The sequence below is a fragment of the Peromyscus eremicus genome, chromosome 15 (assembly GCF_949786415.1).
Source record: "Peromyscus eremicus chromosome 15, PerEre_H2_v1, whole genome shotgun sequence".
NCBI classification, from domain to species: Eukaryota; Metazoa; Chordata; class Mammalia; order Rodentia; family Cricetidae; genus Peromyscus; species Peromyscus eremicus.
In genome coordinates, this window is record NC_081431.1 from 54627539 (window position 1) to 54770691 (window position 143153).

General features: G+C 38.5%; 2 protein-coding genes across 2 annotated transcripts; both read left to right on the top strand.

The window, feature by feature from the left end:
* Positions 1-626: 626 nt before the first annotated feature.
* Positions 627-920, top strand: LOC131925743 (large ribosomal subunit protein eL42-like). Its single transcript, XM_059281096.1, has one exon. It carries the CDS (start codon positions 627-629, stop codon positions 918-920), a length of 294 nt encoding a protein of 97 aa, XP_059137079.1.
* Positions 921-13984: 13064 nt separating this feature from the next.
* Positions 13985-121677, top strand: Ptprc (protein tyrosine phosphatase receptor type C). The gene is made up of 28 exons (XM_059280709.1): positions 13985-14090; positions 14171-14286; positions 60477-60500; positions 72748-72963; positions 74067-74198; positions 75132-75266; positions 78665-78787; positions 84946-85101; positions 86543-86751; positions 92017-92077; positions 93761-93869; positions 94526-94560; positions 96967-97076; positions 97770-97860; positions 97950-98026; positions 102408-102444; positions 102535-102632; positions 103333-103458; positions 104983-105140; positions 105655-105790; positions 107381-107530; positions 111551-111641; positions 112884-113017; positions 114945-115079; positions 116448-116570; positions 116792-116967; positions 118658-118793; positions 120179-121677. The coding sequence occupies exons 2-28, from the start codon at positions 14214-14216 to the stop codon at positions 120449-120451; spliced, it is 3324 nt and encodes a 1107-aa protein (XP_059136692.1). The 5' UTR covers positions 13985-14090; positions 14171-14213; the 3' UTR covers positions 120452-121677.
* Positions 121678-143153: the final 21476 nt, after the last annotated feature.

Below are 143153 nucleotides of genomic sequence, written 5' to 3' on the forward strand. Positions count from 1 at the left end.
TGACAGTGCAACATCTGGCCATGTGGGCATCATTAGCAAGCCTATCAAAATGCATGCTCACAAGGATTCTATAAGTCCTTATTATTCTTAGGATAAAGATAAATTCTTGGAACCTGGAAGACCTGGCAAACTTTGGTTCCTGTCTCTTTCTGCAGCATCATTTCCCACACTTTGCTGTTCTTCGTGGTACCACATATAGCCCCTTTCATTCCCTGTACACAGGCTCCTTCTTTAGCTCCATTGTTCTTTCTGCTGAGAATATTTCTTTTTCTCCCCATACTCACCTAACATCTACTATTGTTTCAGATAAAGATAGACAGTCAACCTCTTCATTTCAGGCAAACTTTTCAACATCAAGATTAGACCAAATGTGACATTGTGTGTTTAAATCAGAGATTCAAGTGTTTCCTGTGTTCTGAACTTATCAGGAGGATTAATTAATGACTAGGTTTTTCCACCATAGTAAGATAGGGCATGGAGCACGCCTAGTTTTGATGATCATTTTTTTTTTCCCTTCATGCCAGGCAAATGATTGTCTTTTATCAAGAACTCATTTGTTGAATGAAAAATGTTAATGTCGGCTGGCCTTGTCTCTTTCTTTCTGTGCTGATATTGCTCCTGCCAACATGGTGAATGTTCCTAAGACCCGTCAGACGTTCTGCAAGAAATGTGGCAAGCACCGACTCCACAAAGTGACACAGGACAAGAAGGACAAGGATTCTTTGTATGTCCAGGGAAAGTGGCGCTATGACAGGAAACAGAGTGGCTATGGTCGGCAGACTAAGCCTATTTTCTGCGAAAAGGCTAAAACTAAAAAGAAGATTGTGCTGAGACTTGAGTGTGTTGAGCCCAACTGCAGATCTAAGAAAATGCTGGCTATTAAGAGATGCAAGCACTTTGAACTGGGAGGCTATAAGTAGAGGAAGGGCCAGGTGATCCAGTTCTAAGCTGATCTTGTTATGAAGACAATAAAATCATGAGCTTGTACTTACAAAAAAAGAGAAGAAAAATGTTAATATCCACTTCTGTAACCTCACGGAAGCTGTTTATATAACTTCTGTAGCAAAAACTGTAGAAAATGATTTGAGCAATTCCTGTAATACTCTCCTTAAATTTATTGTCAGTCAGTTTTCTTCATTTTAAACTTTGATTGATGAAACTTTGGAATTGTTTCAGATGCACACTGCTGTAAACCATTACACTTACTCCTTCTGAAATCCAGATATGCTTCTAAGGTTGCTAAGGTAACATGACTTTTGTATATTTTATATACGTTCTCCCTTTTAATATGATGGCATATCATGCTCTTTCCATCTGATCCCCAGTTTTGTCAAACACTTTACATAAGACCAAGCTAACGGAACACGACTGTTTGCTTGAAGACAGACATGGCCAATTCACAGAGTTGGCCATCGAAAATGAATTTTAATAGACTGGTACTGGTATGAAAAAGGGAGAGTCCTTATTCACACTTGGTGAGAGGTTAAACTAGTGCAACCACAGTTGAAATGAGTTTTCATGTCTCTAATCAAGTGTGGTGGTTTGAATGAGAACAGCCCCCATAGGCTCATATATGTGAATGCTTAGTCACCAGGGAGTGGAATAGTCTGAAAGGATGAGATGGATTAAGAGGTGTGGCCTTACTGAAGGAAGAGTGCCACTGGAGGTGGGCTTTGAGGTTTCAAAAGCCCACGCCATGACCAATCTCTTTCCCTACAGATCAGGACGTACAGCTACTGCTCCAATGCCTGCCTGCATGCTGCCATATTTCCCACCATGATGATAATGAACAACATCTCTGAAACTAAAACAAGCCCCCAATTAAATGCTTTCTGCTATAAGTTGCCTTGGTCATGGTGTCTCTTCTCTGTAATAAAACAGTGACTAACACGTCAAGCTAGAACCAGAACCACCACATGACCCAGCTATGCCACTCTTGGGCCTGCATCTAAAGTAATCTAAACTCTACTTGTACATCCATGTTTACTGTCTCTTTATTCACAACAGCAAGGAAATTGAATCAGCTTAGAAGTTCCTCAACATATGAATGATAAGTAAACTGTTGCATATATACACAACTGAATATTACATGTTGCTCAGCTCTAAAGACAAATGAAATCATGAAATTTTCTGCCAAATGGATAGAATTGGAAACAGTTAGACTTAGAATAGTAATTCAGGCTGGGAAAACAAAAATTTGCGTGTTCATTCTCATATTTGGATCCTGGCTTAAAATGTTTTCTTGCGTGTTCAACTTGGACCACAAATGGAAGCTAGGAATCTAGAAAGGGGGCATTTGGGGACACAGATGTATTGATGGATGACAACGGATTATAGGTAAATGGAAAACAGAGAGGTGAAATACTGAGGGTAAAAAGCCTTGGATAGGAAAGACCATGGGAAGATAAGAAAAAATGAAAGAGTGTGGAGAGAGGGTTGGGCTAAAGGAAAGGTCTATTAACTGGCCATATGAAAACCTACTGTCTTTAAACCATTTAAAAATATAATTGGGGGAGAGAGTAGCACACATGTGATATGAAAGGAGATGGAGGGATCCTGGGGGCAAAAGGTGTATGCAATGATGGAGTAGGGGCTGGGGAAGAGAAGGATGTAGGGGGTAGATGAACTGAAACCAAGGATGCATGAAAAAGCTTTGTGAGGAGCCACTAATTACTAAGCTAATTTCAAAGTATAATTACAAATAAAAGGAAACTTAAATGGAGGTACCCTACATGGGTGGTCAATGCTGTTCCCAGAATATTTGAATTTTTAAACAGAAAAATGGCAAAACCCAGCATGGGATACTGATTATTGGTCAGGGAGAACTCAGAGGTCTGCAAAGTGACAGTGGCCATTGCCATTGTTCTTGCTTACTGAATATAAATATGTGGTATGATTCTATTGCTGAAGATACCACATATTTTGGCTATAAGACAGAAAAATCAATTTGAAACTGACTAGGAAACTTCTTTCCTGCTGGCTAGCTCTCAAAGTGACAAAGTGCTATGGAGACTGTAGCAAAGTACTCTTATCCAGTGCTGGCTCCTGCATAATATAATACTGACCTGTGTAGGTGGAAGTTTCTTTCCTGCCTACCTGTTCCCAAATACCCAGCAGCCGTTTCTTAAATATTTGATTCAGAGTCTTAATATTACTTATAAATGCTCAGCTAGTAGCTCAATCTTTATACTCACTAGCTCTTACACTTAAATTAACCCATAATTCTTGTCTGTGTTTAGCTACATGGTTTGGTACCTTTTCTCAGTGCTGCATTCTCATCACACTTCCTCTGTGTCTCACTGGCGACTCCTGACTCCACCCTTCCCCTTCCCTGAATTCTGCTAGTGTAGCTGAAGTTTTCCTGTGTCTCACCCAGTCCGCAGCTGCTGAGACCCAAGTAAACACACAGAGGCTTATATTAATTAAAACTGCAAGGCCATTAGCTCAGGCTTACTACTGACTAGCTCTTACTCTTAAACTCAGTCCATTTCTGTTAATCTATATATTGCCATGTGTTCCGTGGCTTTACCCATGTGCCATTACATGCTGCTCTCTGGATGATGGGCTGGCATCTCCTGACTCAGTCTTCCTCTTCCCAGAATTCTCCTTGTCTGCTTATCCCACCTATACTTCCTGCCTGGCTACTGGCCAATCAGCATTTTATTTATCAACCAATCAGAGCCATATATATTCACAGCATGCAGAAAGACATTCCCATCATTTCACCTTTCCTTTCTATTCAAAAGAAGGTTTTAACTTTAACATAGTAAAATTATTTAAAACAAAACAGTTATCAAGCAAGAATTACAGCTACAATATCTAGTCTATTTGTGTTTGACAAAATTAAAGAAGATATCCTATATATCTCATACTTGTGAGTCTAAGGTTTCATATCTACCTTATCTCTTATTATAACCAAGGAAAACCATAATTATAACTATCTAGTCTTCAACTACATCAAAGACCTCAGAAGGATACAATATTACCTAAGTAAACAGGAAGTACATTGTAAGCAATTTCCAAAAATCTAGAATGACAGAGACAGCTGGTTGCCTGGACAGTCACCCAAAGTTCTTCTGCAATGTTGGGGTATCCATCTTCAGCCTATAGGCCAAGAGTCTCTCAGTTGCTTCTTTCTGTGTCCTGTAGAATGACTGGCAGTTCCTTCTATGAAGCAGGAACCTGAAGGACCATCTCGCCTTGGAAAGTTTAGTGGTCACCTTCCTATGGATCCTGCATGCTAGTCTGGTCACCCCACCTATACTTCCTGCCTGACTGCTGGGCAATCAGCATTTTATTAAACCAATTCAAGTGACAAATCTGTACAGTGTGCAAGAGCGTTATCCCACAGTAGACCTGCCATGCAAAATGTCACCACTGATGTAATAGTGACATAACAGTTTAGGTATAACCAGTCACTTTCTGATTGGATTTGAGACCATATGAAGGAATTCATACCTTATACTATAAACTGACTAAAAATCCATGGTTGGGAAAGTTTAGTTTTAATGGAACCTACTATTGGTATTTCGCTAAATGGTTATGTTGTCAAACTGCCTATATCCATAGACCTGGGATGCTCTCAATCTTGGTCAGAGATTACTTTTTTTTTCCCCAGTGGACAGTGGCCAAGGCAGAGATTCATTATTGGTCAAAGTATTAAGAATAAGAGACTGGGTGTTAAGCCCTAAACGGGACTTCTTTAACAATTAGTTCCCAGAATTCTAATGACCAGTGTTAGATAACACTGCAGCAGAGGAGGAGGAAGAGACAGAAAGACAGCAAGAGCATAAGGATGTGGAGGAGTAATATGAAATGCTGTCTTCTGGACATGTCACGCTGTTCCATGTATGAACTCAGTACTTGTGGTTACTGTAAAGATTTGTATGAGACCAAGACAGCCCAAATTCCAGTATGGAGAGTGGAGGAGCTCATAAGACCCTAACCCTAAGTGGGGAGTTATTGGCAGTTGATTGCTGAGGAGAGGGTGAATCATTTTTCTTTGAGTGTGTAGGTTAAATAAGCTCCAGTGGATGGTCCCAAACCCATTAGCATATGGGCAGCACTGATTGGAACTTGATGGGTTATTAAAAAGAGAGTAGGACTTGAAATTGGGAGGAAGAATATGAAGGGAGTTAGAGGGGAGAAGTTGAAACGATGTGTATGATCAAGATACATTGCATACATATATGAAATTCTCAAATAATAAATTTAAAAGAAAATGAAGTTAACAAATACAAATCAGAGAAAACATGTGATGGACCACGGGAAAGGGAGGCTTTCAAAACAGGGGAGATATAACACAATAGTACTAAGAGGTCAAGGAGAGAATGGAGCAGGAAGGGCTAAATGGGGTGAGGAATGGAGACAAAGGTAGAGAACAGAAATAACTAACATTAAAGACCTGTGGAAAAAGTCATGAAAACCTGTAGAAGTGTCTTAAAATATATATACACATACATAAAAAGTTTAAGTGGAATTACCCTATAGCAAGATGATAATGCTCTTACTAGATACTATGAGGAAAAAATAAAATACTCAATGCCTGGAATGGTCACAGACCCACAAATATTCTAGGATATTGTCAATACTCTTGGTTCTTTTCCAAAATTTAATGATAAGACCCTCCTGCTATAGATACCACATATAAGAGTCTTAGATCATGAATAAATCAAGATGGGTCTGACCTAGAAGCTTTATCCCTGTTGTCTAGATTTCATCGCACTGGAAAGTGCTATCCACAGTACTGGAAGAGAAAAAGAATCCTCAGTCTTACTCAGCTATGAACCATGTAAGCCACAGTAGTTACCCACTTACCAAAATAGGCCCACAGGCGCAATAGTAGTACCAGTGTCATTGTAGTGACCTACCACTTTCTAATTGTATTGAAGGTTACTCTCCAAGATGAAACAAATACCTGGGGGTGTTATTGGGTTCAAGAACCTGAGGTGAGATGGGTCATAGGCCCTATGGGGAGAACCTACTACTATTATTCTGATAAATGGACATAGTATTAAGTTGCATCCTAATGTCTTCTCATTACAGATTAGTTCATCTTTCAACCCTCATTGGAGAATTTTCTTCCTGAAGATGGCAATGAACATATAGGCTCACACTGAACAAAATGCAGAGAATAAGAGACTGTGGAATGCTCAGCCCTAAATGGAACATCTATATCATAACTGTTATTCTGAGGCTCGGAAATTATTATAGAAAAAGAGGTGGAAAAATTTATGAGACAGAAATGGTAGATTACTACAAGGACACAATGTGTTGATAACACATTGGGGCAACTGCATATGTGTACTACAGTGGTTTTGACAACATGCGCAAGACCCATGTAAGCTCAAGCCAGCAAAAAATGCAAGTTTGTCGAGTGAGGAGAGCAAAAGCTCCAATCTCTAGCTGAGGAGATATTGGCAACTGGTAGCTACTGGGAAAGGAAAGTCATTTTAAAAGTATGGACCCTGGTAGGTCAAACATGCTCAATGCATAACCATATACTCAAGAGTATATGTGCAGCACAAATTGGACTCCATGAGTTTAAAAACAAACAAACAAACAAACAAGCAAGCAAACAAACAAATGAGGACACTGTTAGGATTCTGCTGCACTCCAGCTGCATGACTGTACATGTGCAGTTCAAGAGCTAGACAAGGGTGTGGCGTCTTCTGTCATCTGTGTGTGCTGGTAATTAAGTATGCGCGGCATGGTCACACAATCTGTGCATGTATAGCATAGCTCTGTAAGCCCACCTGAGCCTTAAAGAGCCGTGACTCAGACCCTACCTTCTCTCTCTATTCTGTCCCCCCCCCCCGCCATCATCTTTCTCTCTGTTCTCTGCACATGTGCCCCCCCCCGCCAGGCCTGATTCTTCTGCCCCCACCCCTCTTCCTCCTAATAAAGCTCCAATATTAGGTAGTTGTGGCCGTGCCTTATGACCTCTTCGTGCGGTAACCAGCACCACTTACCATTCTTACAGACACAAGGATAGCTGGGTAGGAAAGAAGGGGTAGATCTGGGAGTAGTTGGTAAGGAGGTGAATGTGATCAAAATATTTTGTATAGAATTCTGAAAGAATTAAGAAAACAAAAAAGAGAAAGAAGTAGAGTGATGATCTAAACACTGAAATCATGAAAACTGCCACTGTTTGTCATTAGATTTACTTACATGAAAATCAGTGTTTGCTTTTTAAAAGCCATTAGATTTAAAATTACATTTTCCCCAATATGAGACCCTAATTATTTTTACTGATTTAATGACTTGACTTCTAGAGATAGAAAATTATCAAACTACACAGGTCAAAAGACTAGGGGAAGAGGAAAGAAAAATGAGAAGTTCCTAAAGGAAGTAAAATGAAATTTGGGGTTTGGGTTCAAATTATAACTTGTCCACTTCTTACCTGTGTTAACTTCTGAGTGTTTTGCTAGAAATACTTAATAAAGGAATAATGATGGAAGATCAATCTGTAGAAGGTGCAAGGGCTATAAAACTCTTGGGGGTATTACAGTCTGGTAAGACACATATGTTACCTGACAATGCCATTGACAAAATCCTATGACATCTTGTGCCTGTACATTTAAAGGAGCTACAGGTGTTCTGCAGGGTCTTGGGATATTGATAGACTCTCATATCCCACTTTGCCTAACATGTCTATGTAAGACAAATTGCTAAATGGTCTTATTAATAAAAAAAAAAAACCCAGAGCCAGATATTGGGGTGAAAAACTGAGAGATCGGAGGAATAGGACAAGCCAGAGCCAACCTCACCTCGCCAACTCCCCAGCTTCCAAAGAGACCTACTTCCTGTATACCCACATCTATATGCCTTTCTGTTCTGCCATCTCACTTCCTCTCTCTGCCCAGCTACATCACTTCCTGTCTGTCTGTACAGACCTCCAGACCTCTATGGTTAGTGTTGGGATTAAAGGCTTGTGCCATCAAGCCTGGCTCTGTTCCCAGTGTGGCCTTGAACTCACAAAGATCTGGATGGATCTCTGTCTCCTGAATGCTAGGATTAAAGGCATGTGCTACCACTGCCTGACTTCTATGTTTAATATAGTGGCTGGCTTTCTTCTCTGATCTCCAGATAAGCTTTATTAGGATGCACAACATATTGTGGGACACAATCTATCACCACATGTCTATCCTCTGTATAAAATGATAAAGAGTGTTACAGCTGGGGACTACACCAAATCAACCTGAGTAAACAGTTCCAGTAGGGTTTTGTTCTCAGCCATGGAAAGAAGAAGTGATGTATACAGCATGAGAATAGCAATGGTTAGTGGTATATAAAACATCACAACAGGAGAAATCTGTAACAGGCTCTACCCCAGTGACTATAAACCTGCTTATCCATTCAAGGGCTGGACTGAAGGCCTCCTGGCCAACCCCATTTTTGGTGTGGCACAGAATCAAACTCTGCAAAGGTGGCATGCTGTTTACAAGCCACATCACCAAATGCCGTACAGGCTGTCTTAGGACCAGTGTCCTTTAAAGCTATCAAGAATCCCCTAGTAATCAAACAGCTAAACAAGATAAAGTACTGAAAGGGATGAAATTCATCCTAGATGCCTACTAGTATACAGATGGTACTAGTAGACACATGAAACAAGAATGATTAGCTGTAGCAATACAAAGGAAGCATTCAGCTGGGTACTTGCTTACAATTTCAGAGGTTTAGCATATTATCACCATGGTAGGGAACCTGGAGGCACAAAGGCATGGTACTCTGGAGAAGCAGCTGAGAGCTACATCCTGATCCATAGACCCAGAGAGAGACTCTGGGCTTAGCATGAGTTTTTGAAACCCCCAAATCCACCCCAGTGACAAACTTCCTCCAACAAGGCCACCCCTCTTAATCCTTTTCAAATAGTGCCACTCACTGCTGACTAAGCACTATATGAACCTATGGGAGTCATTCTTATTCAAACACCCACAGGTGGACATCTATAATCACCCACTCCAAACCTCGGGGATCATTGTGGAAGAGGGGGCTGAAAGAAGGTAAGAGCCAGAGGAAGGGGGTGGAGTGTTGTGGAACAGTTGCCTCTGAGATTGATACATTCATCCAGCAAGGCAGCTCACTGAACAGTAAGATAAACAACTCAAAATAGCTTCTCGGGAAGTTCTGGAGACTGAGAAGATTTACTAAGACCTGCCCTCCAGGAGTAAACAAGCCAAGCTGCATAGAATACCGAGATCAGAGCCACTGCCTGGAAGAGGATTATACCGGAGTCACTTGGAAAGGACACTTTCCACCCTGTTGAGCTCTCTGCCAACTGTGAAGTGTGCGAGGTTCCCAGCTTTTGTGAGCTGTCAACCGTGCATTGAGTCATTCCGCTCCTGTAAGTGACCCTTCGTCCCTACTCCTGTAAGTATCCCCAGTGAAACACATTGGTTCACCACGCTGAGCTTTGGTGGTATCTGTATCTGTGCTTTGGTCTGTCATGGGCTCCCTATCTAGGGTGAGTAGACATGTATGTGGCATCTCCCCAGGAAAAGTTTGTCACACAACAGGCATATTTAATGACTTATTTTAGGAAGGATGAACTGTATCATTATTTACATCACACACTGTATCTCAAGACTTTAAATTGATACTTTGCAAGATATTGTTATTTTTCTTAGAAGATTAACAATTAAATTTCACATTGTAACCTTACATCTGACATTTTGAGGAAAATATAGTAAATTTTGTACACAAGTAAGTTTTTTTTTAAAAAAAAGTTATATTAATTTACATTTATGTAAATTATTTTACATGTCATGTTTTAAAGTAAAATTGATTCGATAATGTTACTTATTTTCATTAAGTCAGTAATTGAATTTCCCACACATTTTAATAAAAACCCCAAAGCTACAAATGGAAGAAATATTGCACTGACCACTTTCACTAGGCCCCTCCCTGACAGAGTAAGCTTTAAAAACCAAGTCTCCCTCAAACAAAGCATAGAGACAAGCTGCAAAGACTCTCAGACCAGACCAGCTGCCTGGGAGAAGCAGGATCCTGCCAAAGAGATTTAGACAAACTGAGGCCCCTGGAAAGGACATTCTCTAATGGGTTGAGCTTCCTGAAGGTTGTGCATTGTGCTCCAGGTGCCCAGCTTTTGTGAGCTGTCACCCATACAGGGATGGGCTTTGGTGATGCGGTTGTTTTTGAATCATTTCTGCTCCTCTAAGTAACCCCTCACCCATACTCCTGTAAGTAACGCCAGCAAAACTCACTGGTTCGCCAAGTTGGACTTTGGTCGTATTCATACTTTGGTCTATTGTGGGATCCCTATCTGTGTTTAGTAAATATGTGTGTGTGTGTGTGTGTGTGTGTGTGTGTGTGTGTGTGTGTGTGTGTGTTGTGTCTTTTCGGGAAATGTTTGTCACACAACACACGGGAATGGCCTCCCTGTCCTTTGCAGGAGACCATCTCACTGCAGACATGTTTGCCCCCTGGCTCTTACAATCTATCTACCCCCTCTTCTGAGATGTTCCCTGGGCCTTACATCCACAAGTTGTGTTGTATCATGACAGCTTGCCCTAATAACTCAGTTAAGAACTAGGTCCTGCTTCTTGGAACTGAGCAGGCAGTTTCTGTTGAAGAGCCACAAACAAAGCCAATCAATCTCCAACTCTCCCCGCACCACCACCACCCCAACCCACAGCAAGGACAAAGAGACTTGGCTGGTACTGCAAGCCTGAGCCACAGCAGCTCAAGGTGATAACCAAATCAAGACAAAGCCTGGGACTTTTCCAAATGGAAAAGCTATAGCCTTAACCAGCCTCTGACGAGCCTTCCCTAGCCAATTAGAAAGTACTGATATGATTACCACTTGCTTAAGCCAATCATATCTGAGATAACCTAACTGCTGTAGGAAGTCCCCTTAACTGTGCTTAAAAGAAGCCTGTGAGCTTCTCTCAGGGGGTTGTCACCCTTTTGCCTTTGTGTAAGGTGTGCAGCCCCAGCATGCTGGTATCTTTCTCAAGATAATAAACACTCTTTCTGGTTGCATATGTGGATGGTGGTCTTTTGTGGAACTTCTCCAGGACCCTAACAGTATCCACTCGGTCTGGGGTCCCCATAATCCGTTGATCTCTGCATTATGACCGGTTGATTCTCTAGAATGGTTTCAATTTGCTACAAAAAGAAGCTTCTTTGATGTGGGGGTGAGAGCGACATTTATATATAGGTGTAAAGGTAAGTTTTAGAATGCAGGAGTTAGGAATCATGCGACTCTAGGAAAGTGGCAGTAGCGGGTTCTCCTCTGAGATCTGTGACCCCAGGTAGTTGGCAAGTTCCTACTATGAGGCATAATTTCCCTCCTGTTGAATGTAGCTCAAGTCCAACTAGATTTCTGTTGATTACCATCCAGATATGAGTGCCGCTCTCCTACCTTTAGGGATCTCTGGACGTTTTGCTCATTATTGTGGTTCGTAGATGCCACAGCTAGCTGGGTAGGAGGACTGTTTATTGCTTCCCTCCCCAGGCAGATGGGGCAATGAAAGCTAGCCTACAGGAAGGAGGCTTTCAGATTAGATCTGAGCTATGCCCCAAGTGTGTGGTACCTTTAGTAGTGGGGACTTACCTTCAGCCTCTGGGAGGCAACCAAGAACACCCGCAATAGCCTGTATCATTTTGAGAGTCACGTGGAGTACCCTGACCAACTCTAATGGAGGTTTCTCATGTCTGGTATTGGAAGTTTTGTCAGGTGGTCTCTGGATTTTGTGGAGAGCACTGTCAGACCAAGTGGCAGAGCTTATAGGTATTATGTATAATTTGGGGTAAATACAAAAAGAATGTGGTTCCTTGAGGATTTAAAATTTTATAATCTAGAGTTTAAGCTGTAAGGTTATTTCCATGTATGCAAAGAGGAACACAGGTCTGACCCTGCAGCTCCTTGAAATCAAAGTAAGAGGAAAACAAGTTTTAACTATCCGAAATGTATCTGCAGGGTGCTGGGGAGGTGGTTCAGTGGGTAAAGTGCTTGTTGTGAAAGCATGAAGACTTGTATTTGGATCCCTAGAAGCCATGTAAAAGTGACTGTGCATGTGTGCAACCCCAGTGCTGGGGGATGAGAGACAGGGGCCATCCCAGTCTAGCCTAAATGGTGAGCTCAGGCTCAGTGGGAGACCCTGACTCCAAAACTTACATAGAGAGTGATAGAGGAAGACACCTAACAGCAACCTCCTGCATCCACATGTGCACATGTATACACACACACACACACACACACACACACACACACACACACACACACACTTACAAAAATACAAAACCCTACAGTATTTCCAAATTGGGGATTATAGTCACTTTGGGGGATCTGACTGCCTTCCTGTCTCCCACATGTTATCTACATATTTCAAACAATAACTTGTGATTGGGCTTTTTTAATTTTTAAATGCAAGTAGGTAAAGTAATAGTGCTAGATTGATTTCATTGTACTATTGAATTCATAGTGACTTTTTTTTTTACTAGTAGACATATTCTTATTGGTAAACTTACTAAGCATACCACCACAACATGAAAAGCACTGTAAATACTAATCCTTATACCTACAGATAATGTAGCATTCAGTCCTCATCAAAGATGCTTGTTTCTTATCGCAGTAGACGAAGACTATTATGGGAAGCCACAACCGGTCAAATGCAGAGAAAAACTGACCTTGAGGTGCTCAGTCCCAGTTGACGCATCTCTAATACAACCCCTATACTTAAGGCTCAGGAAACATCACAGAAGAGGGAGCAGGAAGCCTGCTGCAAGAATTGTCTTTTAATACGGCAGAAAAGGCACACTCGTGAAACCCCAATGGTGGCTTGCTGCATTAACAAGACCTGAGCAATGACAAAATCAGTTGACATGCTAAGGTGGGTGAAGGAAATCTCAGAGACCTCCATGCCAGATGAAGCACTAAAGGTAGTTAAGGACTGCTGAGAGTGAGAATGAGTCTTCCCCAGGGTGAGATCCCCCATTAGTTAAGTGACTCAGTCAGGCCTAACCACACATAGGCACACATGGACATAGACAAGACACAAACACCTATATACACACCTACACACACACACACACACCCCTGTACACAACACCAAACAAACTCTGTAGGTTATAAGTATGTGTGTGTAACAATAATAGTTAAAGAAAAGAAGGCCATGAGTTTGAGATTAAATAATATGTTGGACCTACCAGGGGTTCTGGGAAGAGAGCAAGGGGTGGGGAATGATGTAAATATGGTATGCATGTAAAATTGAGCAGGAGTGTGTGGAGGGGGTGGGGTGGGAAAGTATTGTGATAAAAAGAAACAAGTTAACTTCGTGAAAGACGGCCCTTGGTTTTCATTGCTCTCCCTTCCGTGGTGAATAGCAAGGAACACACCAAATGTAGAGGCATTCCAGTTTGGAAGGAGAATTCTCTGAGGCAGAAAGGGGAGTCTAACTCCAGTGTTCACAGTGATACCTGCGTGAAACCAAATGAAACCAAGAAAAAAAAAATTAGGAGGCTCCTTAAGCCCACTGGGGCTAGTTTTGCATAGGAAAGCCACATAACTGAGACAACTGGTATATCATTTGAGCCTGAGCTCCTTGTGGTAAGTTACAGGAGTTGACAGACATAAGCTGAGAGACGGTTTGGTTCACTTGGTCATCTTAAACGGACTGGAGAGCCTTGCACTGGCTTAGCCAGTGTTATCTTGCCAACCCCTATGTTGATATACCCATGCGGAATCTCTTTTGTCATCTCTTGGGTAAGAGAATTATTGATGGTTTGGGGATGGGTGTATCATTTTTGAATCAAGCTTTCTCAAAAGGATATTATAAAGGAGCAGCATTTGAGTAGCGTAAGACTGTTTTCCCTCAGAGGAAAATTGAGAAGAACTACCAACAGCGTAATACTTGAATTAAGGAAGTAAGCCATTGCACTGACTTTGAACAACTTTTTTTTTTTTTTTAACTTCCTGCAAAGAGGACCCTTTACAGTATTTTTGGAGAAGTTAGTAAAACCGAATCTGACATCACCATTTAGCAGTGCATGCAGCTAGCAAGTGGTTTGTTCTTAGGGTAACGGAGAAGGAAACCTGCCCCCCATCTGATAAGACACAGTGCATAGTATGCATTAATTTCTTTTATTTTGAGTTAGCTTTACAGAGTCAAACTTCTAGAGAGATAACCATTGTTTTGCCTTTCAGGGGGACGTGTGCTATTTCTTAGGGACACAGCTGATTTCCAGATATGGCCATGTATTTGTGGCTCAAACTTCTGGCCTTTGGCTTTGCCTTTCTGGACACAGAAGTGTTTGTCACAGGTAAGCACTTCAATATTAACTTTTACTTCCTGACGTTCTGTTCCTTTTGCGGGGAAGGATTGTTTGAAATGGATATTTTTAAATGTTGTGTGATGGAGACTGAAAACAAGACGGCGGGCCCACTACTCCAGGGTCAAGGTTGTAGCTCAGAGAAACCAAGCCTGTTGCAGGGCAGCATACACTGTTTCTGTTTAAAAGACGTAAATGTTTTAGGGAAAAAAGACACAATTAAATAGGAAAGCTGTCTCCGTCTCTTCATTTGACAATTGTCCAAGGATGTTACTAAAGCAATATACCTGGACATGCAGCTATGACAATCAATAAGTCAGTTTTTATACTTTTGAGCAAAATACGAATGGTTTAAAATCATGAGACAGCTTTGGTTGTATGTAAGCCAGTCTCTTCAGATGGAAGGGTCTCGAATTCTTGGCTACAGAAAGGCTCGAAGATGAGTTTAGGTGCTTTTGAAAATGTTAACTTTTCATGTTGTCCTCTCAGAGAACGCATTTTGAATTGATTATTTTAGTTCCTCAATAATGGTTCTTTCGAATTCTGCTGTGGAAATTCTGGTAGAGCCAACGCCCTTCCTGGGTGATGGGTAGATAGCTAGACAGCATAGCCCCGGAGAGGTAGAAATATTAAAATTCCTAAGAATCACACAAACGCTGTGTCCTTCTTTACTTGCTTAAGTCTGAGATCTTCCCACACTTCTGATCTGGTCAATAGATACGTCTTGAGTAGTTTCAGTTTGGGTTGTGAGTTTTGTTGATTATTAAATGACTAATAGATAGCATTTCTCCTTGTAATGTTTAACCTAAAACCATCTTTTTATTATCAAAGGGCATTGACAATGAGTCTTTGTAGAAATTTCAAGATACTTTGAAGTAGGAAAAAAATTTTAAATCTAATCAGAATTCAATTTTAAATTTTTCTTATGTTTACTGCTCTTAAGGCTGGAGCACTAACTAACCACTGAATATGTCTCATGGCTAAATTATGGTTTTGGTCATCTATGGGCCTGGAAAAGAAATATAGCCTGAGATAACTTTCTCTTGTTATTACCACAGTAAGTTTGTTTTGTTTTTTAATTGGAAAGATTAATTTAAAAAATCCACTTAGGCCAGTTGTGAATTTGCTTGGTTTAGGTTTTCAACATAAAGATGATTTTTAAAAAGTACATAGAACTACAGAATTTTGTCATAATGTACAAACTACTTTCTCATGTTGTCATCCCTCTACAATGTTTGTTATAATCTAAAGAAAATTATGAACTTAAGGTTGCACATATGCATTTTATTATAAATCAGCAAATTTTCACTTGTAAGTCCCCTCTCAAGGTAAGTTACTAATTCTTTTTAAACGAGTATGAAAGAACCCTTAGCTACTTTTAGGCCTCAGAGCAAATCACCATCACATTTTTAAATCAGGCTATTTGGTGTTTTGTGCAGAAGAAGCATATTTGAATTCATGATCAAAAATGTGTATAAAGGGATCTAGAAACCTTTAAATCAACTTTGCTAAATATTTTAGTCTATAAATAAATAGATGTAGATAGATTATTAATCAATATATAGATGATGGATAGGTAATAAATAGCTGATAGAAAGAAAGATTTTGAAAGATCAAATTTACTATGATTGCTCCCATAATACTGAGGGTAGAGACTTCTCAACAAGGCACTGATAGTCTCTTTCAACATGTGTATTTGTTGTTGGAAACACACACACATAATAACCATTTGTATTAGAAAATGGTGTTTAGCATTTCCAGACACATTTTTGATTCATGTTTTATATTTGAGAATTTATTAAAGCTTTAAAGTATATACTTTTCCTTATTGAGAAACAAATGACTTAGATCCATCCTACATTTTATCTTCGGGTATTAAATTAATTCTGTATATATAGGAAATAAACTTTCAGTCAGCAACTTTTTGTTATATGCTTTAGAAAAATAAAGAAGTACACTGACATATAAATGAGACACCGATGAATAATACACATCACTCCAGCATGTTATTTAATTTCTGAGTCCTCATGAGACCAAGGTCAAATTTAAATTCTTCCATGGCACCAGTGATGCTGTGTTCATATTTACCAAATGTCTCTGATCCCTTTGCTCTGTGCCTCTCTGCCATGGCAGTTGGATACTGGATGCTTGTTTAAAAGTTCTTAATAATTCTAGAGCATGGTGATGGAGTAGGATGCACAGGCCGGGTGCAAGGTTTCTACCTCTAATAGAGTCCTAATTCTAGGCCTATCTACCACCCATCATCTAACGGCTAAAAAGCATCTTCAATTGTGCCCTGAAGAGTGTGCAGTGAGATATGTTATGAGTCAGAACAGTGAAAACTCATTTCCTGAGCACAATTGTTAATTTTCCATCAACATTAAAATATCTCATGTAGCAAATATGTACTTGGCCTTGTATACTGCAAGCATTTGATACAAATTATTTATTGAGTTTGACAAGCACTCCTATTAAGTTCTGAAAATAACAGGAGAGCCTGGGCTGTGGGAATGACGACTTAGTACTTTTTTTTAAAGATTTTTTTTTTAAAGATTTTTTTTTTTACTGCCAAAAATGTTTTCTGTGACCCTTGTCATTGCTAAAATGTGAAAAGCGTTTTGTTGGAGTAAAGAAAGGTGAATTAGAAATGAGGGGATCCTCTCTCTTGCTTGACACTCTGAGCTCAGGATCAGAGTGTTGACCTGCCTTCTCCATTCAGTTTGGTATCTTCCCAACAGTGTCAAGCAATGAATGCAGCATGCAGATGTTTCTCCATCGTTCATGTGCACATGCACACCGGCATATAGATATGCACATATAACACATAAACATAGTGCTTTGTTTATTTGTTGTTACCACCTACTACATGTCTGTCTACTGGGTCTCTGCACATACTTAGATGATCAATACTGAGGTTCTGTGAGCACAAGTCCTTTGGCAGGTTTAATGTTCCTTTGTCTAGATTGACTACTTCTGTGCCTGCGAGCTTATTTCTAACCTCCAAACTAATCCTTCAGAAATGGAAAAGTTCTTTTCTGAAGTGCATTCACTCATACGCTCTACAAACAGCTAAAAAAAATTTGTCAGCTTCCACATCTTTGTTGGGATCACCTCAATTCCAGGTTTCATTATCTTTTGTGTGTAACATGTGACAGTATTTTTTTCCCACCAGTATGAATCTCATCCTTTCTTCATATAACTTAAAGTATTAAAATTGGGGGGGGGTCCTAAGATTTCCTCATTAGCTGTATTCTCTGTTTTTAAAATGTCAGCATGTACTCACTGTACAAAATCATGACATGGATTCTGACGTGCATGCAAGTAGTGGATGTTGGTCTCATTCCCCTCTCCTCTTTTTACAGGCCTCTTCCTAAGTAGCTTCCTCTGCCATCCTCCCCTCTTTCTCTTTTCCCATTTTCCATGACCGATTCAAAGAGAACGAGTGGGAGGGTGCTTTCAACATCCGGTTCCTCTATGCCCTCCAGTCCTTTAAGGGTCCGTGAACATTCTGTTTCCCCTCTGACACTTTCTCCCACTTTTCCCTGTAATGTGTCAAGGGTTATTTCAATTATTGTGAAAATGATGGAGATAAACAAACTGATATTTTTAGTAGTATGTACCCCACATGAGAGCATAAAGTATGTATTGTATCTTTCTGAAATTCTATGTCTGATTTTGTATCTGAGTTCTGGTTAGTTTATAAGTATCTGATGGAACTCCTTGATAAAACTGTTGATGATGATGATGACTACAGGGGAGGAACAGGAAAGGAAGGGAGAAGAGGGGGGAACCTCTGAGAGGAAGGCCAGAAAGAGAAAAGGAGCAAATAAAAACTATTAAGAGGCAAACTGGGAAAGTGGAAATAGAAATTTTGTCATGATTAAATAAATTTATTTTTATTTAATGTGTTCACACTTTGATCTTTTTTTGTTATTTACCTCTTTCATATCTATTTCATTTCTTGTTGGGGAGAACATCCCTGACTTCTTAAAAATGCGTGACTTGAGAATATTTTTCCTTGAAAAGCTCTTGCTAATAACTTGTTGATGAGATTCATTCTTCAGAGAAAGGTGTCCCTGGGAAGGGGGTCAGAAAGGAAGAGGGAAAGGCACATAGCAGCACTAAGGTGTGGATCAGTATTTTTAAACATTGATTTGGTTGCTCATGTTGCAGATCTGGGCTTCCCTACAAATGTGAATGGAAGATACTGGACACACAAAGTTTGTCAAGAATCTGAGAGTCATTTTCCCCCCCATTGAATGGGACAGTGGACTCTAACCAGAGTAGACAAATAGTGTATATATCAGGATGATTCATTTTGTTGAATATGATATTAATGAAGACATTAATTTTCTATTAAATTATTTATGCAGAAAGAAACTGTGATGAACTCAATTTCTGTCCAAACAAATTATATCACTTTTTCAGTACTGGACTCCAAACCCCATGGCAATTGCCCGTCACTGAAGGATCAGCATGGCTTCTGCTCACACAAAGATGGAACTTCTTAGAGAGGTTTACAGAAACAAAAATTAAAAATTTTGGAGTATTCACTTAGCAACATCATATGATATCTATTGATATATAGTATACAAACATACAAAAATAAAAATTATAATGGTCATTGGATTTTGTGTACAAAGCCTTAGCCAATATTTAGATTTAGCAATAAATGAAATAAAAAGTCTAATACTTAACAATGCTTTCTAAGTATTGATTCAGCCACTATTAGTTCTTAAATTTTATTTTTGAGTTTCAATGTCACATGCAGTACAACAAAATCCATTTTTTTCATGATTTCTCACACTTGTCTGGGGCAGTGTGAGCATTCTGAAACATCTGCTGTGTTAGTTCCTGGCCGTACGTACTGTGAGGTGAGAGACCCTTCAGCCAGATTCATCCCTTGAGATTTTTTTCTTTTAGAAAAGATTTTAAGTATTTCTTTAGGGAGATAATGGGAATGCCATTTGTAAGACTATTCTCAAGTCAGCTAGAATTGGTTTGATCAGTGATCTCTCATTTGCATAGCATTCTGATTAGCGTATGCACCTTACACTAGTTTCTTGTCCCTCAGTGGAGCAGCGACTAAAGAACAGAGCCACAGTATAAAATGATGGTTAGGGGCCGCAAAGCATCCCTCTGTGGTTCCTGTGTTTCATCAAAATCAATGCATTTACTACTGTGAACACAACTTGGGTTGACTCTCTACATGAGTGGAGCTTTATCTGTAGCCATATTATTGTTGTAACTTGGATTTTTTAAAGAAAAAATTTCTCTGTCTCTCAAAGGTTGGCCATCCTCCCTTTTCATGCCTCTCTGTCTCTCTGTCTCTGTCTCTGTCTCTCTGTCTTTGTCTGTGTGTGTGTGTGTGTGTGTGTGTGTGTGTGTGTGTGTGTGTTTTCTCTCAAGTGAGCAAATTATAATCGCTTTTCAAAATTAGCTCAAAAGTCATATCCCTGGAGCTGTTTCACCTCTCCACTCCATCCCATGCTATGAGCGTTCTGTCTTGTGGAGAGTCTCCAGGAGTGCTCTTCTTCCTGCCTTTCCTTCTCCCGCTTCCTCTGTCCTCCATTTCTACTTCTTTCTCTCTGTACCTGCAGAACCCTTGTAGCCATCACTGGATCCTTCCTTCTTTACCAGTGTCGACTGGTTCCCAGTGCTTGCATTATGAAGGGCTGGGTAGTCTGTGAACATGACCCTGCCCTGTGTGTATAAAGTGCTTACTAAGTCATATGAATAATTTGACTCCTGCTCTTTTATTATTGTTGTCTATGTGAATTACTCAAAGTGAAATTTTCCATGTGGTAGGAATGTCAAGAAATAGAAGAAATTATACAGACTCTAACACTATATTCTCTCTCTTTAGATCACGCTACACAAAATCCTCTAGTTTTTTCCTAAGTAAACCATTATTGTTTTAAACAAATTGAGAAATCCAGAAATAAATGAACAGACTCAGAGTAAAATCAAGGTCACATTTCCCAAACAAACAGAGACATAGATTATTGTCACCCAAAACCTAAAATATTCCTCAGTATCTCACTTAACTAGGTCAACTAAATCCATTCATTTATTTAATTTGGAGTCTGATGAACCAGTATTTGGAGAGTGAATTCTCTTCTCAGCATCCACGAATGCCATGCCTTCCACTGGTCCACTTAAAGTCTGTGATATGAGGCCTGCTGGCTAAGACGAGATTACAAGTCTTCAGTTTCCCACTCCAGACTCAAAGGCTCTGACTCAAAGTAGTAATTATTTTGCTGAAGATAATTATTGGTCATGATAACTTTTTATAGATACATTTTTAAAAAAAAATCACTATTTTAAGACATAATACTCAACAAAGAAACAAACCCACTGCTTCTACTTTGGTAAGCTGTCTTCAGGACGACGGTACAACTAGATTTTTTTTTCTTCTGTAGACACTTCAGCAGAAGGTGTTCTAGAACTCCCAGCGATTGTGCAGATGATTAGATATTTAATAGAATAAAAAAGTGATAGACACTAAAAGGAACTTGGCAGTCACTGTGATTTGCTCTACTTGTCTTTCGATTTGTTCTCAGCAGAAAAACCTTCCATGGAGAGAAGCCTTAAGGCAGATAACTGCTTTACTACCACATCAACAGCTCCTGGCTGAATGTGAATTCCAGAGGAACATTACAAAGTCATCAGCTGGGGGTGGAGCGGGGGAGGTTTCCATTTTAACCTGGGTCTGTCTGTTTTTCCAGTCTACTCATTTCGTATTAAGTCAATCTTGCTATTGTTTCAGCTTGGTAACCAGGTGCTTAGAGGATGACAATGTTCATATGCAAAACACAGCAGGACAAAATGGTAGTTGGCCATGTCCGAGGTCCTATGTATGCAGCATGCACCACAGGCCTACCCACTTGGTTTAGCTCCTTCCATGCACCATTGCTCACTGGGTCTCTTGAACATCTTTGGCAAAATCTTACTCATTTGAGGTTCTTGCTCTGTTGAAAAGCACAAAAAGCATCTTTGATTAGTATGTGTTTCCCACAAATGCCAGTGCCACCCAGTTGTTGCAAAAGTAATATGATGAGAACATAGGAGACTGAGGGAGCACAGGATTGAGTGTGTCTCTTAAGGTGGGTGATATGAGGAAAACAATGGATTTTCCCCCCATTTAACTTGCTTTTGATATTACACAAAGTGAGAGGCATTGAGTAATTTACTCAAGTGTCTGATTCTGTTTTGTCTTGAAGTGCAAGGGAAGTAATTTGACCTTTGTTAAATACTTTGATCATGGAAAACACACAATGTTCTCATCTTGCTCCAGGAAGTGCAGGCACCAGCTCATCTTTCCACGGTCACCCCAGAGCACAGCGGTATTGGCCACAGTGGCATTGCCCACATTTCCACTCTAGAAACAGGTTGGATCAGCTTCAGGGGAAGCAAAGAAATGACTTATTTACTGATGCCTTAATGTTATAAATACAGATTGCCAATCAGAAATTGTAAATCACATATGTTGACTCATTAGACATGGATTTTCAAATGCCCTACTCACCTCTAAGGTTAAATGTTAACTTATGCCCTATGAGTCTTGAATATGCCTAGTTTCCAATGAGCTGGGTTGTTATGATCTGAATTTCATTATGGGTACTTTTGATATGATTCAAACATATAATGGAGGGCTCAAAAGATGGCTTAGTGTTTAAACAAAGACATATAATGGCTAAAAACCACTTAGTGATTGGCTCAGAGTCTTGACTGTGATAGTGAGCTACATAAAGATAGTAGGGACAGAGTCTGTGAGCTGACAGGCAACCTCAGTCTTAAAATACAACCTAGATTCTACTGTAGCTGCCAGGAAACATTGTGGAAATTATGCATCAAGATCTCAATTTCCTCAGATGAGAAATGGGAATAATGACAGGAAATAATAAGTGAGATAATCTGTTCACCGAATCAGTTGCTTGCAGAGTGCTACCTCTGAATCGGAAATTATTCTAAAGAAGAAAAGGCACCCACTTCCATGCAAAAGGTGCTCATCTGAGAAAGAAGAAATGATTGAGAAATGTTCATATGTTAGTAAGTGTTGTTTCGACAATTAAACAGTATAATATGGGAGAAGGCCAGATCCAGGAGTGCATGTTTCTTTATGGAGTCATCAAGGAGGCTCTACTTGAGGACAAGTCATTGAGCCAGTTGATGACTAACATGAAGAGGAATATGATGTGATGAGAATTTGGCAAGCACAAAGGTCCTTTGGTTACAGCAAACAAATTGATGTGTTTAAGGCATAGAAAGGTCAAGTGTAGTAGCATGGTGATCAGGAGGATGAGCAGGAGACAAGTTTAGAGTTCCCCGTAAGCCGGGTATGATGGTACATGTCTTTAATACCAGCACTTGGGAGGCAGAGGCAGGCATATCTCTATGAGTTTGAGTATGAAGTCTACATAATGACTTACAGGACAGCCAGGGTTTCATAGTGAGACTCTGTTTCAAAACAAAACAAAACAAAACATAGAATTCACCATGAGTATACTGAGAAGATGCCATTTGAAATCTTTAAGGATGATCTAATCTTATTTTTGTGGTACATACACTACCCAGGATGGTGTAAAGAAAATAGATTGAATGTAAATCAATCCTAGAACAGGAAGAATTGGGGGGGGTGTGGGGGGGTGGGTAGGATGGAGATAGCGGTAGACTTTTACATAGAACTAAGAAGAGTGGCTTCAGGAAAGGGACATGGAACATGGAAAATGATGCTGAAGAGGAATGATGGGTAAACAAGACAGCTAGTGAGGAGAAGCAAGCGGATTTGCCTTGCAGGAGTGTAAAGGACTTAGCACATCTGCTGTTTGCAATGATATATCATTTAAATGCACATAAAATCCCCAAATCTTGTCCCTTCTTGAGAAGTGAGACAGAGGAGTCATTGTCACTGCTCTGTAGCATGTCTTTTGTTTTTATGCACTTTGATGAAAATAGTAAAAAATAACTTTTATTCAACATGTGGGGACTTGGAGCTTTGTTGTAAGATTTTCGTTTTTGTTTATTTTGCTGTTTTTTTTTTTGTTATTGTTATTGTTCAAAAGGTTGTTTCCAAACCAAAATTTAAACTTTCCATTTTGTTGAAACATTTGAAAACCAACTGGCTATCAAGTTGGCAGGTGTTAGGTAGGAACTAACACCCTCAATAATTATAAATCATGCTCATGGGAATAAGGCCATAGGCAGGTGGCTAATGTAACACTTCCATCATTTTGACTTCCGGTACGATAGGGTTTTGTTTCTTTGTTTGTTTTTTGAGTTTTCATTTAAGTACCACTTGCTTTTTTCCTCACTGGTAACTAGTTAATGAGAAAGATAGCTTTGTGAGGAAAAAAAGAGGCCTCATAATATCTTAACATTTTACAGTGATACCTTATTGCTTTCAATATAAATAATTCTTCTACATATGCTTCCAGATAAATAGGCAATGTACCAGTACCATATTCTCAAAGGAAATAACAATACTTAATGTACCAGTAGCATATTCTAAAAGGAAGTACCTATATTTAGTTTTCCTTGTTCTAATATTAAATACTAAAATTGAGGAAGAATAAATAAGGAAAGGGAAGTATTGCTGAGTATCTGCATGCTTGTTTCTCTGCAAATTGCTTAAGGTACACATTTGCAGGCTGCCATTCCTGGGGATCAAACCCAAGTCCTTATGTACTCCTGGCAAGTACCCTACCACTGAACTAAGTCCCTAGGCCCTTGACCGTTCATTTCAATAAGAGAAGCCACATGTGTCTAAACTCAAAGAAAATGAATGATCGAAATTTGGCCCTTATTTTGTTTACTGTGTCTTTTTTAAGTTGAAAACAGACACTAGATGCTTTGACAATTTGCTGTGATATCTGAAGTGGGAAATATGAAATGACACTGGAGAATGTGATGCAGTTTTCTCTTTTTTCTCCTACTTAATTTTCATATAGCCGTAAAGGGGCCACCTGGGCATGTCTACTTAAACACCGTTTGAAAGAATAATCCATGACAGCAAATGTATGAGGAGGGATGGAGGGAGGGAAATACTCCAGTGTTTGAGAAATCAATCATCACACATGTAGTCTGTGCCAACTGTGTACCAGAAGGTGCGATTTCTACAATGCAGAAAAACCTACATTGCATAAGCATTGCAAAGGAAATGTAAGCTTAGGGAACCTAAGTAATCTGTTCTCAAAAGTGTTTGCTCTATTATGTGCACAGGCATTACTTTTTTTGTTTCAGGGAGTGAACAGTGTGAGATGGAGATATCATTCTGTTGAAATGATAGAGGAATACATTCTTTGTAAATGTGAACAGCTGTGACCAGCCCTTGCTGGGTGGCAGTCTTAGCACAGATGGAACCCACCAAACCATCCAGAAGCTCAGGGGAGGGAGTAGTTCTCATACTGGGGAGGATGAAAGATGCTTACAGGTTGACGTATAAGAGGAAATCACCAAAGCCTTTGAAACAGCAGATTTTCCTGTTTCTGAGCACAGACCGTGGTTTGTGAGGGCAGCTAGAAGGCATGGAAAAAACCAACATGGAGGATGGCCAGTGAGAGATCAAAGGCAAGTGGAACCTCAAAGCTCTGGAAGTGAAACAAGTCGGATATAGCATGAGGAGGACTTCAAAGATGGGGAACAAGATCATAAAAATAGTTCAAGTTGTCAAGTCTAAGAAGTGTGCCAGTTCTGTCACATTCTGTTTCCGGGAGTGCTGTAAAATGGAAGATACTTTCTATTCATGTCCATTTAATTACGCATATCTCCCCATGTATCTCAGCCAATTTGTAAGAAAATAGGTATATGCTATGCTCAGACACAAACTCCTTTTCTTATTCTTTCAATAGAATACATTCTCTTAGCATCATTTTTAACATGTATACTTTTAAATTCAGGGTTACATCAGAAAATCAATGTGAAAGCATTTCATAAATGTAATGCATGGGACAATACCAGGGATAGTACAGTACTTAAGTGTTTGGAAGTTTATAAAGGGGTTGGAATTCTGCCGTTACTAATATACGCAGCTTCCATTTGGTTCTTCAAGAGTTATGGCATAAATTGAAATCTTGCTTTAAAAACAAGCAATAGTTGTTATGTTATTCTTTAAATCAAAGTACAGAAAAATGAAATGCCCAGCCATTTTTAATGCAGATTCATATTTTGAAATTAATCTGCTTTAAAGGCATCTATATTTGCTAAAGAACAACAAATAACAAAAAATGATGAATGCAACTCATAAAACATGATTTTGTGCAAAATTGGCTCCAGTTTGTGTTTGGTCAGTGTTTATCAGAAAGAAACTTCTCATAGATGTATCATTTAGCTAAAGACTGATAGTTATAATTTAGAAGAAAATAATCACATAAATGTATTTTTTGGCAAACAAAACCCCCCACACATGGGCCTATATTTTAATTCAGCTATTACTCTATCCCCATATAGTAAGTTGAAACAGAAAGTTTAGTAATTTTAAAAGAAAAGTAAAACATACTTCATTCTAAAAATCTTCCTTGGCTGGGAATTTCCTTATATAGTTACATTTCTAGGACTATCAGAATTTGCCTTTTTCTCTTGGCCACCATTTTATGGGCCAAACACCTGGATCTGATGGGAAAGGGGCACTTCCTCCCCTGGCTTTTCTAATTATCCTCTCATAGATATGTGTGCTTCATGCTCGTTAAGAAAGTGGCCAGAGTTTAATATCTGCCATTATAGCACACAGTTAATTGTGGCATTTTCAATGACTTTTCAAATTAAATACATTTTTAATTTCTTTAATAAAACAATATTGAGAGCTACCTTTCAAAACATTAGGGCTACAGATGTTTTCCTTTATAGTGTTAATTGATTTAAGGTCCATCAAAATGTTGTTAAAATGTCCAGAAGTTCACAATAATGATGGCACATGGATCAGATTAAAATTCTTTTTATGCAGGGGAAGAAAAGAAAAGAAAAACAACCCCCAAATCAAATAGCTTATTCTCCTCCATTCAGATAAATTTGGCGAGTGGATTGCAGCAGCCAGGTCATAGTTAAATTTTTGCTCTTAATTATTTATTCTCTTACTTTATAATAATAAAAAAGAATTATAAGGGGTGTGTATAACATATAAACTCATAAAAAAGAGATATAAGAGGTGTGTATAACATATAAACTCATACAGATGCTCAGTACAAGTTTTGGTTTTGTGAAGACAGACAACCATACATTTTCTATTTCAATTTGTTGTTCTGCTTTACAACTGTGCCAATTTACTAACCTTTATTTTATTATTTCTTTTAATTTTGAGATGATAATAAAATTACATCATTTCCCCCTTTCTCCTTCCAACTCTCATATGCCTGTCCTTGCTCTCTTTCAAACTCATGGCCTGTTTATTCATGAATTGCTGTTACATGCATGTGTGTATGTGTGTGTGTGTGTGTGTGTGTGTGTGTGTGTGTGTGTGTACATTTAAATTTCCAAACATATCCTGCTCAGTCTGTGTAATGTTATATGTATGTAGGTTTTCAAAGATGACCATTTGGTGTTGGAGACTTTATTGGTGTGCTGTTCCCTGGGGAAGACTATTTCTCCTCTTCCCAGCATTCTTTGCCTGTAGTTCTTTGTGTACAGCGGAAGCCTTGTGCCCTGCACCCCATCTACTTTGGCATATCTATTGTCCTTGTTCAGCTCACATGAAGGCAGGCATGCTGGTGAGACTTTAGGAATGTAGCTTCAGTTGATAAAATTCAGTATTATTTTTCAGTCCTTTGATTAGGCCTTTCTCTAAAGATATTTTAATTTCCTCTTACTTCATTTCAACCATGCTTCCCTGATATCAGAGAAGAAATAATATGTTCTGTAACCTGAGAAAGCAAGGTGAAGGAAGGTCTCATGAAGTTCACGTGAACATGTATATAATAGTAGTATTTTAATAAAAGTAAAATTATATTTTATAGAAAATAATGAATATTAAAATTAAATTTTAAATACTTATTATTTTTTGGTTAAAGTTATTATGAGTTACAGATGCACAAATACTGAAGAAAATTTGTCTAAGGAGAAATTACAATGCACTATATCTAGTAAAACAATCAATTAATTCAGTGTAGTTATCTTTTGTTTGCATGATTTATTTCTCTTTTACTTTCATGGAGTTTATATTGCATAGATGTAGTCAAAATAAGTAATTTTTTGTACAACATATAATGGGATAGGAAGGAATGAGAATCTCTTTCATGGATATCATTATTTTTAAATGACACATTTACTTGGAGTCTGTTAGGTACTTTACACAGTGTTCAAAGGGGACATCATATCATTTACAAAAATTACTAGAGTTCAAAAACATTTACAGGTGAGAATGTTGTCAGTTACAAAGATCTATGAGGAGGGTGAGCAAACCAGTATTAGTGTGTGTTCACTGCGAGAACTATACAGATACCCACAATTGCCTGTGCTAGAGACAGTTTGCTCCTTGTTTCAGAGCCAGACAGTCTAAGCCATAGATATTCATTAAGCCATGCTCTCTTTAAAAGAGACCCCTACAACCACGTAAGTAATGATTTCAGATAATGTTTATCAGGGAGAGTAAACACTAAGGGTTATGGATGTGTTTCTACTGTTTGCAAATGGAAGGAGCCTGGATCTGTTATCTTCAGTTTTTAATTAAAAGATATTGTTGCTTTTCTTTCTTTCCTACCTCTGCTTTTCCTACCAACTGCCCTTTCCTGGTCGTGGCACCTATTGCTACAGGATAAGGGCCTGGTACAGAGGCAGTGGACTGTACAGGGGCTACTGAGGCACCTTAGATATCCAACTAGCAGTTGATGCCAGACCAAGGAGCCAGTCAGCAGAACTCTGTTACACAGCACAGGCCTATCTTCTCATGCATTGCTCCACCTTCTCTGAGGAAGTTAACCGACTTGGTGTTTTGCAAGAAAGTCACGTCATGGAGGCAGGTTGCAGAGTGGGTACATAAGGGAAGTTTAGTTTCTGTGATGTGGGAGTTGAGAGCTCAGACATTGTTCATGGTCTTCCACAGATGGACATCAAAACCAAGGCACCACATCACATGACTAAAAATCGTTAAAGGGAGCAGACATGTATCTTAGAATAGCAGAAAAGAGCATTAGATAAGGAGATGAAATCAGAAAAGGGAAACAAAATTTATTTTGCTTAAAATGGAAGTTCTGTTGTGTTTATAGGATATGTAAAGTCCACAGTAGGATAAAGTAAGAACATGTTACTCAGATTGCATATATGTGTATCTGTGTCCATGTTAAATGCTTTGATTTAACTTTTCCATAGAACAAAGTTTATGCTCTGATCTAAAACATACAGTTATTAGAGCAGTGAAAATTATCCAGGTGTCCTTGTTTATCAATCACTCTTATTTAACTAAAAATAAATTCTTTGTAGATACTGCCCTAAAATCACATACATACCTGAGATGAAGTGTCTCTATGTCTCCCATTTACTGGGAAAAATCGCTTATAATTTCAATAGTGTTTTCATTTCAAATTCTCTTGCTGCTTCTAGATTCTGACTGAGTCCAGAAGCAGAAGTTAGGAAATATTATGAGAAACCCTTTTTGCTTGTATTTTTTTCTCAATTCCCACCAAAATAGAAATACCAGAAGTCTGTAGAAGTCCATTTTTTGCTGAGTTTCTGGCCCTTAGGCTTCTTCCCAGCTTCAGATCTCCAGTGGTGGCTTCACAGAGCCTCTGGGCAGTTGTAATCACTGTTCAATAGCCATTGTCCCCCATCTCTGCCTTCTTCCTGAAGGGACAGAGATGTTCCTACCTTTCTTATACCATTGGCTCTTGTATATCAATTAAACATGGATGGTAGCATTTCTTTCATAATTAGACAGAAATAGTCCAATTATTGTTGGTTCTTAAGGAATGTGCTTAATTAAATTTAAACTCTATGAATAGTAGGTGTGTGTGTGTGTGTGTGTGTGTGAGAGAGAGAGAGAGAGAGAGAGAGAGAGAGAGAGAGAGAGAGGGAGAGAGGGAGGGAGGGAGGGAGAGAGAGAGAGAGAGAGAGAGAGAGAGAGAGAGAGAGAGAGAGAGAGAGAGAGAGAGAGAGATCTGGAAAATTTGAAACAGTTGAGGCTTCTTCATGCACACTGAGAGATGGCTTTTTAAAAAACTGCTTGCCTCAGTTCTTCCTAGCATAAATCCGAATTTCCGTTCACATTGAATTTTATCATCTCAAACATGTCACTTTCTGTTTGTGACTATTGTGTTAATTGAGCACCGCTATTTGTTTAATTAGCTGTTTCGTGTGTCATTTTACCTGCATTTTGGTTGAATCCTGCTGTGTTTCTTAGGTTTCCTCTTTGAGGTGCTGTTGACTGAGTTCAGGACCCCGTCTTTGCTAAGCACACACTCTGGTTTGAGCTGTTTCCCCAGCTGCAGATGTATTTTTAACACACTCATGTTGCCATTATCCTTTACATTTCCTCTTCTGCGAACATACTACATACTGTGGCAAACATTTCCTATGAAGTTGTGTAAAAGAAGAGCATGCATCTGAGGACCAGGTGACAAACTGACAATAATGGCCAGAGGTCACAAGGTTTTCTGCTGTGTCAAAGACTGAGACTGTGCTTGTGTTCATTTTTCTCTTTGGGAGAATCTTAGAGTTTCTGGAACGCTCTGAGAAACTCAGAAGGGGCGTCTAGACCCCATTCTCCGTCTTCCTAAGAAGTGAGCTCACAATAAAATGTAGATGACTTTTCCACCAGCGCCTCGAGATGTTGTCCAGCTTGAATCTACTGCTAGTAGAGTGCTTCACAACGCGGCACTCTGCTGCCCTAGGGTTCTGCACCTGCCACTCTACCCTCAAACTTCCACCTCTAACCACATGCCTATTTGCTAACTTTCACACCAGATCTTTGAGAACAATACATTTAGTAAACTCCCCACTTTTTCTGAGTCCTTTCATGGTGGAGTTGCAAGAAACCTTATAGGCCAGCCATTAGAGTCAATGTCTGTAAGGCTTCTCTCATCCATCCTCACTATTCCAATGTTTTCTATTTTAAAAGGGCCGGTCATAACCCTTCAACTACTCAAATGAATTGAAATTCATATTTTCAAAATCTTGCTCTATCTAACCCTGAGGCTTTCAGACCGTTTTGTCAGGATTCCTTGAACAGTCTTCAGATAGCTTCATCCTCAAACACAGTTGTGAACTCTACCGTTTCCATGAGCATTATGTGTACTTTTACCATAAGAACAATAGTTAAAATATTTATTTTAATAATAATAATAATAAACCCAATATGTGCTAATAAAAATAACAAATGTATGAAAAACATTCAGTAGAAATAGTTTTGCAGTTCTTACACGTCTTTTTTGTTTGTTTGTTTTGGGGTTTTTTGTTTGTTTCTTTGTTTTTTTCCAGACAAGGTTTCTCTGCAGCTCTGGCTGACTTGGAACTACTTGGTAGGCCAGGCTGGCCTCAGACTCAGAGATCTGTCTGATCCCGCCTTTGGAGTGTTGGGGATTAAAGGCATGTGCCACCATGCCTTGCATTCTTACAAATTCTTCTTTTTAAAATCTGTCTTCTTAAAGAAGTGCTAGGGTCTCACACTTGCTTTTCTATTCAGCTTCTGCAGTGTGAGATGCTTTACTGTTTCTGGAAAGATCATTTACTAGTGAGAGAATGAGGGAGACAAAATTGCGTTTTGGTATTATCATAAAAATAATACTACATATACTACTCAATTTTTTTTTCGGGGGGGGGGTTTCGAGACAGGGTTTCTCTGTGTAGCTTTGTGCCTTTCCTAGAACTCACTCTGCAGCCCAGGCTGGCCTCAAACTCACAGAGATTCCAATTCAAAAATTCCACCAGAGGCTCTTTGAGACACCACGAGTGTCTAGAACTTTTTTTTTTTTTTTTTTTTTTTTTTTTTAGTTTTTCGAGACAGGGTTTCTCTGTGTAGCTTTGTGCCTTCCTGGAACTCGATTTATAGACCAGGCTGGCCTCAAACTCACAGAGATCCGCCTGGCTCTGCCTCCCGAGTGCTGGGATTAAAGGCGTGCACCACCACCACCCGGCTAGAACATGTTTTGAAAACACAGACTTCAGCCATCGGGGTGGGATTGTCTCCTTAGAGTGGCATAGAACATGACAATACTGCAAGCATTTGGAGGTGTTCATGACATCTTCATCGATGCTACGCTTTCTTAGAAAAGAACATCTTACCTTTGCTCTTGTTTTCTTTTCATTCTTTATCACACCTTTTATACCTTCATCCCCTTTCCCGTTCAGCTGCTTCTGGACACTAAAACTTTTGGTTCCATTGCCAGTGAATGAGCACTAGAAACTGCACTTTTAGGACCTGGTAATTTGATCCAAAAAAACATATATCTTCCCCAAACTGGCTATTGAGAAGTTAGGATGTCCAAACCGGTTGGCTATTCATTGTATATTTGTAATTATGAGACACATTTATGGAATGCAATGTGATAATTTGATTCATATGTAAATCATATAGTTATCAACTAAGAGTAATTAGCATACATACACATCACTTCATACAACTATCTTGTTTTGTGAGAAGACTTACAAACTCTTCTTTTGTTTAGTTTGAAATGCACAACACATTACCATTAATTATAATCACCTCATTGAGTAACAGAACACCGGTCCTTATTTTCTTCCCATCTACTAGTAACTTCATACCTGTCAGTCAGTCTCACTTCTCTCCCCATAATCTGATAATCAATATTCTACCCTGTTCTTTTATGGAGTCAACTCTTTAAAATTCTACATATGAATGAGACCATGTGTTATTTCTGTGCTTATAGCTTATTCCCCTAGAGGTCAATCCCTGTGGTTACAAATTATAAAATTTCATCCTTTATTATTTTTTTATGACAAACAAGTGATGTCATGTTCAGCTTATCTAGATTTAAGCAATGTGCTTGCTCCATGGTATATCAGCTATTTTAATAATAGTAATGACATAAGAAAAGTAATAATCAAACAGTTGGCAAGAATAAACACTGTGCTAGAAGTTGTTATGTTTAATGATTATATTAACTCATTCACCTAATCTTACAGTAACTTTATGGTAAATACACATTTTTTTATTCCTGTGTTATATAATCTTTAGTTCATAAGAGTTAGACAGTTGTGACAGTATAACTAATAAGAGATGAAGAATTGATCTCCAAACACTTGAAAGAATCATCAGTTTCACTAGTTGTCCAAGGTTGTGTTTTGATATGTGTGCGCACATATGTAAATATAGAAGGGAATATCTTTATAATTTTATAATAGTATTTTATAATTCAATAATTGTGAATGGATTTCTGACTGACATGTTGTAATTGAATTGAACTTTTGATAGAAATGAGAAACACGGAGGGAAATGGAAAGAAGAGAAGAAAGGAGAAATTCATTAGGATTGTTGAAATCCATAAAGTATAGGTCCCTCCTGGTGTATGTCTGATTTTCAGCTTAAACCCAGGTGGCTGGTGGCAGAACACTGCGGTCTTCTCCTCCAAGGACAATGTCACAGACACAGCTGAGACTTTTAGCTATTTTTCAGTTATGTTTCTATTTTTTTTAATGTCGGTCTGTTGAAGTATAGCATCAAAATACTTCAGTAAGGAACTGTGAAAATTAAGGTTTCTCTCTTGAGTTTGAAGGCTGCATCCCAAACCCTCACTCTAAGTCAGCCACTCCCTTTGTGCAGGTGTCTGTCACTGGGCAGAAGGAGCACGGTGCACACTTGTGAGGGACAGCTTGAATGAGCCTGGGCTCATGCCAGAGCAAGAACTGCTTGCCAGAGAGAGAGGGAGGGAGGGAGGGAGCTAAAGAGAGAGAGAGAGAGAGAGAGAGAGAGAGAGAGAGAGAGAGAGAGAGAGAGAGAACCTGTGTCCTACTTCCCAAGTCTCTGCAGTTAGGAAGTGTTACAGACCCTGAGCCCAGGATCACCTTACCCTTGAATGAAGACACTCTGCCCACACAATAGCACCACAGGCAAGACTGAACTTAGCCTACTTCTTTTGTGTAATTCTGCAATACCTGGTCCCGAGCCCTGCTGAGTACACCTGCTCCTTTCTATACCTAGTTGAATTCCTTTCTTTTCAGGCTATTAGCAAAGCCAAAGCAAGCCGCTGGTGCTTACAATTTGAATAATAATGGTCTTTAACTTTTTCTGTTTTTTTAAAATGTGGAGCTGTCAGGAGCACCATTAGCTACATGATCCCATTATCTAATTAAGGAAGCTTGAACGTCTTCGAAATATTGAAGGGCACAGCTGGATTTGTCGAATTGGATGAGCTCAGTCCTCAGTCTGAGTAATTCGAGATGCCAGCAAGCTTCTGGGAAGAGCTGAAGGAGTCAGTGGAGGTAGAAGCTTAGTCTAAGGAACATGGTCTGAGTAGGGATGCTGGAGTCTTGCAGCTGCTCTTAATCAGTTCTGCTGTGGTGGCCATAGTATATAATTTTGTGATGCGAAGTAGTTTGTGGCCATCGAGACAGTAGGCTTTAATGCCAGACTTCTTGAATCCAATCTCAGTTCTGTCTCTTCCCTTCTTTTGGGAAGTTAGTTAAACGTTTTTGTGCCCCAGTTTCGCTAGCTGTAAATGCTAGATACTTGACTGGCTACTTCACAAGTACAAAGGAGTTAAGAGATTGGCCCCAGAAACTATCAAATGTCTGTTACAAGTTATTATTGCTACTGTTATTTTTTAATTATTCCTTTAACTATGGCAAGATGCTACCTGGCCAGTAACGGAGTTCACACAAAAGAATATTTTGCATGTTTGAGAACATAAGAAAAAGAAAAGTTTTTCTGTATTACTAGTCACAGTAAACTATTTAGTATTTCTAAAATACATATTTTTTTTACACTCCACGTGCTTTTATGTCATCTAAGGAGTGTTTTGTGTATCAACAAGAATGCACAGAAGTAAGCAAAAGACAAAATAAAATTACTTAGGCGATTTTCTACTACAGATTTTATCTATTTGTATGAAAGAAAGTAAAAACATATAAACAGACACACACTCTCAGAAAGTTGGTCTGTGGATCACGGAGGAGAATATGGTCTTTTATTTATGTCTGTGGTGAGCTGTGTGAAAAAAGGAACAGAACATCTTCCCATATTTAAAGGGAACTGTGTGAAGATGAGAAGTATTTGTCTGGAACAGTTGCTTAAAATTAGTTCTGCCGTAGTTGTGAAGTGCATTAACATAAGAGCATTAGGTTTAATAGAAAGAATCGATCTAAAGCTGCTGCGAAGGAGAAAAACTACATTTCTACTTGTCCTTTGGAGAACAAGTCCAGCGTGTCCCTGTAAGTTTGTAACCGTGTCATGAGGGCAAAAGGCAGACGCTGCTACTCACTTCTCAGTAGAAAACAGAACTTCTTGACGCACTTGTTTTGAATAGTGTTTTTAATAGCGGCTGAGAAGGGGACATGTTGAAAATCATCACATGACTCTGGACACGGTCACGTGAAGTTGTCTTTAATGGCAGCTTGTGAGTGTTCTGAAAGTCCAGGAGGTTCTCAGCTGCATGTGTGGAGCTGCTCTGGCCTTCCTCTTCCATGTCTCCTTCAGCCTTGCCTGTGTGAAGCCCTGTAGTTAGCTTGAGAATCAACACCCCACTCTGCCTCTGCTCTGCCTTTGAATTCCTCATGGGCTCCTGTGTGTTATGGAATGTTTCTGTCAGTTTTGTGCAATGTACATATCAGTGGTAGTTTTTGTTGAAAAGAGAAAGACTTTGGTATCACTGCCTTATGACCACTGACTTAGGCCTCTCATTTGGAAAGAATCTTTTGGATCTGAAGAGAGTGGAGACAGTACCAAGGAGATTTTTTTTTTTCCCTAGAGATACACATTTTGTTACTCGTTATAATTTTAATGAATGTCCTTTGACATCATGGGTTGGGCATGAGAACTAAACAGCTGAATTGGCAGCTCCCCAAATGCAGCAGATTCCGCTGGAGATGGCAGCACCCTTGAGCCAGACCCCATCTGCAGGTAAACTGTGTAGTTACAATCCTGATCTCTATACTGCCGTATCCTGCCTGGTGTGTATAACTAACTTCCTTCCTTGGTTCCTCACTGTCTGATTGGTCAACACAACTGAAGCGTTCAAGGGTGGGCAAGGCCCAGCAAGAAAAACCACAGCACGGATGGTTAAGTATATCTGGCCTTCGGGTAAATACGTTCTGACTGACGTATTGAGGATAAGTGGCAGAAGGCACAGATAGAAGATCATGAGTTTGAGGCTAGTCTGGGCTAATAGTGTCTTTAAAATAAGATAAAATTATAATAAAAGGAAACATGGATGAATCTCTTTCCTGCCCTAGGAAGACAAGGTGTGTGTGTGTGTGTGTGTGTGTGTGTGTGTGTGTGTGTGTGTTTACCTACAAAGAACAAATGACTATTATCTGCTCAAATACTCACTTTTTTTTGGTTTTTTTTTCGAGATAAGGTTTCTCTGTGTAGCTTTGGTGCCTTTCCTGGAACTCACTCTGTAGCCCAGGCTGGCCTCAACTCACAGATCTGCCTGGCTCTGCCTCCTGAGTGCTGGGATTAAAGGTGTGTGCCACCACCGCCCGGCTCAAATACTCACGTTTAAATATACAGGACATCTATTTACATAGACTTGAATAATAGTAGTAAAACACATGTATGTGTGATGTGGTGTGCGAGAGAAGTATGTGTGTTTTGTCTGTGTGTATGTGTGTGTACATATATTACACTCATGTAGCAAATAGAGCATGGAACAATGGAGAAGGACATTTGGTGACCATGACAGCCTTAGAACAGATTTCTTGGTCTTAATAGATCTTTGCTGGACTAAAGATTTTTACAGATTATTTGTAAAAGTAGTTTATTTTATAAGGAAGATTAAAATAACAAAATTATTTAGGAATCTTATGTCGGTGCTGTAGCAAATATAAAATAGCAAGAGTTTATGTTAACTTGTTAACTCAGATGAGGCTTTGATGAAAGGACAAACTTGTAGTGTGCAGAAAGAATAAGTGAGAAGATACTGGACCAGAAACAGACCTCAAGGGCATACAGCATCTCATGAGCAGAGCAATGTGATCTTGATGTAATAGGTTTTCCAAGACATACTTCCACCATTTTAAAATACTAGGATCATTTTCATCTGTCACTATTAAGTAATTTTAAAATTTTTATTTCATGTGCATTGTTGTGTTTGCCTGCGTGTATGTCTGTGTGAGGGTGTTGGATTCCCTGGAGCTGGAGTTACAGACAGTTGTAAGTTGCTATGTGGATGCTGGGAATTAAACCAGGGACCTCTGGAAGAGCAGCCAGTGCTCTTAACCACTGAGCCATCTCCCCAGCCCTCCTTAAGTAATTTTATTCCAAAAAATTACAAGACTTCTCAGTAAAGTTCTATGGATTACTGTGTCACTTCTCTTGGTATCCAGATGTCACACAAGGTAAAGTACAAATGGAGTTAGAGAACCAGAATCTAGACAGACTTAGAGCTATGTCGCAGCCATCCAAGCATCAAACACTTCTCTGCCTCCTGAGGCTGCCACACACCTGCACCTTTCATCAGCCTTCTAAAAAAGAAGAACAGAAAGGACAAAACAGCCATAATTTTTACCTAGCAATGCTTTTGTCTTTTCCTTTAGAGGTGGAAGTCTTCACCAAAGGCTTATTGGGTTAGAAATGTACCCCAAGACCACTCATTGCTAGAAGTAGTGGGAGGGATATTGAGAAATAAAATACATTCATTTTAAAGTTAAACATGTAAGGTAATGAACAATAGATCTCATCACATGGTTTGGGAGAAAGATACATGATTAAAGTTAAGGTGAGAATGGATTATAAGGAATTAGGAAGGCCTGTACCAGGGAGGGGATAGAGGAGGAGAGAGAGGAAGAAGAGGAGGAGGAGAAGATAATGATGATAGTGGTGGTGGTGATGATGATGATGATGATTCAAATACTTTTTGGTTAGATGAAAAGTGTGCATGGCTGAGTCTGAAACTAGTGTGGCAGAGAAAAGCAACTTTGGAAAAGCTCTATGGAAAGAAACAAGGGAGAGGCCACAGATAGAGTCCCAGACTATCTAGGTCTGTGTTCTTTTTCTATAAGAGAATTAAAGAGAACTAAGAATTTCCTAAAGGGAAAACGAAGAGAACAGAGCAGAAACCCACATCTATACATAAGAACAGCAGTAAGATCACCAGGGAGCCACGATACACTTCACTAGGAGCTGTTTGTGTAGGCACCATAGGCAACACATAGCATGCAAGCTGAAGAACGTGAACACTTGGTCAGTGGCCTTCTCCAGAAAGGACTGTTTCCTGCAGCCACCTCACAACAGCAGCTTCAGGATAGTGAGTGTAAGACAAGTACAGAGGAAGAGAGTGTGCTTGGGGTAAAGTGTTTTCATCATTTATGAAAGTATTTATGAAGATAAAAACAAAAATGTAGTTCTTTACATTCTTCATATATATATATATATATATATTTAAATGAGTTAAGCAGTTTGATGAGTGTTACAGATTGGGCAGTGTGGTAGAGCATACTTTATGACAAAGGAGGTCAGACAGCATGAAAGGAAGGCACTGGGGACAGGTGAGTGGGTGTTAGCCCGGAAAAGCATGGCAGATGAGAACAGCCAACATGTCCAGTGACGGAGGAAAAATCAGCTCTTAAGGATTAGTCACTGCCAAAGAAACTTTCAGATCTACCACAGTTTGAACCTTGATAATGAGCTTATTCGTTTTTTGTGGTTACCATGCAACCATTCGTGTATTCCTTTGTAATACCTGCTTAGTGTGCCAGTTTGGGATGCTATTTCAGCCATGGTATTTGAAGCAGAACCCATTTCTAATCCAGGATTTTTCTCTGCAAAGCAAATGATCAGCATAGCCCTTTTGCATGAGTGCAAAGAGACACAGGCAAGAGAGCTGTAAAAGTCAGGGTTTATTTTAAATGAAACCTAGGGTCTTCGCTGTCTTTGAGTCTTAAAGCCTACTAAATGATGGCATCACTTTACCCAAAGTACCCCTCTTCCTCCTCACTTCTTGTATTCAACATCCGAGAAAGAGTCTTATTTGGTAAGGATAGTGCATTTTAATCAGGTATGTACGTGGACTTTCTTTTAGACTTTAGCAAAATGCAGATCCCAAGAGGCTAGCCATACTCTAGTAGGTGGCCCTACACCCAGACACATACTAGCAACACCAAGTGGACTCAGTGGGTTTTACAACAAAACAAATAACACATGAAATTGGGAGGCAGTAGAAGAGAGAGGAGTTGGAAGGGAAGAAAGGAGGAGTGGACTTTGACATTCTCAAACAATAAAAATAACTGATACAATTGTGTTTTTCTGCTCTAAGAGTTTCGATTTAGAGATGTCAGAATAGTTTTTTTTCCATGTTAAAATATCATAGGCTTTCATTTTAGATTTATCTGAGGATCTTTAATAGAGATGCAGACATGTGTAAGGTAGGTCTTAAGTGAAAGAAACCCTGCCATAGCTTGGTCAGAATACACAGCGAATGTGGCATGATATATCAAGTAAAATGTTCTCGTTGGTTTTCTTAGCTTTCCTTTCTAAAGAATCAGCACTGTCCACCTAAATCTCCATGAAGAAATGTTTATAATTATTGAGCAGCATCTTCTGATTTTACTAGGTACAAAAGCACATTCAACTTCCAAATATAAATACACATAGCTCCAGGCTTAAGGATTAATAGTTAAACAAAAATCCACTGACATATGCAAGAAAGGAATGCAAAGGAATGTTCATACCCATGGCTCATAAAAACAAAGCGAACTGGAGCGGAGACCGAAAATAATTAGATAATTGAATAATTTTGGTCTAGAATGAAATGGAAATATTTGTACACTGTTTTTAAAACATGAATTTTCTCTCATGGATGCCCCCAATACTTAAATGTATGTATTAATATATGAACTATACAATAACTTATTAACTGATGTATAACATATTACTATATATCAAAATCTGATTTGGGGAGAATTATAATGGAGATGTAAACAGCAAATAATTGCTCTTTTTCTACCCTAGATTCTCCTCCTTTTCCTCCTCCTCCTCCTCTTCCACCTCCTTCTTCTTTTTCATTTTTCTTTGAAAATTTATCCAATTTTTAAATTTCTGGATCTTTTTTCATTTTTCTTTCAGTTTTGGTACAGTGTTAACCAGGGGTAACTGGAACTAGAGAAGGTGAAATATTACAAAAGAGGGGACTACTAACTACTTTATTACGTATCATATTTTCTTACATGTATTATAGTATCGACTCTATTATTTATTTATTTTTAATACATAGATTTTTTTTTCACATCATACGTTTTAATTAGTTTCCCCTCCCCGAACTCCTTCCAGGTCCTCCTCACTTCCCCACTTACCTTTTTTCTCTCTCTCTCTCATTAGGATACAAACAGGCATAAATAAATAAAATAAGAGAAAATAAAAATAAACCAGAACAGGACTTTCTAATTAGTACCCTTGAGGTCTTTCTTATGCTTCGTAGAATTTTAAAAGATCTTTTTTATTATTTTCAACTGGGCATGGTGGCACATTCCTATAATGCTAACAGCTGACGGGTAGAGTGAGAGGATCCCTGTGAATTCAGTGCCAGCTTGGTCTACACGGAGAGTTCCAGGCTAGCCAGGGGTTCTGAGTGAGACTGTCAGCTTTTGTTCTGTCTTCCCAGTTTACACACAGTTATCTCCCATGCACTCACCTGCTCTGTAGCTCCTCCTAGCAAGACCCAAACTACAGGCATGCACACAGCAACAGCATCTTACCTGGATCCTTCCTTTAATAAACTAAATTCAGAGGACCAAGCTTAAGCATTTGCTTGACATCACCTTTCAGAGGGCCTTGACCTTTCTGACAGCTTCCTTTCAGAAAGTCTGGGCTCCCCCACCTTCTACCCGGAGCTCTTAGTTTTTCTGACTACTAGCAGAGTCTGTGTTAGTATGAATTCCATTCCAGGGACTCTCCTTCCACACTATCTCAATGGCATCACCTACTCCACTGCTTAATGTGTCTTCTGTAGGTTGATTTCTCTGTCTGTCTCCAGCTCCTTCTAGAGTAAAGACCTGCTTTTGCAACCGTTTACTTGACACCTCTGGCACATGTCCCGTTGATACCACTAGTCCAGCTTTATCAAAACTGAACTCAAAACTTTGGTTGGCCTGCCTTGCTCTCACATTCTGTCTATTGGATTCTACCCACTCAGTCCAGCTAAAAATCTAGGTCATGTTCTGAATCACTCCATTTCCCATAATGCTGTTTTCAGAGGAAAAGTATTGACTTTTTTTTCTTACTATCATCTTGGAACATGTCCACTTCTTTCGCTGCCACTACTCTGAGTTGGATGACTTGCATTTTGACAGTAGTCTCTGGGATTGACATACTCTACAACTCTGTTATTGTTTGGTTTTTGTTCATTTGTTTGTTTGTTTGTTTGTTTTTGCTAAGGAAACCTCCAATTACAAAGGATAACTACTTGGGTCTTTACCTGTTATGAAATTCTAGATGGGTCTTACCATTTTCTTGAAACCTGAGCTTAAGTTCTGATTGGTCAGAGTCAGTCTTGGTGAGTTCATTCTCTTTGGCAGTGCTGTTGCTTAGACCAATGAGACATGAAAGCATCTTAGGGAAACTGTTCTTTCTGTCTTAAGACAAATCCCCAGGCTAGACTGCTCTCCTGTCTCTGGTGATATTATTTGAGGATGTAACAGTCGTTCTGAGATCAAGCGAGTGATTAGGCCTTTACCCTGTAGATGTCAGAACAAGATTGAGGATGGAATTAGGTTGGAAATCACAAGTTAGGATGAAATTAACCCAGATTTGTGAGATAATACATTCCTTGGGGTTTAATCCATGAGTCCTCCTCCTCCTCCCCCACTCCCTCCTCCTCCAGTTCCTCCTCCTCCTCTTTTCTTTTTTTCACCTGCTAATTGCAGCAGGAACTATTTTATAACGTTTTAAACCATGTTACAGTCTCTTGGTCCACAGCTTCATGACTAACCTTTTACTCCTGACTTCCCCTTTACACAAAACCCAGATGTCCACCTATTTCCCGGCAGCCCGAGGCTGATGCTCAGACTTTCCAGCTGCACCTGGAAGCTCTTTGTCATCAGAATTTCATTTTGTTTTCCCTTCAAACATGACAAGATCTGATTGGCCTCAAGTTACTTCCCCTGTCTGGGACCTCAGCACAGAGCCTCAATTTCATCCCCTGAGTCCAGGATTAGTGCTGCCAGCCATAAAGAGGACAGCAGGGCTTCTTTATACCACCATTGAAAGATAAACTCATAAGCAGTGAATGGCAGTTTTTGTAAAGCAGTCTTGAGTGTGGAGGACAGAAGAGGTAGCATTATCATGCTTTAGTCATGAGGTTTTCATATTCCTGAAATGTTGGTAGGTGACATGGTTTCTTCTGCAGTCCTGATCTCCACCAGACCCCTGGCTATTGTAATGATGGGTCATGGTTATAAGTACTTCCCTAATGTTCTTCTGGAAATTCCCAGTTTCAAAAAACACTAGTTCAAAAGATGAAAAATAAGTTGTTTTAGATTTCTTTGAAGTGTAAACAAAGAGTTTTTTTTTAAAAAAATAAACCTATAATTTGGAAATAACTTTAGATTAGAGAAGCATTTCAGAGAAAGTATGGATCCCCGTGTACTGTCTGCTTAGCCTCTGCTGATAGTAATATTTGACAAAATGCACATTTGTTAGAAATAGCAGTCAGTAGTACAATACTGCTAGCTAAATTATAGCTTTTGTTTGAATCCCATGTTTTTTTTTTTAAACTGAGTGCCCTTTTTCTACTACAGCATCCAATGCAGGACTCCATGTTGTATGTGATAATCACACTTCCCATGGGCTTCCCTGATTGGTGATGGAGGTTCTGTTTTTTCTTAACCTCAAACCTTTGAGTTCCCAGTAGATGTGCACAATATTCTTGAATCTGGGTTATATGATGTGTAATTTGAATGTTTAAGTTCTTTCTTGAACGTGGATGCTAATTGAAATTAATTTCAAGATAATTTTGTTATCAAATCTAACATGCTTTTTAGGATTGCATAATTTCCCATTAAGAACATATTGCTGAATGTTCACAACCATCCTGAAGCTCGGACATCTATACTTTCTGCAGTACTGCCCCACGAGCACAGGGAGTCATCCATGTTCCACACCTTGCAATGAATATAGTTGAATGTGTACCACAGTTTTCGTGAGCATAGTAAATCGTCCACATCCCACATCATGCAATAAAAGTAGTTGAATGTTTACTGCAGTTTGCTCCCACAAGTATTAGTAAGTACAGATTTTTTTCTAAAACAACTTTTCAACTGATGTGTGTGACATCCTTTCTGTAAGTGATCATTTCCTGCTTTCGGTTTGCCTTCCTGGCCATAATAATCGCTATCTATCACCCTGGAGGGGCAAAGTGGTGGCTAATTCTCTACAAAATCTATCTTTGATGCTCACCACACCATGGCAAGAAAGACTTTCTTCACCTGCCCAAGTGCTCAGATAAAAAAGAAAACATACTGGTAGGATCTAGTCCAAACAGTGCTAAGAGATAGAGTCTGGACTGAACCTTAAGTGTTCCAGCTCATTGTCATTTAAACAGCCCACGATCTCACAGGACATCTGTTACAGAACAGTAACTTTGAAATAGTAACAGGTTGGGAGGGATAGGAGGAGCACTAGAAACTTGGTAATTTAGTAGCAGAACTTGCAGAGAGTGGTGTGGTGCCAGTGTATTCATCTGAGTGTAACACTAGAACACTTCAGCAGAATACTACCACATGTTAACATTCAGATAGATCAATAGACAGTAGATCTTTTCAAATTCCCATCTTTACTGCCTCTATTTCTACTGTAGTCGGGAACCTCCATACAATCCCACTGCACACTGACTTAATTCCACCATTTGTCCTCTATGTTTTTGAAGGTGGTACTGGTCTTTGCAATGTATATATGCAGTAGAACAGCCATTGCAGTTCAGTAAAATGTGGCCACTTCTATGTAAGCATCTTCAAACCGTGGATATTGTATACACAGTGCTTGCTCTAGAGGCAAACATATAAGGTTACTCTGTTTTTCAGTCCCTGTCACATGAAGCACTTTATTAAAAAGTACACAGATAAAATATGGCTTCAAATAAATTGATTATAGAAACAATGAACATTAATACATAATTAAGATGATAGATTTATCATAATAATTCAAATAATATAAATACATGAATTCAATGGGTGATGCTAATCAACAGTTGACAGCCATTAATGCCGATATGATGATGTGTTCTCCAGGTGGCTACATTAAACTTTCTGTCTTTAACTCACAAAATGTACCCTATGTAATAAGGTAAACTTCCCACTACACTTTCAAGATCGATATTAACTCAATCGAAGTCATCAGCAGCCAAATAACCTGAATTTCATGTTGTAACTAAAGTATTTCTGTGATTAGAAGCCCACATTTCAGTGATTAAAGATCAAATATAATATTTCAATCATCCATGACATTTCTAAAGTATTTCTCAGTCCCAGACACCTTATGAAATAGTAAACTCCAGTTCTACCTTGCAAACCCGCCTTTATTTAGTGACCAACATAAAACATCTATTCTGTTGAAAAGCATATGCATTTGTCAACTGTAATTAACAAGAAGAAACTAGCTTTTTTCAGCCTGATTCTCTCCTCACTGGGAATAATCTCGTTAGATTATCATGAGACAAAATGGTGTGAAAAAAAATCCACGAGTTCTATGTAAAAGTCTCCATAAAAGTCCTCTACTGAGTTTCTTTGTTTTATGTCATGAGATGACAGACTTTGCAAAGAACTGAATTTCTCTTGTTGTATGCCACACATAGTTGTCTTTCCATGTCAGTAAGTTACATGAATGAGAGCACATTAGTAAGATGATAATTCAAACAGAATCCCAGTTTCTTTCTTCCTTCTCCTCATTTGTCCTGCCTTTCATTTTGCTTCTGAAACAGGCTCTCACTCTTCAGTATGTAGCGCAGACTGTCTCACACACGTTCCTCCTCTTCACTCAGCCTCCCTTGTGCTTCAGCCCAGAAACATTCCACCAGCATGGTCAAAGGATGTGTTTTCACCCATAGGTTACATTATTTCTAAAGAAAGGTAAAGTCCTTTCTTTTTCTTAATGACATCTTTAGTAAACTAGTAGCCAAGTACTGTAATGGGTGGGGGAGTTTCTGTGGACATTGCTGATGTCATGGGAAAGGGCACATAGAGGAGGCTGGGAGCATTGTTTCTGAGAACAGCAACAAGAATACCACTTCTCCCTAGTGGCCCCTGAAACCAAGGCTACTGATGTGATTTGGGGTTCAGGTGTGAACACTGTGGTGAAAAGTCAGTAAAGGAAAGACATGAATCAAAATAGACCGAGTAAGAGCAATTTTGCTTAGTTTACCCTCAAGTCACCATGTAGGACAAGCAGTTGCCATGATCTTGTCCATCCAAGCATGGATGGGGACAGCTGATGCTGGGCACCAGGAGGCCAAAAGGAGCCACACTTCTGAGGTTTTAGCGTAGCTCTCTTATGATAGGTTCACCATAAACATTGAGTGTACTTTGACATTTGAAAATGCCTCAGCCAATCAGAAGGATGATTAGTCAAGTAAACATGAACCTACAAAGAGGCCTTCACTTTTTCCACTCAAAGTTGTGAAAACTTTGTTGGACGGTTGTCCAACAAAAGAAACCGGTGACTGATGCATGTGGGTGAGGGAGTTCCCTGGTGACCTCTAGGAAATAGTCTCAGAGCCTGGCTGGCCTGGCATTGCTCTGAGAACATCCAGGGGCCTGGGATTCAGAAATGCCTCCCTGAGGATAGCAGACCCCATTGCACAGAGATAGTCCTGCGTGTGACTGGTTACTTGAAAACTAGGTGGCTTGCTGGGCTGATACCTTTATTGTCACTCATAAGTGTCATCTTTGATAACATCTCTTTTAAGCCTTCCATGAAATGAGGGGGACATACTGAAGGCATGTGATAACATACAACACTGAATGTTGACAAGTGTGTTCAGGCTACAGGGTACAATGTGTACTGTTATGTGGGAATATCACTCAGTGTTTTTGTTCAGTATGAGGAAATTATATTGAAAAAATTAGAAGAAGTATCTTGCAGAACTCTTATTCAAGATTGTAACCACTTTAGATGCCTAGTTCATAAGGACAACATGAAATTTTGTTTGATGATCATAGGAATGAACTGTGATAAGCAACCATTCATGCCTCTCTCCTTTGTAACACAAAATCCTCTTCTAGGGTTGTTTAAATAATCATAGCAATCCACATCTGTACTTGATACTATGATTTTAGGTCTGTGGACAAAAGCTCACAATATTACTTACTTTATTTTTAATTAATAATGTTTGTACAAATTTACGTGCATAGTGTGATCATTTGATGCATATATTATATAGCATTGATGAAGTCAGGGTAATTAATGTATTTATTACCTCACTCATTTAGAATATTCAAAAGTCTTTTCTAGTTCACTTGAAATATGTACCATTTCCCAAGTCACCCTGTTTATCTGTGGCTTTGTATAATTGTGAAGCATCTCCCTTCTCCTTCTCAATCTCCTCACTGAACTCTGAGAGTCATACCCTTCACTGTGTTTATGTCTCAAGTTTTTTTGTTTCCACATGGGTAAAATTATTATCATTCCTAGTTAATTTCACCTAACCATACCCTCTGACTTCATCCATGCTTTCACATGCAGGATTCCATCTTGTTTGTGACTGAATAGTATTCTTCCACAGTGTAACTCATTTTCTGTATTATGGCATGTGTTCATGGGCACTTAGGTTTCCATTTCCTGGCTACTATCTGTAGAGCTGAAATGAACATGGATGCTGAGATGTCTATTAAGCATAGTGATTTCATTTCCTGTGTACACGTATCCAGTAGCCCAAGATTGAGATTGCTTGGTTTTTAAAACCTGAAGAAGATTCTGATTGGCTCAGTTGGGGTTCAGAATCAAGTTAATTGCACACAATACAAAGTCCAGTTTATTCCTCAACACATGTATTGATATTTTGGGGTTATCAGTTTGCATTTTGTTCTCCGTTACATGAATGTAAGGGTAGATATGTATGGAAATTCAGAAGTGCATGAAAATGTCAACAGGGAACACAGTAGTATCTGATGAAATGAAAACCCACACATGCATTTTCTCACAGTGTGTTTCAACACACTATTGCTGCAATTTTAGTGCTACAGGACCAAAGTTACAAACCTAAAGCTCCATCAGAACTATTTACTGTTTTCCTTTCAGAGACCAGACACTCTGTGGGACATAAAGAATGCTGGTTTTACCAGATTCTTTCAGAGGCACATTTGCTGATGTCAAAATGCTGCAAGATAACAATAATGTCAGTAAGAACAATTACTAAGGTTTATTGAGTTCCTACTTGTGGAAGGATCTCAAATGACTTCCCAGCAATGAGTCAGAGCAGCCCCACAAGTAGATACTATAACCTTCCTGTAACTGAAGATGAATTGATAGAAGTAACAAAGAGTGCAGAATTTGCTACTAAAATGTTTTAATAGGAAAGGTGCATATCAGGACAATTTAGAGTTGGGTGGATACTACAGTGTGCTTGGGGAGAGCTGGAGAAGTTGACGGTTAAGAAATGCACATAAAGGCTGTGGATTGGATGGGAAGATGCCTGACCTAGGGAAAGACAGAGACAGAGAAGGAAGTAGCAGCCCTCAGGAGTCCAGCGTCCAAGATCTTTGCTCCAAACAAGGAAAAGGGCAGGGAATGGATTTTCAGAACCCTCTACTACTAAGTGAAAGCATTATGGAGTTTTGAGGAAATCGGACTCTTTGGATTCTGGCTGGCCTGGAATTGAAGTTTGGTGCTGTTGCTTACTCGATTAGGAAGCAATTTATTTAAGCCATCCATGTCTTTCTTTCTCATTTAATAAACCATGAGCAGCACCATTCATCAAATAGAGCCGTGGTTCTCAACCTTCTGAATGCTGTGACCCTTTAATACAATTCCTCATGTTGTGGTGACCCCAACTGTATTTTTGTTGCTACTTCAAAACTTGCAATTTTGCTACTGTTATGAATTGTAAGGTAAAATTTCTGTGTTATCCAATGGTCTTAGGCAACTCCCGTGAAAGGGTCATTTGACCCCAAAAAGTTGTGACCCACAGGTTGAGAGCTACTGCTCTACAAGCCTATCTTTAAGTAGCTTACAAAACTAGTAAAAGAGAAAGTTTTTTGACCATCGAGAATGACTTGCAGGCCTGGGAATGTAGCTCAGTTGATAGAGTGCTTGCCTAGCATGCCTAAAGCCCTCAGTTCGATCCCCGGCATCACATGAGCCCAGCATGGTAGTGCATGCCAGTACTGCTAGCAAGTGGAGTGAGGGGGGCGGATCATAAATTAAAGGTTATCCTTGGCTAAGCAAAGAGTTTAAGGGAAGCTTGGGCTATATAAGATCCTGTCTGAAACAAAATGAATAAATAAAAAGAAAGTCTGAAAATTGGAGGTCTGGGACTGTGGGTAGGAGACCAGAGGAGGAAAACTGGATCCATTTGGGGATTTGGGGCTTGTTGATTTTTCCAGCGTCTCTTTAGCCAAGGCTGACCTTGAATTCTCTGTGTAGCCAAGTATGAGGATGTCCTTCAACTTCCGAGTCTCTTGTTTCCACTTCCTAATTACTAGGGTTACAGGTAGAAGCCACCACACCTGTTTATGGTACTGCTGGGGATTCATGGATGTTAGGCAAGGGCTAGTCTAACTGAATTACAGCCCTAGTCCGAGGTAGGAAACTTCCTCTAACACTTAGATCAGTGATTCTCAATCTTCCTAATGTTGTGACCTTTTAATACAGTTCTTCACATTGTGGTGGCCACCATAAAATTATTCTGTTGCTACTTCATAACTGTAATATAAAAATCTGATATCCAGGGTATCTGCTAAATAAGCTCCATGGGGGCTGCAACCCACAGGTTGAGAACCACTGAAATGAAAAACCATTGGTAAAAATCCTCAACATGGAAAAATGTTTCCACATGGGACAAATGGGCATCAGTTAATGTGGCCAGGCAGAGCAATAACCCAAGCACACATCTGTCTTTCAGGCCTTGCTTTCATGATACTGTCATATATAATATTAAGGAAGTCATCCAACTTAAGTACATCAGCTCATTGAATTGCAAAGACTGCAATATGGTATTTCTTAAAGGTGGGCATTATTTTTATATATGATAATAGAGGATTCTTCACAAATATGGAAAATCCTTTGATAGTTTCATAATCTTGGATGGAAAGGAACATGTTCTAGTTTCGATTAGACCTTTCCCATTGTAGTCTGTTCACTCCAAGTTTCATTATGCAAATCCTTAGTGAAATGTAAATGCTGACCCAAGAGAGGGTGAGTGCTTATATTTTTAAATACCGAATGGGATTTAATGTTTTTTTTTTAACATTAAAATATCTTTTGTGAGTGCCTTGCAAAGTGAAGTGCTTCTAAAATCAAACCAGTCGTTACACAAACTTAGCTTCATCGTTGAAATATGATTTTACTAAAGCAAAGCCGAGTCAACCTGAAATTCAGTATTTTGTAGCAGTTAAGTGTACAACCGGGCAGCTTCACCGTGAACTAGAGAAGTTGCGGTTTTTACCCCGAGATAGAGCTGATTATGCTGGTGCCATGGCAACCGGTTGCACCATTTGGAAGCTCTTGTGTGCTTAACCGCATGAGCTGCGCCTCTTCCTTTCCTCTAAAGACTTAGAATGAGAAAAACAGAAGTGTGCGAGGAGGAGAAACCACAAGGGCAGCAAAGACACTGCTGTGAGCCTTTAGCTCTTGCAAACAGCAGCATGGCGAGAGCAGCACACTGAAATCCTCTCCTGCTTGAAAGCTGCCTCTCTGCTACTTTTCCCATTATGCCTGCTCTTTAATGATTTTGAAAGTAAGCCAAGTGTTTCTGTTCAGCATGTTCATGACTGAGAAATAAGAAAAAATTAGTTGGGCATTCATCAACCTTGGCTTTGATTATGCACAGCTTTGAGGAGGTTGGGGGACTTGGTGCAGCCTTGGGAGACATTTGATGCTGTTCATGAGATGGAAAACAGTTTGGTGGACTTCCCACAATGTAGTGCTCATTTTCTTTTTATTTCTTATTTGGACTAACGCGCGCACACACACACACACACACACACACACACACACACACACACACCCTCCCGGTGTTAAGAAAGATACATGGATTCTACCGTGAGAAGAGCTTCAGGCATGCTCACCCTGCTCACCATGCAGTACCTTAACCCATGGCTTACAAGCTGCTAAAGTTATGGCACAATCTTTTGTTGTTGTTTTTATTTTTTTTTTTTTTGTTTTAAATCATGGAAATACTAATAAGAAGACATCTTTAAACTTATTTTCCTATTTTTATTTCTTTAACGATTTGGATAAAAGGGCAGACAAGCTTCTGTTCTCGCTCTAGTTTGTCTCAGGCTGCTTCTTTTTCCCCTAAATAATGAGAATTTTCCTTTTTCACTATCACCATCTGACAATTTGCATTTTAATTGATTTTTTTAGTTAGCATTCAAAGTAATGGGTTTCATTGGGGGCATTTTTATACATATGCATCATTATAGTCAATCTTTCTCGCACAGTGCCGCCCTGGTCCCCCTTTCCTCTTCTTGTGGGTCTCTTTCCTCCCCCAATAGCCTTTCCTTCTGCTTTCAGATCTTATATCAGTAGTTCTCAACCTGTGGGTCATGACCCCTTTGGGGGAGGGGTTGAATAACCCTTTCACAGCAGTCACCTAGGACATCAGAAAACAGATATTTACATTGCCATTCACAGCAGTAACAAAGTTAGTTATGAAGTAGCAAGGAAAATCATTGATTGTTTGGGATCATCACAACATGAGGAACTGTATTTTAATACAGTTACAGCATTAGGAGGTGGAGAACCACTGCCTTATATAGTCCGTTAGCCTTTTATGGTCTCTCTTCCCCTCTTTCAGACTTCTTTCTTCCATCTCAATGTCCACTTTCCATTTTTATGCCATTTATATGTTATGCTCTCTCTCTGTCTCTCTGTCTCTCTGTCTGTCTGTCTGTCTGTCTGTCTCTCTCTCACACAAAGATACAACTCCACATAAGAAGAAAATATGTGATAATTATCTTTTCAAGGCTGGCTTATTTCATTGAACATGATCTCTAATTTGATCCATTTTCCTGTGAATGCTGTGACTTACTCTTCTTTATAGGTGAATATAGTTGCGTTGTGGATACGTATCATTTTTAAAGTGCTTTGCTAACAGTTTCATTTTCAACGATACATTTCGTTGGGTGTGGAAGTACATGATTATAACTTCAGAACTCGGGAGACTGTGGTAGGAGTGTTGTAAGTTGGAGAGCAGCTCAGGCTATATTGTTAGTTTCAAAGGAGCTTCAGCTATTTCACTAGACCTTGTCTCAAACAAAACAAAACAAAATGAAAGAAAACACTAATATGTTTTAACATGTCATACTCTGGATCCTATTTTGATGATACATACAAGGTATTTTGATCATTGTTGATTCCCTCATAGCTGATCAGCACAAATATTGAATTTAATATAAAATATTTTTTTCTTATATCACAGTGTGGTTGAATAAGCCTGGGTGCATATATATTTGCAGTTGATTTGCAGCTAAGTCTAAATGTTACTATCTTAAGTGCTTTAACTTTGTATACATTTATTTATGATTTTTAGCTCTATCTAAGAAAGAGGACAATGCTATCTATTTTAGAGAATTCCTATAGTGTTATATAAAGTATAATTTAACACCATTCAGTATAGTGCCATACATCCAGTATCTGCTTATTAAATAGTGACTATTATTCCTGCCACTGAAAACAATAAAACAATTTTACCACTGGTGCCAGTACATTTTGGTAAATCTGTATAATTCTTTGACTATGATCTTAGTCTATTTCAGAGGAAGCAAAGAGTTACAGAAACATACACACTAAAATGTTAGTTAGTATAATTAAATAATATTTGCTGCCTGGCACATATTCTCTACGTCAGGTATATACTCCTGGATTTAAATAATGGAAAACAGATAGCTACATGAGACTAAAATAGACATTCTAAGTCTGAAAATAAGCCTATCATGGGAACTGTTTTAGACAAGTGTGTGGGTGGGGAATATTGCCACTAGCAATTCTTCCTCTACTTCTCCACCCCGGTCTTCACCACAGCTTAAGAAAATAACAAGGACATGGGTCACACTGCAGCTTTCTACATCAGCATTTCTGCACAGAGTTGGTATTGTCAACATGGTCCTCAGTCAGCTGATAACACACACACAGGACTCTCATTTTAAATCAGTCAGGATTACAATACTGATTATGTAGAAGCACATACACATGCACAGATATAGATAATTGTTACTATCTAAAACATCTTAAGCTGTGTTCTCCACAGTTCTGCTGTGCTCCTACTGTTGGGTATCCTGGAGAATGTCAGAGGAATGATGGACACTTTGGGGAGATGGTGACAATGATGATTTTTTTAAAAAATGTTTTCCCTTTTATAAAAATAGATTCTTTTCTCATACAGTATATCCTGATTACAGTTTCCTCTTCCTCTTCCTCTACTCCTCCCAGTTCCTCCCCACCTCCCTTCCCATCCAGATCCACTCCCTTTCTGTCTTCTAAGAGATAACAACCAAACATGACAAGATAAAATACAGGATAAAACAAAAGGCATCACATCGAAGTTGGACAAGGAAAACCAACAGAAGGAAAAGAGTCCAAAAGAAGGCACGAGAATCAGAAACCCAGTCTTTCCCACACTCAAACACACTCTCCCACACTCAAGAGTCTCATGAAAACGCTGAACTGGAAGCTATAATGTATAGGCCGAGAAACTGGTGCAGACCTGTGCAGGCCTTGTGTTTGCTGCTTCAGTCTCTGTGAGCTCATATGAGCTCTGCTCAGTTGATGGAGAGGGCCTTGTTCCCTGGTGTGCTCCATCCCCTCTGGCTCTTGTACTCTTTCCACCTCCATTTCTTTGGGGTTCCCTGAGCTCTGAGGGGGGCGGGAATTAATGGAGACATCCTATTGAGGGCTGTGTGTTCCAGTCTCTCTCTGCTTGACACCTGCCCGTGGGTCTCTGCATTTGTTCCCGTCTGCTACAGAAGGAGGCTTCTCTGCTGATGGTTAAATAAGGCACCGAGATGATGATGATTTTTTGAGAAAGAGTCTCACCATAGCCCAAGATGGCCTCAAATGCATTATTCTCCTGCCTTGACTCTCAGCATTTAGAACATGGGCCATTTTAAAACATGTGCATCCAGTTCAAAGATGCTCATGTTGCCATTATTACACATTGTTGTTGCCACTAGTACATAGGAAGTGACCGTCTTTGTTGTTTCCCTTGAAATTTTAGACTTGCGTTATAAGACAAGAAAATAAAAAGAGAACCATTGTTTTTTTTTCTTTCATGCCTCCTGGATTTATTTATTTTATTTTTGTTCATTGAGAGTCCCTTGGAGTCCAGGCTTGTCTGGAGTTTGCTATGATCTAAGGATAGTCTTGAGCCCCAATTCCCTTGCTTTACTCTCCCAGTTGTGAGGGCTTCACTGTGTGCCACTGCGCCCCACTGTCCAGTCTTTCCTAACTTTCTGTTGCTTATCTAGTTAATTAACATAACTGGAATTGATAACAAGATACATTTAGACAAATACAAAACGTTGAAAAGCACGTTTGTAAAGTTTTATGCGTGTGTTACACATAGTCATATATAATCACACATAGCTTGTGATAATTCTCTGGGTTTGGAAGAAGTAGACATGATTACTGTATTGAAAAAAATGAAACAATGAATCATCTGATTTTAAAGTGCCTTCATTCATTAAACATTTTCTGGTTTAGTCCTCAATAGTGTTTCGCATACTAACACTTTCCTTATTTGTGATTTATGATTTTAGAATAGTGTGAAAGCGAGGGTTGAATGGTTATCTGCACTATGGAGTCTACAGTCAGCAGGATTACTACTCTTTGTCCCCATCTTATTTCCCAACCTTGACTCTTGTATCTCTGTCATCAACTTGAACGAGTTATTTTGCCGCTTGTGAATGATGTATTAATTATATTGTGTGGCTTACAAACATATTTTAGAGAGTGTCTCTTAAATCCTTGTTTTAATTTTGAATGCCTGCTCTTTTCATCTCCTGCTCGTTGTTCCCAGACACAATGCATCCCAGTTCTGAGGTTGTGAGGTAGAGTTGGTTCCAGTTTCTCCTGCTCCTTGTGTTGCTTCTGTTTGTCCTGAGTTGCTCTTCAGTTCACCCTGTTGTCCATCAGTCTTGCATTCCTTTGATGTCCGATGCATTAATGAGTGAAGCCAACAAATATATGTTGAAATTCTCTGAGCCTTGGTTCAACTTGTAAATTCAGAGCCCCTCATGAGACTGAATGGCATCAGAAAGGCATTCACTCTCTGGGTCTTAGTGTTCCTTCTCACCACCTGGACTCCATCTCAATAGACACCGGTGGGGTCTTCTGGCCTGTGAGTATAAATCGCTGGAATTACCTTCTAGAGATAGGCAGCCTTTCTTTCACTCAAAAGACTCAAGGTACAATGCGAACACCCAATGTTTTGACATAAAGCTGGTAAAAAGAATGAGGACTGTTGTTCTTAAACACACACTCCTTCAAATCTAATATGCCATCATGTGACTGTGAGCAAGCCACTGTTGTTCTCTGTTTAATTCCCTATAAAGTACGGGAAAGAATCGCTGACTTGCATGGCTTGTTGGGAAAGCGATGTTGGTGTGTGACTGTAACAGGATTTCAGTGAATTGTTTACTGTCAGTATTCACTTACTGAGGAGTGGCTGGAAGCAGGAAAGTCTACTGCCTATAGTTTTCTAAAATCTTTTCTTTTTTTTTTTTCTTTTTTTGGTAGTACTGGAGATGGAACCCAGGGGTTCTCACATGCTAGGCAAATACTTTCCACTGAGCAACAGCCCCAGAACTCTCACCCTGGTTATTTTTACTTTACTTTCTTATATTCTTTTCTTTTCTTTTTTCTGAGACACAATCTCACTACGTTGCCCAGGCTGGCCTTGGATTCAATCTGCAGCCTAGTCTGGCTTTGGAACGTGACTCTTGCTGTAACCTCTGGAGTAACTGGGGGATTACATGCTTATGCTGTCATTCCACAGTTTATGTAATCTTGGTCCTAACTTAGTCGTCATTACAGACTGGATCATATACCTCACTTATTGAGGTATATGATCCAGTCTGTATCATATGGATATTTTTATTGATGTCTGTCGGTATTGTCCTGTCATGCTAAGAGGAGAAAGTATGCAAACTGTTCTAGCTAGCTTTCTGCTTTTGTGTCTATCTACTGGTCCCACGTTTGTATAGCCTTTGTAATCATGGAGGGAAGTTATGCAGATACACATTTCAAATCTTCAAAACACTGCAATGCCTTTTAGACTAGTACTCAGAGTAAGTGTTAATGTCATCCATTCTGCTTCACTCTCCTGTCCGTTCACAGCAGACAGGCTTAAATCCCCTCACAAATGGTATTCTGTGGGGTTCTCTGTCTTTCTTTTTTTGTTTTGGAAAGGAGGTAGTGGTGGAATGGGTGCTGTTTAAAGCCCAAGCATATTCTTTGAAATGTCATTTCCACTCCAATGGATTCCTACTTTTCTTAAATCTCTGATGGCAGACTTAGGGGTGTGACTTCAAGGTAACTTTGATTTGCAATCATTTAAACATTTCGAGTTGTAAAAGAAACATATTGGGAAAGGTAAATCCAGTTAACAATACACGTGTTAGAATAACACAGCTTTGAAGATCAAGGGCTCTCTCATCTCCATGCTCACGTGTTTAATGTATCTAGTCAATTCCACTGGTAATTCACAACGGGATTATAATGGGGCAACACTCACCAGGTGGATGATTTACAGATTCCTGGTGCTCTGGTGCCATCTACTGAAATGTTACGAAAGAAAAAAATGCAGGAAAGTTGTGTAAGAGGAACAGTAAAACATTCTGTAACACAAAAAAACACTGAATAGAATGCTGGGGGGGGGTTGTTTGTTTGTTTGTTTTTTATTGTATGTATTTGGCAGGTTTATAGACTTTAGAAAAAAACCTGTGAACTTCATAGCTTTAGAAAAGTGATTTTTTTTCTCTTAACTGTCACCTGTACTGTTTTAATTTACACTCTATTTTTCCTCAGCTATTTTTATTTCTTCCAAATTATATTCCTATACATATGATGTCATTTTTACTAACACATTTTACTAGTAGCACTGGCCATGAGATGCTATGCAAAGACTTTATGTCTACTACCAGATGTATTGACAATAGACGCTTGCTTTCAGGTTACAGAAGCTGGCAAGTGCCATCTACTAGGAAACAAATCAAATTGATACCTTGACTCACCTGTTCAGCATGGCCCCAGACGGTTAATCTGTGACCCTGTAATCAGTCCAATGGGAAGGCCATGTACTAACTAAGTGCCCCACAAACTCAATCACTTCAGATCTGTCTGTATAACAATAAGGATCCTGGAAGGTTGCATCTATTTATAATTTTCATGGTAATCTGGTAATGCGAGGATAGGCAATACAATAGGCAATTGTTTGGTTGGTTTAAAAAGAATTCCAGAAACATGATAGAAATATCTCAAACTGTCGTACATATTTAGTAGCACAGCTCCTATGAAGAATTATGTGAAGTCTTCTTCTACCTTCTGGCCTGTATGATCTGTACACAGAGGTAGCTGTTATTATATGGAAAAGGTCTGAAATGGCCCATGCATGGGGATGCATGGCCTTCAGAGAGTAGCTTTATAACTAGGCTGTTTCTGTAGGGCAACTTAATTGCATTTCTTCTTTAAGATTTGTATTGTTTTTGCTTTGTGTTTTCCTTTTGACACGGGAATACCTGGGAACATTCATGCATACTTTGAAGGTGTACTGCTGAGGGACATTCATAGTTTCTTAAAGTGCTTGGTTTATACTTTGGAGCAGTTTCTTATTTTAAAAAAACTTATTTAGAGTTACTCTAAAAATTTTTTGACAGGTTAATTTTTTTCATTCTGTGTGTCATGTCGAACAAGACTGCTACTTTTACTTAAATCCACTTGAGAGGATTTTGTGACCCAAACAGTAATTTTGGTCTGACATTGACTCTAAACTAGTTCTTAAGTACTGGAATTTTGTTTTAAATATGTATGCCTGTGTCTGGGTGTTTCTGTGTCTGTATGTAATATTTTAAAAATAAAAGGCAAGTGGTAGTATTTTACTAAGGTTTCGCAATTACATTGTAATAAGTGAGTATAAAAGAAAATGTGCTATCGAATTGAGAAGACTTTATGAAGACAGTACACATTAACAGAGAAGAAATGAAAATGTGATCTATCTTTAAATAGGAGTTTTCCAAGTATGTTAAATTTTATCTTACTAAAGATGAAGGGATTTGTGAGACAATAAATATCGAACCACAGCTAGATCAGAAACATAGATGTTAACCTCTGACCAAGCTTCAGAATGTATTTCACAGCTCCAGTGCTTAGTGTGATGTGACACTTTTGGCTATTTGTGCCTGTTACCAATTGTTCACTAAAATAATGTTATAGGAGATCAGGTTGAATTAAATCTACTTTTTGAGACACTTCCCATGAGTGTGGCATGAGGAATTATTTCTAGCCAGTACACTCTGTTACTTGATGGCCTTTGTTAAAAACAAAGGTACCAGGGTTGGAGAGATGACTCAGTCATGCTGGCCTGGGCAAGCATAAAGACTTGAGTCCAGATTCACAGCAGCCATGTTAAACAGATAAATAAACAAGCTGGGTGCTGTGGCATTCACCTTTGAGCCCAGTGCTGGAAAGGCAGAGAAAGCAAGTTCTGTAGGGAGCTGATTCAATGACTGGTAGGTTCAGTGGGAGACCCTGTCTCCAAAACTTAGATGGCAAATGACTAAAGAAAGCAACTGGCATTGACTACTGGCTTCCACCCCCCCCCCCACAGCTGTCCCTATGCACACATGAACACATGCATGCACTACTCCACCATACATACAAACGTGCCTATCCTGCAATTCATTGTTAGCTTTTTATTATCTACATATGATAAGTTGTAAGGTTATAGTCTTTTATAATGCTTTGTCTTTGTGTTACACATTTGAGGGCACCAAGCTAATAAATTAGTACCATGAAGCAGAATGGTCTCCAAAAGGAGTGATGGACTAGTACAACCTACTCTAAAATTCCTCTTTCCTCTGTGACCAGAGTTATTGTTTGTTTTCTTCTCCAAATTCATTGATCCTGTGGTTTTGGTCACCTTCAGACAAACATTCAACCCCTTGTCAGGGCCTGTAATGACTACTCATGAGCTCATTTGGCTGAAGACTGTCACCAGATGGGTTTGGACTCTCCTTCATGTTTACTCTATGTTTAAAGTCATTTAAGAATTTCTCTACTGGTGGTTACATAATAGATAATACATACCCAATCTCAGTGGCTTCTCACTCTTCTGTTCTTCATTATACTATACAGTTCTTGCCAACTGTTAATTATCGGTCTAAGTAAGGTACATATATTATTTAAATGTCTTTGAAGACTACTGAATGCATTGTCCTTTGAATTCTTGGCTTTTCAGGGTGAGAATCATGCCTTTATCATGGTTGACTCTCACTTCTAACAGCAAACCAACAAAACAAGAATTACTTCCTAAACTTAAGTGAAGAAAATGAAATGAAATTCCAAGGAACCACATGCTGATATTGAGAATGGGTGTATCAAGCTATTTTTAGACATTGAAAAGTTTAATATATATATATTAATTATATATATTATATATAATTATATAATTAATAATAATATATATTCACAAGAGAAGGATAGGATTCTGTTCATTATAGTTTCATATATTCAAGCCAACTTGAATATTTTAAACTTTTTGATATCCTATATTCTTCACAATGACCACAGGTTATTTTTCATCTTATTTGAAATGTGATCTATTAGTTACTGATGTATTAATACTTTGTTTCTTCTTACTATCTCGATTGCAAACCAACATAATTCTAAGAAGTTAATAGAATGGATCAGAGGACAGGAATGCCATTAAGAGGGACATAAAAGTCATAAAATCAGATGGAATAGAAAGTACAAGCTGACAAGACAAGAATTGAGACAGTCTTTCAAATAATTGTTGTGGTGGAATGGTCTTTCTGTACGCTGTGAATATGTGTTGTTCCCATTGGTTGATAACTAAAGCTGCTTTGACCTATGGTAAGGCAGGATAAGAGCCAGGTGGGAAATCCAAGCAGAGATACAGGGAGAAGAAAAGTGGGGTCAAGGAAGCCACTAGGAGCTGCGGAGGCGCGGGGGAGCGGTAAGATATAATAGAACAGTTAAAGCCATGAGACACGTGGCATAGAACACAGTTGAAGCCACGAGACACGTGGTGATACATAGATTAATAGAAATAGGTTAATTTAAGATGTAATAGCTAATTAGCACTAAGCCTGAGCCATAGACCAAACAGTCTGTAATTAATATCAAGCCTCTAAGTGATTATTTTATAAAAATGGCTGCTGCCCAGGTGGGACCACGCAGGACTGAGAAACTTCAGTCTACAATGTATTTTCAAAACAATATAGTCATAAGCCACATAGCAATGTCTCAGTCATGGATGGACCTTAATTCTGTCACCCAGTGACATTATAGCCATTTTTAATTATGAGAATATGCTCTATGATATTAGCATAGTGGCAAAATCATCTCATGATGTGTGACTCAAAAGATATGCCCACTGATAAGCAATGCATGATAGCACTTTAGTATGGATGATAAGGAGAAAAATAGAAGACATAAAGAAACAGATGTAGTTTCATCTATCAGTTACTTATCTGGACATACATATGAATAAACACTTAGACACATGTATATAAAACAAGTACACACCTCTGATAGCACTTCTGAGGGGAGAAGAATTTCTCAGATTTATTCTACTTAAAAAAAGAAAAACCCCTTGACAGAAAGATACCTTAATTACTAGGCAATCCCTTCTTCCTCTTGAAGATCGCTTATTTTTCAGAGTGTTGCTTTTCTTCTTAGAAAATAACCTTCTACTGTTTCTGGTAGCCACTTAGTAAGAAGGTGACGAAGCCTCTCATTTCACTGTGGACTGGACCCGGCTCCCATCTCACTCACACAGCTTCCCTGAACCAAGTGTGTGAACTCGTGACAGACCCATCTGATCTCGTTGCCTCACTGTTTCAGGAAAACCTTTTTCGAAACAGTCTCTGTTCACATCTTTCCTCTTGTGGGGAGTACGCCGTCATCTTAGCTGGCCCTCTCCTCGTCATTCACTTAACCCCTGCTTTCTGTCTTGGACTTTTGTTTGGGAATCTGTTTCATATCCAAAGCCACAGTGTCCATCTGTGTGCTTCAGCCGCGGGCAGCGTGAGCCCTGCGCTCTCCAAGCAGATGCTTCTGAAGGATTTCCCATAAAACCATCAGCACATCAAACTTGCCTCTTTCACTTGAGTTTTCTTCCCTTTTTAGTTCAATGAAAATGTCCAAACTCTGTCTTTAGCAGTTTGGTAATGTGTAGAAACACCTGTGTGACCCCTTCCTCTGTGTCACGTCCTTCTCTTTTCCGAAGACGTGCAGAGTCCTGGGGGCTTCTCCCTAAGAGTGTCACGGATGCTCTTGTCCCCCACTTATTCCCCCAATGTCACTTCCATTATACTATATTGTGCTTCCTGTAATCTTGGCCTTTTCCTGCCTCTAGCTTACCTGCGCCTTGTGTTTATTTTCTGTCTTACAAATATTGATTCAAAGTTCAAAAATTTTCCCTTAGACCGCCCCTTAAAGACGTCACTCTACTGACTTAACTCCAAACTGTGAGAACATTCCCACATTCTTATGCCTTTAGGACCACACATCAAATACGTTAGGTCAGCATGTAGCTGTCTTCGGAACAGCAAAACACTACCAGAAAAAAGTAAAATGAGAACTTGGATTCATTGAGACAAAGTGTGCTGAAAATAAATATGCATCTATGATGTATAATTGCATGCATGCTTTAAATCTGAAACTTTCTAAATATTTACTTAATTTTATTTTTTTTCAGGGCAAGTTACTACACCGAGTAATGGTAAGAATTAATATTTAACCTTTAATATTTTATTTTTGTTACAACCATCATGTATTTAATATAGATATAATTTTTGATTTATTTGGTAAGGAAGTAAGTTTGAAAAAGAAAGTTAATAATACTATATGGTTCCCGACTTTCACATGTTCTTATAATTCTTTCTAATATAAAGTTTAATTATATAAATATTTTTTAATATTTAACATACATTTAAATTATATAAATATTATTGTGTTTAATTAACCTTTAACATTACTTAAAATTGACAATAAATGACATAGCAAGCTTCTAATCCCCTTAAAAATTCAACATTGTAAATAAATTAAAAAAACTGTATAAATCAATATAAGTTAAGATTTGAATATGGAGAAGAAACTGTGATCAGAATATATTGTATAAAAATTATTTTCAATAAAAAAGAATTGAATTAAGGAAGTAGAGGGAAGCCTAAAAACAATTTCACATTTATTTAAGGACCAATATATTTTATAAATTAATTTAATCTAGAATTTGTTTACATTAAGAATTTAATATATGTTCTCTTATAGGTAAAACATTAACTTTATAATATTTTTCAAAAGTAGTTAGCCCTTCTCCCAGTTATGCTTGGAGATCTGTCTGATATTAAGATATTTTATATTAATTGTTTGAAAAATTTCCTACTATAATTCGATTTATTTTCTCTAAAATTTTCTGAGTTTTGAGAAAAGTAAATTTAAGTGATGGTGATGTTACCAGTACATTAAAATTAATTAAAGCCCAAATCATAGAAGAATTGACCCGTAGGTGGTTAAAAAGAAACTGAATTCCTTACTTGTTGCTGTAAATATTTGTTTCCTGACTAATCATGTGATTGACAGAGTGTCTTAAGAAGGTAAGTGAAACCATAAAATATGACTGCTTTAATAATTTAAATGCACATTTCAAGTGGAACAAATCTGACATAGTCTAAAATTGGATTTTTATTGGAATTATTTTTCATTAAATATAAGTTTATTCTGAATGCTAAAACACTACACAAATACTACCAAATCCCACTCCTGAGCTAAACACAGAAGCATATTCTTTTATTTTCCAGTGTCTAATAATAGAATTTTATAGTTTCATTGTGTGGGAGAGAGGTTTCATAAAGCACTCTCTGTACAGCAGGTTCTGGTTGGTTCATGCCAACTTCTTCAGTGAAATTTTGCACTTTCCTTTACAAAACATTAAGTCACTCTCAGCCACATAGATGAGACCTTGTTGCAGAACGGGGCTGGGTGTAGGATAGGACCATAGTCTACTCCTTACCCTGTTCAAAGTTTCATTATTTCTTCACTAACTGTCATAATAAGCAGATTGGGGTGGAGGTAAGTTAGAATTGTGACCCATAATGCAAAGGAGAATGGTACCTCCCCTCAAATATAACCAATGAGAAGATAATTGTAGTGTAGAATGTTCAAAGTGAGAATTAGGGAACGAAATGGAATTGGCAAATTTATAATTATAAATTCTACTTGTGAAACTAGAACTTCAGTGTGTGAAAAGACATTAATGCTTCTACATGAGAGTGACTTTTCTGAACACTCTTCTTCATCTACCAAGGGCTGAATTCGCTTTACTGGAAGAGAAGAGATCTTGCTGCAGCATTCTCTATGGCACCCCTTCCATTACTAGAGTTGATATAGTCCCCAAATCACAAACTGTCATCAGTAAAGATGACAGTGAGTTAACAATGAGTGGATGGGACTTCAAATCTCTCCTTCCACCTCTCCTCTCTCCCTACTCCTCTTTCTGCTCTGCACTTTCTCTTTTCATTTTATCTAATCCTCTCTTCCTTTTACTCAATGTATAGTGGAGGAAAGACAATTAGGTTAGAATCGTGACCCTGAAGATTAGAGGTAGGGCTCAGTTTTGATATTTAAAAAATGCGCATTTTATTATTCAAAGAGGTTAATACATATTAACCATGAAATATTTAGGGAAAAAATGAATCCGTATAAATCAAAAGAGCATATGATATTTTTAAAAACAGAATTCGATGCATTTATTTTTTTCACAAAGGAAATACATTTTAAATAAAGGGAAACAGAGAAGTGCTAGATTTCCCCCACTGCACTAATTCCTCTACAGACAGCACTTTCCATGAGTACCCGCATCTACTGAATGTGTTTGTCTTTCACGCCTTCCCGCCACATCATTCTTTTAAAACAATGAGGTAGAACAATTTTATTTCAGTCCCATATGTCTCTGATTACAAAGTCAAACACATTTTGGTATTTTCATAAAAGCAAGTTGTTCCTACTTCTCTTCGTGAATTTTGTTTCCCAGGTTTTACCCGCATAACTCTCTCCCTTATTTTCATTTGGTTGATTTATTTCTTTTTTGAGTCAGCACATATACAAATTTTTCTTTTTAGACAGAAACTGTTTATAAAGTTCAAGCTGGCATAGAATTTGCAATCCCCTGCCTCAGCCTTTTGAAAGATGGGGTTGCGGGCATGACCCATCTAGACTTTTCACCCCTTCCTTCCTTCCTTCCTTCCTTCCTTCCTTCCTTCCTTCCTTCCTTCCTTCCTTCCTTTCTTTTTTTCTATTCATTTGGAATCGTAACTCTTCCTATGCTTCATTTCTGGCTTTGTCCTTCTCCACTATTGCTTATCATCTGTGTTTCCAGATTTCCTCTAGACATCTTACCACTGGGTTTCACTCTTCTGAATCAAGATGCTTTGGGTACCTACCCTACAAGTAAATGGGAAGAGAGCTAAAGGGAGTTCCTTTTGAGTCCATTTCCTCGTTTTTATTTTTAACTCAAATTATAATGACTATCTATATATGTATCCATAATTAAAATCTATAGCTATATATGGTGATGTGTGTGTGTGTGTGTGTGTGTGTGTGTGTGTGTGTGTGTGTGTGAGAGAGAGAGAGAGAGAGAGAGAGAGAGAGAGAGAGAGAGAGAGAGAGAGAGAGCATGCACTACATATTACATAAGCTTGGTGTCTGTGTATGGGGTTGGAAAGTTAGTACATGCATATGAATGGGTATTTTGGTTCCGATTTACTTGTTTGTTCTCTTCCATCACCCATTAATATAACAGGACCGGACACAACAGAGAAGGCCCTTCCTCTGTCTCAAAGTGACCCTTTACCTGCTCACACCACTGAATTCACACCCTCAAGCATCTCTGAAAGAGAAAATGACTCCTCAGAGAACATCTATCTTCCAGGTGACCATTCAACCCAGGTCTCCCCAGAAACTTGGATAAGATTGGTACTCTTATTACAATGAAAGGTTGCCACACGGACATTCCTAACCAAAATGATAGTGCGGGTGAATTTGCCTCTTAAAAACTTTCTAGGGTGATGAAAATTTTAAATTTTAAGGAATGCAAGCTGTTTCTAAGCATGCGGTTTTCTTCAGGTAAATAAAGTGCGGGTGGCTGTAGGCATCTGTAGAGGTTACTGAGCGGAAACAGCGCAGACACGATGCTTTAGATGGAAAGGGGGTGTGGTAAGATCCTAAAACTAAAACCAGGGAAGGGACTGCCCATAGGCTCCAGCTGCTGCACTGAGCAGGGCACAATTCTCCCTGGCAGAGTTTTACCACCTCAGAACTTTCTTGCAGCTGCCCTGAAGTGGGATACTTCCATTTCTTAATTTCGTTCCAAGTTCATATGATCAGAAATGCCTAAGATAGGTAACCATTTTTAACAATCTACTCAGAATTGAGGATTCGGTTTTGCGATGTACAATTTTTCCAGTGACATTTGCGTTATTTCAATTCTTACAAAGAGAGAAACAGAATTGTGAAATCTAGTAGTGGAATGTAAGGTAATGCCGCTGTATTTAGCTGTATTTACAGTGAACCGCAGAGTGAGTGGGAGTTGTTTTTCCAGGGAGGCTTGTGGCAATTCCCTTCAACCTGAATATGTCAGAGATTTGGGTTCCTCTTTTGTTCAACTATAGATTTGCCGGCCCAGTCAGGACATCATCGGCTAACATGAAGTTGAGCACACATTTCTGAAATCACATCCTTGATGCAGTTTTCTTAGGCAAACAGGTTTCCAAACACACTTTGTAAGACATTGAGCGAGTCTACTGCTTAAGAGAACCATTTCTCTTGGTCTAAAAAAGTAACAAGTGTATGCAGCATCAATGCAGACATTTCACGTATAATGCTGATAGTGACTGTCTGTTAGGAAGGAAAGAAGTCATCAAGGGAGCAATTCTTTTAGTAAACTCAGGACTTCATAGCTCATCTTTATCCATGCCACCAGCAGAGCAGTCTCTTAGAACCTATGTACACCTCAGAGAAGATTGTTGGATGCTCATGTAACTATGAGGCCGAAGGCCAATGGTGTGGGGTAGAACATGTGGTGACACACGCTTTTCCATTTTTAATCTCATTTCATATACACAGAACATGCCTATGCAGCATCTCTCTTCATTTACACATTTTACTTGAGTACATTAAAACCACAAAGTTTCAGGTAGACCAGCTCAGGAAAGGCTTATGGTGGAATGGACTGGGATTAAGGATGAGTAATATCAAATATTTCTTGCCACAATTTGATGGTGAAATTTGCTTGGAAAATTTCTTATTCTTTCAAGCAGAAGAGCATATTTTCTTTTCAATAGTATGTATTGCTATCTAGTGATATTTCAATAGTGTGCTGAGGAAAATTTTATAATTTATACTTATGATTGATCAGTAGTTTTGGGTGTAATTAAGTTTTTCTTAGTTGCTGATATACTTAGAAAATATTCATTTTTCTAATGGTGTACATTATTCAAAATTGTCCTGTTTTGAAAATCCTTACAATAAGTATTCACATGGTCATATCACATTGGAGTATGGAATACTATTTTATAAGACAGCATATGAATTTTTAAACTAAATATAGAATGATGTTTGTATATATGTATATACACTTACCAATATTTACTATATATTACACAATGAAAATTAACCCTCTCTAATCTTGTGTTTTAAATAAACCATTTTGACCATGACTTTCAATACTCTAGGTTCTTGGCATTTGGTTCTTTGTGAGCATGTGTGTGTAAGCATGTATGCATGGCTGTCTCCATAAGTTTTCCAAATGCTGGATGTTACCAATGTGTTAAAACTACCAGTAGGGCAGTTTAAAATGCTTCCTGTTGATTTTACATTTCTTCAATATTTCACGGTGATAAGCACTTTTTCATATTTATTTTGGCTGTCATACACATCTATGCATTCGCCTGTTCTTCATGATTTTGTAAGCAGCACTTTAGCATGTTTTAGAACTTTAGAGTTTCCTCCTCTTCCGTCTGTAAAGGCACCTTTCATCCTAGTCTCAGTCTGTAGAGCTGTTGGTGCATCCAGTAAGTTTTCAGGGATCATGAAGTCAAAGAACTAAGCTGGACATGTGGGTCTTCTTGGGGAGGAATTTGTAAGCAAGAACTCAGGAGCCACTTTCCTGCCCAGGAAACTTCAAGGTCTTAATACATCGGGTCATGTCACAGCCATTTTGCTCCATGTAGTTGTCTTAGAGTTGAAACTGCCAGGAGCAGCAGAGATTGACCTAACCATCTCGCTTTCTAACCTCAGGTTTTTCATTGACCACGCCGCTGCTTCACCTTTCACAGCAGCCCAACTTGCAGACGTCCTCTGCCAGAGGAGCTGACACCCAGACACTCAGCAGCCAGGCTAACCTCACCACACTCATGCCTGCTCGGGGCGGGCCTGACCCACCAGGTTTGCGCGTGCTTTAGACATGCACAAATACGAAGAAAAGTACTGACAGTCGCCTCCCTTTAAGAATGGTGTGAGGAGCTGTGGCCACCAGTTCAATGTGGAACACTTGTCGCTGATGAATTAGTAGTTTTATAGTTATCCTTAGGGTGCAAACCATGTGACAAAAGACGTGCTAACAGAGATGAAATAATGTTCAGGGGTGGAGGCTACCACAATGTTCTATATTTCTACAGTTGTCCTTATTGTTTAGTGAAGACTTCATCCTCTAGTAATAAAGAATAATGTATGTAAATCTGTAAGACCTTGAGCCAATAAACAGCTGTCAGGAATGAAGGATTTCTTATCCATAAAGGGGACTGAAAACTTATTATGATAATGCCATTGTCTGTCATTTAGGGAGTGAGAAAAAGGAGAAGCAGACACAAATCTCCCATACAGACAAGATTCCTTTTTCTTATCTCTTCTTAAAACAATGCAACATATTCTCTCCTTTCTTGTCCCAAACCAGAGTCTAGATAACTTCACGGTGTCCCTTTATATGGGATAAATTTAAGGGTGTCCTTTCTCAGGCCATAATTCCATAATGTCCTACATATACATACACTCAGTGGCCTGAGTGCTTGGCAGCGAGGTAGACATGTAACAGAGGCCTGCTTCAGGATAAATCAAGCATAGAGGTCAAGTTCACACATAAGATAATTATTATTTTGAAACACTAATACTGTTCCCTTGGCCTAAAAGACACCACAGGCAGTCTACACACTTCAAACAAGGCAAAGAGCGGCCTCATCTGATCCTACCACTCTAGCAGAGCAAAATGGACCTGGTTCTTTTTAGCAGATCCATAGACATAGAAAACAGAGAAGGAAAGAAGCCATGAACAGAAGCATGCTTTGAGCGCTGCTTGCCACACAAACCAACCTGCTCTGCCACGAGCAAATAATTCTTCTTGGCCCATTGGATAACTTCACTAATTAAAAGGTCTATCCCATGCAATTGATATAATTAAAATGGAAAATGCCATTCTTAAGTGGGTGGCTGAGATTACCTATATAATAAGGAAAATGTAGTTTTCAAATGAAGGGGGACTCTAGGGATTCTGAAGACAGTATAGCAGGGTCTCTCGACATCAGAGGCACAAGAGATGATTGGGAGGGACCAGTGTCTAGAAAGAGGGAGAAGCAGTAAATAAGGTGGAAGGCTAGTGGGAGGACTCGTCTGCTTTTGAGATTCGGCAGGTGGCCAGTTTGTGTCTAAATGAAGCTTGGAAAGGCTGCCTGCATGACCCTTCCTCCTCTCCTATTACTGTGGATCCTTCCATTGTTTCTAGAACTAGTGAATGGATGCTCCATGTAGCCATTCTATGCCATGGTTTCCTTACAGCTGGGAGCATTCAGTGGTGTTTGAAGAGTAGGCCAAGAACAAACTCAATTGGCCTGGAAATTCACTTCCACTTCTCAAACCATATGTGTGATGACTTATGGATTCAATCCGTCTGCAAATGGGAGATGTTTGGCACAGTCTTAGCAAAGTGGTTTAGATAACAGCCATAAGCCACTGAGGAAACAGAACACTGTGCACCCAAACACCCATGCACTGACCTCGAGTGTGAGGCTAAGTTCATATCGCTGAACCTGGGGATCTTGACAGTGAAATCACCAAGCAAGATCCCCAGTAGGAGCTAGCTCTATTTCTTTTGCTTTCTCCATGTCAGCTAGCACAAAGCTAGTCACCTGATGGGTGACTATACATGGGTTGCTTGTTCCTGAGTGCTGGCTGTGATGTATGGGGGAAACATGTAACAGGCATGAAATGCTCTGATGCCTGACAGTGAATTTCTAAGCAGGATATGCAGCGCTTTTAGCTACCTCACTCGGCACTCTGCCCAAAATTGGGAAATAAGGGGATTATATCAGCATAATGGGCAGTGTGCTGATATAAAACCAACTTGATATCTTCCTGGCATGGGAGCCTTCTTAGGAAAATGTCGTATTTTGACCAGAATCCAATAACGAGGAAAAGCCTGGGGCTCTGATGCCACACAGGCAGGAGACCATTTAGCTCAATTTCAGGGAAATTGAATCTGAGTACCTGTACACAGGGCTTCCCTCCCCAGAGTGGCACAGCCACCTAAGACTCTAAACAGGTGCTAGGCTACACTTCCTCCTGGGCAACCTTCAATGGTCTTAGAATCTCCAAGACAGCAATCCTTCTCTTCTGTTTGAAATACTTTTAATATCACATAAGGCAGCACTTGACTGGGAGTTTGGACCTCCTTGGGCTGTCTAAGCTCTTTCCTAAGACCCCAAATATTTTTTTTGTTTGTTTGTTTGTTTTTACTTTTTCTGTCAACTGGTACCTGAACTGTACAGGTTTCTACGTGTCTGCCTCTGAGTTCATCTTTCAGCAAGTTCTCACATTGCTAGCACAATCTATGGAAGTAGGACTATGGGATGGGTTGGGTTGTGGTTAGGGTTTGGCTAAATATTGTACTACAGTAGGTATACTAGATAGCTCATTGCTCTGCCTTAGTTTCATAATCACACCCATGTCAGCATGTGGCATGATGGAAGTGACAGTGTTGGTGACCCTTCTGATTACAGGTGCATCAGGGGAGATGACTACATTGGGGACCTTTCCTGCAGACACAGCCCTTCCTGCAGACACCATCACGCTTGCACGCAACAGCTCTGCTGCCTTACCTACACACACCTCCAACATCAGCACCACAGACACCTCCTCAGGTGTGACCATTATGTGGCATGTTTTAGGCTATGGAGGCTGCAAACTTGAGTGTAACTCTTATTTTACTCCAGATACTACTTTCAGATTTCCCATCCTTTTTTTTTATCATCTTGATAAGAAATCAGGCAAAAGAAACTTATGAGGAAGCTTTTGGGGGATAAATGCAGCTTTACTATTATTATTGTAAAGTTCATGACAAAGAAGTGGATAATAATACATTCATGGCCCGCAGCTCTGGGATCAAATCCATTTGCCTCAGTTTTCTAGACAATCTAGGACAAGTAACTCAGTTTCCTTTCTGTGAAGACTATACGTGCAAAAGGCTTAATAAAATGGATGTAAGAAAAGCAGCCACTGGTCCCATTAGTATCTAAAATACGGAGAGCTGTAATTCAACAGAAAATGCTAGTTTGAGGAAAATTATTTTCCAGGTAAGAATTATACTAAGGAGCGAATAACTTGCCCTTTAAGTTGTGATCTAGTATTTGCAGTTACTTGAAATGTGTGTTATTGGAACAATTTGTGCATAAGTCTTTGCCTCACTTTGATATTTTGGAAAGTATCAATTCAAATGCGGGAAGAATCACTTATCTTTGCTAAAGAGTTTTTTCCTCAAGCTTCAAGGTAATAAACATATTGACTTTTATCCTTTTGTTCATTTCCTTGCAGGTGGCAACCTTATAACCACTGCATCATCCACTCTGGGCCTTAGAACCACTGACCTTCCAAGCACAATAGGTGACAACCTTACCCCCAGTCATGCAGACACACCTCTGCCACGGCTGGGCACGTCCTCACAGGCTCTCGGGCTGTCTCTACTTCAGGCTGCCTTCTTAGTGGAATCTTGAGTTCTAACCCTGATGGTCACAGAACAGAATCTAGACACTGGTGCAGCACAGGTGTAGCTGAGGCCCCTAGGATATAGTGTCACTACCATGCCTCCCCTGTGGCATTTATGAGAACCCACATAAGCAATAGCCAAGCCTGTTAGAACTTATTACTCTGAAGGGCAGATGTAGTATATGATGAGGAATTTTATCAAAGCCTCTACCCTGGAAGGTATGTGGCAGTGACATTGTTTAGGGTCAGGAAGCCAGTGCTGGCAAGCCCACGATTCTCCCCAGATTCTTCCAACTTTGAGAAGATTAGCAGCAATCCTTTTGCTTGCACGGACTCAGACTCCCACCTTTTCCGTTAAATCAGTGGTTCTCATCCTGGAGGTGAAATGACCCTTTCACAGGAGTCGCCTAAGACCATCAGAAATATCAGATATTTATGATTCATAACAGCAAAATTATAGTTATGAAGTAGCAACAAAAATAATTTTATGGCTGGGGGTCACTACAACATGAGGAACTGTATTAAAGGGTCACAGAATTTGGAAGGTTGAGAACCACTGAGTTAAATTCATATATTACAATTACAATTGTAATTGTAATTTTACAGTGAGTGATCTTGCAAGGTAATTGCTCTAAGATCAATTAGCTACCCTGTGTGTGGGATCTTGTGTGTGGGAAGCATATAGAGGTTAAAAGTGGGAGCAAAACAGTCTTTATCTATTAACATCTGATCAAAAATAAAAACAACATTGCTTCATTGGGGTTATAGTTAAGGAAATGTAGTTTGAGACCAACAAAGTGAATGAAGACTTTTAAAATATTTTGGCAATTCTTAGATTTGGTCCTGTCACCAAGCTGACATCGAATCTGTACCCCAAAGTCTACATATTGCGACAGTCACAGTTCTGTTTATTTTATATTTTAATGAAGATAATTTATAGTTAGATCATTGGTTTATAATATTTGCATGTTTAAGGGGAAAATAAGATATTAAGCAAACTGCATTATGTATTAAACCTAAACTGGAAAGTCTATGAAGCAGATTCTCAAAGATGAACACAGCAGATACATTTTAAAATAACATTTCAATGATTTACCTCTTTCCTTTTTCATCTCTATTACAGCTACCACTCAACCCAAGCCAACATGTGGTAAGTTTGTTGACCCAAAGGTAACCTCTGTCACTTGGGAACAGCATTTCAGTCATTCCTCTCTTTCTTCTTAATGCACTATTTCTACTTTTCATGGCTAGCTCTAGATTTTAAGAGCCACTGTCTTTCCTTTTCTTCCTCCCCTTGTGGTGGAAGCCAAGTTTTTCTTCATGGCCAGTGTTACCCTTCCATATCCTTTTGAATCTCAGCACTGCAGTCCGGTCCCTATTCACTCAGAGTCAAGGTCAACCGCCATTGGTTTGTTTCCTTAACATGATGTCTCAAGTTCCAGCTCCCTTGCTCTCCTTCTGTATCACCATCTCACTTACACTCTTGCCTTGAGTCAAATGGAGCTGCCTTTATATTTAAGACTCCTGATCGTATCTCCCTTGCTTTTCTTCCTCTGCATTTGGAGTTCTTTCATATTCCTCCTTTTTGGTGCCTGCATTTGTTTTCTGACACCTTGCTCATACTTTAAAAATCAATCTAAGTCATCTAGACTTCTTCATGCTCTCCAATCTGAACAGATGTCTCTCATTTTGCTCTTACATTATTTGCTGTCTAATCTTATTTTATGTCTTTGCTTAGCTCTTGTAATTCAGTCTGTGTCCATCTTGGTTTAATACTTCACCTACTAAAAGCCAATTTCATCTGATTAGTCTTTGTACTCTTAGTATTTAAGACAAAGGGCATACAGTTTTGCAAAATAAAAACAAGTATATAGGAGCTTTGAAGATGAGGGTAAAGTGCTTGCCACACAACCATGGGGACATGAGTTCTGATCCCCAATGCCTATGTAAAATGGTGAACTTGGTAGCAGATGCCTGTCAGCCTAATGCTGGGGTTGCTGACCTGATACTGTTGCTCAATCAGAGAAAGACCCTTTCTCATAAAATCAGATCAAGAGAAATACAGGAAGATGCCTGATGTCAATCTCTGGTCTCCATACTCATGCACACATGTGTATGTGCACTCCTTCTCATACATGCACAGATAAACATGTATACATGTACACACACACAAACACACATACACACAGAAAACATTTTTAAAATGGTTATGTAAATTAATAGTTGTTTAAAAGAAGTCTTTGCCAGTCAATAGAAATTGTTGACACTAACCAAAAGGATTTATGAAGGATTTAGTATCATGCGTAATAATATTGCAGATGTAATGCAACCAGTGAGAACTTACAGTCTCTAATTCATGATGGGGGAAATAAATGGTTTATAAAGACTTTTAAAAAAAACAAAAGTAGTTATAGAGCAAGGATTTTTTTTTGCATATGAGTTCACAAGCTAAACTGATTTGTCAGTTAATTCAACAAGTAATTATTGAATTCTTGCTAATAACAGAAAGATATATTATCATGGACCTGAGTTGATGATAATGATCAAAATAGACTAGTTTTGGCTCTCAGGGCCTTTACAGTTTAGCAGGCAAGACAAATGTAAATCCAATAATCATCTAAGCATAGACTGGGATCCTCCATAAGAAAGGAGAATTATGAAATAATGACTTAGGGGCACGTGATACATTTCTTATATTTTACATATTTCTGAGGATATTGTGTCACAGTCTATAATCTGATTTGGTGATATTTTGGTGTCTTATCTGCTGTTCTTAGCCACAGTTTGCTAATTGTTCTTTTACTTCTATTTGCTGCATACGTTAATAAATTCACTCTTTTGTAGGTCATTCTCTGTACAAAAGAATATGTTAAGGCATTCTTATCCAACAGAATCTCATTCATTTTGAACAGTGATAATACTAATTTTCTTTTTTTTTCCAGATGAAAAATTTGGGAACATTACTGTGCATTACCGCTATAACAGTAATAATCAGTTTTTTGAGGCAGAGCTAAAAGCTGACAAAACCCACAAAAACTCATGTGAAATTGTGGACTGTAAAGAACTTAAAAATCTACAAGAATGCTCAAAAAGAATAGTCAATGTGTCTGATAGCTCATGTACTCCAGCTAAAATTATAACATTGGATGTACCACCAGGTGAATGCCAATTTCTTTCTATCTGTGTATTTAGAACAACAGTGTGATTTCATGCATGTGTTATGGTGCTCCTGGGGGCTAATGTGGTTAGAAAAAAAGAACAGAGAGAGAGAGAGAGAGACAGAGAGAGACAGAGACAGAGAGACAGAGAGACAGAGACAGAGAGACAGAGACAGAGAGAGAGAAAGAGAGAAAGAGAGACAGAGACAGAGAATTGGTAAGTATGAGTTCCCTGCTGAGAACTCTGGAGAGCATGAAGAAATGCGTACTTACTCTTTAGGGCCATCACTTTGTTTACAAAAAGATTCCTAGCTGAGCAGTGGTGGCACAGGCCTTTAATCCTAGCACTTGGAAGGCAAAGGTTGGCAGATCTGAGTTCAAGGCCAGCCTAGACTACAGAACAAATTCTAGGGCAGCCAGGGTGACACAGAGAAACCCTGTCTCAAAACTCGAAACAAAAACCAAAAAGACAAAGCAACAATGAAGAGGTTCCCATGGATTAAAAACAGCCTATTTTGTGAAGTAATTATACATGAGATTTCTGGTTCTTCTTTTTAAATTCAAAATGTTCTTTGTCCTCCCTTGCCTCCAGAAGTTTCTTATGTATATTAGGGAAAATAACAAACTTAAACATTTAATGTTTTTGAAAAAACAAAACAAAACAAAACAAACAAACAAACAAAAAGAAACCAAAGGGAGAGTTCTACTTATGTTAATACCAAAATTGTAATCCCAGCATGTGGAAGGCCAAGGCAGGAGTATTTCCATGTGTTCAAAGCCAGCCCTGGTTACATAGTGAGTTCCAAGCTAGCCTGAGCTACAATGCAAGATGAGAATGTGTCTGCAAAACCCAAAACAGATTACCAAACAAGCCTCAAACCCCAAAGACATTTTTTTCAAATGGGAAAAATCGACTATTTTATCTAATTGCTTCCTTGAGTTTCATTTATAATGTGGCATGGGTTCTATTGAAAAGCAGCACACATTTCTATTAAAATATGTGGTATGGAAATAATATGTTTGATTTCAGAGTATTTAGTTAGAGGTGGCACACCTTCACACCAGGAACGTAACCTAAGGGCAACTCTATGTTTTATTGACAGGGCGTGAGAGGTTTATCCTGCATAACTGCACAAAGCCAGTAGACGCTAATACCACAATTTGTTTGGAGTGGGATGCAGAGGAATTTGACTGTGACAGAGGAAAACTTTCATACAGATTTGACTGTGATAATGGTAAGATACTGAGTAAAGAAATTCTATCATCAGAAGTTATTCCAGACATGGCTTAAATGTTCTTTCTATATACTTGCCCTCCTTCCCTGACCCTCAGTGATCTGTGGTAAATTAGAATATAATAACTCCAGTATCTGCCACTGAAACAAATTCACAAAATAGAAAAAACAGAAAGAAAAAACAAACAAACAAAGCAACCATGGATGGTAACTATAGAAAAAAATCAAAACTAATGGAAAGAATTTTCTTGATTACTGTTATATACCAGACATCATTGAAAGGATGATAAGATGAGGAAATTATAAAAGAGTAATGGTATCCATATTCTGTAGACAGGAAATTATATAGATTCAGAGGTTACTTTCTTACACCTCAATCAACGAAAATTATTTGCAAGTTCAAGAATATTCAGGTAACAAGGAAAACATGTGCTTCTGGGAATGAACTTGAGTTTCTACGAAGTAGTGTTTCTTTTAAAATATATTTGAATTCAATGAGGTGGACTGTTTGTCCTCTTGACATCAAGCCACTTGCCAGGACACACTTGTCAAGACAGAAAGATGTGTGTGCACCTCTGTGCACACACACAGAAGCAGAAGAGGAAAGTACGACCCTGATTGTCATCATCATGCCAATAGGAAGATACAGAGCTATGCTTTAATCAGTGTGTCCAAAGCTGGAACAAATATATAATGAGCTATCAATTTTAAAAATGTAAAAAAAATCCACTTAAGCAAAGGCTAAATGAGGCATAATCCTGGTTTCTCAACAAAGTTGAGTGTAGTAGTGCTATTTGCAGGATCTTGGGCTTATTATTCCATCATTTGCAGAGGTTTTGCTCCAACACTAAGTCTTAAACACAGGGCATCAGAAAAGAAGTCCACACACTGTGTGTCACTTCATATACTCACGTGCAATACTTATTTCTTGCAGGTATTTCAAAGCACTCTTCACAAATTGAGCTTAGAGGTCTTACACCCCAAAGAACTTACAATTGTGCTACAGAAATCCTCTATAATAACGCAGTAGTTTTCCAAGAAAATATATCTGTGGAGACGGATTTGGGGAGTGAGTACATTACTTACATTTATAAGATAAATAAAATTTCTGTTTCTTTTGTGGGCTTACGTTATTTGGGGAATCACAGAAAATAGAGAAGAAAAATTTTTAAGTTAATTTTAAGGTGAATTGAAAAATAATTGTGCAAAACTAAAGTTGTTCTTTTTCTGTTGTTCAAAGTGTATATGTTGCAAGACTGCTGGAAACAGTTAAAATGGTTTACATGGCTTGTTCCCATTTTCTTCATTTCCTCTTCCCTTCCTTTTATAACATTCTTCACTCTGGGTTCTTACACTCTTCCCCTAATCCTGTCCTGCTTCTCACAGAAGAGGAAAGTAAGCACATCGACCAGTATAGCCCTGGCAAATCTACGTGCAGAATATAAAACAGGAACTGTAGCTATCAAATTGCTGGCAATATCATTAATAACAAGATAAAGCTTAATAAATGGAAAGGGGTTCCAGAAAATAATACCATTTGGGAAGACAGAAGTAAAAAACTCCGAATAAATTTAAAATTTGCTGGTAAATGTTAATTTGAAAAAGGTGATTGATGAATGATCAAGTATGAAGAAGACAAAAGGTGCCGTTGTTTACAAACAGTAAAGACATTTCTGCAATAAAGATTTGTGTATATCAGTGGAGGGAAAGGAGGAGAAGAGAAGCAGCAGGAAAGGGAGAAAGCAGTGAGGGAGGGAGAAGGGAAGAGAAAGGAGGGAGAGAAGAGGTAGAGAGAGACAGAGAGTGAGAGTTGGAGGGAGGGAGGGAAGGATGGAGGGAGGGAGAAAGGGAGGGAGGGAGAGAAACAGAAATAAAAAGCTAGGTATGATGGGAGATATTTTAGGTGCTTGGGAGGTTGAGACAGGGTGATCCAAAGTTGAAGACCTGCCTGAACAACTTACTGAGACCTACATAGTGTATGAAGGCTTGCCTGAGATAATGCAATCCTGTCATTGAAAACAACTGGAACAATAACAACAACCCACTCCACAAAATACGTTATGACTTTCTGGTATTTTACTCACATGATTCTAATTTGTTTCATAGCTGAGGACAAAGGGGATGCCCAAATCCAAGTCTCCTATCCCTCCAAACTAACATTAACTATACCAAGAGCAAATAAAGCTGCAGGGTAACCAGACAAGTTTAATATCCTGTGGGTAGTAAAAACTTCGAGTGAGGCCAGGGAGATTGTTCAGTGGGTAAAGGTGCTTGCTGCCAAGCCTGAAGACCTGAGTTTGTTCACAGGATACACATGGTAGAAGGAAATAACCAATTTCTGCAAATTGTTTTCTCACCTTCACATGGGCATGCGCGTGCGCGCACGTGCACACACGCACACACACACACACACACACAGAGACATGGACACACACACACACACATATACTCAGACATGGACACAGACATACAAATAAACAAATAAATAAATAAATAAACAAACAAACTAAGATTAGCACAACCTTTTAAAATCAAGGTAACATATGGTGAATCTTAAAAAAGTCTATATGTGATAAAATACAAGTCATTTCAGTTAATTGTTTTAGTATCCCTATAGAGAAAGGATATCAAGTGGCCATCAGTCATTGTGTCTCAACACACACAAATGTTCCATTGCTCTAAAAGCTAAAGTTATGAAGTACCTAATTAAAAGCATGTGAGATGTGTATCTTCAGAATAGGCAAGTTTTCTTAAGAAACAAAGCAAGAATCATAAAAAGATCTATAAATTTGACTTCATAGTTGAATACTCCTCTTTGAAGTGATTGAAGGAAATAGCGTATATATTGTGTACTGTGGGAAAGTACCCATGATTTATTTATATTTGACATGGACAACTTCCCAAAATGTAGAGAAATAACTTTCAGCTACAAAGCAAGACACCAAATATTCCAATTGAAACACAGGAAAGCATTTTGACTATGCATTTCACAAAAGATATACAAATGGTGACTGAGCCCTTGGAAAACTGCTCAGCCTCATTAGCCATCTGGGAAATGAGTGGCAAAACAAGATGGAGATTGTATACATAGCCACTAACAAAAGACTGACCATATTATTGATGAGAATGTAGCAATTCACCCAACATAAGAAGAAAGACTATATCTACAAAGGAAAGTGGATTTGTGCATATGCATCCACTCTTAGAAAGAGCTCAAACAGCCACCAAGTGTTTAATAATAGAGAAAACATGGTGTAAGTTAATGAAGAACACTGCTTACCTTTCCTTGTTCTAATGAGAGAGTTGCCATATAAAGATAAAATATTCATTTAGACCACGAGTTTGGAAATTTCAGTCCAAGGCACTGTGGCACTGGGTCTCTGGTAGGGCCACTGGCTAACAGTGGTAGGGGTGTATCTTGAAGGGAACTACCCATCTTGTGTGTCATGAAGGAAAAAGAAAAGAGAAGAATGGGGACCCTTGGTTCCATTTGAGGGTGTGCTTCCAAGGACCCAAAGATTTTACTCTAGGCCTTACCTCTCCAACAGCCCACCAAGATATGTGACATTCAGCATCCAACTCATAGCTTTACTGATCACTAAAAAGACATAGTTATGATGTGTAAAAAAAAAATCCAAGTGCTGTATTAAAACCAATATAATATGTGCAAAATATTACTGTTTAATTATATATATATATATATATATATATATATATATATATATATATATATATATAAAATGAATACAAAGCTACATTCAATCTATAGCATTATAAAGTAGATCAGACGCCAGGCGGTGGTGGCGCACGCCTTTAATCCCAGCACTCGGGAGGCAGAGCCAGGCGGATCTCTGTGAGTTTGAGGCCAGCCTGGGCTACCAAGTGAGTTCCAGGAAAGGCTCAAAGCTACACAGAGAAACCCTGTCTCGAAAAACCAAAAAAAATAAAAAATAAAAAAAAAATAAAGTAGATCAGAGAATATGTGGTGTCTCAAGGGAGCTCATTTTGACTGTCAAGTGGCATAGAAGGACAATAGAAATGTTCTATATTAATTGTGATGGTAACACATGGATGCATAAACTCATAGCTCATCAAGCTACACCTTAAGCAAGTGTCAGTGAATGTAAATTGTATCTCATTAATTATATTTAGATGTTTTGCACAGCAGTATCTCCAAATACCAAAATATCTGAACAACAGTATCTGTGAGAAAAGAATATTCTTAGGTATTCTTCAAATCAGTGGGATGTCTATATTTCCTACTATTGTTTGGAGAGAAATATACTCTATGAAAGAAATCTAGTTAAAGGAAACAGCGTAAGTCTAAATACTTCATTGAGATTTTATTAATTCAAAATCAGTCAAAAAATTGCTGTTAGTGATTCCAGGTTGTTACGTAGATACTACTTTTTCAGTGTCTTATTTTTTCCATTGTAACTCTTTTCTTTTTTTTTCTTTTCTAAACAGCTCCAGAGGAGCCCCTAAATGTTTCATGTAAGGATGCAAAGGAGAACAAAACATTAGTTATCTGGACTCGCCCTAAATCTTTACTCCATGGTTATTATTTATGTTCCAATAAGACCAATTCAGGTAATTTTGTACAATGTAATTCCCACAAAGGAAGACAAATCAAGAATTTTTTAAATGCTGGCACTATGGTTTTAGCCAGGGAGCTACAGGGCTTTTATGTAGATTGTGAGAGATTTCTGTATGTCTCAGTTTCAGAACTGTCATTCACAAAGGATTTTCCAGCTTCACTGTAGCAAAAAGCAAGAATATTCCTAACACTTGTTTACTTTTCTTAATCTTTCTTAACTTTAATCTTGACATTTGAAAGCACAGAGAAGGAAAATTTTCTTATGAATAACATGTTGTTCCCCTCTTGCAAATATCGTGTAATTGGTCTACACTATTTTGAACTCATCACTCAAGCCCCTAGATAAACAAGCAGATAAATGCAGACATACAATCTTGTGTGAATAAAAATGAATGTCATCCCATCTAACCACTCAAAGTGGAAACTTGGGTAATTTTAGTTCTTAATTGGTCTGCTTCAGAAATTAATGTAGTCCCCCAAATGTGGCATGACTAGCTTTAGATAGGTCTGCTTAGATGAACAGATATCTCCTGGAGAAGATCAAATATCTAGAACATTTATGGAAAGTGACAGGCAAGATTGGAGCCTCTCAAAGCAACCTGCACATCGGACAGACTTTTACCTCTGGGCTAGTGTTGTGATGAACTGAGTACTTACAGATTCCTTTCTGTGTTTAGCTGGAAGAAATCAGACATATGTTACAAAATTTGAAAACTAAAGATCCATTTTTGTATATTCTTACATTTTGATGACTTTTTCCTCCTTATTCTTGAAATCATAATAATCAAATGACTAAAAGAAAGTTAAGAGGCATGTTATCCTTAGCCCATGTTATGGAGAGAAATACAAGCAGAGTATTTGAGAGTCTGATAAATCAAAAGTAGATGGAAAACACAGAAGAAATAGGGATTCTATGAAGATAAAACAGAGGGGCTACGTATGTCCTCTGCTTCGTTGGACCTGTGTTTTATGGATCTTTGTGAGTGGCTTCTTCAGGAATGCACTGTTTGGTTTTTCTTTTTGTTTTTAAGATTTTCCTACTACTCTACTTTGCTGTACTTCCAGTTTGATGTATTCTTTACTGTACTGTTTGTATATCAGAGTATGTGGTAGAGGTACTTGTGTATATGGTTTATTTTAATTCTGTATAGTCTGAAAAATCCATATTTGTACTGAATAGCATAATTAGGGTAAGGACAGGATGAGTGATTAAGTTTGGAGAGTTTTGTATATCTACAGCCAGTATAAGGCCCTTCTTACTGTCACTTAACTATACGGCTGTTCAAACATAATGCTTGCACATGGTTTAAGGGGAATGAAGGGAGCTTGGGCGATATGTATCTTCTAGTCTCCCAAACTGTGCACTGTTAACTGAATTGATCCTCCGCTCTGGGTTGTGTCAAGACCACCTTAAGATCCATTGAAGCTGCTCCCCCGCCCCATTATCTCTGACTGCAGTTAAAATGATTCGCCAGTAACTGAAGACTGCTTGGCCTCTGTTTTCTCACTCATGTCTAAGGTGTGCTGCAGGGAGATCAACATCCAGTTCATCTGGATGATTTGGCAGGATCCTAGCATCATTCAGTCCTTTAAACTAAGCACCCTAGTCCAGGTGAAAAGCCCTATTCAGAATCTACAGGTCTAAAGTCTTTGAAATGAATGCCTTTACATCAAACTTTACATTTCATCTCATCATTTCACAATGTTACTATTTCAGAAGAAGAGAGAAATATATCCAGTATTTATTTCTCTTAGGATATCTGGTGATTTTTATTAGGTTCTAATTAAAGTGTTTTTTGATATAGTCTACTATCTCAAGAGAGTTGTTTGTGTGATGAAAATCAGATTAACACAATTTTAGATGATTTTTCAGCAGCTTCAGGTGAGATTCCTGACATTGTTATATTCACGTTTTTACCATATGCTATATCTTGAGGAGCTGTAGCTTTGTTTCATCAACTTAACAACACCTAGTGACAAGAAGATCCCTACCCCTGCATCCCCAAATCATAAAGGAAGAGGCATTTTCAGCTTTGTGCATTCAAATGACTAATTTTTAAGAGCTATTAAAAACAATGTGCATATTTTGAAACTATGATGATGTTAGGAATCATTATGTATATCTTTTAAATATGACCTTTTATTTGTCTCTTTTGACATTGTAATATCCCTTGGATAACAGTGTGTTTTCAATAATCCCATTGGGACAAGCATGTCTATACTGTTTGAAATAGTCTCCATGAAGACTCTTTAGAGGAGATCGGAGATCAAGTCTGGAAATTATCAGTTCATTCCTCATGTTAGTCTATAATATATATATATATATATATATAAAATATAATATATATATATATATTTAGCACTGGTGACAAAAATCACTGTCTCACTGTCTTCCTAGGTGTTTTTAAAAACAGCAGACATGACTTGGATGGTGGGCATACTACTATTGCTTTATGGGGAAAAATGAAGCACTTAATGAAATAAGGTGTTCATTTGTTCTGTACAGTTTGTTCCTCTGGGATCTGAAAGTATTTGGTTTCATAAAAGAGCCAAGAGTGTTCATGTAAAGCATCGTGGAATGTATTAGTGAGGATTCTTCACTGGAAGAGAATCAAGGGGATGTGTGTAACAATTATTAGATTAGTTAACACAGTCTGAGACTGGGTTGTCCTTCAGTGTCCATTGTCAGCTGCAGAGACAGGAAAAGCAGTAGCTGTTCAGTGCAAGAGGTTTGGAACCTCAGAAAAGAAGGACCACAGTCCAAGGCTAAAGGCCTAAGAACCTCCTGCAAAATGATTACTGTCAGCTGTGTTCAAAATTAAAATGGTGTGTGATGATAGCAACAGGTGAAAACATGTCCACTCAAAAAGAGTCTGTCCTTCATTCATGAGAGAGCTTCATCCTTATTCCACATTCATTTAGGCCCCCATCTAATGGGACAGTGCTATCCATACCAGGGCAGATCTTTCTCACTCATTTCACAGAACCATGTGCCAATCATGTCTCACAACACCTCACAGACATACAAGTATGACTTACCAATTTCTAAGGCTTTTCTCAATCCTATGAAGTTGTTACCCAAGATTAACCATGACAGAGCCTTTCAATCAAAGCTTGAAATTCCTTAGCAATTTGAACAAACACCCCAAATATTCTGTCCAAACACTAAGAATCTCCATTAGTTACTTCTTTTAAAAAATCTTCAGATTTATTGTTCAAAACTAAAATGAACAATTTCATTTTTGTTATATTAGGTAAAATAGGATTGAATTACATTATGCAGCTGTGTTTTGATGCAAAAATGCTTGTGAAATTCCATATACAAGCTCATGAATTTAGATCACCAAATAAAAGCCAAGCTGAGCTGGAGATCAGTACCCTTAACCCCTGGATATTATCCCAGTGATGAAGGCATTATCCTAAAAACCAGGCACCATATGAGAAATGTAGCAGAAGGGTCAGAGGGTGTCATCTGACCCTTCCTGTATGTGACCTTCTCAGAGAGAATTCTCACTATGTGTAAAGCAGACCTGAGCTAGAAAGTAATATTTGTGTACCCAGGCTTTAGGGATTTCTGAGAAATAGCTACCATTAGAAAAACTGCTTTCCCTCACTTATTATTGAGACTTCCATGATGATATTTCACTGTAGGAATTTGGTAATAAGTATGTGTTGACTTTTTTGATACTGCTTCTGAAAGCTCAAAGACATATCCAAGAGCAACAGAGAAGTATCGTCTCAAGAAAAAGTCAGGCTTCACCCTATTGTGGGCATTTATTTCCTGCTTTTCTTCAGAGAGCAGATGAAATGGTAAAGGTAGGAGCTCAAATTCCATACCTCAGCGCCTAAGCACCATCCTGGCTTCATTTCCCTTGCTTGTGGTCAAGAACAAATGGCTTAATTTCTATATGGCTCAATTTTCTACAAAATACAGTTATGTGGCAAATACCAGCTTTATAACTATGGTGATGGTTAAATCAATTAACTCACACATCACATACAGTGATTGCCACATGTAGAGTCATTGATCACTTTTTGGTGTTATTGTTATCATTGTAACTACTGCCTATTAACATGTTGCTTAAAATGTCTTTGCTATAATTTTTTTATACTTAAAATGTCAATATGTGCCAGATGTTTTCCCACTTAACATATGCTAGCTCTTCAACCCATGTTCCAAGTCTTAACTTCTCATCCTCACCAAATAGCCAAAATCTCCTGTGCTAGTCATGTTTGTCCATAAGCTCAAACATCCCTTCTTTCATTTATGATGTTTTGTGGCAATGCAGCTCAACAGTAGCATGCTTGTATAGCATGCACAAGTCCATGAGTTAGACCTTAACACCCCAAAATACCAAGTTTTTCTCTTTCAACTCATTCAGTTTTACTCATCTTTCCATACAAAGCCCGGATCCCAGTTATCATAATCAAGCCTTCTCTCATTCTCATGGCTCCATGAATTACTACAGCTTTAAAATAATGTGAGAAAGTAAGCCTACTTATTGGTGATCTGATGGCTTCTTCCCTGAAAGGCTGTGGCAGTAGCTCATGCTGATGCTCTAAGGTCAGATTTAAGTATCAGAAAAGGTGTGATGAAAACAACCATTCTAAAGCATTACAACTTAAGACTTTGTAGTGTTCACTGGGGCCTGTGTAGTGTCAGAAAAGAAAATCTTCACAAATGTGTCTAAGTTAATTGAATATTCTATGCACCGCATTAATGATATGTCATAACTTTGGATGCTTTCAGATTTTTAGAATAATTGGATTTATTCAATGAGTTTTTGAATAACTGTGCTGCTTTCTCATATATATACATACATATTTATATAAACACACACTTGCACATATATATATAAAATAAAACACACTTAGACTGTTTTGCTCATTTCTCTCCATCTCCTCCCCCTATACTTCTGTTCCTCACTTCCAAATTCACAACCTCCTTTTTTTTTTAATTGTTGCTACATATACACATAAATGAATAAACATAAAAATGCAGCCTGCTGAGTCCATCTAATGTTGCCTGCGGGTCACTTGATAGCAGATAACCAATCAAAAGCATCATCCCTAGGGAAGACGGATTATCCTGATCTCAGCAGTTGCTAATAGCTTGTAGCTCTTCCTTTAAGGTTGGGCCCAATGAGGTTTCCCCCATCCAGGTTTGGCTGTCGACTGTGTTGGAATTGTTCAGCTCTCATTGGGTAGCTATGCTGTTGAAATTTCATAGGTGTAGGTTTCCGGTCATAGCTAGAAAACACTATTACACAGTAGATTTCTTGGTCCTCTACCTTTTTCAGTCTTTCTGCCCTCCCTCTTCCTTGAAGAAAAGAAGTTTCTTTGATGAGGGATAAGAGGTATACTTACTTCAGTATAACAATACGTATTTAGAATTCAGATAGGCGGAGTACTGGTTTAGGGAAGTGCCAGAGGTAGTGTTCCTCTAGATTCTATGACCAAACTAACCACACATAGTTGCCTATGTTTACAGTACCAGCTGTAATTTTCCTCCTGTTAAGTGGCCTTAAGTCCAATTAGACAACTATTGCTTACTGCCAAGATCTGTATACCACTATTGCCCCTTTGGGGATGTCTTGCTGTGCTGGTCATTGTTGTCGTTCATAGATGTCACAGCTAGGTAGGACTACTGATTGCTTCCCTCCTTTAGTAGCTTGCATATCATCTGGTACTAAGAAAGCTAGTCCTCAGGGAGTAGGTTTCCAGGTCAGTTCTAGTAATGTCCTCCCTCCTATTCATGGCCCCATGAATTTTGTGGTGTCAATAGCAACAGGGACTTAGCTTCAGCTATGGGTAAATATAAAGCAATGATTACCTGTGTCTTCTTAAAGCATCCTTAGTGTTCTCATCTCCCTCTTCGTATCGCCTGTATCCTGCTGTCCCCTCTCTAGAAACTCACTCCCCAGTCCCTCTGTATTTTCCTGGCTTCTGCAGTTACTCCAGGTTGTATACTCACCTCTAAAGATTTGGAGCTGGGAACAAAGGAGAGACAGCATGTGACACTGGTCTTTCTGTACAAATTCCCTCAATATTTGGAGTCTGCTTAGAATGATAGAATGTAAAAGACTAGTTATACACATAGGGATCCTGACTTTCCAAAACTTACTAAATCCTTTGTTCCTCTTAATTTTAGAAAAATGTAAAAGAGTGGAGGAGAATGAAAGCCAGTTTGAGGTGAACGCCCTGAAACCTTACACATACTATCGTGTGTCACTTCACGCCTATGTTGATGGGCGAGTGCAACGTAATGGGACTGCTGAGCAATGCTTCTTTCAGACAAAAGCGGCTCGTAAGTTCTTTGCTTTAATGTTTCTTCCATGAATGACAAGGAACAACAAATGCCATTTTCATGTACAATGCATTGATCTTTCTACTTTGTATGGGAAACGCATTGTCCTGGTATGTTTGTTAACATCTCAGATTTTATTTAAAAATATTTAAAAACTGCTATTCAAAGTTCACTCTATTTATCAGATATAGTCACCGGGTTGAAGAAACAAAGCTGGAGGCTTCATCAGCCAGTGGTTTTTGTTGTTGTTGTTGTTGTTTTGTTTTGGTAAGACTTTAAGCACTTAAGCCTCTCAGCAACTTAGATTAAAAGTTCTCACTTTACTATCCAGAAACACTAACTGCATCGAGATACTGAATGATGTCCTACAGAGCATTGACCCCTATTCACGTGATAAAACATTTCATAATAGACAGCTTTTTTTAATGTCATATTTTACATTGGACATTTCAACGGTCTTGCTTTCAGTGTGATGTTCACATAGTTTGTGGAAACCAATCTAGATTAGTGTTCAAGGTAACTGCTAATCTCAACTAGGGGCAGGGAAGAAGAAAAAGTCTGGGGTTCTGGGAGGATCTACGACTATAGGACCTAATGAGCACCAGATTCTTGGAGAAAAAAATGTTGTCACTGTTAAAACATTCTCCACATCACTGAGGCTCAGATTTTAAATGACTAAATCCTAAAATCCCAGTATAGGGAGGAAAAGTGTACACATAATCCCACCACTAGTTCGGGAACTGTTGGCATTTGATAACTACTAGAGAAAGAGAGTCAGTTACCTTTAATAATGTGACCCTTGATAGGCTGACCACACATTAGGACAGGCCCCAAGCCCAAGAACTAGCTTGATGGGGCAAGAAGAAGAAGAGTAAACTCAATGCTGCATGGGTGGTAAGGCAAGCAGATGGGGAGAAGAGGCACTGGAGTGTGTATGTATGAGTAGGCTCAAATATATACTGTATAAGAATCTCAAAGAATTAATAAAAGTATTGAGAATTTTTCAAGTCCTACAGCTATATGCTATTGTTGCCTTCCCATGTTTCTGGGATGTCAAAGCAAATGTAAGTGGTTTATTGACTCAAGAATATCACCTGGTGTTGAGTAAGATACTCAGGAGAGGAGGAGGACTGGACTGTATAGGGGACCTTACATGTTTCTCAAGCATCCTTCCCTGCCCCTCATTTTCACTTTTCACTGTTCTGTAGTTCCACATCCTGTTCTTCAGGGATTGTGCAAACTCTCAGGACTTTAGCATATCTTACACGTTAATACTTGATGAAGAGTGACTTATTTTTAGATGTTTTAATATAGACTTTGAATCTGTGTTCTCTTGTGCAGACCAACATTTAAAATGTTTTACATTGTACTCGGGTTTCAAGTTATTTAAGTTTTCACATATCAAACGATTAAGATAACAAACACTTCTTTATTTTCATAGCGCCAAGCAAGGTCAAAAACCTGAGAGCCATCCGGAAACAAGAAAATGTTATAAGTGTCACATGTGAGCCTCCTAGTGAAATTAATGGCCCTGAAAAATCTTACATTTTGGAAGTCAAAAGTGGAGATTCTTTATTTAAGATTTTCGAGCGCCACACATGCAAATTTGAAGTAGATAATCTCTACTATTCAACTGACTATACGTTTCTGGTAAGGTCATGCCTTCCATAATCACTACGTTCCCAAGCTCTAATATAGTGTTTAATGCTAAGTACAGTGTTTAATGCATGACATGAAAGTCAGTGCTTATATGGACTTAAAGATATCTGATGACTTGTGGAATCAACACTTTATAATATTCAACAATTTGACGCCAAGCATTTTATCTCTGGAGTGAAAAGCAATGTTTTAAGGCAAAACTTTGTTGGAATATTTGCAACTTCAAAATGACCACTGTAGGGACGTTGTTGCTCGTTTGCCTGGTAGGAGACAATTCATGAGTAGCAGATCTTTACTTTGCTGAATATTTATTTTTATTGTTTTTGACTACAAAATTTTGTGTGTGCTTTGAGGTTAGAAAATACTAGAAACAAATTCAAGAAAGCATTTGAACATAAAGTGAATGTAAAGAACCTTAAAACATCTGTAATTTCACTGTGGACCATGTATTATAAAGATATTTCTGTTGTTTATAATGAAAATGTTTATACATTAGATAAAATCACCATTTCTAATACAGTTAGACATATTTTATTTTTTTCTGTATTATTTCATCATGCTCACCTGTGCACATTTTTGTTATTTAACTTTCAGTAGTTACATGGGGTTCTGCCATGTGGTTTTTATCATATTCTAACTAATGATAACTATATTGAGCTCTAATATATATAGTATTCAGTAAACATGTTTATTGATAAATAGCAACTTCTTATAATGTCGTTAATAATTTCTACTCAATACATGAAAAGGTCAACTCAAGGAAAGAAAATCTTACTTCGGCTTTTAGTTTGAGGGAAGGCATCCTGGCAGGAGCCTGATAGAACTGGTTACAGCATTGCACCTGTCTTCAGAAAGCAGAGAGAGATGGATGTTGGTGCTCAGCTCGCTCCCCTATAATTATTCCATTTAATACCCTATACCTGGTAGGTCTATGGTGCTGCATTTTGGGTTGGTTTTCCCTATGCAGTTAACCCTATTCCCTCACAGACACGCCTAGAAATGTATTTCTTAGGTGATTCTAGATCTGTCGAGGTGACAATCAGTATTAACCGTTGTAAGTCTACTTGTCAGCTTGACACCCAAGCATGTAACTTTTCATCCATAACCTTTCACTTACTGTGCTCTCCTCTTCTTCCCCTTTAAACTTGCTCGCACACTTTCTTCACCAAGCTTCACATTTTCACATCTCTCCTCTTTCTTCCTGGAGATCTGAATGAGAGCAGTAAGCAACAGCCATGCTATAGCTTGAACACTGTGCTGTCCTGACATTTCCTCCACCAAAGAGATTAATCCATCTCTTTTTAGTTCACCGTTACTCAGTTTCTCAGCCATGGATAGAATCTAGCCAGATTCTTTGCCAAAATGTATCACTTAGCGGATACATTCAACCCTGGTCCCCTCCAACTCCTGTAATACCATAGGCTGAGCACTTACTTTTGCCGTTCTCTTGGCATTCTGGTCTTCAGATTCCTACCACAGTTATATATTATGTTCTGCTTAAAGCACCCGAGACCTTCTCTAGAATGAATCTCCAAACTCTTTCACCTTTTCACAAACCAGTTCCTGTAGCTAGAGTTTTCCTGCCTGGCCCACAGTCAGGGCAAATCTCTCTCACCTGCCAGTCCCACAGCCACTCAGACCCGACCAAGCAAACACAGAGACTTATATTGGTTACAAACTGTATGGCTGTGGCAGGCTTCTTGCTAACTGTTCTTACAGTTTAAATTAATTCATTTCCATAAACCTATCCCTTGCCACATGGCTCGTGGCTTACCAGGATCTTCACATGCAGCTTGTCATGGTGGTGGCTGGCAGTGTCTCTCTGACTCAGCCTTCCACTTCCCCGCTTTATTCTCCTCCTTGCCCCGCCTATACTTCCTGCCTAGCCAACGGCCAATCAGTGTTTTATTGATTAATCAGCAACACATTTGCCATACATCCCACAGCAAGTTCCCAAGGAGTGAGGATCATGTGCTCAGCTGTATCACAGCAGTGGCTCCATTCCTTGGAGGAGATTTTCTTTGTAATTTTTACTTTATTTATGAAGGCCCATGCGTATGTGAATGTGGGTAATACCTGCTATCGTGCACATGCATGGAAGTCAATTCTCTCCTTCTACCATGGGTTCAAGGAATTGAATTCAAATTGCCAGGCCAGGCCTGTGTAGCAAGCAGTGTTATCTGCTGAGGCATCTCTTGGGCCCCTGGTTTTCTGTATTAGCTACTTGTCTTGTTGCTAGGACAAAATACCAGACAAATTAACTTGAGGAAGAAAGAACTTATTTTTATCGCAGTTGGAGGTGGTACAGACCATCATGGTAGGGAAAGGATGATGGCAGGACCATGAGGCAGGTGGCCACATTTTATCCACAGCTATAAAGCAACAGAGTAATGTTAAGCCTGCTTTCTCTTTATTATTTAGTCTAGCATGGAATGGTGCTACCCACATTTAGGGTGGGTCTTAGTCCTCAACTAACTCCATCTTGACACTTCTTCACAGAGATATGTGTTGATTTTTTTTCATGGGTGATTATAGATCCTGTCAATTTGACAATAAACATTAACCATCACAATACGATAGTGATAGTTGACTACATTGGCTTCTTGTCACTACAAGTGTTTTTAAATAACCACCATTTTGGACTATAATTTTAAAGAAGGAAAACAGTGTATTAGTTATGGTTCACTAGAGTAACAGAATAGGATGAATATATATGGGATTTATAGTAGCTTACAGGCTGTGGTCCAGCTATTCCAACAATGGCTATTTACCAATGGAAAGTCCAAAAATTCAGCAGTTGTTTAGCCCAGGAGACCGTTTATCTCAGTTGGTCTTCAGTATATGCCAGAATCCTGAAGAAATAAGATCTAATGCCAATGACAGAGTGACTTGACAGCAGGAAGAAGGGCAAGCAGGCAAAGAGCAATTGCTTCTTTATTTCATGTTCTTTATATAAGCTTCCACAAAAAGGTGTGGCCCAGATTAAAGTGGCTCTTACTACCTCAAAAAATCTGGATTTAAGGTGGGTCTTTCCACATCAAATAATTCAGTCAAAAAAAAAAAAAAAAACTCACTCACAAGTGTACCTAGCTGCCTGGGTTTTAATTAATTCCAGATGTAGTCAAGTTGATCTCTAAGAGTAGTCATCACAAGTAGTTTCAAATTCATTTAAAAAATGGTGTTATTTTATTTTATTTTTTTATTTATTTATTTTTTCGAGACAGGGTTTCTCTGTGTAGCTTTGCGCCTTTCCTGGAGCTCACTTCGTAGCCCAGGCTGGCCTGGAACTCACAGAGATCCACCTGGCTCTGCCTCCCGAGTGCTGGGATTAAAGGCGTGCGCCACCACCGCCCGGCTAAAAAATGGTGTTATTTTAAATGGTGTTACAGTGGTGATTATATAGTCTGACTTGCTCATATGGTGAATTACAGTAATGGGTTTTCTAATGCAAAACACTCTTCATATTCTAAGAGGCAAATTCTCTCTTCTCTTTCGTAGTGCATTATTTTTCAATGCGTTATTGAACAAATAGTTTAATATTTATTTAATTCCAAAAGTAGCTATTCACAAAGGAGATTATTCAATAAATAGGTGGGGATGGTTTTGACATCTGTGTGGTATGCATAAATTTTGTTGCGTTTTGGATATATTTCATTCTTTTTCAATGTTGAGTAACTTTAAGTAGTGTAGGGATTATTTGTACCCTAGAAATCCCTTTGATCCTTTTAATACAGAAGTATTCTTAGAGAATCATTTACATTGTCTTTCACAATTATTGGTTCTTGCAGATTTTTTTTGAGTGAGTGTCCCATTTATATCTTCCTGAATGGTGTTCCACGTGGAGAAACAGCGTGCTGTGACTAAAGCATCCTGCATTCTGTTCCACTGTGTGCCACTTCCTCAGTAGCCACAGAGCTCTTGGCACAGTATTCCATTTAGTCTCACACACACTCAGCTTTTATCTTCTTGATGTCTTTACTCCAGGATTTGCTTTTCTTTGTAGGATTCTCTTCCACTCTTTAAACATTATAAATTATTCTGGGACACATGAGCGAGCATTATATAAACATAGAATTCAAATTAGGAGATAATTTTCACTTAGCTATTCCTTCTCCCACTGCATAAATAGATCTCTTGTTTTCTTCATTTCACTCATCATAACTTATTTCCACATGCATTTATAACCCTAAGACAATATACACACTTTCATGAGGATGTAATCATCTCATATTTATTCAGTATCACCATTTCTACTTAAGATATTTATATTTATTTTATTATTAATAATTTATTTCTAGTGTTTTGTTTTAATGTTTTTCTCATTGTGTCTTTACCTTTTATGAAAAATAATTATAATCATTATTACTGTGGTTTGGAAAAATTTGTATCCTGATCCTACATGGCTTGTCAGTTATATCTACCTGCCTGCACACAGAAAGTTATGGATTCTTAAAGTACATTGTTTGTTCTGATAATTTCTACCTTGATGGAATCTATGATGGTTACTTGGCAGAGTTTATAATGTAATATATCTACATATGTGGAGTCTAAAATTTTATTGCTGTAAATTTTATTGCTTTATAAGAGGTACTTGACACAATTTTGTTTATGGATATTGGGAAATCCTATAGAGAGTGAAGTCTTCTATGCATGTTTATCAGGATTGTCACATCATGTTAATCCCCTGTAATGATGTTATTCAGATCTATTTTTACATAATTTATGTGGTATCAGTAGTCTTGTTTCAACATCTCTTTCTGTTTCCTTTTGGACCAAGCTGATTTTCTTTATTTGTATTAAGTTTTGAGTTCTGGGTGTTTATGGTAATTATTTCCACACTGCAATTTATTCATGTATTTTACCCTCAAAAATACGCACATTCCACACCCAACTCTTGTAAATAGCAGATTTACTTTAAAAATAAAATGTGAATCTGCTAGCATACTAATAGACAACTTTATTTTTTTTTGTCTATTTACTGTACCTAAAATCATTAATTCTGGGTTTCACTTCTTGAACTGTGTTCTTCCATTTCCATGTGTTATTGATGTCATTCCTCAGATAGGTAAACAACTTTTCTATCTTCTTGACTGCACACAATAAAATAACCTTAAACTCTCAGGTTTGACTCAGTTTTTTAATGAAAACAAGCAGCATTTTGTAAGAAAGAATGTACATTTTATAACATGCCATACACACTTAAAGTAGAAAAGTAAATTCTTTTCTTTTTCTTTTTCTTATTTAACTGAAATTCAGGTCTCCTTTCACAATGGAAAGTATCAGGGAGAGGCAGTTGCTCAAAATCAATCAACATCTTGTAAGTCATCTTGGCCTATCTTTTCTACCTCTATGTGTATGCATTTGTTTGAGCAAAGCTGTGCTATATTGCATCCATAGATTGACTCCTTAGTTGCTTAAAAGTATTTTATAAATACTGGCAATTTTCAAAAATCTCTGAATAAACACATATTAAAATACAGCATCATAAAAACTAAATTAATAGATTTGATCACTTAGTCACTAAGTGAATGTTGCCTTTGTTACAATTTTTAAGAGTATTTATTTGCACAGACAGATATTTTTGGTAGCTCTTTTAAATGGAACTGCTTTCTTAGTAGTGTTTGGCATATATCTGTGTTACTGATATGTGTGCTGATTATGTTCTGATTTCTAAGATATCTTTAGCATCTGGAGCATCATTATAGACAGTAAAGCACAAAAAAAAATAGGTTTGGGGGGTCATGAATAGCTAGTTTTCTCTCTGTTCAGTCTATCATTTATTGGAATCACACTATTTAGCCTCATTTCAGGAATTAAAACACTGAGGTGCAAAGGTAATAGGATTCTGGCCAAATTCCCTTTAAGTAAGGAAGAAGTAAGCTTGGAAACTCCCTAGCCTGGCTCTGGGACTCAAACCTTGATGTCACTGCATGGGTTTATTGTATATCCATCATGTGCATGAAAAGGATGACATGTAACCCGCGATAAAGATTTGCCCACCTAGTGGGAACTCATGAAATTTGGATCAACAGCTGTGGAGCCTGCATGGGACTGGGCTAGGCCCTCTGCATAGTGAGACAGTTGTGTAGCTTGATCTGCTTAAGGGCCCCCTTGGCAGTAGGAGCAGAATCCATCCCTGGTACATGAGGAGGCTTTTTGGAGCCCACTGCCTATGATGGGACACCTCACACAGCCTTGAGACAGGGGGAGAGGCTTAGACTTGCCTCTACTAAATGTACTTCCCCATGGGAAGCCTTACCTTCTTGTAGGAGGCAATGGAGGGTGGGTTGGGAAGGGGAGGCTGGAGGGGCGGGAGGAAGAGGGGGATCTTTGATTGGTATGTAAAATGAATAAAAACTTTTCTTAATAAAAAAATAAAAAGACAATAAAATAAAAAAAGATATTGCCAACCATGCTTTGCTCTGCTTTCCCTATGCATGCGATTCACATTGATTCTTAATGAAAACTCAGGCTAGGGAAAGTGTTAATCCTCACTGTCAAATGAAATAAATTTTGTCTCTTGGTTAATTGGTTTTATTCCCCAGTGAGCATGTAAGAGATTTATCTTTGTGGGGTAGAAGCTTTTATGAATCCCTTAGGAGGCTACCCACTTCTGTGCTCAATGGTAAACTATGAGTTTCTTTCTGAAAGCTGTAATAACCACATTACCTCACTGATCCCTTTAAAATGAACCTCTGAAAGGGAATTAAATCTAAATGATAGTTTTCTACAAAAGGACAGTATTTAATGAAAAGAAATGGAAGTGCTCATTTATATTCTAATTAGTCTCTTTAAATATAAAGGCCTTGGGAATTTTGAAATAACAGAGCCCATCATTGCAAAACCAAGATTTTAATGTATTTCATCTTATTCTAAAATTTTAGCTTTGGATATTCACCATAAATGAAAAATACTAAAATTCTAGTTCATGAAGGTCACTCACATTGTCTAGCAAAGCACTTGACATAATAAGCTCTTGTGTGTCACTTTTCACTTCTAGATAATGCTAAAGCACTGATTATCTTCTTGGTGTTTCTGATTATTGTGACATCAATAGCCCTGCTTGTTGTTCTGTATAAAATCTATGATCTGCGCAAGAAAAGGTCCAGGTGAGAGACAATTCCTTTTGAATTAGGAGGCAATAGTAGTTGTAATAATGTCACAAGCTGTTTTCCAAAACACGTTGACTGAGCAATGGACTAGAGAAGACAGTATGAACTTCAGTTTATGACTGAATTGGGTGTCAATTCCATGATTTAACATGGAATTATTGGCTTACCGTACGTACTTATACTCTCTACCATTGCTAATGGCATTGTAGGCTTGTTTTGATAATGATAAGTGTGAAGACTGTACCTTCTCTTTCAACCCTCAGTAAATGAAAGCCATTTGTGGACAGCAAATGCAACAGGAGGGAAGTTCTGGGAAGTGTGTTTATTTCCTTGCTTAAGATGATAAATATTTAGGAAAAATGGGAGGATTCACTTAACTTTCTCACGCTTCTGAAATTCACAGGCAACTCTTGGTTGCTTTCTTCCCTCCCTACCTTGCTTTCTTCACTCTCCCCAAGTTCCTGTTTCACCTCTCTCATTTCAATCCTTTCATTCTCCCCTTCTCTTATTCCACCTACACAGTCTATTATCCTTACCTTGACTTCTCCCTTGCTTACTACATTTATAAAATGGTGTTTGCTCAGTTAAGTTGAGTGCCAACTGAATTCCATATTCCTTACAAATAGAGAAACTCATGTTTCTTATTTTCACAGCAATTTAGATGAACAACAGGAACTTGTTGAAAGGGGTGAGTATAAATGTTTTTTACTGATGAATATTATTTCTCTGAATTTGAATCCTCTTATTTTAAAAATAGTGACTGTGCATTTTAAATTAAACCTGGACTTTGTCTATTGACACACAATGAAGCAAATTAATTTTTTTTCCAAAAGCAGCCATCTATGTTAAGTTTTCAAGGTATCACAAATATTGTCCATGGCGTTGAGAGTGTCACAGTAGTTGCCCATGGCATCTGCCATTCAAGATTTGGGAATCTAGTAGAGGAAGGCAGGTGTATTGATAAGTAGGGACAATTTGGTAAATGTTATAGCTATATAATGTGTATAGTTCTGTGTAAAGATAAATGATAGAAAATTGCCTGTTGAGGGTGCAGAAATTTGGTTGGCTAAGACTGCTGGGAAACATCAGATCAACTAGTGAAGAAGGAAGAATGGGAGAGCAGATGGTATTCCATAGTGATGAGGTGATATGGAATATCTTCAGTTTGCCGAAGTGGGATGGATGGTGGATCCTCCCACTGAAGACACAGTGATGAATAAGATAGACATTATATAAAGAAAAGACACTCTTCCTTCCAAATCTTCTATAATTTCTTTAGGTTTTTAAAGACAGAATCTAAAAAAAATCATTAAAGACTTTTAAACTATGCTTACAATAATTAAAGTAGCTTATTTTTCTATTACTTAAGACACAGACTTTCAGAGCACCTCTCTGTCTTGTGTTACCTCCTGTGTGAAGGATTTCCTTCTGACAACAGGAGACATCATATTTGTGTGCAGCAGCTTTCGGGCTGCTTCTGTAGAGGTCCTCAGTTTTAGTCTCCTTTAGAGACTGTGTCACAACCTGATGCTGCTGTATTTATTTGTGTCTTTGTTGATTAGCCTCCCATAAGTAGGGTGCAGACTTTGGGGAGGCTGGAAATTCCTCTTTTTTCAGGGTTTTCTCCCCACTGCCCAGGTGAGTGTATGGAATTCAGTGCATGCCAATGAACATATAAGGTACCAGACATCCTTCCCTGTGAGTGCACATTACCTTATCTCAACAAGGTAACATGTCTTGAGTGTTGGTTCACTTAGGCTGAGAGTGATCACACCTGGGCAGAGGGCAGAATGCACTTCCCAGAGTTAAGGTGGATTGGAAGTATCAGCTGTTTCATCTTGTAGTTAATACCAATTGCAACTGGGAAGACTTTAGAACTTACCCACTCTAAACACAGCTTTCAATTCAGCATGGATGAATACTAGGCATCTCCCACCACCTAAAGGAACTACTTACTGCAACTAGCTAAAGTGGTAATTGTGTTTGGAAACAAAGTTTTTGTGAACAGTAATATAGCTATATCACAATCATGGACAGCTTCTTTCTTCATCTGACAATCGGTACAGTTACCATGACACCTGAAGAACCAGTTGGGAGAGTAGGAGAAATATTTGCATGTGTAACAGCACAAATTTTCTTAACCTTTTAAATCATGGTTTACCGGGATGGAGAGATGACTCAGAGGTGAAGAGCACTGACTGTTCTTGAAGAGGACCTGGGTTAGTTCCCAGCACCCACTTGGCAGCTTACAACTGCCCTAAAATCCAGATTGATGGGATCAGATACTCCCTCTTCTGGCCTGTGTGGGTACTGCATGCATGTGGCGTACATGCATAAATATGGACAAAAACTCATACACATAAAGTATATCAAATAACAAATATGTCTTATAGAGACCTATGTTTTGTCAAGATCAGTATATTAATATAGCTCATAGTGAAAATTTTTCATAATGGAAAGAAAGGGAGTACTCAGTACCCATGTACATTCTTTTTTTAAATCATAGAAAGTTATCTCACAATGTATTTAACTTTTTTAATATTCATGAGATACAACAGATGAATATAATTTGTTTGACAGTATAGTGTAACAAAATTAAGATGAATGATGGATACAACAATATCAATCATTTTCTCTTATCATTTGTACTATTACGATACTACACAAAAGTTAAAAAGGAGGCTGGGGATCGAGCTCCTGGGTGGATAGTTTGTTTAGTGTGTGTGAGGTTATTGATGAGAAATAATAAACATGGCACATAGAAATATGTCAACTAATATAAATTCCATGTAACTAATCGAAAACATGGATTTCTAACAATGGTAATATTTTGTCAAGGACCTTTTATCTAGGCATAGGATAGGGAGAAGCTCATGCTAGTAAAGAGCATAGTACAAAGTCAGAAAATGCCTGAAGTATAAGACTTAGAAGTCCTTAATTTATATACCAATGCTTTCATGTGAATGAAATTCCCCACAAAGATAGGGAGAAAGAAATTGTTGAGGACTAAGTTCAAGATGTGAACTCTATTAACATATGCATATCTGACAGACAGACAAACCCAACACTGGTCTTGAATCTCACTTGTTTACAGATGATGAAAAGCAACTGATGGATGTGGAGCCAATTCACGCTGACATTTTGTTGGAAACATATAAAAGAAAGATTGCTGATGAGGGTAGACTTTTTCTGGCTGAATTTCAGGTATGTGTCATTGTTGATATAGGGTAAGAAATTCCACGTGGTCATCAAGATGATTCTGTGTTATATATATTTACATAACCGTTTGCCTTAATAATTTATCTGCAGAATGCAGCAATATAATACAGGCATATGTTACTGCAATATTTACAGATGAGAGATTCATTGAGGGTGCAAAGTCATTCACAATATGAAGCCGGTCAACATCGTAGTATGATGTTTTAGTGCATTGTAACTGATTATGAAGTCCTGTCACAAATCATATTTGGCTCGTTTTGTACTTGTGTTCTAGATGACTATCTAATGGTCAGTCACAAAATAAAAAGTTTTGAATGTCACATTGATTATTTTGTATTTTTTCATGTAACATTAAGTTTGTTCTGAAATTACTTTTTAATTTAATAATTTAATTGTTCTGTCATTGAGTTTTAAAGGAAATATGGGTTTTTGAAAAATGTAAAATAAAGTTAATTCTAGCTTATTAACCATGTTTGTCAGTAGAAAGGACATATTTATAAGTTCCCTCATTTACCCCAAATGGTGACTGGCAAAGGAAAAACTAACTTCCTTCTTTCCTTCCTTCCTTCCTTCCTTCCTTCCTTCCTTCCTTCCTTCCTTCCTTCCTTCCTTCCTTCTCTCCTTCTCCTCCTTCTTTTTGGAATCTTCGGTAACCCCAAGAATCTTTGTGTCTTCCAGAGCATTCCACGGGTATTCAGCAAGTTCTCTATCAAAGATGCCCGAAAGCCCCACAACCAGAATAAAAACCGTTACGTTGACATCCTTCCCTGTGAGTGCACATAGGGAACTGAGTTTCTGTATGTTGACACTGCATGATTACTCATTATTTCAATATAAAACTTTCTTTTCTTTAAACAGATGATTATAACCGTGTTGAACTCTCTGAAATAAATGGAGATGCAGGGTCCACCTACATAAATGCCAGCTACATTGATGTGAGTAAATACGCGGGATTATCTTGTAGCCACTTTTGGTTGTTGGATATGTTCATTTTCTTTGCATCTATGTGTTTGATTTAGTTCCTCCACTGTTTTCACAAAAAAATTTGGAGAAGTTATTAGAACTATTTTAAATTAAGCCAAAACATCCCTGACACCAACATCAAACTCACTAATGTTTACAAAAATTGTAACAAGTATGCTTGCTGGTGCTATAAGCAAAGTAAGGCTTTCTTCTCATTGAAAATAAAAATCTACTCCTTGCTGTGTATTAAGCTGAATGATCTCATGCATTTCTCATAAGAATTCTACATTTATTCAGCTGAGCACATTATGCCTACTATATACATGAGAAGTGGGGGAATCAGGTTCTTTAGTTATTATGAGACTGATGTAATTAGTAAATGTCTTAACCGAGATGTGACTCAGGTCTGCCTGATCCCAAACTGTTGTGCTTCTGTTATACAGGGCACTGCAGTACTTGCTTACTCCATTGATGCTATTCATCTTCCCTTGTACTTATCCAAACTGTAAATATCTCGACAAAATTTGTGAAAACATTTTAAAATGTGGCATATATAGTTTTTAAATACGTGTGCTTCGTGGAGTTAAAGAATTTTACACAGTAGAAAAACACATGGCTGAGAATATCTCCTTACCCAATCTACCCAGTATTTCCTTTCATCAGGAAAGTCTTCATTATCTACATGGAGTTTTTTATTAGAAAAGTAAAACTCCAATATTCTACTAAGGCTTGCTTATTACAAATATTATATTCAACTGTTATGTATCCTGTATTATTTTCTTAATAGGCATATATAAACATATCCACCACAGAGATACATTTCTGCATTGATATACATGCACATATACACATCTAGTTATATAGATATAGGGTATTTAACTATCTAAAATATTTACATACATGTAGATCTTTCTCTGTCTACATAGAGCACATATAATAGTACTCTAAATGGAAGGATTATCAGACTCTTCCTCTAAGGGCCCAAAGAGCACTTACTTTTGACTTTGGAGATCATACTTAATCTTTATCACAAATACTCAACCCTCACTTGAGTGGCCGAGCTTCCCTTGACAGTACATAATAGCTCAGTAACAGAAGCACTTTAGGTATGAAGTCAGATCTTGCTGGATTTGCTCACAGGCCTGTTCCTATACCTTTCTTGTTCCTGTTACAAAAACTTGACAAAAACCACTTAAGGATAGGAAGGTTTATTTTGTCTCATGGTTTGAGTACACTATATCATGATGGCCACAGGAGTGTGAGTGGCTGATCACACTGCATCTGCAGTCAGGAAGCAGAGGAAGATAAATGCTAGGATCCCATTTGTGTTCTTCTTTTCATTCAGTGTCAGACCTCTGTCAGGGGAATAGTGGTGGGTCTTCCTTCCTCCTACTTACTATGATCAGAGTGGCTCTTCCTACTTCATTTAAGTGTCTCTGGATACTCCCTCACAGACATGCATGGTTTGTCTCCTAGGTGATCTTCAATACTGTCCAGTTGGAGATCAAGATTAAACATCAGGGTTCAGGGAAAGGGGAGCTGAGAGACGACTCAGCAGTTAAAAGTACTGGCTGCTCTTACAGAGGATCTAGATCTGGTTCCCACCACCAATATCAGAAAGCTCACAACCACTTGTAACATCCGTTAAGGGGAACTGATGCCCTCTTGTGGCCTATGTAGGCACCTGCACACACGGTGCATTAATAACACACTCAGACGCACAAACAACTAAAATATGTAAAAAAAAGAACAAAGATTAAACATCACAAGCCAAAGTTTGCTAACTCCAGACCTAGAAAGTTTTTGTGTCTTTTTGTTTTTGTGGTAACTCATGATATAATTAACGAACATTAACTGTGCTTTATAAATTTCTACTACTACAAAGAACGATGTGCCACCTTGTTTTATATTATTACCCTATGGGTTTTAATATATCTATAGAATAGATTTCTAATAGAGGAATTTCAGATCCAAGGAACTTATATAATTATAATTATTTTTTAAATTTCCACATGGCAGTTGCTCTAACTTATAATCTATTCCTAACATAATTATTCAAGTGCATATGTTATGATATGATATATGATGATTTATGTGTAATTCTCAAAGTTTTTCTAAAGGGTGGGCAGTTGAAATTGAAGTCTCTTTGTTATTATTATTTTTTTTGTTTTTCTTATATAAATGTGTAACATTTTATTGAAGTAGAAAGTCAAATTTCACCTTATCATTATATATATATATATATATATATATATATATATATATATATAATATATAGTGTTTTCAATAATTAGTTTCTGAGATCTAGCATAATAAATTAGTACCAGGAAAATAACATAAATCTATTCTCTGAGTTCTTGAACCTAAAAATCTCAAAGCAAGATATCACTCATGCTGTCTGGGAGAAAAATCCTATCTGGTCGACTTTTGGCTTCTGGAGGCTTCTAGCTATCCTTGTCTTTGCTGGTTCATGGCTGCCTCTCTCCAGTCTCTGCCTCCACCTCAGGGCCTTCTTGCCTGCTCCAGCTCCTCTGTTTTCATAACCTGCCCCTTTCACTTGTATGGACACTTGTCATTGCACTCTATGACATTATTTGAACTCTCAGCTCTACAAAGACACCATTTTCACTTAAATGTACATTCTGGTGTTCCAAGTAAATATAAAATTTGGGAACAAGAATTCAACTACATACAATCTATGTAAAGACCTAAACTAATTTAGATATATTTTCTAGTTGAATCACTCGAGAAAGATACACCTTTGGCATCCGTGTTTTAGTCATTAATAAAGTCACTTTTTGAGATATCGTATGGTTTTCCAGAGCTAAATTATTCACATAAATGATTATGAATATTTGGTAACATACTGCAATTTATTAAATGCATTTGCTGTTTATCAGTCATCATTTTTAGTGATTTCCATGTATTAATTAAATAACTCTCACAATTGATTGCGAAACATTCCCAGTTTTTCTAGGAGAACCAGAACTGGGATTGCATCCCTAGGTGGTCTCTCAAGATAACACCCGAAACTTGACTCTCATCAAGTATTTTTGATACCTAGCACTTTATATAATCTTACTTAAAACCATGCCCTGGAACCTAACTGAATTGACATATTTTCCTGAATATGTGAATGATCTCCATAATATAAACTCTTATTCCTGCTTTACATCTTCTCTGCAAAGCTTGCTTCCAGTAGCAAGCAGCACTTTCAACTGTGAAGAGTGGTCTCCCAAAACAGCTTAGTCATGTGTCCTAATTTTAACTGATTTGGGCAAGTGACCTCTGCAGGCCACAACAATTGCAATTGGCCAGGTTTTGTTTTAGAGTACACAAGTTTGTTTTCCAAATGTCTTGTCCTTCAAAGGAATGTAATGGAGAGAAGACATGGCAATACTAAAGATTTTGTAAGGATTTGGATAGACTCTAAAAATAAATAGCCTATGTATTCTGTTCAAATATGTATGATAATGATGGGATCAAGTTATAATTACGTTTCTCCAACTGAGCTCCAACCGCCTGGAAAGCAGATCTTGTCAGCTCCTAGGTAGGTTATTGACATACGGTAGCTGCTCAGCATGTTCTGGATGAATAGATGCAAATGACTGATACTATCACGAGACTGACTGAAATTAAGCGAGGATTCATATACCTGATGGGCAAAGTTTCTATCAATGGCAGCTCCACCTCTTCCTATGGAATTTTCCCCTTTACTAAGGTAAAAGTTTTTGAGAGCACTTTGCAAGGAATTAGCATATTTTATCTGTGTCTGCACTGCTTCCTTGTCTTAGTCAGTGGAGCAGAGAAAGCAGTCATTATAGGTAATGAATGTTTTTATTTTTCATATCTGGAATGGCATAAAAGGACTCTAGGGAATACAAAACATGTTCCAGCAATAGTTAATATGTGCAAGTGTAGGTGTGTTCCCAGAGGTATTTATTGCGAGAAATTGAGTAAAACTCTGAAAAAGAATGCCATGGCCTGTGAAAAGGTTCAAACAGCAGGAAGTATGGTAGGGTGAGTAGATTATAAACAAGGACAGTCTTGATTCGTCTTGCTAATTGCTGCACCATCCCAGATGAGATGAAGTCTAATTATAAGAGCTGTTTGGAGTACATGGTAAAAATACATGCAGGTCATGAAGGCTGTTTGCGAATGATAACTAACCCGTTCAGCACCATTAAATGCCATGTTGTACATTAATAACCCCACCCCCACCCACACACTGACAACGGCCAGATGTGTTTGCAACCATGATAGAACTATATCAACTTCTTCTGATTCACAGTTTTGCATGTTAAACAAATAAGTGTTCTATAAATGACTTTTCCTTTTGTATTTTCTGACCAGGGCTTCAAGGAACCAAGGAAATACATTGCTGCACAAGGTAATGTATATCAAATCCTGGAGTGACTCCTGGAAATTTGTTTTATAGCATTTCTGAGAAAGCATTTTGTAACTTGTACTTAACTTCTAGGACCCCGGGATGAAACGGTCGATGACTTCTGGAGGATGATCTGGGAACAAAAAGCCACAGTTATTGTCATGGTCACACGATGTGAAGAAGGAAACAGGGTAAGAGTCCAGAGGCTGAGGTTGGAACTTAGGAAATGCTGAGCTGCATCTGGTATTTGTAATACAAACAACTCTCTGTTTTAATTGTTTGAATGTTGTTAACATTTTATTTACATTTTCATGTGGGTAAAAAACCTAAATTTGTATGCAAAGTTTGTGTGTGTGCATGTGTGTGTGTGTGTGTGTGTGTGTGTGTGTGTGTGTGTGTGTAATATTTAAGTCAATTGATTTTGAGGCTTTCATTTGGCATTGTGATAAGTTCCATACATTGTAATGTGCCAATTTTACAACTATTTGTGAATGGCCACAGCAAAACTGACCTTGGGTAGACGGTGGACACTCACATAATTCAGTGTTGGGAGAAGTAAAAGCCTCTGGTTTCCCGAGCCTGAAGGTGACTGCTTGTAAGCACGTCACTTTTCCTAATAATTTTCCTAATCTTCTTGTAATAGGTGGTAAGGACTGGGCAGATTGTCCTTCTACTGATTGGTTAAGACAGATCCATCCAAAAACATTAGTGGGAAATAGAACACATTCCAGTTCAAGGTGCACATGTTATTTAGAAAAAAAAAAAAAGAATATGCAAATGTTTGGGGGAATTTCAGTTGTATAGATTTTTGATTGTTGGTGTTTTAGGGAGTAAGCAGAAACTGTTTTATGATACACTGGAGTCATGAATGATTTTTTTTTTAAACTGTAGAACAAGTGTGCAGAATACTGGCCATGCATGGAGGAAGGCACCCGGGCTTACAGAGATGTTGTTGTGAAGATCACCGAACACAAAAGATGTCCCGATTACATCATTCAGAAGCTGAACATCACACATGTGAGTTTATTTCATTATGTCACTTTTGGCTTGGTATGGCTTTTTATAAAAGTGCAGCTAAGGGATATTAAATGTGAGGAACTAAAACACATCTGGGAAAAATTATTTTTAATGATCTTTAGGAGAAGGAGCCAGGTTGAAACAACCATGAAAGCTGACAGGATACAATTTAAATTGCTGATTGATGCATTGTTTGTCTACACCACTCATAAGCAGCTCTTATGCTGGACCTCTGAAGTAGTAACAAGAGGGTCCACAAGATGTGCTAAGTCAGTGACAAGGTTATTAAGTGGAAAAACAATACTGCTTGTCAGTAGTCTGTCTGCATTATGGAAAGCATATTTTAAAGATGGCACACTACATGAGCATTAAAAGAAATACTAAGTTACAACTATACAGTTGTGCAAGAGAATATTCGGTTCAGCAGAGAACGAGGTCAGAATGGCCTTGAGAGGAGTTGAAATGGAGGTCATGTCTTATTATGCAATCCCATTTTCAGGAAAATTCCAGATAGAGGAGCCTATAAATGCAGAAAATAGATTAGTGGTTGCCTTAGGCTGAGGGTGTCGAAATGGGGAGTCAGATGGGTTCAGGCTTTCATTTTATAGTGAAAACAACATTCTGTCATTAGATAGTGATGGTGTACCACTCTGAATGTAACAAACACACTTTAACTATGTGGACTCTGGTTTACCATGTATACATTAATAGTGCAATTCAAGTTATTTTAGTTTAACTTTCCTTTGAATTCTATTCGTTGGAGTGTTTTGGTGATCTGAACTCTATTTGTGCAAAGCACAGATATATTTTCTTCAGGAAGACAGAAACTGAAAACCTAGGTTTGCTGGGTATTTATCCTACTGCCTTCTTTGCTATGATGGTGTTACTCCCTGTTCTGCATGTATAGAGGAGCTGTTTAGGGGCTGATGCCTAGCTGGTCACTGTGATTATTCTGAGGTATCTATCTTAATGGATTTATATAATTTCTATTGGAGACTTGCAAGCAGAACATTATATTATTCATCTTTTGAAAGTGGGTAATTCTCTGTGTGATAACCTATAGAATGGAATGCAAACCAAATAATGAATTATACTTTCTACATGTAGGAAATAGTCCTACTTGCTGGAAAAACAAGCAGATGAATTCTAAAAAGTTGTGAGGATAGTGTTTACTTAGTATCCAAAACTCCACCTACATCTCTCTGCTTGCTTTTTAAGTCTTTCTCTTTTAGTTTATTATTTTTTTTTAACTTTGACTTCTTAGCACAGAAAGTCTGAGGAGTTTCCACTTTCCTTACTCTTCCTTGCTCTGTTCATCATTGGTTTACTGGGTAGTGCATGTGAGTCTTAGTGTGGCTTCTCATGTGACAGGAAATTGGAAAAACAAGGAAGAAAATGTCTGAGGCAAAGATTTGGGGGTGGTTACATGAAGAGCCTATTGTGCAGATCCTCTTTTATACATATTTATCTCACTGAGTTTGCTTTGAAAGACACCATCTCAAAGAAGCATTATCTCTTGACTAGAAAAAAGAGAAAGCAACTGGAAGAGACGTGACTCATATTCAGTTTACCAGCTGGCCAGACCATGGGGTTCCTGAAGACCCCCACCTGCTCCTCAAACTTCGAAGGAGGGTTAATGCTTTCAGTAACTTCTTCAGTGGTCCTATTGTGGTGCACTGCAGGTAAAGACTTCAGGGCCAGAGCGCCTGTGGCTATGTACAACCCTTCTATTGGGCAGCTAGGGACATTTATTAACTAGTGCTATTTTGTCAATAATCTGCTAAGATAAACTTACATTCATTTCTCAAATAACTGTTGTTATAAATTGACATTGTGTAATTGCATACATTTGTGGGGGCATAAACAGATGTTATGATTTGTGAATTAAATAACAAGGGCCTGAATGTAAATAGGTAAATAAGTTTCAAGGTGAAACTTGCGTTATTGCCTACCCTTGATGGCTGCTCCACTTCTTCCTTGTGAACATGGCTCATATTTTTATTCCTTTTAAAAAACTGTGTGTGTGTGTGTGTGTGTGTTATTAGGATAGAGGACAGCTTTATGGATTCAGTTCTCTCCTTCCACCTTTAAGTGGAATTCAGGGATCAAGCTCAGGTCAGTTTTGTCAGTAAGGCTCCTTCACCCACTGAGCCATCTAGTGTACCTCTCACCTCACTTTTCTGTTTGTTCCCTTAGTGCTGGTGTTGGGCGCACAGGCACCTACATTGGAATTGATGCCATGCTGGAAGGCTTGGAAGCAGAAGGCAAAGTGGATGTCTATGGTTATGTTGTCAAGCTAAGGCGACAGAGGTGTCTGATGGTACAAGTGGAGGTACAGTCAAACTTTTCCTGAGTAGGCTTACCGTTGTTTAATGATTTAAATCTTCAGGGGCAGTAGTGAGGGGTGTAAAAGAAATACTTATCATTACAAATTCAAACGGTGGAGGAAGAAGATATTTTAACTTCTGAGAACTAAAACAAGCTAATCTCCATCAGAAGAAATATAAGCTTCCCCAAATAGTGAAGTCATTTATGATGAGAAAAAAGGAAGCAGCACTGGCAACTTTTCACAACATTGAGCAGATAGAAAAGTATGGGGTTAAGAGCATCTTTTGTTTTCTTTGTGTTTCCACATAAGATCTCACTGTACAGCCTACCTGACCTGGAATTTGGAGCAGAACTCCTGCCTCAGTCTCCCAAGTGACAGGCTAACAGGCAGGAACCACCACACTCTGCAAAACCTAGCTCTTTGGACTAGAGTTCAGAAATTCAAATATAAGCCCTGAATTGCTTTATTATACACTGTTGGATATTTTAAAATCTTTCTATGCCTAAGATCAACTATCCACAAAATGAAAATAATGCTGAGATAAAGTCAATATTTATCTCATATAACAACAACAACAAAATGGGAAATATAAGTGAAAGGAACATATAAGTTGAGGCACTTAGATACATTTGGAACATGCACTGTGGCATTTGGTAATTGGAAGAGATAGAACAGTACAAGTTTGCCTGTGTAAATGGCCATAACCAGAACGAGATGTATGAAATGCTCCTTGGATTTAGCATAGCTAGAATAACAAAATGTTGGAAATAATCTAAATGCCTACAGTGGGGAATGGGAAAAAAAAAATCACAGCAAATGACACATGGTGTTGGAAAGAACAACCCAGTGTGTGTCTGTCTGTGTGGTCTGATGCAGACATGGAAACCACAGGGGAATCAGTATCAGTGAAATTCATGTACTTTTGTGTCTGTAGATAAATAGACATGTGTGCAGATTTGTAAAAATAGAATGATACTCAGAAAATAATCAAAGTCAAAAGATGTGCCAAACTAGAGATGCCAGTTTAAAAGGCTTATCACAAATATATCTTTTCCTTAAACAAAAACAAACAAACAAAAAAGGACTCAAAGGAGATAATAAAAATGTTTAGAATTACTGAATTTGGGTTTGGCAGAACTAGATGTAAATAGTTTTCTTCACGGAAGAGAAATGCTATAAAAGTTTTGAATAAAATGTTCTATAGGATATCAACCAATTTTTCTGACTTACATCAAAAACTATTATAGTTTTGAATAATATTAATTTCAATCTCAATATTAAATACTAAAGGAAGTAACAGACCATGAGTTAATGAAAAATCTAGGCATAAAATGAAAGCCACATACAATGGATACTCAAATATATTTGACAAGCTATTTTTTTCTGGAATTTTAGTCCAAAATGCAATTTATTTATATTCTAGAAAATATGACAGTTTTGAGACTATTTATATGCCACAAATATCAATATTCTTTTATTCCCACACAGCTTCCCAATGTGGAAAAATTTGTATATATGTGTATTTTAGTTACATATGACATGTAGAGCTCTACAGTACATGTTAGTTATGTCTGGTGCTCTTTGCTTTTGCAGGCACAGTATATCTTGATCCATCAAGCATTAGTGGAATACAATCAGTTTGGGGAAACAGAAGTGAACTTGTCTGAGTTACATTCATGTCTACAGAACATGAAGAAGAGAGATCCACCCAGTGACCCCTCTCCTCTGGAGGCTGAATTCCAGGTAACAACAGTTACAAGCAATGTCAATGGTTACAAGTAGCTTTGAGGAATGCAGCCCGTTTTCCAGTTACTTGGCTACAAACCAGTGGAATACAAAAGAAGAAGCTAAGACTCTGAGAGTTCTTAAACAATGTCTGAATTCATAAACCAGTTATGTAAGAGGCTTGTTTAAATCCCGAAGTCTGAGTCTAGAACTAATACTCTTGCTTCACTAAGCTTATATGAAGAGTTTCAGAATATTCACAATAGTCACAGAATGGTCTGCCACAGGCAATGTAACATCTCACCTTTAAACACTGCATCTGGTTTTGGTTTCAAAAGGAAATAATTAGAAGAATTTACAATTGATTAGGAAGTTGAACTGGCTGGAGCTGGTAGACAGAACATAAAGGATAAGTATGTGTGTCTCTACCTCTTTATTAAGTGGTTATTCTGAAAGCCAACTGGAAATGTATTCTTCTGTGATTTCAGTGGGTAGACATAGCCATTCTCAAGCAACTGCATTGTCAAAAGTGGTGTGAATTTTCCCTTCCACCTGTAATTTCCAATTTACTGAGGCATTCAGTTTCATAAGAGAAGGGATAGACTTTTTATCAGATGAAGACCACTTGACTAGTTAGGATGAAAGTGGAGCTGAGCTTGGAGGATGGGCAGCATCTAATGATCCCACCATCTTCCCTGTAGTGGGGGACTAGCAGACACAGCACAAGATTGAACATCAGGAAGCTTTAACATTATTCTCTTTCCCTTTGAACTGATGAACTGACCACAAGCCCTCTAAGTCACATGAATACTTGTTGTTGGTGAAGCTGGTATATTCAAGGTAAATATTTGTATGTATAGTCACTAAAGGAAAGAGGAATTTGTTTTTCACTGAACGGTATGATTGAATTTTGCTGGGTGCCAAGGACATTTGTAGGTACAAGAGTCAAAGCACTTTGCAAGCGGACATGGGGGAGGTCTGGGAGAGACCTGGAAATACTACTCCATCCAAGCAGACAGAATGTAGAGACTGCAGGATTATTCCATTTAAGCAGATAGAGCGTAGAGACTGGAGACCAGCAGACAGAAAGAGAATGAGGGGAGAGATGCAGAGTGGCTGGCAAATGTGATGGGATGTTGGAAAGTGGAAGCAGCTCTTCAATGAGCATCTTTCCTTTAGTAAATAATATATTGAAAATATTTAATTGACACACAATTGTACATATTTGTGGAGAAGAGTAGGATGCTCCAAAATATGTCTACTGCACATGATAATCATATCAAACTATCCTTACATTACTTCAACCCCAACTGCCTTTAATTTACAGAGGAATTGTAAAGTAAAATCATCAGTGGAGAGTTGAGGGAAATCAGGGGAAGGAAGGCAAAATAGATCTTAATGTTTGAGGAGGAGGAAAGAGTAAAAGATAATTTTGAAGATAGTAAGATTGAAAGAAATTATTGTGTGGTCACCTGATATTTATGGCCATGAATTGAAAAAGTGTCATTCAGTGATTTTGATTGAGTTCTCTGGGGATAGAGGTTGTGTAAACCCATGTGATCTAAAAAGTGGTTATGTGAAGGTAGAACAGCAAAGGTCTTTGTAAATGAATGTTTATAGCAATGGATGATGACATAAGAGGGAGTCACATAGAAATCAAGAAAGAAAGTCATAAGAACAGTATGTCAGAGACTTTGATAAAAACAAAAATTTATAGGAGAAAGTTGCTAGAATAATGACTAGGAAGAAGAGTAATTTCCAGTAACATGGATGGTTCAAGTAATTAGTTTAGACATGATGTCATGTTTCTGGTAAAACTGACAAAGTTGCAGTGGTGAAACTGGACGGGTGGAGAGTAGAAAGAGTGATCCCAGCAGGTGAGAATAAGGCATCAAGCCACAGCAAGACTATGTAGATTATTTCATCAATGCTGGTTTGACCAAGGAGATGAGCATCTTGTGGGACAGAGCCCATTACTTGCCAGATCTAAAAATAATGAGGTCGGATAATCTTGAAATTGGCAGCTGATGCCTCTGAGTAAATGACACTGAATAATGAGTACTATAATATGAGGGAAAGAAAGAAAATTAAATTCATTGGGTTCTGTGAATATGAAATTAGTATAAATGGTTTGCAAGTGGAAGCAGGGAGCAAAGAGAATATGTAATTGTTATTCAAATTATGAGGCAAGAAATTTAAGATTGGCAATGATTCAGCTTCTTGGTGGTATCGGTGATACCTCCTTCGTGTAAAAAGGAAAGGAGAGAAACTGTTAGGAGAAGAGGATCAGGATACATTCTTGCTGAAGATAGACCATGGACATCAGAAGGTTGAGAGAAAGGTATTTGCCGAGATACCACAGTGCTGCATTAGCTTTTCTTGTGGAAAATTAACAGACTTCTGTTCGCCCCAGATAGGATGCTCAACAGGAAACAAAAGTCACAATTTCATCCAAGTTCACCTCAAAGAACTAGTATATTTATTGGGCTTACTTGCAGAGCACAGGTAAAGGGCTAAATAGTGTAGATGTCTCCAACTGAATGGAGCAGTGCAAAATCCTACACCATCATGGATAAGGACCTCCAGGAAGCTGCATCATGGATCCCTCCTTTCAGCTATACTTCCATTTCTGACATACTCTAGCATTATCCAAGATCACGTGCAGTTGACCCTGGGATCCTGCCCTCACTTATTCTACTGGAAAGTGTCAGTGGCCTGTTCACCAGTAGCCTCTTCACCTAGGTATTATTGTGCTTCCCTGGACACTGTCAGCTGCGTTGAGAGGCTTAGCCTTGTGGGCACTTGAAAGACTCAGGGATTGGAGAGTAAACAGTCCTCCATATCTCACTATTGGAAGATGATTCACCAGTTCGACTTAGAATACTAGGTTCTTAAGATTTGAGAAGAGTGGTTGTTGGGTGGCCTCTCACAACACGATGTGGTGTTTTCCAAGGTAACTGGTTTTCTGTGTTACTTATATTCTTCTTTGCTGTGACTGGATACCAATAAAAAAGACCATTTATGGTTGAGAGAAAGCTGGAGGGAATAAAGGAGGAAAGGTTTAGTTTGGCTCATGGCTTGATGGTTTAGTCCATTATGGAGGAGAAAGCATGATGGAAGAGGTCGTTCTCAGGGTTGGATCACAGAACCTCTAGCTACTGCCCCCCACTTGGCAAATGGCCCATATTGTCAAGCATCTTCAATATCCTGAAGTCTCCATTGCAACTTAGGTTTTCCCTCACAGCTTCACAACCAGATCACTCCAGATTTCCACACAGGGCATCTAACCCTTCTACACATTGACTGGACTCAGTGGCTTTTTGGACCCTTATTGGAAAATTCTCTAACATCCACACCCTTGCATCTTGCATGCCTAAAAAATTAGCATCACATGGACAATGCCAGGTTCCTTTGCCAGCTGGAGATGCAGCCTGGACCTCTTTGATCACAGCTGCAGCTGCTTCTGTATGCCTCCATGGCTGAGATTTGGAGAATACTTCCCTAGATAGCATAGCTAAGATCCACTGCTATGAAAGCTCTCATTGTGTAAGCATCTCTTTTCAAATGATAGTTTTAAAATGAGTTTGAATTTTTATATCCCTGCTCTGTCTCCCAATGGATGGGGTCTTACATCCTCTGGGTACCTGTCTTGTTGACCCAGACGTATTCATTTTAAATAATTTACTATTGCAAGATGGATAATAATGAAAATTTGTGTTTTGTGGTTTCGTCTGATGGAAGAACAAACTATACTACTTTGCTATCAAGCATCTCTTAACTAAGAAGCAGTTTCTGTTAGGTACAAATGTCATTTTGCAGTCCCAATTCGACATATCAAACCTACTAAATGTGGGAGCAATGAAAAGGAAAGGTTCAGAGTCAAATTTAAAAACTGTAACCCATGGGGAGTTACATAAATTTCACAGGCATTGATGAAATGCTTGTTTATAGTGATATCTAGGCTACAATAATTAAGGAAATATTTAGATTTTTAAAGGAGGATTTTTTTTTGTTTGTTTGTTTCTTTCTTTCTTTCAGAGACTTCCTTCATACAGGAGCTGGAGGACACAGCACATTGGAAATCAAGAGGAAAACAAAAAGAAAAACAGGAATTCTAATGTTGTTCCATGTAAGTAGTTTACTTTTATATCTTGTATCAGGTAAAGTTAAGGTGTGTTTGGACTTATTTAATGTAAGACATGCACTTGATTGAAAATTGTAAGTTGTTTGTGGGCTAGCTATACTTTAGTTTTAGGCAGATTATTTGGATCCCAATATTTTCAATGAAGATGGACAGTATTAAGTGTATTTTCTTCCCCTAAACACATTTGAAAAAATCAATAAAACAGAAATAGGTTATTAGAAGATGAAGCCTCTGAGCTGGGGCAAAGAAAGGCTTCTTCTCCTTTAGTTTTATCTTTATTGTGTGTCCAGGTAATCACCAAACAGCAGAGGTTTTAACAGTCATTTGTCCTCTTTATCACTGATATCTGAGAGGTTGGAGAAAGGTAGAAATGTTCAATAGATTGTCAGTCACTAAATTTACCACATTGAAATATGAACAATTTTTAAGGCTTTAATTCTCCTTACGCATATTGACGGGATCACACCTGGCGCTGCTTTGATTGCATCCAGCTGCCTGTACCAAAATTAGCATGAGTAAAATATAAGCCAAGCTAGTAAACAAGACAACCAGACAAATCAAATCAGCATATGGCTGACCTAGTTAATTTCTGCAGAAGTCCTTGTTAATACATTTAAAATATGGAATTGCTAGTAATGTAGTTAAATACATCATCAACTGGGTTTTTACTAATTTAAAATATTGAGAAAAAAGAAATGCTTTACCACTAAATAAAATTAGATTAAATAGTAATTAATCTGAAGAATGTACTTAGTAGAAATTGTTAATTTAATGTTAATTGAATAATATTGAAAACAAGAATCTAAGTTACGATTTTTTTAAGTTATATTAACCAGACCAGTGATAGTCCATGAACAACTTATGTGTGCATATCAAACACTGAACAATCCATTAGAACACGATGATGCTACTTTTCATGACCTGAGCTTTTATTACTGGAATCTTTTTGGGTATTTTCTTTTTTAGACTTCCAAAACTAATTTTAATCATTAAGCACTGAGTGAATTAATGATTAGACTCTCATTGCTGTTAGATCAGCACATTTAATTCTGAATTTCCTTTTCATTTCTACATGTCTGTCAGCCTGAAATTTGATTCTTTTTTATTTGAGTTCTCCATTGAGCCCTGGAATTTGCTCATGCCTAGAGAGCATTCTCTGTAGGTGAGCTCAGTCCTCAGCCCTGCTTACTTCCCTGGGAAGACTTGCTACTGTTTGTTTTTACATAGATGACTTTAACAGAGTGCCACTTAAGCATGAGCTGGAGATGAGCAAAGAGAGTGAGCCTGACTCAGAGGAGTCTTCTGATGATGACAGTGACTCGGAGGAAACCAGCAAATACATCAATGCATCATTTGTGATGGTGGGTACCTACACTTCTAAACCAGGATCTGGCCCTTTTGAGATCATGTCTGTGTTGTTAGGTCCATAGCTTAGGCAAAATTACACATAGCTGACAAGCTCAGTGATAACCACATACTCAGAGGCACAAAAATTTCACCTGGTAATACCATTTTAAACATATTAAGCAACGTGAAAGGGTTAAAACTTTATCAGTTGTTTCAGGGCAAGGCAATGCTATTGCTTATATTTTAAGTTAAACATAATAACATACTAGTTTTAAAAATAAAATTAGAATAAATGTAACTATTAAAAAGTATTAATTATTCAAATCAGCAAAACTGAATTTGTATGATGATACAGTGAAAACCTTTTAACTCAGATAACTAGAATTAGTTATTATTATTGTGACCACCCCAGCACTGGTCTTATTAATCTTGATAGTCACATGTCAGCATTTTGAATGTCTCTCCAATGAGTTTATGTCATATACTTTTTTGGACAACAACAACAACAAATAAACCAGAAAACTAAATGCAGGATCCAGTGAATACTTAAGTATTTAGTTGGATTTATTTCTTCTCTATATCTTCCTACAAATTACATTTCAGTGAATATTATCTTACTTGTGCTATGCCATGAGAAAATCTACAGACATAAGTTAAAATAGATGATAAGGATAATTTTAAATGCTTATGTTGGTTCATTTTTTTGTAACACAAATTGCTGAACAGTCTTATTAATAAAAACCCCACAGCCAGATATTGGGGTAAAAGCTGAAAGATCAGAGAGGCAGGGCAATAAGCCACTAGTACTTACTCCTATGAAATCCTCTGATGAAAGAGAACAAGCTCCATTCTCCACCTGGCCTTCTTACGTCCTCTCTCTGCCCAGCTCTATCACTTCCTGTCTGTACAGACCTCCAGACCTCTGTGGTTAACTAGTGGCTAGCTCCTCCTTCTGATTTTCAGGCAAGCTTTATTTGTTAGAGCACAAATAAAACAGCACTACAGTTCCTCTTTTTTTTGTACTAAAATAAAAAAGTTTATAACTAATATAAGAAAAACTATATACAATAAGTATAATAACTATATAAAATATATACAAGCAATAAATATATCAACAATGTCTAGTTCTTGAATGACAAATTCAAATAAAATACTCTTATTAGCCATCCTATCTTTGTGAATCCAAAGGATTGTACCTAATTCATCTTCTATCCTAATTTGCATTACTAGCCGAAAACTATCTTTTGATGTCTTTCAAACTTATACACTTCACACTTCTTTAGTGAGTTTCTTTTCTGAATTTCTTAACAAGGAAAACTATAACTATAGCTATCTAATCTTCAACTTCCTCAGAGACCCAAGAAGGAAATAATATTAACTGAGTAAGAAGGAAGTGCAAACAAGCGACTTCCAAAAAAATGTGAGAAATGACAGAAACAGCTGGCTGCCTGGACAGTTACCCCAAATTCCTCTGTAACATTGGGGCATCCATCTTTGGCCTACAGGCCTAGCATATCTGATAAACTCATCTGTGAAGCAGGATTTTCCTAAGAGCCCTCCTATACTTGTCTTGGCAAGGATCAGCAGTCCTTTCTTTTGTGTCCTGCTTGTCTGTTTGGATAGCATACTGTCAGCAGTCAAGGCAAGGGCACTTTTTTCTACACATTTTTACAATTAAAATTACTAATAGAGAAAAAAGATTTTTAGAAGAAAAATTATTCTTGCAAGGTAGCATTGCATATTGTAACTCTAATTTCACATTATTAGCTGTGAATTACCTATTTTATGAATAGATACTGCATTTTTCTTGGACTTGAGAATCTTAACTTTGTTAATGGCAATGATACCAAATCAACTATTTTTCCAAGTGTTTGAGTCTATTGCTCTCTTTTTTTATAGCAGCACTAACAAATTCCCACTTTTGTGATTTTTTTTTTTTAGAGTTACTGGAAACCCGAAATGATGATTGCCACTCAGGGGCCACTGAAAGAGACTGTTGGTGACTTCTGGCAGATGATATTCCAAAGAAAGGTCAAGGTTATTGTGATGTTGACAGAGTTAACAAATGGAGACCAGGTATGTACTGTGGAAAATGCTGTGCTAGAAAACCCTTGACCATGTTGTGCTGTTCCCCAATCTTGGATTCCTTGTTTATTGCTGTGCTCTCCATGTTTTGATCCTACTGTGACACTTGACCTCATTAGTGTTCCTGGGGCCATTGTTAGGTTGGCTCCATTATCTTATGTCTGGGTGCTGGACATTCTCTCAATTCCTGGGTGTGGGAGAGGGAACCTACATGGTACAAGGATATACCTTTCTATGTTTGTCCTATATTTATATGATAAAACTCACTCTCTACTCTGGACAAGTGCTTTTATGTACAGAGTTTTTAGCATTCATCTGGCATTCTCTATATGCAAACATCCTTTGTACTTAAATGACCCTCATTGTCTCTCCTAACCCCATTCTTCTAGAAAGACAAATCTTTTTGAAATCTTCAGCTATATCCTTCCTTCTTCATTCCCACATGATATTATTGTCATAAAACTCTGTAACTGGAAATACATTTACCATGTACATTTACTTTTCACTTAATCCATGTGACATATGTTTGGTATTTTCCTCAGTACCTAGAGATACCATTAAAATTCCCCAATGGTAGATCATTTAATAGCATTTTAGTTCTGACATATGGTTAGGCTTATTTAGTGAAAATCCTCATAAGCAGGCACCACGATCTATTACTGTCTCTGTCTTCATCTCTGCCTTCTCTTCTCTTACCTCTCTCCTCTATAGATCCTTTCTGTCCATTCCCCTTTTCTCTCTCTTCTCTGTCTCTGACTTTTATGCCTTACCTTCTCCATTCTTCTCCATCTCCAACTCCCTCCCTCTACCTTTGTCTCCCATCAGCGGCCCTCTGTGTTATCAGCAATTATGGGATGTAGAGATGTGTGGTTCCCTTACTCTCCAGTCTGATCCTTTATTTTGATGCTGCCTCAATGTGGCTTCTCATAGAGTTGGCCATCAAGATTCTGGGTGAAGTGTTGGAGCAACACAAACTCTGTTCTCAAGGACCAGTGGAGGAATAGTGGGGCCCAAGTTGTTGGAAAGGTTGCACCTGATGTCAGCTCATTCTATAGAATTTTGAAGAGGTTAGATCATTGGGATTTAAAAAGTGGGACAAATCCCAGACACCTCTCCCAGAACTGATAAAGCTCCCCTTGGATCCTTTGATCACTCCCAAGCAAACACCGCACAGTGAAAGGATCTTCACTATATTTGAAGTAGATTTTAGGTTTTTATAAAGCTTTCGATTTTAGAACAAAATTTCCATTTAATAAAAAAAAATAGAGGTGAGAAGAGTGAAGGGGTTCTGAATGCTTTAAAGAACAAACCCAATGCCGGCATGAAACCTGGTGAGTCTTGTTCTTTTTTTTAATCTAGGAAGTCTGTGCTCAATACTGGGGAGAAGAAAAGCAGACACACGGAGACCTGGAAGTGGTGCTGAAAGACACCAACAAGTCCTCAGCCTACGTTCTCCGTACATTTGAACTGAGACATTCTAAGGTAGGTAAACACTTCTGTTGATATTTACTTATGATGCAATTAATCTGATAGCAAACTAATACATAGTATTTGAGGTTATCAAGGCCGCTGTCTATGTAATGGTTCTGAATAAGCATTCTAAGTTGTTTGAATGAAAGCAAGTGTGAAGAAAACGCATCTGCCAAAGGGTAAAGTGGACTGAGCTTCATTTGCGTTAATGTTCCCTTCACCTCTGATTGCAGAGGAAGGAGCCCAGAACCGTGCACCAGTACCAGTGTACTACGTGGAGCGGGGAAGAGCTTCCTGCAGAACCCAAAGAACTGGTGTCTATGATTCAGAACCTCAAACAGAAGCTTCCCAAGAGTTGCCCTGAAGGGATGAAGTATCACAAGCATGCACCGATCCTAGTCCACTGCAGGTCAGGGGGCTGACGGGATGTCTTCTAAAGTTGGCAGGCTCCTTCATTTCTATTGAATTCTATTATCCTGATATGTAAAACATGTGACCCAGTGAAAATCCCTGTGAAGTAATTCACCTGTATCACAACTACAGCAACAATATAAATAACAAGGTTATAAAAGCAATAATTCTAGGCCGGTAGCTGTTTAATATCATTTTATGTAATCTTTGACTCTCCACCACCTAGCATTAGACCCAGAATGTTATATATGGTAAATTTGAACAGGGAAACGACAGAAAAATGTATGAATGGATTGGCTGACAGATTTCATTATGTGTAGACTTACGTGCATTGCATTCACTCTACTGGATATCACAGAATCTGAGAGCTGAATGATTTGTTTCCAGTAAACACACTATTTATTTTTAAACTTTGACAAAATGTGTGTGTGTGTGTGTGTGTGTGTGTGTGTGTGTGTGTGTGTGTGTGTTAGAGAACAGCAGCCTTCAGAACCACTTTCCCTCTGTCACATTGTGGGATCCAATAATCAATTCAAGTTACCAGAACTGAGTCCAAGCACCTCGATCTACTGAGCCTTCCCACCTGCCCTTAATTTAAACATAAACTGAAATTTCAGTGCTTGGCAACTTGACTTTAAACTCGTTTCTGTGATGACCCTCAAAAGCACTCATACAAATAATAATATTTAATTTCATTAATTCTTTTCATGCAGACACTTAAGTGTCATCTGTAGCAGACAACTACATAATCTCCTCAAGACATATTGAAAATATGCATAATATGAAAAATTTACAGAAAAAGAGTATTAAAATAAATGAGAAATTAAAAGCAATCTTAATGTAAGATGGATGCTGTACAAAATGGTTTTGCAAGTTGTGAAAGTCTTCATTATTGGCATCACAGATACGGGAACAAGCTCTCATTGGTGTACCCCTTTTCAGGATTATTTGCATGTTTAAAGTGAAATTTATGTGGACATAAAACTGGAGAGCAGAAGTTGAGGCTTGAGTATATTGCTTAGGGTGTCACTGGATGTTTCTTAGTGGGGTCTAATACAGAGTACTTTTTGATTACATGAGGTCTGACCTGAAGCTGTATTACGTTTTCCACCCACATTCATTCTTCCTCCCATGGTTGGTAGATTATTCGGTTGTCCTTGTTTTAGTGAATAATTCTGTCAAGCGTTGTTTTCCTGCTGGTGTAGAAGTAGAACACTGTTAAGAGTAAAGGGAGAAGCAGAGAAGGGACGCAACGGAGGGCTAATACTTGGGTTTCATCTACTTGGGTTTTATCTGTTTCTGAACGTGCTTTGATGTTTCCTAAATCTTGGTTTCTTCTATCGAATCGACCTTATTGTATTAGTTCTAACAACCCAAGACATTACTAAAAGTGCTTTTAAAGACACAAAGTACTAAACAGAAGAAAGTATATTTTTAATGTCAAATCTATGTCTCACAAAGCCACAGAATCAGCAACATCACAGTCGTGTATGGGACACGTCTGCCCCAAATGTATTCATAGGAACTCATTTGGCCCTTTAAAAAATAGAGAAAGATGCCTCTAGTAGATGTGAAATAAAAACGTATCCTATATCTCAAGGTATATACTAATAGCATTTTCACTATAAAAAGCTGAATTACTTCATTTTCTACTTAAAAAAACAAAAAACCTCTTGTTCTTTTGGCAGAGATGGATCCCAGCAGACGGGGTTGTTTTGCGCTTTGTTCAATCTCTTGGAAAGTGCAGAAACAGAAGAAGTGGTTGATGTTTTTCAAGTGGTAAAATCTCTACGCAAAGCACGGCCAGGGATGGTGTGCACCTATGTAAGTGTCCCTGGATGTCACTTTCTAGTCCTCTGTGTTTCCATGTGGGCGCTTCGCCTTCTCCTCTTCTCTATTCACAGATTCTCCCCTACAATTCTCCTCTCTGTTTTTCCTGTTTTCCCATTCATTTTTACATTCTAAACCTCAATGAAGGATAATCAATATAAATAAGACCTCATTAGACTTTGTCAGCAACTTATTGTGACAAGTCCTGTAGTTACATCATTAAATGCCCATTCATTGTTCATTTTTCCTCTCTTTAGTCATTTATCAACTAGTCTTGCTGTATAACAAACCAGTCCCCAATTTAGTGACTTCAATAACATCAAGGCATTTCAGAGATATTTATTGACCTACTGAGTTCCTCAGGGTTAGCCAATGAGACCCAGGTTCATATGTCTGCTGTCAGATGATTGATCCACTTAGGTCTGGCTGGCCAGAATAATCTCTGCTGTTAGGAAATTGTCAAGTGACTGTCATTTACCTTCGACAGCAGGAATGAGTAGCCAGTGGCTATGTGCAAAAGGCTAACCCAAGCTTATGGAATGGCAGAACATTAAGAGCATGGGCAGAAAGAGATGTGCCACCTCTTGAAATCAAGGCCTAGAACTGTCACAATATGGCTCCCAACCAACACAATCCTGAGGGCAGCCTAGAATCAAGGGGCCTTTAGTTCACACTGTAAAAAGTTATACAATGGGAAGCAGTATGTGTTACGTTTATGCAATCAGTGTATCCTTTATCTGCAATAGTAACCAGAGTTGAACATCAGCAATTTAGTAACTATTCCCGATATAATTTCTCACCGAAAATACAAAGCTTTCACGTACATGTGAATTGAGTTTACACATATGGATTTTAAAAAGTATTTGAATATTTGAGGAATACATAGGCTGTAAAGAAACTCAAAGGCAGATAAGCATTAATCAAAAAATTAAATTGACATAGAAAGTATAAGAAGGTGAACGGGGTGGGGGGCACTTCGCTTTAATTTGTGGAGATTCAAGCAAGTTTCTTGAATGAGGTGATTCCTGCTAGCATTCATAAATGATGTGTGCACATTAGCCAGGAGCATAGGCACAAAAATGACATCTTAGCAGAGTCCAGGGCTCAGTCATCACATGGTGTGTAATGGGGAATGCCACTTGTTTGTTGGTGTTCACCAGGTACCTCCTCTGATCCTAGAGAACTGGAAGTCAGTTAGAAAGCTCCTGACAACCTGTCTCGAAAAACAAAAAGAAAAGAAAAAAAGAAAGACAAAAAAAAGAACATGTCAGAAAACTTTCTGTTCTCTAGACTTTTAAAAGGTGACAGTTAGTGCTTGCACATTTCTTTGGACATAAGAACTTACTTCATGCAAGTTTTTGGTGTTTTCTTTTTACCAGGAGCAGTACCAGTTCCTCTACGATGTCATTGCCAGCACCTATCCTGCCCAGAATGGACAAGTGAAGAAAACCAACAGCCAAGACAAAATTGAATTTCATAACGAAGTGGACGAAGCTAAGCAGGATGCTAACTGTGTCCATCCAGCTGGTGCTCTGAACACAACTCAGGAAGAAAGCAGAGCTGCAGGAGCTTCTGAGCCCACCAGTGGTACTGAGGAGCCAGAACATTCTGCCAATGGTCCCGTCAGCCCAGCCCTAACTCAGAGTTCATAGGAAAGGGCTCAAGAGGGACAGCTCAAAAAATCTCAAGTTAGTTGTTTCTACTTTTCTAGAACTAGTAAAAGAAGATGGCTGTGCAGTGGTTCATGGAGTCTGTTCAACCTTGCCACTGTAGAAAACTATTTAAAATTGTCAAAGTGTTTTGTACAGTTTTATGCTTATTTTTAAAATGTATCTATCATTCAGCAAGAATGTGTGTGTGTGTGAGTGTTTGTGAGTATGAGTGTGTATGTTTGTGAGTGAGTGTGTATGGTGTGTATGTGTGAGGGAGTATGTGTGTGAGTGAATGTCTGGTCTGTGTGCATGTGTGTGTGTAAGTGACTGTACATGTGTGTGTGTGTGAGAAAGAGAGAGAAAGAGAGAGAGAGAGAGAGAGAGAGAGAGAGAGAGAGAGAGAGAGAGAGAGAGAGCTAGGTGACATTAGGGAGAGAGTGCTTTCAAACCATTCTAAATGCTATTGAGAAGCATTGCTTTTTTTCCCCTGAAGAAACTATATATTTTATATATAAATCATTAATTTGCTTGAAGCATCTATTTTTTTTTAAACACAAACTGAGTGTGGACTCAGTTGTAAGAATAACAATGTGTGCATTTCTGAAATGACCTCAAGATGTCCTCCTTGTTCTACTGATCATCTTGTAGTTTAGGATGCTATTTCTGGAGATAGATAAAAGTACATAAGAGTGTTGTGGGTGTGTATAGCTGCTTCAGAAAGTTAACTAAATTAACATTTGAGAATTCATGCTCCACATACTGTCATTTCATCATTATCTGTTAATGCATATTTAATCAAACGTAAAAATCTCAAGAGAGCTTAATTGTATACATCTAGGAAATAGAACTTTGCAAATGGGTTGTTGTCTACATAATAAATGAAAATTACTAATTGATGCTCTCGATCATATTTATACATGTTATGACTGAACCTAAGTAACTGTCCTTAAACAAATACAATGTATGTTAAAAACACATAAAATAAAAACAGGAGCATGAACATTTGTTTGTACTGATCATTTACATATGAAACCTCATACAGATATCTTATATAATTCAGCATTCATGAGAAACATAAAATTGAATATGCATTTTTCCTATGTTAAAGGCCATCTTTGACTTTCATTGAAGTGCATTTATTTTGAATTTTGTAAATGTTTAGCTTACTCTTACCAAAAAATAATATTGATAACCATAATACAATTTCAACTATTACTTTTCTTGTTTATATGAAGTGTGTTGCATGTTCATATGTGAAGTATGTATGTGCCTATTAAAATTTGTTTAAGTCAACCAAAACCATTTTCAAAACACTTTCACCAGTCCCAATTCTTAAAAAAAAAATGAAGTTTGTTATATGTTAATTCTATAGGATCTAAGATCTAAAAACTCCTTACTAATAATTTTTCCAGATGTAAAAGAAACAACTCCTTCTGTGACTCCTGCACCAGCTGATCACATTAAGTATTTACTGCCTTTAGTTTGGTCTGTTGCTTATGGCATCCCTGGTCTGGCTTCTTCAAAGTGGCTTAAGCACACACCATCAGTTCTGTACAGCCTATTTTATTTTGTGTTCTAATTATTTCATTAGTACATCACACAAAACTGGCCATTAATCCTTTCACTAGGGTGCAGCCCCTTGCTCCTGTTCATGGCGGGGGAGAGGGGGAGGCAAAATTGACAGTGAAACAGTTTCTTCTTCAAAGTGATAATAGTTTTCTTTTTTTGTTAAATGGTGAGAAAAACAAAGAGTGATCAACGGCAAGCATCAGAAGGCAATGAAGTAGGCGTTGGCTTTTCTATGTAGTCCTTCAAACTTTCCTACCTCTGTCTCCCCTAAGGAAGTTTCTGCGGCTTTTCATTGGACAGTGTCATGGAATTGGGCAGTTCTGATGCTGGAGAATGTTCAGGGATGTGATGAGGCTGGTGTCTGTGTTTATCTGAGAGTGGCATCAGAATACAAAAAGTGTAACTTCTACATCTTCAATGATACCTACTGGAACACAGTTCTGCAGCTGTTCACTTAACAAGCCATTTACAGCATCATCAAAAGCTCTTATTACTTTGAACTCTATGAAAACAGTGTGTGAAGGCTGATCTAAATTTTGCTCAAGTGTCTAGGTTAAGCTTTCTACCAAGAATATGAAAGACTTGTAAACATGTGAAGCTCTTCAACTTACAACATATTTTTAGGACTTCAGTAAAGTATAAAATCATTAAAAAAATATGTGTAAGTAAAGTATTTCTTCAGAGATTTCAACTGCAAGTAACATCCTCCAAGTGTGAATATTGTGCTTAAAATGTGTACTTTCCTCTTGAGGCTATTCTTTCAGATATACAAAATATATACTTAGAAAATAGAGCCATAGCAATTTATATTAATGTAAAAAAACAAGCTAGGAGCAATTTTCTTTTGCAGACGGTGTGGTGTGATCCAGGGAATGGCAACAATGGCTTAGAGGCTGGTGGTTCCATGAGAATGTATGTCAAGTTAGAGGAGAGACCCATGCACTCCAGTGTGGAATTCTAGGTCTGACTTTTAGCTGAAAAAAATTTTTGTGTGGGCTACAAGATCATGTCTTTAGCCCATGGCTTATATTCACAGGGAACATGAAGATGGCTGTGCTGAGGCTAATCCTCACTATTACTAATTCTAAGACCTTTCCAGGAAAAACAAAACAAAACAAAAAACAAGTAAAAAGTTCTTTTTTTTTTTTTTTTTTTTTTTTTTTGGTTATTCAAGACAGGGTTTCTCTGTGTAGCTTTGCGCCTTTCCTGGAACTCGCTTTGGAGACCAGGCTGGCCTCGAACTCACAGAAATCCTCCTGGCTCTGCCTCCGGAGTGCTGGGATTAAAGGCGTGCGCCACCACTGCCCAGCGTAAAAAGTTCTTTTAAAAAAGCCTAGTCCACTTTAGGGCTATCATACTGGGAATGCTGTTACATTTTTTTTTGTTTTTTCTGGGCAGAAGGAAAATTTTTTCCTGTTTATTTCTGGTGTCAGAATTCATTGGGAATAAATGATTCATTCAGTAACCTTAAAATTCAACACTCCATAATTGTGTACAGAAGTGACACGTAAGGAGGTGTAGGAAAGAGATACGCATTTTAATATATTCTTGCAAGAGTTAAATTATGAGAAGTCATTAGCCAGAAAATGTCTTTGCAATGTAATTTCAAAAATGTTAGCTTCTGGGATTGGGTAGATGTCTGAACGGTTGGAGTATTTGCTCACAAGCCTGAAAACCCTAGTTCATGTCCCAAGCACACACACTGAAAACCTGCTGGGTAGGTGCTACCATGCAGCTCTATGCCCAGGGCTGGAGACTAGAGACAGCTGGATCCCGGGACACAGAGGGCCAGGCAGTGTAGTCAAAACGGCAGAGAGAATGATTCGAAATGGTAAAGCAGAGTAGTAACTAAGGAAGATATCCCTTACATCAACCTCTGGCTACCACACATCTCCTTACAAATGAGTGCACTCTTGTTCCCATGCGCGTGCACGCACACACACCCAACACAGACAAGAAAAATGCGCAAGCTTATGGTTGTAACTACAGCACGTGATTGATAAAATTTTTGTATTCATTTTCTCCTATTCCCTCTATAATATTGAAATTTTTATTGTGTCTGAGAGCTAACTAGCATAGATCTTAATTTTAATTATTTTATTCATCATAGAGATTTGTTATAAAATGCCACATTGGTCGATAATAACACTAAATAAGCAAGTGGTCATTTTCCCACTATGAAGTCCTTGAAACAGGCAACTTCAACAGACATAAGGATCAGTGACAACTAGTCTCGGGGCTGTAACTTTTATTCTCTTGTACGAAGTTTACAACTTGACTGATTTGATTCATCTGAGATTTCTTCAAAGAGAAATATTCAAATTCAGGCTATTTAACTTCCTGTTTTAAGTGGACATAGACACACACACACACACACACACACACACACACACACACACACACAAAAAAAAAAAATCTTACGACTTTGACCAGAAAGAACAACAGGCCCGTTTCACGTAAAAGCTGTATAATTAACTTCAATTTTTAACTTTAGAAAAAATTACATCTATTGTCTTCAAATACAATTCTTCTTGCTAAGAGGAATAACTGAAGATGAAAGCATTAACTGACAATGAATAAATGTGTGAAAATAAAAATTTTTAAAAAGCAAGGTGTTCTGATTCAAAGAGTATATATCCTATACTATTACTTATAAAATATTTTTATAACTGATATTTGAGACATAGACATTATTTTCCCTGCATCTGTTTCTATAGTCAAATTTTGGACCATAGGCACACGTAATATATCTGTTTTCCAGATGGGAGCAGAGCCTTTGGCAAATTCAGTCTCTGGATGCTATATCACACCCAGCCAGTGATCTAGCCAGCATCTGAGCTCGCTCTTGCTGGCACGTGCTCTTCTTTCTTCAGAGAATCAATACCTTGCCAGTGAGGAGAATGGCAACTTCAGTTTATCTTCCTTCTTTTATTTATTTCATGATCAAAACAAAACTGTATAATGTGCCCTCCACGATGCTGCACAGCACAGTAAGTTCAGCTGAACTCATCCACAACACTGAAGTTATTGTGCCAAAGTAAACATACTCTCAGACATCATGGGAATTTTGTTCCCATAATACATATAAACAAATACTGCCCCATCATTAAAGTGCACATTAGGGAATAAAGTATTGTAATTAATCACAAATGTCACTGTTCCATTATCCCATCACTAGGACATCAGATATTGTTTTTACTGTTCAGAGAAGTGGTTCTCAACCTTCCTAATGCTGCCACCCTTTAATACAGTTCCTCATGTTGTGGTGACCCCCCAATCATAAAATTATTTTCGCTGCTACTTCATAACTGTAATTTTGATACTGTTATGAGTCATAGTGTAAATAGCTGTGTTTTCTGATGGTCTTCAGGGGCCCCTGTAAAAGGGTCATTTGACCCCCTAGGTTGAGAAACACTGATTTAGATCATATTTTTCTGTTTTTAGCTACTCATCAATCAGCGTTTAAAACTAGTGGTCAGAGGCACCATAAAACACAAGCCACAGCTGTAAAAAGTGAGTCTCATTCACTCTATCTGGAGTGCCACAGTGAGTCTTGAGGACCTAAGTGACTCTGAACTTACAAGACCAGGCAAGCTGAATACGGGACTCCCAGTGCAAAACAGCACATGTGGGCCATTGAGATGACAGTGGGTGAGAGCACTTGCTATGACCCTAAAGATCCGAGTTTAACCCCTAGGATCAAATGGCCTATCCTTTGACCTCCCCACCCATACCATTGTGTTAATACATCCTCACATGGTTCCTCCACACAAGCAAGCAAACAAACAAACTAAATAAACGTGCTTCCGTGGTTCACATATGTTCCCCATTTTCCTATACTAAAACTGGGATATCTAATATGCCTATATATTCTTGAAAAGGGAAACTTACTTAATTAAATAAAATTTCTCTTCTGTAGGAAGCTAATCAGATCCAAAGAACCTGGCATCCTGTCCAAGAAACAAATATAGTCTTATGTTTTGTGGGTTTTCGTTGTTGTTGTTTTTAGGTTGTATCCAGGTGTGGTCACTCACTCTTGTAATCCCAATATTTCAGAGGCTAAAGAATCTTGCTTTTTTTTTTTTTTACCAGCTTGTGCTGTGATAGCCTCCTAAAAATTAAATTACAGGTTACATTAACCTTAAGTGATTTTTCATGCATTCTATGTAAAGTGGGAAGATAAGTCTGGCACAGTCCATCTGCCTGCTCCCACTGGCTAACTCAGGCTGAAAGCAGTGTATCCTCAGTGTTCTTAGGCTAAGAACATGAGGTGAAAGCAAATAATTCAGATGTTTCATCTGTTCACATTGTAATAGCCATTGTAGATTACAACTAGGGGATTTTGCTGTACACAGTTAAGTTATAAAATTGGAAAATGAACATTGACATGTTTTACAAAGGAATTTCCATTTACATTTAATTACTTGTTTTCATTGCATCCATTACTTAAAGATGGGGATAGGAAAATGAGGATGCAAATGACTGGAAGCTAAAAACATTTGATATTTTTGTCATAATTAACAGAAAGAAAATACTGAACTTTCTCCATGGCCATCTGGTGTCTGTTTTGAATTAGAGTTGACTTTGCCAATTAATCACCCAGAGTTTCCTACACCTGTGGTGCCTCCTCCCAAACAGTAGTAGGGTTGTTAGCTGTGTCAAGAGACTCTGATAATGTTGAAATCATTTATTGAGTCATCCTCTTTAAGCCTACCAAAGACTTTTCCCACTATGTGTTCTGATATGGTTACCAAATCTTGACCATCCATGGGGCTTTTGTCTTACATTCTGATTCTTGACTTTCATCCCCAAGCTTTCCTGCAGCAGCTAGAAATCCCAAATGAAGTCTTGTCCGTCTTAAAGGACAAATGTACCATGAAGTGCATCTGACTCACTTTTACATATAGGGGGCAATGGTCCAATACCTGTGCCATGTGACTTGGATGAGGTTTCCCATCTGTGATGCCATGTTGTAAGCTATGGATTGGATTTCTCAGCAGGTATAAATGTGCAGGTTTCTTCTAAAATGACCTACTGTTTCTCATCTGGACTCACAGTCAGATTAAATGTCTTATAAGAAGTCTTATAAAGTGACTTCTTAAGCAAAACAAGTAAATTTTGTACATAAAGCATGCTTTGGTGTATTTCTCTTCATGTCCATCATGGATGTTCCTTTGATGAGACTCTGAAAAATAAATCCTACTGTTTCTTTCACCAGATAGCAAAATATTCGTTCACAATACTTGTTTTAAAAAAATGCACAGAATTTTTAAAAAGGTCAAAGTTGGCCAAAGCAATTACAGTTAAGAAATGTGTGGCATATATATTTTGGAATTTCATGTAGTTATTATAATTGTTACAAATATTTTAAAGTTAATTTTCACACAAGTGAAAGAATTTCCATGTTCAAGAATTTTAAATCATTCCCTAGGGTGTTCTTTTAATTCTACTACTACCTATTACATTAGGTTTCACCCATTCTTTTACTTAGTAGTGTTGGTTGGGGGCAGCAGAGAAGACAGGAAGGCATTCATTTGAATTTATTTCTCTCCACATTTACTTAGACCAGTGGTTCTCAACCTGTGGGTCGTGACCCTTGGCTGGGGTAGGGTGGGGTGGGGGGATGTCACATATTAGATATCCTGCACATCAGTTATTTACATTATTATTCATAATAGTAGCTAGTCGTGATGTAGCAACAAAGTAATTTTATGGTTGAGGGTCACCACAACATGAGGAACTGCATTAAAGGGTGGCAGCATTAGGAAGGTTGAGAATCACTGACCTAGGCAAACTCTTCACCTATGTTTTTAATGTTCCTTCTAGAGTTTTACTTAGATTTTAAAAAATTGTAGTGTGTGAATATTTGCTCCCATGTATATATATGTGCCTGTCTTAGGGTTTTATTGCTGTAAAGAGACACCATGACTATAGCAACTGTTATAAAGGAAAACATTTTATTAGGGCTGGCTTACAGTTTAGAGGTTTAGTCCACTGTCATGTCAGGAAGCATGGCAGCACAGAGGCAGACATGGTGCTAGAGAAGGAGCTGAAAGTGTATATATTTTTATCTGCAGGCAGCAGAAAATGAACTGACTTGAGCTTCTGAGACCTCAAAGCCCACCCCTTAGTGACACACTTCTTCCAACAAAGCCATACCTACTCCAACAAAGACAAACTTCTTAATAGTATACTACCTATGGACCATGTTTTCAAACACATGCTTGTATGGGGGCCATTCCTAGTCAAACCACCATAGCCACATGTATGCCTGGTGCTTGCAGAGGTCAGATGAAGGCACAGGTGTAGACGAATTGCTAAATGGTCTTACTAAATGAGAAACACAGAGCCAGATATAGGGGTGAGAACCTGAGAGATCAGGGAAATAGGGAAAGCCACAGCTAATATCACCTCACCAATTTCACAGCTTCCAAAGGGCGAGCTACTTCCTGTCTACCCACGCCTATATGCCTTGCTGTTCTGCCATCTGATTTGCTCTTTCTATCCAGCTACATCATTTCCTCTTCCTGTCCAGCTCTGTCACTTCCTGTCTGTCTGTACAGACCTCCAGACCTGCATGGTTAACTGGCGTTGGAATTTAAGGCATGTGCTACCATGCCCGGCTCTGTTCCCAGTGTGGCCTTGAACTCATAGAGATCCGGACAGATCCTGCCTGCCAAGTGATAAGATTAAAGGTGTGTGCTACCATTGTCTTTTATATAGTGGCTGGCTTTTTCCTCTCATCTCCAGGCAAATTTTATTGGGAGACACAGTATATTGGGGGACACAATACATCACCACATGTCTCCTGTTCCACTGAACACCAGGAGCCATCAGCCCACCGCCTGTTCAGCTGCCTTAGAAGGAGGGGCACTGTAGCTTTTCCAGATTGCAAAGCCACTTCAGTGATGGTGCCACATTTTCCTGGCCTCAGAGGACACCTATTGCCAAAGCTGCAACCACACTTGTCTTGGCAAAGATCGGCAGTCCTTTTTCTTTCTTTTTTTTTTTTTTTTTTTTTTCCTGCTTGTCCATTTTGGGCAGCATACTGTCAGCAGTCGATTTGAGGGCACTTTCTTGCCCAGTGGCTAACTTTTGCCACAGTGAAAGTTAACTCCATGTGGAGGTTTTTCAATGCCCATATCTTCTCTGAAGTAGATTGGTGCTGCCAGTAGCAGACATATCTCATAGTCATAAAAAACAAAACCTATGTTATTAAAACATCTTAAATGTCATATTCTGTAGATCTCTGAAGGGTTTGAAGATGACCTGTCTATTTAAATTATGTCTCTGCCTGACCTTGAAAACATACCTAATATGACTACAAATTTGATTGTAATGACTAACTACTCACTTTCATTTCTTTATATCCTAATAGTTGGTAATAATAACATTCAAGGATTGGCAAACTGCATTACATTGTTAAATGAACTGTATAGGTACAATACCTTGAACAAGATTAGAAGTATATGTACATACAGTAACAAAATCAATCTCAAATTTGTATCTATATACATAGTTTGTATACAATATGTAAAAATCCAATCCAATGTAAAATATTTAAAACTAGTAGTTGCTTTCTAAAAGTAGATTCAATAATCAACCTTTTTATTTTATTGTATCTATATAAATTAATCTCAAATTTGTAGCAATATACATAATTTGTATACAATATACAAAAATCCAATCCAATGTAAAATATTTAAAAATAGTGGTTGTCTTTTAAAAGTATGCTCAATAATCTACCTTTTATCTATATCATATCCATATTTGTTATTTTTTCTTTTCAGAGTAGATTCGATAATCTACCTCTTATTTATATCCTCTTTTTTTCAAACAAGAACCTTAAATCTAACCTCCTTTGTTTAGCCTTTTTTTTAACCATTAACAATAACAACTTGTAACCAACCATCCTAAACAATGACAGTTATCCAAAACCCATTGAAAGACCAAAAACCACCCACCCCACCTCTTGGGAAAGTGGGTGTCATGTTTTTAAAATTAATTCCTGGGGGCTGGAGAGATGGCTCAGCGGTTAAGAGCACTGGCTGTTCTTCCAGAGGTCCTGAGTTCAATTCCCAGCAACCACATGGTGGCTCACAACCATCTGTAATGAGATCTGGCGCCCTCTTCTGGCCCGAAGGGACACATGCAGGCAGAACACTGTATACATAATAAATAAATCTTAAAAAAATAAAATAAAATAAAATTAATTCCTGATGTTTGGAGGTGAAGACATCTTTAGGGGATCCTGAAAAGAAAAAATTTGGGTTAATTGTCAAGTCCTGGCAGAGAAAGCTGTACCATTTGTTGTCCAGTCACTGTATAATTAAAAAGTGCAAGGCTTGTCTCAAGTCCTCGCTCAAATAGTCTGTGAGGCTGGATCATCTCAGCTAGCCATCTCAAAATTGTCCTGAGCAGTTTGTAGTCCAAAGCTGATTTTTTGGTGATGTTTGTCAGCTTAGTGGTATTATTATTGTCCATGTAGAATCGTCATTGTGGGGCCCTATCATCTTTTTGGAGACTTCAAATTTGCTGTTAGGCATAGCCTAGAGATCAGAGGAAAAAGCCAGCCACTATGTAAAAGACAACGAATGGTTCACATGCCTTTAATTCTATCACTTGGCAGGCAGGGATCTCTCTAGATCTCTATGAGTTCAAGGCCACACTGGAAACAGAGCCTTGCATGGTAGCATACACCTTAATTTCCAACATTAGTTAACCATGGAGGTCTGGAGGTCTGTACAGACAGACAGGAAGTGACACAGCTGGGCAGGAAGAGGAAGTGATGTAGCTAGACAGAGCAAATCAGAAGGCAGAACAGCAAGGCATATAGACGTGGGTAGACAGGAAGTAGCTCACATTTAGAAGCTGCAGAGTTGGTGAGGTAAGGTTAGCTGTGGCTTTCCCTATTTCTCTGTTCTCTCAGGTTTTCACTCCTATATCTGGCTCCATGTTTTTTATTTAATAAGACCATTTAGAAATTCATCTACACATACAGGATCATCCTGGAATTAAGGATGGTTATGAGCTACCATTTTTGTGTTGGGGAGTGAACCTGGGTCTTTTGCAAGAGCAGCAAGTGCTCTTAATTGCCATGCCATCACTCCAGCCCTGTAAGCACTATTCTTAGAAATGAATGAATTCTTATATAAAAGTAACACAGAAAAGACCCAGTAAGAAAATTAAAGGCCATTCTAAATCCAATTGAAAGGCAGCCAAAGAAAACTGGAGTTCACAGAGCAAGAACTATGAAAAGTCGTTGCATGAGGTAGAGGCTCCATTTCACTCACATAAGAGAAATGCAAAATGAAACTACTTTTTTTTTTTTTTGGTTTTTCGAGACAGGGTTTCTCTGGGTAGCTTTGTGCCTCTCCTGGAACTCACTGGGTAGCCGAGGCTGGCCTCGAACTCACAGAGATCCGCCTGGCTCTGCCTCCTGAGTGCTGGGATTAAAGGCGTGCGCCACCACCGCCCGGCTCTATAATAGCTCTTGATGGTAAACACATAGACACTCATCCGTGGAATATTATATCTTTACCTAGACTGGAGGAAATGTTCACATGGAAAGGAATATGTGACTTTTAACATATTCTTACAAACTTTAACCTGTGAATTTATTATCTGTTTTAAAACAAATACATTTTAAATTCTTGAGTAGAAGTTCAGATATATTATTTTGTTTGGTGAATATTTTTCCTCTCTCTCTTTCACACAAACACACAAACCCTCACAAACAGACATAACACACACACACACACACACACACACACACACACACACACACACACAAGACATACAGAAGCAAGAAAGGGAGGGAGGGAGGGAGGGAGAGAGAGAGAGAGAGGAAACGGGGTTATAAAGGAGTGAGCCTGGGAAAGATAAGCCAAAATAATTTTCTTTTTAGTTTGACAAGGCCAGGAAAAATTCAGAAGTACATTTTAAAATATAAATTATATACAAGTGCTTCTTTAACTTTTTAATAAATAATTACTTAAGTCATGTGAATTTGTTTAAAAATAAAACTGTAATGAGTTGTTTTAACAGTAGTAATGTTACTTTTTTATAACCTATCACAGTCAACTATAAAGTAATGACTTTACACTGCACTTAATGCAAACAATCATAAAAATGACAGATTGTCACACACACAGACTTTCCCCAGCATTGCCTCCTTCAACTCTTGGTCCCTTTTCTTATTGACATTGCTTTATTAGAAATCTCAGTGCTAACTTACCCTATTAGTGAGCTCTTGAAATTGAGTCTAGAGTCCTCTCCAAGGCTTTGCTGTTTCTGAATTCCTTACTTCATATACCTCTAAGCAGCATGATTTCACCACAGAGTGGATACACCAGATAATCTTCCATACTGCTTGCATCTGGTCTTGGGTCCTTGGGGATGTCTACAGCTGCCATGACAGCTGAAGAGCAGTGTGGAGGGGGTATTAGATCCAGGAATTCCATTTTTTATCTCAAAGAACGTTACAGCTATTATTTCACTGAACCCTGTCATTGACTGTTGCTGTGAGATGTCGGAGCTATCTTTTAACTTTTCCTTCTGGAAATACTAACTGTATTTTCTTCCGGGATAATTCAGTAAGTCCTTCTTGATTGCTGAAATGTACAAAACCCATGTGGCTCAATTTGTCTGAACATTTCTTTCTACATTAATTCTTCCTGGGACACAATTATATTTGGGTTCTAATTCTTTCATGATTACTTGATTACTTTTATTTACTGTGCTTTTAGTTTCTTGTTTGTATGCATGGCTTCCCTCAGTGCCTCTTGCCTAGCTTCTGCTCTCCATCACTCTCCTCTGGAATTTGTAGGGCATGTCCCCTTTCCTTTCCATCTTTGAAAAGCCTAATGTTTGGTGTCTGATCTCTCTATTGTCAGATCTTTCAGGTCCTACACTTGATCATCAATTTTAACTGTGGCAATCGTATCCTTTCTCTCTTTTCTCTCTCTCTCTCTCTCTCTCTCTCTCTCTCTCTCTCTCTCTCTCTCTCATCACCCCCTGACTTTTGTTTTTGGATTGAAAGGATATATTTATATTCTTTATATTTTTATTGTACTTCCAAACTCAGTTTATTTTCTTTGCTGTGTTTTTAACGCTCATGGGCGTTTTGTTCTCCTATCTGAAGATCCTTCAAATTTGTTTTTCCTGTCTTCTGTCAACAAGTTAGAAATCAAAACATAAATTTGAGTTATATGGATCTCTACATAGTTTTTACTTTCTGGAGTTTCCTTTTGACCAGATACTCTTGGAAGGGAGCAGCTCTCTGAACATTTTGTTCCAGGGATCATCACTTGGCTTATCTGCCTCCCTTGCCCAACTCCAGATATCTACCCTGATGACAGATCTAGAGATCTTATCCCTGACAAGAGGCCATCTGAAGAGAGATCAATTCTCATGGACTCTGTGACTGTCACCTACCCCCAGAACCAGGATTGGTGCTCCATCCTTGACTTACATAGCACTCCACAGCTCTGCATAAATGCACCATTTCAGCCAGTGCCTGTCTCAGGAGGGAGCTCCCCAGAACCCTGTTTGAACTTCTGTGCATCCCTTTTGTAGCAGTTTGCAATAAGAATACTGAATAGGTCAATAAGCATCATTGCAGTTATTGAAGGAATAGGACACCTGGATATTAGTCGTAAATACAACTTTTTAAAGAGTTTTTATTCTTCAAGGCTGTATTTGTGTGTGACTGTGCACGTGTTTGTGAGTGTATGCATGTGTGTGGAGGCTAAATGTTGACCATGGGTGTCTCCCTCAGTCATTCTTCAACGCCCACCCTCTCTCCTTGTTGTGGTAATTTTAATGCCTTTTCTTGAGATAGGGTCTTTTGTTAAACTCTAGCTCATCCATTGTCTTGATGGTTGACTGGCTGACTGAATGAATGCCTGACTGGCAAGGGACCTTCCTGTGTCTGTGTCTTAGAGATAAGTCTACAGGCACACACCTCAATGCCTGGCTCTTTATGGGATGACAAGAATCTGGACTCAGGTCCTCATACCTACAGAGCAATCACTGAGCCAGCTCTCCAGTCCCCAAGACTGCATTTTTGGAACATGTTTAGGTTCACAGAAAAATGAAAAGAATGATAAAAACATCTAACATGTCTCTGGCTCCAAGCATTCATTTCCACACTCTTAATTTTATTTTAGGTGGAGGAGGGAATTGGGAAGGCAGAGGGGAGGTGAAGAGGCTGGGAGGAGGGGAGGATGAAACTGTGGTTAGGGTGTAAAATAAATAAATACATTTGGAAAAATGAAAAAAAATATATCTTTTAATTCTTTTGCTATTATAATGTAATTGCTTCGCTTCTCCCTTCCTTTTTCCTCCCTCCACACCCTCTCATATACCCCTCGTTGCTCTTTTTCAAATACATTGCCCCTCTTTTAATTAATTGTTTGCATATTTACATGCATACATTCCTAAATACATAAGCACCTGCCCAGTCAGTATGGTGCTACTTGTATGTACGTTTTCAGAGATGACCATTGAGTCTTGGATAACCAATTCTTGTGCTTTTTCTAGGGAAGACTATGCTAATGTGGATGGAGGAATGCCCAGGAGGCCTCAGCTCAACACAAAGCCCCATAGACAGTCAAGGAACACTGAACCAAGGAACACTGAAAATGGGAGAAATAATCTTCCACATAACTTTTTTTAAAGTATAAATTTTATGCAATTCAACAAAAATACATATTATAAGCAGTCCTCAACTTCATCCCTGTGTCTTCTCAAGCAGGTCACGAACACTGAATTTCTGTTTTAGAAAAACATACACAACACCCCTTTTGCCTGTAGAGACCATGGTTGCTTTACAACTGCACTGCCATTGGCCATTTCCAACATTTCCCCTATTGTGTATTTTAACCTCTGTTCCTGGACACACCTTAGAAGAGCCCAGGCTTCAGTGAGCATGCCATGGCACATGACAGGCTAGGGGAACATTGTATTGGAGGCGTTTAAAAATGAAAACTCGGCACTGGACTCTGTGATGTGTCCTCACCTCTGACAATTGAATAGAGCTTTCCTGGCTGTGGAACACTGACCTAGTAAAGGAGGCAAACCTCCTGCCATGAGATGAGAAAGTGAGCAGAATGTGAGGTGAATCCAGAGAGGAACTTGAATGAAAGATCGATGAAGCTACGGATACTCAGCCCTGATCAGCCATAGCCTCATGCTGTTAAAGACTTTCATCTGAAGGGAGCAACTGGTTTTCCACCCTTTCTATCCACTTTAACTGTTTTTTTTTCTTTTTTTTGACCTTCTATAAAAAAAATATTTATACTCTACTCACCAAGCTTTAAGGTAAGAGGTAGGATTGTTTTAAATCAGCTAATAAAGTATGACACCTCACAAGTTGCCATTAGAGTTTTTTCCCGGTATGACTTGTGCAAAATAAACACCTGATTAACGTCCATGTGAATACACCTTAAGAAATTCCACCCCTCCCAACTGATCAAGCAGTTCCATTAAAGTACAACACCTAGTACAAATGGAATGCTTCTCTTGAGCTAAGGAGCCCATTCAGTGACTTTGTCACTGACTGGACCTTCAATACATGGGTAACATTTTATATTATGAAAAACTGCATTTTGAACGGAAGAGGCATTTTATGTACGAGATAAGTCATTGTGTGTGCCTTTCCCAATGGAGACTTAAAGAAATATCTATACATCCTAGTTAGAGAAGGCACTAACCCGTCAAACAAAGCGTTCTGATCAAGTCCATCTTGGTGAGTCAGAGTTTATCAGGACCGCCTGGACAGCACAGGGGACAGCTGGCGGCTGCCTGCTGCAGAAGTCACACCACAAGCAGTTGCTCACTTCTTCTATGGTGGAGATTGGAATTGTGGGAAATAGGGGGACCTTGTGAGGAACTCTTGAGTGTCTTATGACTCTCCTCAGTCTCTCGGCCTTCCATCCAGGAAAGGATGTTAATAGTTCAGGAGGCTAGGGGAACATTGTGTTGGAGGCATCAGCCCAACTGCTCTGCTTCAAGCAGGAGTCTCATACACAGCCAGAGAAAACACCCATTTTCATTACTTACTCATTTGATAGAAACAGGCTTCTAAATATGTGAGACCTAAGAAATGATAAGCAAAGCATCATTTCTACGTAGCATTAAGAAGAGAACCATTTTGCACATTGTAAACTAGTCTTTCAAGTTGTTAACCCATCACACAGTACAGTAGATGTTCTAATCCCATTTTGATTAAAAACAAACAAACAAACATCAAGCTAATGTTTTTCTTGATGATACATATCTGAGTTGGAATTAAGAACTCAAAAAGAAACAGTAATTTATTAATTTAGAGATGAAAATAGCATTTTATCTTTGAAAGTCATGTTTTAAAGGACACATAAATCACCAGGATTATGGCTGAGGGGCTGTGATAAATGTAATATGGAAACTCTGGGTTTGTTTATATACTTGTTCCTCAAATTTCTTCAGGGACTACAAAGGAAATCTTGGAAGAAGATTTGAAATTCTTAAACAAGTCTAACCTCACTAAATTATGAATTAAAATGTCACAGAAAATAAATCTCTGGATGTTTTCTAGGAAGTAAGTTGTTACTGAGCTGTCAGCCTGATTCCAATCTCAAGTGTGTTAGTGGCAGGTCATTCATTTGGGACATAAGAACAAAAGCTGACTATTCTAACAAGTTATGAGAATTAGATGCCGAAAAAAAAAAGAAGGTCATACACGTTTTATGCAACAAAGTCAGCTTTGTTTATATGTGACCACAGATATTAGAGGAGCTAATTATGTAATTACTTTTGGACTTTTTTGCTACTGTAAATGAGTTACATGCAAATAAAATCAAGTATTATAATTATTCAGTCTTTAAATTTGGATTTCTGTTTCTTGTCATAAAAACAAGTGATACTTTTAAACACACCTTTATATTCAAGATGAAATTATTATTGTTTCAATTTGAAAGTGAATTTTATGGAAATAGCTTTTCAAGCCCACAGTAAGTACAGTAAGATTGGATTTTTAGTCCAGAACATTTTCTTCTGAAATATGTATTTCCTACTGAATGAGTATAGGATACATATATACATATATATGTGTATGTATGTGTGCATGTATATATATATATTAGAAATAAAATTCATTTCTACTGATATATGCTCGTAGCTTAATGTGAAGTGTCATGGGATAGTAAATTTCATAGGAACTGCATGTATCGTCTCAGAAGCAATCTTGTAATGAAATATATTTGCATAGGTATAATTGTTGTTCCTCACCTTGCAGAAAGCAAAATGACCACCAGGGTGCGCTAAAACCTTTGCAATAGTTTCCTTCTGCTGGTGGGTGGGGCTTCTAAGTGCTACTTCTTTGTGGATGGGGTATGATGATTTTCATGTGCACACTTGTATATTATGTCACTGAAATTGCTGACAAGAATGGCACTATAAGACAAATTAATATTCCTGTGGGAAGAGACATTTTAGCTCATATTCTGTACAGTTTTCCCAAAGAGGATCGACCTGGAGTTCCTACTTACATCTCATGGGAACCAACTGTGGTATCACTCTCTGACACCAGCATCCCAGGAGTGAGGGACACATACGGTCAGAATTTCCTCATATAGATGTCCTACCATTGTTATTACATCATGTAGTACCAGCACCCTCCCTTTTGTATGTGTGTGTGTGTATATGTGTGTGTGAGTGTGCAAGTGTGTCTGTGTAAGTGAGAGAGGATGTGTTTAGCTTGTGTGTGTACCTAGAATTCCCGACACGGTGTGACTGCTGGCAGGTCCCAGTAACCGTATTTCCCAAAGAGAACTCATTTCTGTCCCAAACTGTCTCAGTATTGTTTATTGTTTTCTCGGAGCCCCGAGTTTAACTTTCTTGGATTGACGACAAACAGAGATTGTGCCTCAAAAATGCTGGCAGTTTAAAAATTAATTTTGCCACCTCAGGTACCTTCATGGTTTAGAAAATAACAAAAAATGGGTGAAAAGGAGACGATAAAATATTAATTGGTGTTAGCTCCAAAAACATGCAGAGAATATAACGCACTGAAAATACTCACATTCAGTTATTTATTTCTGGCCTGCATAACATACTGGCAGCCTTTGTCCTGGCCTTTGGTGACCCTGTTGCCATCTGTCTGCTGCAGGGTTCTTCTCTATCTGTCTCTGTTTCCCCTGTGTGAGGAGGAGGACGTAGCATCTCCTCAAGGAAAGTGCCTGATTTTGCTACTCTGTGTTTTGCAACCTCCTTTAACACATGTGAGGCTCATTTTCTTGATGTAACATTTGCCTGGAGTTTCGACTTAGCCTTGGCATTTGCGCACGTGAATTTCTCTTACTGTGTGACTCCCCACCTCCAAGAGTAATTATTCCAGGAGATCTGAAGGTATTCCTTAAGGGAAAAGCTTCCCAGCAGGAGGAGATGGGCACCTTTGAGTATGTAGGCTTTCATTTCCGTGGACTCCACAGCATTCTCAATCCACAGGAACCTTTAGGCTGGCAATGCAAATAGGAAGCTTATGGTGAGAACTAAATCTCCAGTTTGCTCTTGATGTCAGAGTACATTTGAGCTATTTTTATTTACTTCATTCTCATGATGTGAGCAAGTTCGAGGGAGACTGTCTCACAAGGAAATATGGCTCCTTAGCCACAGGTTCAGCTATCACTTTGGTCAAATGTTTGTGGTCTGTAGGCATCTTATAAGGATCAATCAGTCTGTCCTTATGACCCGTATTGACTTCAGACTCATTACTGCATGCCCTTGGCCTCTGAGTTATAGATTGCAGAAGCACACAGGCTGTATCACAGAACCTAGTGTTGCCACTGATTATGCTAAGGACTCACATTACTGGCCTCGGACCAAAGCAGACTTGTCTCTGAGGTCTGATTGCCTTTTCTCTCTTGACACAGCTTCAGGTCAAGACAGAAAAGTGGCCTGGGTTTTTCATACAAACGCTTTTTCTATTTTTCAGAGTGGTTCTGTCCTGGGCACTGGAAACTACATCAGCAGTGAGGACTTCAGGTTTTCCTACATGCTTTCTTGTCAGTGACATTTGGACTTCTTCCTACCTCTGAGCCTGTACATTTGCTGACCCTTGGCACAGCTGATGAGCTTCACCGTTTTCTTCCCTCACCCAGTTCACCACTCTGACTGTCTACACAAACATCTGTCATAGTCCAACTTGCCTTCAAAAATAAAACTTTCATATACAAATTTTATTCAATATACTTTTCTTTTCCTCCTCCAACTTCTCCCTGCTCCCCACCTGCCTACCCACCCAGCTTCAAACATTTCCCTCCTCCATGCCCTCCCAACCCCACCAAAATGAATATGAAAACAGATAACCAAACGAAAATTAGAAGAAAGAAATGGATAAGGAAAGCAACACAAGACAAAATGTGAACAAAGCAAACCCTGGAGCCCAGCCCTTGCCCTCATGCAAAGCCCCCTTCTTGTCTCCCAGGGTCTCCTCCTTTGACGTTGCCTTCATCGTGGAATAGCTCACTACTTCCGGCTCTCCAGCCTCTGCATCCTCTGGAACTCACTTCTTCCAAAAGTTATGCTGAGGGCCCTGAAATGACTATACGGCACTCTGGCTCTTGAGCTCTCTATTTTTTTCATCTGGAAAATAAATCCAGCACACTGTTAATCCCATGTCCTTTTTTCTCTACTCTGGCCAACATGTCCCCATCTGAAGTGTCAAGGAGCAGGACTTGCCGGTCCCTTGCTCATCTCTATCCCATCACAGGGACTCTGGAGGCCACACAGCTTCTGCCTCCTGCTCTCAACACTCATTGAGCGTCATTTATATTAATGCACCTTCTAATGGGAAAATCAGTCAGGTGGCATGAAATTTATTAAGTGAAATAATATATAAGGTGATTCTATGTCCTCGGGTGTTTTTTTTTTTTTTTTTTTCCAAGTGGGAACAATGAACCAGTTTCTTTCAGAAACCACTGCATGGGAATAATGGCTTTTAAAAGAATGGAGGTGAGGCATTTTACATGTATAACCATAATTTTAAAGGTTTATTGATTTCTCCTGTTATATGTATAACACTTTTCTATCTGTCTTACTGAGATACACAGCCATTGATCCAGAGAAACTGACTTTACCTCCCACCTTTGACTAGAAATATAAATAAATAAAAAGTTACTCCGCTCTTTGCATGGATTTTTCTTGTATCCTAAGTACTGTATTGACTAGCGTGTTACCCAACAGAAAGCCACACACACACAAAAAGAAAAGAGAAAAACCAGAAGGGCAGAACAGCCTTCTGTTTTGTCTGCTTTTGTGACTCACACTAACTAATCAGATGAAACCACGCTCTGTGTGTTCAGTTAACAAACTAAACACACCACATAGGAATCATCTCGGGCATCTCCCCTGAAACCAAGTTTACTTAAGGTCCTTTGGCAGGGCCGGTGCTGGAGCAGCCAACTACTCTTGGATGCTTGCTCGTGCAATTTGACACTTAATGGTTTTCCCTTGGCCGAGAAACTTAGCAAGCAGAAATCAGAGAAAAAGGCAGTGACCCGGGCTCAAGAGCAGCAGCGGACCTTGGGTCTGTGGAAGGGAGTGGTGGGAAGAGGAGGTGGGACAGAACTGCTGCTGGCTGCTGTGCTGAAGAAGCGTCAAGCAACAGAAGCATCCTGGGCTGGAGGAGAAGGACTCGTCTTTACAGTGCAGACAGGCCCTCCGAAAGGTGGGTGGGCAGGCGCTCCAGCTTGCCCGAGGCTGCAGCTCCCGAGGAGCTGGATCCCCTGGTTGTGCAAGACGGACTCTGAAGGGAGGTGAATCAACCCTGTGAAACTCACTTTTGGAGACTTGTCCTGTTGACACAGTTGCATGACTTGAGGAAAATTCCTTAGCTGCTCCTAGCTCCACTTTTCTCTTCTCTAAAAATTGAGATATTACTGAGCATTGATGGCAGTACATGCCACTTCACGCTTTCTTATCTAAGGCTAAATCCAAAGGCAGTCTAGCTGTTGAGTTTGTGGAGCTATTTTCTGAATTTTTTCTTTTTCTTTCTTTCTTTCTTTCTTTCTTTCTTTCTTTCTTTCTTTCTTTCTTTCTTTCTTTCTTTTTCTTTTCTTTTTTCTTTTTTTTCTCTTTTTTTTTGGTTTTTCAAGATAGAATTTCTCTATGTAGTTTTGGTGCCTGTCCTCCTGGATCTCACTCTCTAGACCAGGCTGGCCTCGAACTCACAGAGATCCACCTGCCTCTGCCTCCCCAGTGCTAGGATTAAAGGCATGCACCACCACCTCCACAGCCCGGCTCTGAATTTTTTCTTTTTGCGACAATGTCTCACTATGTAGCCGTGAGTGGCCTGAAACTCACAGACATCTGCTTGCCTCTGTCTCCAAAGTGCTGGGATTAAAATTATAAGCTATCATGTCTGAGCCTAGTTTATGGCTTTCTGAGGCCTCAGTTCTCTTAGGTAACCTAGAAATCATATGATTTGTCACCTCTCAGGGCTGGAATAAAACCTGTCTGGGATAATGTGCAAAATCTATTACAAAAATGATGGACTTGAGGGGCCAGGAGGAACACTTGCTACACCAACAGGACCAGCTTTCTAGATCTTTGGGATCCACATAAAAAGGCAAACATGGTGTGATCCTAACCATGGCCAGATGGGAGGCAGCAAGAGGCAGATCCCCGTAGCTACCTGGCTCACTAAGCAAACATACTGGGTAAAGGTCCAGGGCAATGAGAGACCCTCTTTACAAACAAAAGTTTGAAGATACCTGAAGTATGCCACCTGACGTAGTCTTCTGACCTTCACAAATGCATGTCCACACATATAAATGCACTCACACAGAATATTCACACATGTACACACACACACAAACAGACACACATATACACACCCCAAACAACCCTACAACAACAAAGAAAAAGGATGATGGATCACAGTAAGAATCCCATGGATAATGCTTACAGTGAGTTGCCTTGTGCCCGTGTAACAAGATGTTGGCTTTGGTGACAATAAGAGTTGTATAGCACTAAGCTAGGGCTTCAGGCTGAAGTGCCTTACCTATGAACTCAGCTCAACCACAGTCTAATAAGAATTCATGTTGTCAGAACCCAACCCACTTGTTCTCTTTGTCTCGTTTCCCATCCACCTGGCCTTGGCTAGTCCCTTTGATCTCGGTGTGTGTCACGGTCTTAGTTCTCACTGTCTGGTTCCCAGACCAATGCCCACTTCAGAGAGGAAGTTTCAAAGCAGACTCAGCTTCTCCATCCTTCGAGGCAGGATATTGAGTCACTCTTCCTGTTACTGTTAACTCAGGACAAAGAGTTCCAGCATTAACCACAGAGTCCTGTCTTATTCACAAGGAATCCCCCAAGGTGGCCTCATGAAGGAGATGAGCCTGCCGATACTGGCCACTGCGTCTGCTGGCCACTCCCTCAGTCATGTCTCTGCCTCTGTTTTCTGGTCTTTGTGTCCAGCAGTTGGGAAAACAGGCTCGCTCTGTTTGCTATAAATAGTGAGGTCACGGGTGTTCAGACCTTTATATACGGCCCCTCCGACATTTATTATATCTCTCATGGCATCTTGTAGTACCTTGCCTTTAAATTGTGGAAGGAAATTTAGAACACTTACATAATGTGCCCCAGGTCACACAAACATTTACATTGATAATGATAATCCTCATCTTTTGTATTTATTACTCATCGGTGTGTCTGAATCAGCTACAACAAGCTTTCCCTGCGCCAGCGCTGTTCCAGCCAGGGAGAAAGAAGTAGAAAGGAAGGAGAAATTGCTCTCTCTTTTTCATGGTATGATGTGAACATTGTGCACATGAACACATCCACTCCTTACCTTTGTTCTTATACCATTGGCCAGAACTTAAAATATGTCCACATTTGGTCACAAGAAAGGCTGGACCAGTATTGTTCCTAAAAATATCTAGGATTCCATTATTGTAGAAGACAAAAATAAAAAATGAGGGATTAACACTTTTCACCACAGTGCTTCAAGATGCTTTCATGAATATTAATTACACTAAAAATGTGTGAGTTTGGGCTGGAAAGATGGCTCAGTGGTTAAGAGTAATCCTCTTTCAGAGAGTCCAAGTTCAGTTTCCAGCATTCACTCAGGCTGCTTACAACTAGCTATAAC

Coding starts and splice junctions, on each gene's coding strand:
- LOC131925743 (XM_059281096.1), top strand. CDS start 627: ATGGTGAATGTTCCTAAGACCCGTCAGACGTTCTGCAAGAAATGTGGC.
- Ptprc (XM_059280709.1), top strand. CDS start 14,214: ATGGCCATGTATTTGTGGCTCAAACTTCTGGCCTTTGGCTTTGCCTTT. Junction 14,287..60,476: donor CACAGAAGTGTTTGTCACAG/GTAAGCACTTCA, acceptor ATTTTTTTTCAG/GGCAAGTTACTACACCGAGT. Junction 105,141..105,654: donor CCTATTGTGGTGCACTGCAG/GTAAAGACTTCA, acceptor TTGTTCCCTTAG/TGCTGGTGTTGGGCGCACAG.